This window comes from Andrographis paniculata, unplaced genomic scaffold (assembly GCF_009805555.1).
Source record: "Andrographis paniculata isolate CXL003 unplaced genomic scaffold, ASM980555v1 Contig87END, whole genome shotgun sequence".
Classification (NCBI taxonomy): domain Eukaryota; kingdom Viridiplantae; phylum Streptophyta; class Magnoliopsida; order Lamiales; family Acanthaceae; genus Andrographis; species Andrographis paniculata.
In genome coordinates this window covers 2,610,278-2,739,723 of record NW_026137625.1, presented here as the reverse complement: position 1 = coordinate 2,739,723, position 129,446 = coordinate 2,610,278, and the positions used below count along the sequence as shown (strand labels likewise).

Sequence of the window (129,446 nt, the reverse complement as noted above, 5' to 3'; positions counted from 1 at the left end):
TAAAAATATAGAAGTTTTCAAAACTCCTATAATATAAAATATAAGAGTTTTTATAACTACTTTTCATAATAAAAGTTTTTAAAACTCTTACATTATCAATTATAGTAGTTTTGAGAACTTCTATAATTTCCCTATACTAAGGCACCGTCACAAACAGGATGAGGTAGTTGAGAGAGAAAGTAGGAGTTCTTTGAAACTACTATTATTTATGTTTTAGATGTTTTGAAAAGATATATAATTTTAGATCCAAAGAGTTTTGAAAACTACTACATTATATAAATATAGTAGTTTTCAAAACTCGTTTGAGGGCTAGAATTTTAAAAACCAGTTTGACTTAGGCTATTTTTTTAAAAAGCTCATCTGCTTTTGTGTCGATTTGTTAGTACCGTTCTGATATGAGCAGAAACAACGATTGAGCTGCAATTACAAAACAGGAAACATATCATTTGCCTAAAATGAAAAGAAGAATTTTTTATAAGAAAAGAAAGAAAGGAATCGCGTGGGACAGAAGGGAGTAAATTGCAAAATTTGTAGTAAAGATTATTTAGAGCAACAGAGAAAGGCTTGCCAACTTTCAAGAGTTTGGATAAGATGTTGATACATGTTTCAATTTTGAGTTGAAATTTGAATAGTAAAAATTTTGAATTTAAATAGTTGAATGATGTAATATAAATAAGAATTGACTTGAATGTAAAATTTATTTTTAATATAATATAAAAAATAAAAAATAAATATTTAATTTAATATTTTTGAAAGAAAAATTTGTGAAAATAGTAAAAATTTCAAAAAATCCCTCAAACAAACACACCCCAAGTAAATTCCAATTATTAACTGTAAATCTAATAATTTAAATTAAACAGGATAATTTAGTAAATTTATAGCAAATTGAATTAACTCAAACTGAATTTACTAAATCAGCGTACTGTCCAAGTGAGATTTTCAAACTTTAGTAATGCTATTTTTCACTTTTAAAAATATCATATTGAACTTTCATATTTTCATTGTTTATATTATAAAAAATCAATTATCAATTCAAAACATATCAATATTTATTTATGAGTTCAAACTAGGGGTGTCAAAAGTAAACCCGACCCGAAAAATCGAATCCGTTCGATTTGAAATTTTTCAGGTTCGGATTTGGGTATTTCGGGTTTGAAAAAAATCAGGTCGACCTGAACTCGAAACGAAAAAAAATTCGTGTCGTGTTCGAGTCATGTTTCGGATCGACCTGATAACCTGAAATATCAGAATCAGGTTAGGTTATGGGTTCCGTATTTCGAGGTGACCTGAAATTTTTATTATTATTATTTTAATTTATAATAATTATATTATTTTAAATATAAAATAATATAAAAATTAAAATAAAAATGATATCTTCTAAGTCAATTTATTTATTTTTTAAATTTTCGGATCTATTTCGTATTGGGTTCGTATCGGATTTGTTCGGATTTTGGGTGACCTGAAACTAATTCAGATCAACCTAAACCCGACCTGAAAGAATTCGTGTCGTGCTCAAGTCTAGAGTTTCACGTCAGATTTCAGGTTCGGGTTGACAATTTTTTTTGTTATCCCCATGACTCAACCCGACACGAACACGACCCAAAAAATACAAATTGACACTCCTAGTCAAACCGCGCCTTTAAATTTGACCTGCCATACAATATAACTTGCCTTATATCCAAAATACATCGGAAAAATAACTGCTAACAAATTTTTACATTATATATATATACATACATATATAAAAGTTGCTAAAAAGAGAATCGTTTGAGACTCAGATTGAAGTTGCAAATTTTCAAGACATGTTGGTTCAGCTCAAGACAATTCTTTTTAACACAAAAACATATCTGTAAAGACTTCTTAAATTAAATTAAATTGGGTTTGCAGCACGCGGAGTAAATAGATATTTAGAACATAAACAAACTAACACACAAACAAGCTCCATACTCAACTCAACTTAACTCGAAAAGCCGAGTTCGCCTGCCCGAACAAACGAAAGAAAGATTCAAATGTCACAAAGTTTGCTTCTTTTCATTGTTGTTTCTGCTCAGAAACAACAGTCGGGGCGCAGATACACAACACCGGGCACATACCTTGTGTTTCACAAAGCTTTCTTACTCTTCAGCCGCGCTGGCAGCACTCAAGTCGACATTAAGATCAAGAACCTAAAAAGAAACAATAGTAGTTAAAGTGAGAGAAATAGACACTTTTGGAAGTTTTGATAATAACAGTAATATATAGATACATTTCTTTAAATATCATATCAAAATATCTATTCTCAAAGTCAAATGTTAATTTTTTATTATTCTCAAGGTTTTCAAAACTCCAAAAGTCTCGGTGTAAACATTGCCATATTTTATGAAAAGTGATGAATTCGGAAAGCTAATAGGGAAAAAGTAAATAAATAAAAATGAACAAGTGAGTTTTAATCCTCTCACCTTTCCAGTGATTTGTGTGTACATATTCAGCACATCCACAACAGTGGACTCGAAATGGGTTGTGGCGTCGTAGCTCTGTTGATAGAGAGTCAAATAAGTATATAGACAAGTAAAATTTATGATGATTTGAGTACTAGTGTCGAATAAATATTGATTTTTCTACAGCTTACTGTTGATATAAAGCAGTTGTCCAGAGAAGGCTCGTTGACCGGTTCGTATCTGTCATAAGTCTCGAAGAAAATCTCATCCACAGGTCCAAGTAGATCGATACCTGGTTTCAGTTCTGTCTCAGGGTTATCAGTTTCTGCGTCAGTTGAGACGAATGCAATATATTTCCCTTTCGGAGCAACATTGTGGGAATATGAGCAACAAAATAAATACCTGAAAGAACAATAAACGAAATCAGATATATAAGATAAATTGTAGCTTGCTTCCACTCTAGTCTGTCTACATCTAAGTTTCTGTGTTTCTCTCGTCAAAATAATAATCGTGAGCTCAAGAAGTGTTCAATTGATAAGCTCAAAGTTTCAAATGATGTGTGAGGCTATGTTTCAAGGAAGCCTATCTAGAATTCTCAGAGATAAATATTAAGCGAATTCGCACACAATTATTACAACCTTCCGAATCGGATATAGTATATAGACTTTTCTGAACACACTTTCCAAATTTTCCTGACTTCCTAGGAACCCTCTTAGGGTGTGTTCGTTTGGGAGAAATCTCCAAAATTTTACTATTCATCAATTTTTTGTTTTCAAAAAGTATCAAATCATGCACCTATTTTTTATTTTTCATATTATACTAAAAATTAATTTTACATTCAAAACACCACATCAACACCTATTTATATCACATCATACAACTATTACAATTGAAAATCCAAACTCCCAAATAAACACACCCTTAGCAGATCCTCTCAAGGCACCAACGCAAGACAAAGCTACGTATACTAATTATCCAAACTCCCAAATAAACACACCCTTAGCAGATCATCTCAAGGCACCAACGCAAGACAAAGCTACGTATACTAATTATCAACAGCAATAATAACAGAAACCTAAATTTCTAACAAAATACACAAAACCTTTAATTGGCAATACGGTGCATAATCTAATGTGAAACTTTTCAATTTTGACCAAATTTTTATTTTCGTTACAAGAAATATAAGATACTAACATGTCTGACTTGCGGCCCAACTGCTTCTGAGGCAGAATAACTTGTGCTGAATGAGAATCATTGGTATTAGGAATCGGGTGGCTCATAATTGCAATAGCACGAGCGACTTTACCAACCTTCCGAACCTGTAGCATATATTGTGTTTATTGGTCATCAGAATATAGAAAATGGGCATTTCCATAGAGGCATCCTATGATTGAAATTACATCCCTGATTTGCTTTTAAATGTCGAGGGTATGAGAATCACAGAATCTAATAGGAAGCCATAACATTCTAAAGAGAACATAATCAGGCAGAAAGATTACCTTATTGGGAAGGTAGGAAGGATCGCAAACAACTTTTTTGCACTTAGCTGTTTCCCCTTCTGATGTGACACCACACACCTTGCCTTCCTCATTAAACTCTACCTGACATTTGATTCATTCGTGTCAGGTATATTTTTCACATTTGCTTCAACTACCAATCACTATAATAAAGAAGGGGAAAAGATGACGCTAAGGAAGAAAATACACAAGTGAAATGGAAATATGAAGGAACAGATAACAATTAATGATTGGAGCCACGTTGCCAAGAGTGGTCACTTAGGGAAAATAAAATTAAATAATCATAGAAGGAACTTTCAATAGAGGAAAAGGTGAAAGTGTTGATTACCTTGCACTCAGGCTTATTCAACATGTAAGTTCCCCCGTAAACAGCACTTAGACGAGCAAACGCCTGGTGAGACCGGTAAAGTACAGCTTTAATAAGAGATTGAATCCGAAAACTTAGAGCATACCAGATGTATGACAGACTAACATAAATCGAAAATCGAGCATTGGAAGGTAAACAATCGAAGAAACAATTATTAAGCTGGATGCTAGACACTGAAGAAAGTGCCAGACCTGGGGAAGCTCTCCGAGGCCATACAAAGGATAAATGTATGGTGATCCTCCAGCAAAGCGTAACAAAGACTCTGCATAAAGCTACCATCGAGAAAGAACAGAAAGGAACATAAAAATAATCAAACATAGTTATTTCTTCAGATATTCACAAGAAGCGCTTGAGGAGCAAAAACAAATTACCTTCATCCTTTTCACAGTATCCAATGCTGGCTCATCTAGGTAACGATCATCACTGTGGAGAGCCAACGCATGACCGATAAAATCCACAGTATTTTCATCAAGTCCATACTTCCTGCCAGAATCCCAAGATAATGAAATCAGAACACGGTAATTGGTTACTAGAAACTAAGACCAATTGCAAATTTAATTTTTATTTTTCTAAAGGTAAGGTATGCATTCTACTTAGAAAGATTGTATATTTTTAAAAAGTAAATTTCAAATTAAAAAAAATGATGTGGTAATGCACTAGGATATGACAACCATTCAAATGCAAACACAAAAGTTTGATCGAAGAGCCAAATAACATTGTTCTAATACAATGTTCTCATAACGAAAGTAGCCTCTAGCAATCACATTTAATTATCATGTGGCAATTGGCATTCCTCTTAATTCCACATAATACAAGCTTCATTGATACTAAAATTGTACATTTGAAATATATGTCTTGCGAAACAAGTCAAACTGCTTGACAGCTAGAATACAGCCTTCCAAATGTATACATGTGTTAGAAAAACAGATAAAGCATCTGAAATATATTAAGCAAGAAAACAGAATTTCACAAGAATATTTACAGTGTGAAGGAAAAATGAAGTGAGAAGTAAAGAGTGCGTACGCAATGAGTTCCCTTGTAGTAACTCTAGTCAAATCCATTCCTTCGTGTGTTTTAGGTTCATTTTCATTGTAGTCTTGGACATAAATGAAAAATTTGCGGGCACGTCTCTTTTCAAAGATTCCCATGAGAGGTGATTTTAGAGCCTCCATGTCAGTTGCAGGTACTTTGTGAATCTATATGATTGAGTTTACCATCAAAAGTAGACCAAATCAATGATTCGTGTGAACAAAATCATCAACAGCCATATAAAAAAATGGCACAAAGAACTAGGCCAAATGCCAAAAACAATGAAATACCTTCCCTTTGTTGAAGACAAAGCTTCCATCAACAGCTTTAAAATATAAGTATTTGGTAACATCTGTATGAATGAGGACTCGAACAAGGGTGCCATTTGCCATAATAAACTGAAATCGATAAACGATGCATTTTGAATGCATATAGTTACAAGAAAATATATCATTTAAAGGGTAAACATGAGAACACGTATAATACACACCTTAGGGATCATGTCGACATTGTAATCTCTACTGGAACCCAAATGTGCCGGAGGTTTATCACTCCCTCTGAATCTCTTCCACAGCTGAGGGTATAACAGATATCCATAAAAAAGAATAAATGAGATGCGGAAGACTGCAGTCATAAGTTCTTTAACAGCAATATTTTCGGGCGTTCAAGAGCCAAAGGCTATTTCAATCTAATTCAACCAAACACGTACCTGAATAAGATTGAGTGAAGTCGATTCACCACCATAATAGTCATTGCGATCCATGTGCAGAACCTATTTTCAAAGACAGGACAACAGGAAGCCCAGTTAAGAATTAATAAAGCTCATAAATGTATAAACGAAAAATCAACAAAACTCAACATGTAAATATATATGAGGCAACAAATATTCGTAGAGGGTGCGTTTGTTTGTGTTTCAATCTTGCTTTAACATTAAGCAATATTCATCACATCCAACAACCATTTTCCTTTCAAAACATCACAATCAACAAATTTTCCACTAAAGTATTCGAAAACATATTTCCATCCAAAAAATTCTAATTCAAATCAAAACCACAAACACACCCACTTTAAGCAGACAGCTGAGACCTACAGATACAACAGACAAAGTACAGCATAAAATGGCAACAAACACAGCAACAAAATTCATCATTCAGATTCCTCAGAAAATCCAAATCTAACCACTAAACAAGCTAAGATTTAAATATTCTACTAAATACAGAAACAATTCACTACTTATCAACTACAGCTGAAATGAAGCAGCGTCTTCATCTAGAATCACACGCAAATGTTTCAAAAAATCGGTCTCTGTTTCAATATGTTCAATCCAGAAAACAGTTGCCACCGAAAACTTCTTCAAAAAAACAACTAATCACTGCAGTTACCAACACCATACGCGATCTCAGAAAAACATGACTTATCACTTCAACTTCAAATAACTCAGATCATTCCAAAACAATAAGAACAGAGCCTGCAAGAAATCCCAACTAATCCACCATCTCCTAGATCAAGCGATCCCAACAATTGTTAACACTAATTTAATCCAAACAACGGAGCACGATCCATTCATCTCACCAGTAACCATATTCATATTCCAACCCAAAGCAACTAAACAAAAAGCAACATAACACTGTTAATCATCAACCGAAATTTTTCAAAAGCGTGGAAAACCTTGAGGCCGTCGACAGATAGAACACCGCTAAGAATGCACTCCTTGAGGCCTGTCCCCAGCACAATCACATCGTACTCTTCATCCATCTTAATCGACCGGAATTCAAGAATCTAAACAAAAACCAAATCCAGAGGAGCAACTCAAATTGCGGAGACAATGAAAACGACTAGGGTTTTCAGCAAATGAAGCTCAACAGTACCCACCGAAGTAAGGAAATGGAAGGATCGGATTTGGGGGAAAAGATATCCGCCGTTACGACGTTTGTAAAAGTAGTAGTAGAAATTTACTGTACTGTAATTTTTAAATAGGAGTGAAATTCGGGTATAATTTGTAAATGTTTAGTTTGTTTATTTACCACAAGAAATTTCAGCACATTTCTAAAAAAACATAAAATAAATATATTCGCTAGCTTTTTCCACAACATTTAACATATATTTCTTCCTTTTGCTAAAATTGTATCAATATTATTTTTATTCATTTATAAATTGATTACTCTTATTTTAATAAATAATTTATCTCATTACTATTATTTTTTCGGTTCATTCATAAATTATTATTCTTATTTTAAAAAATAATTTAGTACTATTTTTTATTTACTTATTTCATTAATTTCTTAATAAATTTTCACTTTTATTTTTCATTTATTTCACTTTAATATTAAAATATTATATAAATAAATTTTTTGAACCGAAAAAATAATATGTTTTACCCATAAAAATAATTCAACTGAATAAAAAAAACAAAATTATATTTTGATTTATGATTTATTTTCAAAATAATTATTGAATGATAATAGTGTAAAAACGTTAAATTGTAAGAATAATACTGATACAAATGGATAAAACAATATGAATATATTCATAACCGGCGACAAATAAGATAAAACAGTACTCTCTTCGTTCCAAAAGATTTGTCTTTGTTTTTCCATTTTCGTCCGTCCCAAAACAATTGTTTTGTTTCATTATTTAGTAGTCGTGGTCCCCACTTTATATCAAAATTATTTATACTTTTCCATACTACCCTTAATTATTACTCTAACGTACTCTTTAAAATCCTTTAAAAAGTAAGGGCATTTTAGTCATTTGCATTCTACTTTATATCCACTTTCAATTAAATACTATTATTCCTTAATTCCCGTAAACACTTTTTTTGGGACGGAGGAGTAATATTTTTCTCTTGTTGAGAGAATAGTGAATTTACTAGTAGACAAACAATAGTAAGAAAAATAGAATTTAGTAAAAATGAAAATTATTAGTATTATTTATTTGATAAAACATAAAATTCAACTGATAAATATAATATAGTTTGTATAAATCGATCTATTGAGATGATATATTGGAAAGTGAAACTAGAGAATGCGACTACATAACGAATTAATTAAGAATAAAAAATTTTAATTGAGTAGAAATTTTGGAGAAATATTCATAAAATAATATCCTTTAGATATTTTTTAAAGTTTTACATCAACAAATCTCCGTATGTTTAGAGATAAAAAAATAAAAATTAATTTACCAATGATCAAACATGTCACGTATGAATGTGTCTAAAAACGAGAATTACCGAAATCAAGTAAATCTCAGCTAAACTTTTTACTTGTGCTAACCGAGCATCATTCATACTATCTTTTGGTTGAATTTCAACTTCACTTACACCACTACCCAGAGCCATAATGTTACAAATTGAAAATTACAATTTTGATTTTGGTTTTATTATTTCAAAATTACAATTTCTCCAAAAATATCAAATTAAAATTTTATTTTTTATTTATTAGATTATATTAAAATTTAATTTTACATTCAACACGTAATATCAATACAAATTTATATCATATCAAATAATTATTTCAATTCAAAATTTTACTATTTAAAACTAAAATTCAAAGTCAAAACTCCACGATCAAGGGTGGATGTATTGAGGGGCAATGGTAGGCTTGTCCCACCCCACCCCCCTTTAATTTATTTACTTATTTTTATATATTTTAATATATATAAGCATAGAAAAAATTGATTGGAATAAATAATAATACTAATAATAATTTTAATTATAGATTTTTTAATAAAAATGTATTACTATTTTTTATTTCATAAAAATCTAAAAATGAATTTTTACAGTATATAGTAAATAATACTATTGTAATTGTTATTTTATAATATTTTTAAAATATAACCATTAGAAAGATGAAATTAGTTGGACAATGAATAGACATATAAAATATATTTTTTTCATCTTAAAATAATACTCCCGTCGTCCCATTGGAAGGATGATATTTTATTTTTGCACGTAGATTTTTTTACATTAGTATTATATTGGATTGTAGTAAAAAGACAAAAATACTCATATTAGTATGATGTAATATAAAAGTAATGATATTTGTGTAATATAATTTAAGTTGAAAGGGTATTTATTATATTAGGTAGGTAGTACAATTACTAAATTAGGAAATAGTAACCTTGTTTTGGGACAGACGAAAATAGAAAATGGTAATATTTCAATTGGACAGAAGGAGTAATTTATTTTTTTTATTTTTTTGTCTCAAAATAATAATTTTATTTTTATAAATAACCATGTCATCGTAAAATTATTTATATTATTTTATTATTTTTATATAAATGTCATTACTTATACACAAATACACTGTTAATGATATTTTAGTTTTTTTACTATCTATTTTATATTCATTTTAAACATAATATTATTAATGTCCTTATTGTTTCGAAACAGATGAAGTATTTTGTTAGTTTAACAAAATAGTTCATTCCCTCTAACTTGATCCTAGTTCCGCCACTGCCCACGAGTAAACACGATCAATTACCACATGTCAGCACCACCATTCCTGCAATACGATAAATATTTCACCGGCATTTCTCAACCAAGCCACCAACTCCGGATACCCCATTATCCCTCTTTTTGCCGAACCATCAACCAATTCGTATCTTTCCTTAAAAATCAGGGACGGAACTAGCTTTCGAAGTTAGGAGGGCAGAGTTATCTAGTAGGTTTTGAGTTTTTATAGTTTGATTTTAATTTTAACATATTTTAAATCGTGAATCGTCGTTTTTTTTTTTGTTCAAATAGACGGTTCAATTTTTTAATAAAAGTTTTAAAAATTTATAAAAATATGTCGATAAGGTTTTCTTATATACACCACTTCAACCTTTTTTTTATTTTATTTTATTTTTTTATTTTTGTTGATGCCATGAGATGATGAAAATAACCAAATTAGAAGATAATGCAATGAGACACTTGTAATTTGTATTTATCATAAAAAATTATATTTTTATATAAATAAAATTAGTAGGCACCGAAAAACCTTGATGAATTGGAGGCCATGCTTTCTAACTCAATGCATATTTTTTATAATTTTCGTCCGCCTCATTAAAAAATATTAATTTTCAATTATAGTAAAAATAATTATATTTAAATATCAAAATATACCAAAATTTTAAAACTACTTATTTTTTTTTTTGTAATTTCAAGAGCAAATATGTCAAAATAATTTTGTATATTTTTACTAATAAATAAAATATTATTATTTTTAAAGTTATTATAAAAAATAATAAAATGATACATTAAATTGAAACGGATAAAATATATATATTCATAAACATCACATCTAATATTTTTTTAACGTCTTAAAAATTAAAAATAACAAGATCATATGCATCTCCTTGCTATCACAATTGTCAATTGAATTAAATAATCTCCGAATTCCTAAGTAGTTGTAATTATTTTATTCAACATAGTAAGAAATGGGAATAAGTCAATTCCTCATGTTTCCATTAACGTGGCGTCTCGTACAGATAATAGAATTGCAGTAAAATGAGAGTAGAGAATGGAATTGGAGAGAAATAGAATTGAATGGAGAATGAGAATTAATTTTCTTTGTTTAGTAAAATAGAAAATTAAATTGAGAAATATATAAAAAATACAGTTATATGAATGGATCAAACAAGAATAAATAATTAATTGGATAAAAAAAAGACTTTTAAAGAATGAAAATTCATGAAAAATATTTTTGGTGACTTTTTTTTTTTAAAAAAATTATAAATTATATACGATGTTTTATATTTCAGTATAATTTCTTAAAAAATCGTAAAATTTAAATACTTTAACAATAAATTAAATTTGATTTTTGTAAAATTAAAATAATATATTAAATATATATATATATATATTAGATAGTACAAAAAAGATTTAAAAAAATATATATCCATATATCATTTCTTTCCGTTTCTCTCCATTTCTCTGCATATAAGAGAGAAATCTAAATAGAAAAATAGAAAAAATTTATTTCTCAAGCTCATTTTTTAAATCAGACAAACAAAAGAAATGAGACTATTTTCATTTATCTGGCTGTACCAAACATCGTACAGGTTAGGGAAATGAGATAAGAAAATGAAAATATATCTTCAAGATAGAAAAATAAATTGTTTTTTTATTTTATTTGTTGGAGAAATATATATTTTTTGAATTTATGGGAGTTAAGAATTTTTTATTTTTATTTTTATTTTTTCTTTCCACAAATTTTTATTTTGCACCTAAAATCCAATTCGATTGTTTATTTTTCAATTTTTATTTTTTTTTTCTCCACCATTACACCTTTATTTCATTTGGAGTTTTAAAGACAAAAATATCAAAATAATTTTATACACTCTCATTAATCAATAAAATATTATTATATTTTAATCTATTAAAAAAATACAAATGAGTATATTGGATCAAGATATGATGGCGTTGAATTTAAAATTTGGCATTGGTGCTGAATAGCACCCGATGTAATAATAAACAACACACCGTATTACTTTTGACAGCACATTCTTTAAATTAATAATACAAATACAACACAAATAACAATTAATTTTATCACATGATTTACTTTTATACAACATGTATATTAATAATTGATTAAGAAGAATTAATACTCATTCACTTGATTAATTTTCTCTCACTATAATTTTAGTTTTTTTTCTATAATTTATTTTAGTGTATTTTTTTAATATATATTTATTATTTTTATATTAATAATACTCCCTCCGTCCCGCTGCAAGGTTGCCATTGGCTTTTTGCATGTTGATCTTTGATATTAATTATTATATCAAAACGTAGTTCAAATAAAAAAAAAAAGACAAAATATGTTTATTAGTCCTTTATAATACAAGTACAATGATATTTGTAGAGTAAATTATTCAAATATAAAGATATTTTTAATATCAAGTACAATGGCGCAAAAATCAAATGACAACCTTGCAGCGGGACAGAGAGAGTATAATTTCCTAACTCAAAAGTATCTTTTTAAACTATTTCACAGAATAAACACACTTAAGGATGTGTTAGTTTGGGAGTTTGGATTTTGAGTTGGGATTTGAATAGTAAAAATTTAGAATTTGAATAGTTGTATGATGTGATATAAATAGGTGTTGATATGATATTTTGAATCTAAAATTGATTTTTAGTATAATATAAAAAATAAAAAATAAGTGTTTAATTTGATATTTTTAGGAAAAAAAATAGAATAAATAATGTATTTGGAGAAAAATTCCCCAAACAAACACACCGTAATTTCATTTTTGGGTACCAAAAATCCCCTAACAACTTGTACACAAACTACGATTTATTTCTCTAGTCAACGTTGACTTAAATACTCAGTCATTGATTAATGAGGAAGAAAACAAATAACTAATAATTCGAGGCACGTCTGCTGCAGTTCTTTTCTTCCAACATTTTTTAATAATTAGATAATAAATATATATGTATAGTGATGGAAAATATATTGCTACTTGTGTATGTTCATACCTAATTTTTTATTAATCACAATATTGCCAAGTGCAGTGTCCATACTCATGATTTATCTCTTAAATATTGTTTAAAATGAGTTCACTTAGGGAGTGTTTGTCAGGGCTTTCAATTTTGAGTTGAGATTTGAATAGTAAAAATTTTGAATTTGAATAGTTGTATGATGTAATATAAATAGGTGTTGATGTGATCTTTTGAATGTAAAATTGATTTTTAGTATAATATAAAAAAATAAAAAATAGGTGTTTGATTTGATGTTTTTGGGGGAAAAAAATTGGAATGAATAGTGGAAATCTAATCCAATCCCTGATGTGTTTGTTTGGAAGTCTTTCCCAAACTTCCACTATTCATCAAAATTTTCTCTCCAAAAAATATCAAATTAAACACCTATTTTTTATTTTTTTTATATTATATTAAAAAATCAATTTTACGTTCAAAACATCACATAAATACCTATTTATATCACATCATACAACTATTTAAATTCAAATACTCCATCCATCCACTGCTAATCTATCCATTTTGCTATTTTAGTCTGTCTATCGCAAATGTATCTATTTCTTTTTTTTTAGTAAATGTACATTCCACTAAAATATAAAATTACCCCACTATTTATATAATATTACACAAATGCCACTAAATAATACCATTTAATACCATAAATGTTAAGGGGTATAATAGTCTTTATGTATATCAATTGTACCACGGTGGTGGACGGAGGGAGTATTTCACTGTTCAAATCCCAACTCAAAATCCAAACCCCCAAACAACACATCCTAAGGATTTTTCGTATTCAAATTATAATTAAACATGGTTCAAATTTAAATTCCGTAGTCAAAGTAATATTAAATTAAGATTGTTTGATTAAGGAATAATTTAATTAACAATATATACTTTTAGGTGTGAAAAAAATCAATCTTAAAACTCTTTTTAAGTTTAATATGATTGAAGATTATTTCTTGTTAGGTTTTACTTTTTTAAAAACATTAAGAATTTATTGATTATTTAAAATATCTCCTAAAAGTAACTAATCAGCATTCACATAACATATAGTGGCTTGAAAATTTCGGTGTAATACTTATATCACACTAAAATTATTAGTGAATTCAACATTTTTTTATGATGTGAAAATTCGCAGCCGCTGCACGAAAGTGCGCACTGGATAAATCTCCGGTCGAATAAATTCAGCATATTTAACATTATAAATGGGTACATTAGTATTATTTATTAAATTTTAATGTCAAAATCCATGTAAACCCTAAACCCTAAACTCCGTCACATTTTTATTATCCCATTTTATTATTTTTGTTACCATAAATGGTAAATGTCTTCCCAAGCCGCTATAAAACTATTTCATTTCTCCCTTATTATTATACAAATATTTTTAATTTATACACATAAATTAAAACAAAATTTCATTAAAAAAGCAAGTGCAAAAAGAATATTTACATATTTTTACTTTTATTATCAATAAAAATATCAATATTTTTTAAATATTTCGCCGAAAATATATATTTTCAATAAATTTAAAAGAGAATAGTAAGATAGCATATAATATGAATTTAAGATATTTTTCGATATTTTTAGTATACCGTGTCGTCCTAGGGAAGTATGTACACGGTGAAAAACTAGAAGTAGTCTTCCTTCCAACTTGTACCTAATTCCTCACCTTCTCCATAACCATAACCACATTTCTTACTTATTTCTTCAGTGCTATTTAGCCAATGCTTTTCTTCAATCTCTAACTATATATATATATACCTACATACATATATATCTATCTCTATACATACTAAAGCACAATATAATTAAATTGATTCCGATGGCCGGCGGCGGAGAAGGAGTTTCTCTCGAATACACCCCTACTTGGGTCGTCGCCGTCGTTTGCACCGTCATCGTCGCCATCTCCTTCATCGCCGAAAGAATCCTCCATCTCTCCGGCAAGGTCGGATCTCCTCCGATTAATATAATAATTTTATATTTTAAAGAGAAAATTGCAAAAAAAAATATCCCACATATATTTATCATCTATTTATCTCGCTGATAAAATATATCATTTGCAAAAAGTCGTTATTTGTGTCATTTAGCCACCCTTGATGAGATATTTTTTGCAATTTTCCAAACGCCGAAATAATTTGCAGTATCTGCTGAAGAAGAACCAGGGTTCACTCTTCCAAGCCCTCCAGAAGATCAAAGAAGGTCCGCGTTCCGTACGCATATACATACATGCATCTGTATCTATAATCTGTATCTAGGATTCATCCTGGCCGTTGATTTGCTACACAGAGCTGATGCTTCTCGGATTCATATCACTTCTGCTCACTGTGCTCCAAAACGCCATTGCCAAAATCTGCATTCCCAAACATTTTTACGACCATTGGCTCCCCTGTAATAAACACACCGCTAAGACCGCCGTTTCCCACTTCTCTTTTCCGGTCGGCCGCCGCCTCCTCGCCGCCGCGTCCGACTCCGCCGGCTATTGCGACGCCAAGGTAGGTAGTTCTTTTAATTAGAAGGGTCGATTTCAAACTGGCATGATTTTTTGGGTCGGGCTGCCCGGCCCGGCCGATTTAATTATGTCAGATAGTCCCAACTGACTTCAAATTGGGTAAATTTCTATTATTTGGATTATTCCCCCTAAAAATATTTTTTTTTACGAAATATAATTATACATTATTTTAATATAAATTTAATTAAATTTTTTCAAACCTTATCAAAATAAATTATATATTAACTAAATAGATGCAATTATGATAAGATACTCAGTTTTTCCGTTCAAGTGAATTAATTTTTGGTGAGTGGTACAAGAAAATACATAAAAAATATTACTTTTTTGTTGATGCAAAATATGATTATTATTGTTTTGCATCGCACAATTAAGAAAAAAACCAGAACTATTTATCTCGTCCATTGAAAATCAATAAATTACGGTTTATTTGAAAAAAAAATTATTATATATTGAATAATTATCAATATAGTTTAAAAAATTTACATTTGGGATATTTTTAGAACTTAATAATTCGGGCTGGGCCTATAGATGGTTCGAATTTGACTAGCACAGCCCGGATTTAAAAAATTTTGGGACTTACTTTTTAAGTCTAAATGCAATATTTATTTTTTTCTTGATCAACTTTTCTGACTGTGTCTATTTTTTTCTGTTCTATTTTTAGTATTATAGTTTCGAATTTTTTGTCGTAAAACTTGCCGGCTATCTATAATAAGTATTGTTTTTCTGACGGTGTCTATTTTTTATGTTTTATTTTTAGTATTATAGTTTTGATTTTTTGTCGTAAATCTTACAGTCTACTTATAATAAGTATCGTTTTTCTGACGGTGTCTTATTTTTTTTTCTGTTTTAGTTTTAGTATTATAGTTTCAATTTTTTATCGTAAACTTTACAGCCTACTTATAATAAGTATCGTTTTTCTGACGGTGTCTATTTTTTTTTTTTTCTGTTTTATTTTTAGTATTATAGTTTTGATTTTTTGTCGTAAACCTTACGGTCTACTTATAATAAGTATCGTGCATGTTCGTGCGTCCGGTTTTGTTAGGGGAAAGCGCCGTTACTGTCTCTCAAAGCATTGCATGATCTCCACATCTTCATCTTCGTGCTCGCCGTCTCACATGTCGTCTTCTCCGCCTTAACGATCCTTTTCGGGGGACTTAAGGTACATAGACAATTCTTTTGTTTCGAGGCTTATCCATTGCACGAGCTGAATGTTTCAATCGTGGTTGTTGGTTGACTATGTAATAATTAATGATATTTATCCATTTAAACTTAATATTGATAATTTAATATAGTATCAGAGCTGGAAGATGCTGTGTAGTTATTCGACTGTTTAAAATGGCGATGTTTTTTCTTGTGCCGTAGATTCAACAATGGAAGAAATGGGAAGACTCGATCGAAAAGAAACCATTGGAGGATCGCAACGAAGGTACTTAAGCTTCTTATGTTAGTACAACCTCGGATTCTTTCCAAGAACATATGTAGATTATATTCGAGCTGACGGATCTTGATTTCGTCGAAATCTTTAAAGCCCTGCAGCATAACATTACTCATGTCCAAGACCACGCCTTTGTTAGGTCCCGATTTTCGGGCATCCGGAGATTCACTCTGTTTAGTTGGCTGGTAAGTCGTGTCGAAAACTTAATTTTGTCCAAAAACTTATACCCGTGCTTACAACCTTAGCTCCATCTTTCGGACAGAGATCGTTCTTCAAGCAGTTCTACGGATCGGTGAACAAATCGGACTACAAAACCCTTAGACTCGGATTCATCATGGTAAAGTATCATTTCGATCAATCAATCGATTGCTCTATTTGTTCGTCGTTTTTGACAATAATCGCGAAACGTATTTTGTAGAAACACTGCAGAGGCAATCCTAACTTTAACTTCTACAAATACATGATCCGAGCCTTCGAGAAGGACTTCAAGAAAGTCGTCGGGATAAGGTGAGCTCCCGAAAGAGATATTTTGTTCGTTGTTTATCAAAAAATCTATAGTATCCAATCTTTAATTGTATTCGCGACGAATGCAGTTGGTATCTTTGGATATTCGTCGTGATCTTCTTGTTGCTCAACGTCTACGGTAAGATACGCACATACATACATAGCATTTGTTAAGACAAAATTTCTTATAACTCGCATGTAGTTTAAAAATTTAGTGCTCCATTCGTCATATAAAATTTTGCCCATTTGATCGGCCACAGTTTTAAGAAAAATAGGTAAAAATAATTTTTTTTCCCCTTTTTTGGTATAGAAAAAGTAAAATAATAACATTTTTTTACTAAAAAAAAAAATGATAAAAAAAGTGGAAATAAATTTGAATGACAGAGATAGTATAATTTAACCTATAATTTTCCCCCATAATTTAGAAATTGTATAAAGCTCCATCGTAAAGCAATATAATACAGATTTAAAAAAATCGCATATGAGTTATAAGTAATTTTGCCTATATCATTGTTTTGATTCTTTCCGATCGCCGTCTTGTCTCAGGCTGGCATGCGTACTTCTGGATATCGTTTGTGCCGCTAACCGTAAGTGCATAACACCGATCGTTCCCTTACATGTTCGATAAAATTTAGTTACTACAATGAATATTCGTAAAATTTAGTTACTACAATGAATATTCGTCGTCTAATCGAGTCGAATGGTGTCGATGTAGCTTTTGCTGGCTGTGGGGACGAAGCTCGAGCACGTGATAACGCAGCTGGCGCGGGAAGTCGCCGAGAAGCACACGGTGGTGCCCGGTGAATTGGTGGTTAGGCCGTCCGACAATCACTTTTGGTTTAATAGCCCTCGTCTCGTCCTCGTCCTCATCCACATTATTTTGTTCCAAAACGCCTTCGAGATTGCCGTCTTCTTCTGGATGCTGGTATGGATTGCCGCCGCCGCTCATCCGTTAATTGTACCCGAGTATCGTCGTCGTACATCTCTTTTTTCCATTGTCTTTACATTAATTGTGCTCGATTTTCGCAGGTCATGTTTGGATTTGACTCTTGCATCATGGGCGAAGTTGGGTTCATCATTCCGAGACTCGTCATAGGGTGAGACCGAAGTCTTCGAACTAGAGATATTAAACAAGTCGAGCTGCTTGAAACCTCAACTTGTTATAAATCTTCTATATAAATTGAATAAAATAATAATTTTTATATTTTTAAAAAAATAAAAAGCTTTTTTACAAGTCGATCTCGAGTTTGAACTTGATTAAAAGAAATAATAAAAAATCAAATGTGAATCGAATAATAGTTAATCGATTTTGTTTTTTTTTTTGTGTAGAGTGTTCGTCCAGATCCTCTGTAGCTATAGTACACTACCGTTGTACGCCATTGTCGCACAGGTACGTAACTTCTTGTCCGTAGTTTCAATTCGAGTTTATCATTAATCGATGGGTCGAGATTTATGATCGGGTCGGTCGGGTCAGATGGGAAGTATGTTTAGCAGAGAGATATTTGATGATCATATACAATCCGGATTGGTGGGGTGGGCGGAGAAAGCAAGGAATAAGGGGCTAAAGAAGAAGGCCGCCACGGCAGCGGTGGCATCGAGCGGCGGCAGCAATTCCAGTCATCAGGGCAGCCCTGCTCCGGCGGCGGCGACCACGGTGGAGATGATGGAGATGGAACAAGGCAAAATCCATCCTTATGCATGAAAAATACAAACTTGAAAGATAAAGTTTGTTTGTTTAGTGTTTTTTGGTCAGATGTATATTTATTTTTTTTAATGTGAAGTATATGAAATTGTGTAAATAATATAAAAAATAATATTTTATGTTAGAACGTTAATTTTTTGTGAGATAAAATATAATATATTATATATATTGAAAACATGTTGAAAAAAAAAAATGGTGGAACAGCGCACCCATAAATTGTTAGGTTATGTGGAATTTGAAGGGATAGTTTATTTTTATTTATTTATTTATTGATCGGAAGGGATAGTTTATTTTTTATTTTTTGATCGAAACTGTTGAGTAAACTCTGACCGAATCTAATACTTTGAAAATTAAGTTATATTAAGCGAACTATGTGTGGTAGGTGATCTTGAGGTAGGGATGACAAACGAATCAGGTCAGGTTCGGGTCAGCTATAAACGGATTAGAAAACCTTTAACCTGAACTTGACCCATTTAATTAAACAGGTTGATATTTGCAACATTGACCTGACATTTTATTAATAGATCAACCATAATTTGATATATATAACTTGTTTAAGTTTTAAAATTTTTAATTTGATATATAATCCTAAGGGTGTGTTTGTTTGGAGGTTTGAATTTTGAATTGAGAGTTTGAATAGTAAAATTTTTTGAATTTGAATAATTGTATGATGTGATATAAATAGGTGTTGATGCGATGTTTTGAATATAAAATTAATTTTTTAGTATAATTTTTAAAATGAAAAATAGGTGTTTGATTTGATGTTTTGGGAGAAAAAAATGAGATGAATAATGTATTTAAAATCCAATTCCGCGAACAAACAATAATCACACAACATATAATTTTTTCTTATAGAAAACATTGATGCGTAATTTCTCTTACTGCCATGTACTACCGCTGTCCGCTCTAAAGTCCCATTTACTTTTTGCGTGTTGATATTAATTACTGTATCAAATCGTAGTACAAACTAAGAAAAAATTGCAAAAATACTTTGAATTAGTATCTTATAATACTAATTTATACAAATATAAATAAATAAATAAATAAATTTATATAAATATAAAAATATTTTTAATATTAAATATAATGACGCAAAAGGTAAATGAAACTTTAAGGCGGCCCGAGGGAATATAATATAGAAGAATGAACACAGACAATGCATTACCTTGGCATCTTTTATCATACATGAAAACTCAGATCCCATATTTCTTTTGACCGACTATTCATTATGTGGATTTCCAGCGTCCAGACGAGGCTGCAACGAGTAAAGCCGTATGTAAGAATAAAGCATCCCAATTTATAAAATAAAACATCGATGCTGTGTAAAAGAACATCCAAAGGATAACGAAAGCAAATCTAACCTCGCTATCAGCATTTAGGCATCGCCTATAAGCACACTTTTATAGTTTCTATATTGAGCGACCGTCGAGCAGCATTGTTGTTAATTGTACCTTGTAAAGACGAGCATTTCGGTCCTAAAAAGATTATCCAACTATGCTACTAATCCCGGCTCTCTTCCATATCCCTTTCTTCTCCATTAATCTCCTCGCCCTTTGGGAATCCGACCACCGATCCATAGAAGCAAGAATGTTCGATAAAAGGACATGAACTCCCGATTCATCCGGATTCAACTCGTCAGCCATTTGTAAAACCCCTTCTGCCAATTTAATATCACCCCTTTCGTTGTACCCGGCGAGCAGAGCTGCCCATACTGCAGTATCTGGTTCGTCATGCATCTCCTTAATCAGCATTTCGGCTTCTTCCAAACGATCATTTCTGCAGAGTAGGTCGATCATAGAGCAAAAGTGCTCGAGCTTTGGCCTCGTCGACGTATCCATTTTCATAGCTTCAAATATTTCTTGCCCTTCCTTCACTAAACCTCCATGACTGCAAGAGAAGAGCGCAGCCAAATAAGTGTGTTCATTTGGAGTCAAATCACTTCTTTTCTGCATCAGCCGGAACATCTTGATCGCTTCCACTGCCCTTCCGTGAAGGCCTAAACATTTGATCATTACATTGTACGAGAAAACATCTTTGTTTCCGATCTTGATAAATATGGTAAAACTTGTGTCGATATCTCCACAGCTTGCGTACATTTCTACCAAAGCCGTGCCCATAATTACACCCATCTTAGCCCAATCTTCGATAAGGCTATGCACCCATTTCCCCGATCGGAGATTGTTCAAGCTTGAACACGCCGTCAGTGCTGCAACAAATGTGAAAGAATCCGGCTGCACGCCCCCTTTCTGCATCTCGACAAAAAGATCCATCGTTTCCCAAAACTTCCCTATCCGATTATAACTCTGACATCATGCAATTCCAAGAAACCACATTTTTATCATGCATTTTGTCAAACACTTTCCTCGCTGTTACAATGTCTCCTGTACCGGCATACGCCTGGATCATTGTAGTCCAAGAAACCACGTTCTTCTCCGACATACACCCAAACATATACCGAGCATTTTCTGTATCCCCGGCTTTAGCATAGCCGGAGATCATAGTATTCCAAGATACCGTATCTGTTTGAGGCATTTCATCGAACACCTTCCTCCCATTCCTCAAATCCCCTATACTCATGTATTTCCAAACCATTTTATTCCACAGTTCAACTGTTCTATCTTCAATGGCATCAAAAATCCTTCTCAAATCATCCAAGCTTTTATGTTTCCCCAATCCAAACACCAAAGACTCAGCCATTTTCTCATACAAATCGAACAGAGCGTTTCCGACAGAAAATACATTCTCAAAACCTGAGGTTATAACGCGGCAATGCACTTTCTCTCCAGCTCTAAAATCTCCTAATTTCGTGCAGGAGTTCAACACATAAGGGTATGTGAAGTTGTTTGGTGTTAAACCTTTCATGGTCATTTCATCGAACATAAATAAAACTGAGGGTGTGTTTGTTTGGGGCGTGTATTTTGAGTTGGAATTTGAATAGTAAAAATTTTGAATTTGAATAGTTGTATGATGTGATATAAATAGGCGTTGATGTGATGTTTTGAATGTAAAATTGATTTTCAGTATAATATATAAAATGAAAAATAGGTGTTTGATTTGATGTTTTTGGGAGAAAAAAATGGGATGAATAATAGAAATCTAATCCAATCCAATCCCCAAACAAACACACCCTTACATAAGTTAATAAAATATAGTTAAGTTTTTTTTAAAAAAAATTTGAAGTATTAGTTATTAGCTATTACTGTAATATAGGAGTGTCAATTCGTGTTTTTGGGTCGTGTTCGTGTCGGGTTGAGCCATGAGGATAACAAAAAAACTGTCAACCTGACCCCGAACCGAACCCGAAATCTGACCTGAAATCCTAGACCCGAACACGACACGAATTCTTTCAGGTCGGGTTCAGGTTGACCTGAATTAGTTTCAGGTCACCCGAAATCCGAACAAACCCAATACGAACCCGACACAAAACAGACCTGAAAATTTAAAAAAATTAAATTGACCTAAAAAATATCATTTTTATTTTAATTTTTATATTATTTTATATTTAAAATAATATAAATATTATAAATTAAAATAATAATAATAAAAATTTCAGGTCAACCCGAAACACAAAACCCAAAACCTAATCTGATTTTGATTTTTCAGGTTATCAGGTCAACCCGAAACACGACCCGAACACGACACTAATTTTTTTCGTTTCAGGTTCTGGTTAACCTGATTTTTTTCAAACCCGAAATACCAAAACCTGAACCTGAAAAATTTCAGGTCGAACGAGTTCGATTTTTCGGGTCGGGTTTACTTTTGACACCCCTACTATAATAGGAAAGTTGACTAATTTCGTGGAACTACTAAAAAATGAAAAGTGGATTAATTTGGTGAGACGGGAGAATATTTTTTAAAATTGATAAAGAATACTGTCCTTTAAGGGATGATCCCGTGGTGTGGAAATTAGACTTATCAAGTCACCTGCTATACATGATTAGTTTATGATTAGTTTGCTAGTAGCCGCTGTAACGACTGCGAGATCCCATGTTATAAAAAATGATAAATAATACTCATTTCATTTGCCTACCAAAATTATGTTATTATATTTTTTATTAGCTAAACTAAATCGTATTTTTATTTATAGTAAAATATTTTATTCAATTTTATTACTTCTATAACAAAAGTGAATTTTATTCTCTGTTTGCCTCACTAAAAATCTATTTATTTTATATTATAATAAAAGTTATAAGACGTTAATGTTAAAATACTATTAATATTTATTTAAATTATAAAAATATTTTTATATATATAATTAATTTATACATATAATATAAATAATAAAATATTAATATTATTTTATATATTTTTATTCGTCAATAAAATATTTTTATTTTTTAATTTATTATAAAAATAAAAAATAATTCATTAAAATGGATAAAATGGATAGAGGAAGTAACAATTTTATTATTAATTTTTCTACTTACCAATAATTTTTCTACCAATTCATTAATAAATTTTCTATCAATTCATTAATAAATTTTCTATTATAGTCTTAGTTATTATATAATTTTGTTACCTATTCTATTTTTAACATTATAATATTATTATGTACTACCTAAATAAAATTTCTTGATTTTTCAATATCAAATTATGAATATATATAAATATAGCAAAATAATATATAAAATATTTTCTTTTGTTCATATTATTATAGATACATACCTTTAGATAAAATATAATTAATAAATAATAAAAAAATATATTAATAAAAATAATTATTACTCTCTTCGTCCTTCTTGAAAATGATTACTTAAAGTTTTATAGTAAACTAAAAAATAATATTCTTTATTGGTGGGTGAAAATTTAGTGTGTTTACTCGTGAAATTTTAGTTTTGGGTTTTGATTTTGAATAGTAAAATTTTGAATTGAAATAGTTATTTGATGTGATATAAATATGTATTGATGTGATGTTTTGAATGTAAAATTAAATTTTAGTGTGATAAAATAAATAAAAATTGGGTATTTGATTTGATGGTTTTGAAGAAAAAAAAAATTAGAATAATAAAATCAGGCTTAACATCTGACAAGTAAACAAGAAAATTTGATATTTTTGTCCTTTGACTCTTTGTATAAACTAACTCTAATATTATATTTTTAATTTAAATAAAAATTAAATATATTTTAATATTAATGTAGAAATACTTCCTCTAAAATAAAAAATGATATTTACAAATAGGATAGACGAAAATGATACTTTTGAATTGAGATAATAAAATAATTTAATTAAAATTATAAAAATTATAAATTATAAATTAAAAATATAATAAAAATTGTATAATTATATTAACAATATTATATAAATTAGATGAAAATTAAAAAAGATAGATATTTTATATAGGAGAAGAATAAAATAAAATAAAGGAATAATATGGGGGAAAGAAATGAGAAAGTTGCGAAGGCAAAAATGGCAAATTTTGATGGACAGAAAACAGAAGAAAACAAAAGAGCTGAGGAGTGAGAGAGAGGAAAGAAGAAAGAAAAGAAACAATAAAGAAAGAAGAGAGAGAACTTCTGGCACACTCACATTCACATTCACATTCACTCTGCAACGAAGACACCCAACCCAACAACCAACATGGCTTCCCTCTCTCCACTCATCAACACTTCATTAGGTAATATCATATTCATATTCATATGCCCTCTCTCTCTTTCTCTTATTATTGTTGTTTTTGTTTCTGGGTTTCTCTGATTTTACTTTTATTTATTCATTTTTTTCGATACAATATATGTGTGTGTATATTTATTCTTGTTTCTGCAATACTTTTTTTGATTCTGCGGCTGTTTCGTTCTCCAACGATTCCGCTTTGATTCTCGGTAATTATTGATTTCATTTTTCTCGCATCACTATTGTATTATTGCCGATTTGTTCTCCCCCTTTTTCGATTTTAATTTTGGATATGAATATGATGTAATGTTTTTAGGGATTTGAGCGGTGGATCGATTTCTTCTGCGATATTCCGAAGTTTGGAAGCGAGGGTTTTCGAGTTTTCTGGACGACGGAGATTCCGATCGATTAACGCCTGCTAGGGTGAAGTTTTTGGATATTTTCCGATTGGATTTTCCATTTATCGGTAGAATCTGCGCTTTCCTGCGTTTCGATTGTCTGGAATTTGGTCGTTCTTCAAGTAATTGATCTCCGAATCGATAATCTAGTTCTGATTTTTATCCTCCTACTTTGCGATTTCGATTTCGATTTTTTGGTTCGTCACGAGGCCTGTATTTTAGGGTTTTTCGGCAATATCTCCTTCAGCAAAAATAATTCATAGTTTTGGAGACTGTTGCTGTGCTGAGGTTTTGTTCGATTCGAAACTTTGAGCTAAATTTTGAGATAGTTCGATTTCTCTGGCTTGTTTGTATAGCTGCGTAAGCTGTTTTTGGTGCCATGGAAGCTAAAAAGGTTTCGAAATTAGGTAGAAATAGTGAGCCTGGTAATGAAACCGGAAACCGGATTCTTTCAGAAGGGTCTCGATGTTCTGAAGTTGAAATGGTTGAAAGTACGGCGTCAAATGAACCATCACAAGCAAATGATGGGGATAAACATGGCGCCGAGATAGTTGTTTTCAGCTCGGAGAAAGATGAGGGTGGAGGAAGCCATGGCAATGTAGTTTTATCGAGAGAATCGGCGCCGATTGTTGGAAAGGATGATTTGAGTGTGAGTGCTTGTGTCTGTGGTGTCGAGAAGCTGAAATCGCGATTGGCAGCTTCGGTTTCTGAGTCCGGGAAGAATGGGAGGAAGCTGAGTCGACAGGATCGGATTGAGTTGGGTAGGTTGTTTCAGGGCGCCGTGAGTTCCCACGATTGGGAGCTTGCCGAGAGCTTGATCTTGTTGGCTGATCCTCAGACACTAAACGACGCCCTCTGCATTTCGCTGGATTCGATTTGGTTCTTGAGCTCGCAACCTGAGTTGTATGGGATTACAGGGTTGATCAAGAAGATCATCGCCAATGGGGCGTACGATTTCACTAGAGCTGCGCTTAGGACATCATTTCTTGCGTCGTGTGTATCAGCCTGTCAGAGCCGGACAATGAGCCTCGCCGACACTGTCAGTGTGATGGCGCAAAGGTATCATCATAAATGATCGATGACGAATTAACTAAAATTCCTTTCATTTTCGTTACATATATGTTAATTCAGACATACTGATTGTGACAGGTTAAACGAAAGGCTTCAGGAATGCAATGGCGACGAAGTCTTGAAGGCAGAAGCCGGCGCTAAGGTTCAAAAGTTCACCGAGTGGGCTCTTAAATGCATTAGTTTCCATTCGCGTTGTCAAGGGAATAAAGACAGAGTGGGCCACAATTCGCCTGTAGAGATTCAACTACAATTGAACGCATTTAAGACATTCCTCGATCTCGCGGGCAACCACCTCACCGGGAAGGATTTTACCGAGGCGTTTGATGCGGCTTGCTTCCCGCTTACACTTTTCTCCAGTTCATTCGATCCCGGTTGGGCTTTGGGCATGTCGGCTACTGCCATCCATGGATTGTTGAGCATGCTCGTCGAGGGCGGCGCTGACAATGTTAACCAATGTTTCTTGGAGGCGTCGCGATTCGGGAGCACCGAACTTGTGCGCATTTTGTTACAGGTAATTCAATCTGTTGTGATCTCGTTTCTGATTAACCGTATTTTCAACTATATGATTCTTTCTTTCTTTCAATTGTTGAACATTTTTGCAAAATTATATTGCTTTTCAATTGTTTATTATATCGTTTGTTATAGTCAATTCTTGCATTGAAACACTGAAAGATATTGCAATCGATGAGTTGGTTTTTAGCTTATTTTATTGAATTGTTTCCGGTCTTTCGGCTCGTAGATTGCACAGAGGAACAGTTTGGACGTCGACGTCGACCTGGCATTGGGATTTGCGTCGCACTATGGTAAAATTGGGACGATGGAGTGTCTGGTGGAAGAGGGCAATGCCGTAGCTTTCTTGGGTCCTTTAATGAGAGCTTCCGAGCGGGGTTGCATGCCGGTAGTCGAGTGGTTCGTCCAAAGAGGTTGCCGGGACATGGAACTCTGCCTCGCCCTCACCGCCGCAACGTCGAGCAGCCAAGTCGAAATCGCGGCGTATCTCCTCCCACACGTCCCGCACCACGTCCTCGCCGCCCTCAGCGTCGAAATTCTCAAGGCTGCCGGGGAACGCAGTGGCGGGTCCCTAAACGGGGTCGCATTCCTCCTCCGTTCCAACTTTTTAGCAGACCCTGCAGCGACTTACGCCGTCGCCGACAGCATTGCAAGATCCGATGATGACGCAGTTGCTCCCGAGCTCCGGGTGTTTCTCCGGGAGCATTGGTCTGAGGAAGCTTACCTCGCCGGACTGCGACAGGGCGAAGTGCATTTCTCCAACATGGTCGAAATTATCAGTCGGGGAAACTCCCCGATTTGTCTCTGGGACCTTCCGGCCCCTCTGAGGGTCGCCATTGCTTATCTGCCTCTGTATCGGGAGTGCGTCGACGCGGGAGGCAGTTTGCTGTCGCAGAGGCACCGGGGACAGCTCGTCGACGCCGGGAGAAGGCTCGGGGGAGTGGTGCTCGACGGGCCTGAACAGAAGCCGGAGCTTTTGGCCATCTTGGAACAGCATCTTCCTTTGTTTCTCCACAGCGACGCCGGTGTGGTTTAGTACCTGTGGAATATTTTTTATATGCGGATTGGATTGGATTGGATCGGATTGGCTGGTTCGCGCTACATTTCCGTGCGTCGTTTTGGTCTGATGTCTGAGAAAATAACGGAAGGTAAAGATCATGTTGTTGAGGATGCTATAGCTTGTTTTCTCTCAAGTTGCTTTGTTGCCGATGCGAACACAAAGTTTTATCGCTCAATGAGACCGGGATGTTGGTGCGAAGTGTTGTATAAGTGTTGAATGAATGATAATGCGATGGACGAATGTGTTTATTTGATGATCGAATAATTATTTTATCTAATTTAATCAGACGGCGGACAACACATAGATCACACATTCATACGGGTGTGTTTGCTTGGAAAATTGGATTTTGGATTGAGATTTAAATAGTAAAAATTTTGAATTTGAATAAGTGTATGATTTGATATAAATAGACGTTAAATTTGATTTTTTTTTAATGGAGAAAAAATTGGTAAATCGTAAATTTTTTCTAAAATTTTGTAAAAATCGGGTGCTTAATTTTAAAATTTAGCACACCCATGCCATTCCGCACATGTGCTGAAATTATGATTTCAGCGTGTGATCTATACTATTTATCTGTTTTATATGTGCCGAATTGCAACGTCCGCACTATATTGATTTTTTTTTTTCGTTGGCACGGGTACCCAGCATATGTTGTTAAATAAAAATATCTATTGTTCATCTAGTCTGGCTAGTGACTTGTTTTGTTGGAAACAATTTGTAGGGTATTAGGTTTGGCCAGAGGTTTATTTAGTGCGTATTTTCTGCGGATTTCCGTATTATATATAAAAAAATATACCTATTGTTTGTCTATTTTATATGTATTATATCTATTATATGTAGTGATTTTCACACCATAATTATCCTCGTGAGTTTCTATATAAATTTGTGTTATATGTGCTAACCGGAGCAAATCAACATCATATTAAAACCATGTTCTGCTTACCTGTTTTATATGTGACGACAAAAACAAATTAATACTACATTAACTTTCTGTTAGCACCATGTTTCTATATAAAATTTTGAAAATTGATAGCTTAGGTTATGCTTCATTTCTTTTTTATTTTTGCTTTTATAAACATTTCACTTTTATCTAATAAAAATATATCTAGCAAAATCACAATCCAATAAATACTATTCCTAAAAGAGAACAATAAAAATCACACATCCAAAACATAACAAAAACATTGCATAACAAAGTTAGGTGAATTTTATTGCAATAAGAAATAAAAGAAATGTGTTAAGGCTCTTCATAAGAATTCTCCCATTGCAGGGAGACATACAAAACTTGTCACCATTGATACTTATATATATATATATATATATTTCTCTATAATCTTGTCCACACCATTCTACACATAGGCGGCGGCAGTGGCGGCGGCGGCGATGCCGCCGCCATCGGAAGGCATGAAAGCGAGGACCATGAGAAGCGCGAGAATTGCAATGGGCAGCAACAGAAGGAGGAAAGGTGGCGGCGGCAGGGGAGGCAAAACGAGAGGCAATATAAGCAACGACGCCGTGAGGCAGACAAGAAGACACATCGCCTCCAACGTGAAGTACCTCGACATTCCTTTCACTTTTCCTTTTCCGGCGTGATGCCCTTGCGACAACGACCGGTATATTTTCCCTTTTCCGACTTCCACGCCGCCGGCTCCCTTCCCCTGAACTCCGGCGACGTTCTTGCCGCCTCTTTGGACCTCCATTATGGTGAATCCTCTCGATATCGCCATGTTGGACCGAGCCTCGTCGCCGCTCATTGACTTTGATTTTGATTTTTATATTGTTGGTTTTTGGTTGCCAAGTAATTAAGAGTTTTAAGAGATTTATAAAATGCTAAAATAAGGCATGGGATCGTCTTCTTTGGATATCAAACTGCCATTCAAACAAAAATAAAAATATAAATGTTGGAATCAATTAGTAAGAAGATCTCACAATAGAGGCAAAATTGCAATTTTTTACCAAAAAATTACACTAATAATAATGGAATAAGTAACAAATGAATGACTTTTATTTTTTTAGAAACTTTTTGAAAAATAAGAGGAATAAACATATCTGATGTATAAATTCATCAACATAATGACAAAAAGAATTACACATTGAACAAATAAACATATCCCATGTACAAATTCTTGATTAAAGAACCAAATAATCAAGAAAAGCCCAGATGAAAAAATCAAATTCTAACCAAAACCCATTGAACAAAAAGCTGAATTAAATGTAAGAATTGTATAAAAGCACACAAACCTGTAATGCTTGTGAAGATTCAGCAGATTTTGGATGCCAAGAAACTGATGATGAGTGCACCAAAAGACACAGAGATACTCACTAATATTTCTTGCCTCAAACACCCTTAGCATCTCATCCAAAAATCAAACCTCTAATCACCTTTTCCCTAACCAAGATTGGATCTTTTCAATTTAAATTTCAATAATTACTTCCAATGCCCTTTTCTTGAAATCAAATCAAAGTTAAGACAAGATGATAATCATCAAAGTGGAAATAGTGGAGAACTACCCAATGCAACAAAGGCCACAGATTGTGGGGTTTCTTCAATAGGGCTTTTAATTTGATAGGAAACAAACCAAAACCTAATTTAAATGTTTGGCTGTACAAAAAAGATAAGAAAAACAAAATGTTTTTTAAAAAATTGATAAAAGATGGATGGAATGGGCAATGGAATGAAAGCTCAAGCAAAGCTATTCTTCTGCAGCTGTTTGGACACTTTTCTATTCTTTGGATTAATGACACAAACCCTCCAATGAATTCACAAATAAAATATATCCAAGAAAAGCAACAAACTTGTATCTATATATATATATATGTATGTATATATGTATATAAAAACTGCTGTTGGTGTTGCCCATAGATTTCAAGAACCAGCACTGAAGGGATGGGGGTGGGGGTGGGGGTGGGGTGGGGTGGGGTGGGGAAGATGGGGGTTAGATTCAGTGAATGAATGGAGGACAAGTGGGGGCTGCTGAGAAAGAGGAAAAAAATAAATTTGAGGATGGGTGTTTTTATATTTATTTTTATTTTTTATATATATATTTGAAAATTGAGGGGGGGTTCTTCACCCCTGGACCAAAAGGTGGGGCGGGGGTGGGGTAGGGTAGGGTGGATTTGGCATGAATTTTCATGGATGGAAAGCTTGAAAACATCTGATTTCATTCTCATTATTGTGCCTTTATTAGGGAAAAAGATAAAAATTCAATCTTGGCTATTAATTGTATGTATCAAATATTTTTGGGGCTGTGGTTTTATTTATTTTGCTTTTGTTTACCTAATTTACTCTGACTCCCTATTCACCATTTTTGTTACACTTACACAATTAGGGTTTTGTGTTATATATATATATTTTCTCCGTCCTCAAGTAAATTATTCATTTATCATTTTAATATGTTCAAATTAAATTTTTTATTTTTTATTTTAAAAAATAATTTGCAATTAAATACCAAAAGATTAATACTTTTATTTTCCACATTACTTTTTAAGAGTCAAGTGCATATTATATTATTTTATTACACTATATATATAAATACTAATTTACTATACAGCAAATAGAAAATTTAGTAGTGGATGGAGAAAATATAAAAAAAGAAATATATTTTTTGGAAGTTTGAATTGAGAAGATTTAATTTGTGTTTTTCATTTAAATAATTTTCAATGTAATATTTTATAAAAATTATTTATATTTTTTAAATATAAAATTTAAATAGTAAAAATTTATAAGGAAAAATAATGAAAATATGTAGTCACATGCAACATTATACTCCCTCCGTCCGAGATACCATGTCCATGTTGTTGTTTCTGTCCGTCCCATATACCATGTCACTTTTCTTTTTGGGAAAATGATTACACACTTTAATCTCATTTTAAATTTTTAAATTTTATTTTTTTAATTTTAATTAAACTAATTAGTTATCCCAATCTTAATTTATAATTATTTATATTATAGGATAATTATTTTCACTGATACATTCTTAATTATCTACTAATTACACCCTTACTAAAATACCGTGTCTACAGTGTAGTGTAGCAGACACGGTATCTGAGACGGAGGGAGTAGTATTTTATATCTCTCTCTTTTTTTTTTTTTCCACATCAATTCAGAATCAAATTGTAGTCTTCAGATACGGATGTCTCACCATTTGATTTACAAGAATTTGATAATCAAGTATCAGTGTTACTAATTGATGGGTGAGATTATTTCAATAAATTGTCGCATCAAATATGATAAATTAATTTGAGTTAATTAAAAAATTTAGCATTTTTATAACTGTTAACAACAAGTTTATTTCAAATTCAACTTATAAGTATAAAAATCGGATTAATATTAAAATTCTTCAATGTTATGTTGGTATGAAACTAAAATCTTTGAAATAAAATATAGCTGATAAATTAAATAACCATCATATAACTTTCACAAAGGGATATTTTTTTTTTTTTTTTTTTTTTTTTTTTTTTTTTTTTATGACGTGGAACCAGCAGTCACTGCTGAAGTGTACACAGGATAAAATCTAATACCCTGCAAACTGAGTTTGACAAGACAAGTCATACTAGGCGAACTATATACGTCAGGGTCATAAGTTCACTCTTCACACCACCAGGTCATCCCTTACGAGACTCCCAAAGGGATATTTTGTATTTATGAAACATGTGATAATAAAACTTGCAAAATATATATATATATATTTTTAAAAAAATAAAGGTAAAGTTACAAAGTAAAAACATTACATAAGATGAAATATATACTTACACACACAAAAATAAATTATTTTTGAGTATGAAATACTGTTTAGATGTAATATTTTTGTTAAGTTTTTTCCGAGAATACAATGTCTACATGATAAAAAATGATTAAAAATAAATGATATATATACACACATTTATAGTAAAATGAAATCACATTTATCATGACTAAATATTACTGTTGGGAATTACAATTACTTCATCCGTTTCAGAAAGTGTTCGGACTACCGTAGACATAAAATTTTAGGTAAAATATAATTAGTAAATAATTAAAAAATGTATTAATAAAAATAATTATAGATTAAAATTAAGATAATTAAATAGTTTAATTAAAATTAAAAAAGATAAATTGTAAAATTTAAAATGTGATTAAAGTGTATAATTATTATTATTTTTTTAAAAAATGACAAATTATGTAGGATGAATGAAAATATAAAAAATGAACATTTTATGTGGGATGAAAAAATTATTTATCTGAAAACTAAATTATCATTCAATAGTGAAATAAAAATAATTTTCAATAAATTAAATCAAATCAAACCAAACCTTAATTAAGTGGTAATTATCATATATCATCATAATGCTGGGTCATTTTATGGCAAAAAATAAAAAATAAAAAATTGCTTGAATCAATTGCTCTATATTGTGTTATGTTTAGGAGGTTTGGTTTGTTTTTTTTATGTCGATTTGTTTTTAAAATTTTTATTTATTTATTTATTTGAATATTAGTTTGGATGTGATACATTGTAAGAAGAAATAATAGTATATTTTTAAAGAAAATTACAATAATTAAATAATAAAAAATTGAAATCAAACTTTTAAAAGAAAAGAATCCTTATTTTGATTAGGGAAATAATTCATTAATATTTTATTGATGCATATTTTCAATGTGATTATCCTTACAAAAAAGTGGTTGTTTAGTTCCATTAGAATTTCTCAAACTACCAAATTGGAATCTCAAATCTTATATGGGCAACTTTTGTTTGGATAAATTTTCCACACATACACTCATATGCTTATCTTTTTAGTTTGAATTTCTTAAAAAAATACCTTCTCCGTTCCGGAACTATAGTCTTGGTTGTGCTGAATACGGAATTTAAGAAATCTTAATATTATATTGATAGTGAGTAAAAAGTATATATAAAAAGACATTTTTGCCCTTATAAGTGTATTAGTGTAAAAAATAGTGACAATTATGTAATAATAATGAAAGAATAAAGACAGTTATACAGTGATATTGTTATTTATGGAAATAAGACTATTGTTTTGAGACGGACGAAAATAGTAAATAAGACAATTGTATTGAGACGGATGAAGTATACATTAATTATTATTTTTTGAAAATTAATACTAGTATTACAATTAATCTACCTATCATTTTTTTAAAAAAAGAAAAATATCGGTTTGTTTCGTTTGTGTTTGAGTTTGAGGTTCTTTTTTTTTTAATTTGATTTTAATAGTATATTGATATGATATTTTGTGAGAGAAAATTTTATACTCTCCCTTCTTCCAAATTCAGATAGGCCATTTGAAATTTGGTAGTATATTGAAAAATAATACTAATATTTTATTAGTTAGTGAAAGTGTATAAATAGTTTTGACATTTTTATCTTTTGTAATTTATGTATAAATTAGTTATATATGTAGTGATATATTTGTAATTTATGTAAAAATTAAATAAAATTTTGGTATTAGTGTATGTTTATTTTTACTATGATTGAAAATAGATACTTTTGAACGAGACAGACGAAAATAATAAAAATAATATTTTTAGTCGATACAAAAGAAAATATTTTTATTGATAATAGTACCGATTGGATAGTAAAGAGATTTGGTTTGAAAATTAATATTTCAATTAAATCTAACTATGATCAACTTATATACAAGAGCGTATTTATTATTATTTTATAATATTAAATATACAATTAAATATAATTTTAAGTATTTTTGTTATGAGATACGAAGAATTATGAAAGAAATATTTGCATATTTTTGTTGAATTTAATTATTATATGTATATATTCATTATATTTTTTTAATACTATTTTTTAATTGCAATTCTTCAAATTCAAATAACCATTACAAAAAGTCAAAAAGTAAAATTCAACTTAAAATAATATATGTATTTTTAACACAATTTTTCATATCATAAATAAAAAGCTAGTTCAGCTAAAAACATTGGATGGACGGAACCATTTTCTATTATATATGGTATTTCTTTAATAATAATTTTGAAGAATCGTATAAAAATAAAATATTAAGCAAACATACGGGAAAATTGCAAAAAAATCCCACACGCATACCTCATTATCACTTTTGTCCTGTATTTATCTCTCTGGCAAAATATATCCCACATGTTTTCAAAAGTCGCTATTTCTATCATTTGACCGTGCATGATTGCGCGTAAGGGCGCGTGGTGTGAATTTCACGCGCGAGAAAATGACATAAATAACGACTTTTGTAAACATGTGGGATATATTTTGCTAGGAAGATAAATACAAAACAAAAATGATAATAGGGTATAACTGTGAGATATTTTTTGCAATCTACTCGCCAATATACTCAGCTTTTGGTTCTATTATTTATTTATTTATTTATTTCATTTTCCTAGAAAAATATGGGATTTATATAATAAACAAAGTATTTTACATATTTATTTTAAATAAAAGTTGATACGTGTAATTTACTTTTAAATTTTAGTTGTGTGGGCCCTTTTGGGGCCATATTGTTCAAACAATTCCATGCAAGTACATGCATTAAGTGTATTCAATTTAAAATATTACATATTTTAATATTACGTTTCACATTCAATGTATAATTGTAATTTTTTATTTTTTATTTGTTAAATATCGATTGAAGTCTACCTTAAAATAAATATAGATAATAGTAACCTTGGAAAATTAATTAATTGACAGATAAATATTGTAAGGGAAGAAATCAAAAGTATAAACAAATGCTATATTTTGGTAGGGGTGAACATTCGGATTTTCGGTTCGCATTTTGCTAAATTCGAACCGATTCGAAAATCCAAAATTTTTGAAAAAACCAATCCGAACCGAATCGAAATAATCAAAATCCAAAATTCGAAAATCCGTAATCCGAACTAAAAAATCGGAACCAAACCGAAAAAATCTGAAATTCTAAATATTTTTATTATTTTTTTTCAAAATTTTAAATTATTTTATATTTTATTATTATTTTATAATATTAAATATATAATATATAAAAATTAAATATATTAAAATATAATATTTTATAATAAAATATTAAATATATATAATAAAAAAATATATTAAAATATTATATTTTGAATTTCGGCTTGGTTCGGATTTTAAGTATACGGATCCGATCCGATCCGAAAATTCGAAATTTGTTAAAAATTCAATCCGAAAATCCGAACCAAATTTTAAATTTTGATTTGGTTCAAATTGGATTTTCGAATTTCGGATATTTTGCTCACCCCTATATTTTGGTAGTGTTTGATTTTTAACTTTTTTACTATGCAAGTGTTGAAATATTCTATAAATATACAATATTTAGTCTTACAAAATATTACATCCGATCCAAACCATTATTTGAAAAAAAAACAAGAAAGAAAACTAAATTCCAAAATAAAAAATCCAAGATTTTAAATTTTTTGCCATTGTTGATTTTTGATATAGAATGGTTTTCGTTTTTAATGAAATATAAAATTGTAATGCTATATTCTCTAAATAAAAAACGACTTTATATTTCTAATATTTATTTCTTTTATTATTCAATTTCTCAATGCTCTAAAAAATACTCCCTCCGTCCCAATACAATAGTCTTGTTTATTATTTTTGTTCATCCTAAAACAATAGTCTTATTTCCATAAATAATTATATCACTATAAAACTACCCTTATTTTTTTATTATTATTACACAATTGTCACTACTTTTTATACTAATACACTCACAAGGGTAAAAAAGTCTTTTACCTGTACTCTTTATCTATTACCAATATAATATCAATATTCCTTAAATTTCGTGTCAAATGCAACCCAGATTATAGTTCTGGACGGAGGGAGTATTAAACATTTATTTTTCATTCGAAACAGTCGGACACAATTATGATTTCAACTAAAAAACATAAGAAAACCCAAAAATACAAAATAAATAAATAAAGATAAGTACACTAACCTTGTTTTTTAGGAGAAAAAAAGTATATATTGTAAATTTTATTGTGCTAAAAGAATTGTTGAATGTTACGTATTGTATATAAAATATGTATATTTCATTTTTATTAGATCATCTTTAATCTATTACTTTATTTTTGCAGTAGTTAAAGTGAAAATGCAACCATAAACTTCAATTTTTTACTTTAAAAAGTATATTCTCTATATATTCCTCTTTTATATTATTTTATATAATTTTTTATATTTATAAATTACACCCCAAATTTAATTTATTTTTACAATATAACCCAAATATATATAATTACACATTATTTTTAAAAAACTATATAATTATATATTACTTTTCGAAAGGTAAAATTATATATCACTTTTAAAAAATAAAACTATATCACTTTCCAAAAAATAAAATTATACGTAATTTTTCAAAAAAATAAAATTACATATAATTTTCTAAAAAATAAAATTACACAATATATCCCAAAACAATAACAAAAATATACAAACACCACTCTAAATATAGAGTGGAGTGTACAGTGTTACTCCATTAGCGGGCTGCAAAAATGGGGGGAATTTGAGGGTGTGTTGGAGCCTCTCCCCCATAATTTTTGCACAACCCACTGCATTTATATGGCAAATTTTGAAAATTGATAAACAAATAAAAAATTTAAGGTATGCATAACTTGTGTTGTACTTTAGCTTTATAATTCACTTTTGTGTTCTACTTTAGCTTTATATATTGTATAGAATCCCTATGTTAATTTAAATACCCAAGAAGAGTTTTATGCCTATTTTTAATTAACAAGAATGTGTATTATGCAATAAAATACACAAAATATTTTATGAATTTCAACGCTAAACTACAAATAATATATCTATATACACTTTACCCAATATAGAATCTAAATACACAATTTACAAAACCCTAAAAATTGCAATATTTCTAATTACAAAACCTTACAAAGATATAAAGAAATTATACTTTCTCGACCCACTTCAATATATATATATATATATATATATTTTGTCATTTTTTATTTTTTCATACACCAAAATATACATCCCTTGTATTTCCAAGACTATATTCTTCAATATGCATATATTTTAATTTTTTTATGCCACACACAAATCTTACACGTGGACAATTTTTATGAACCATTAAATTATCATCTCACTTAAGATTTTAAGCTTATGAGAATATATATATATATATATATTAGTCTACCAAAGCAAATGATAACTTTGGTAAAACTTTTCTATATGCTTCTATTCATTAATAAAACTCTCCATGATTTCGAAAGTTATTATTAGATTTTTTTTATACTTAAAAAAATTGCATGGGGTTTCTTTATACTTTAAAAAATATTGCATGAAATTTTTTTTTATATTTTTTTGTATGATGAGAAGATGATTTCATATCTATATTTTTTTGCATGGTTAAAGGTTCATGTAACTTTTTTTTTTAAAATATAAAATGACACTATATAATTTTTAAAAAAATTTATGCTGAATTTTAAAATTATGAAGGTGTTAGAAACAATTTTGTCTATTTTTAATATAGTATATATATATATATATATTAAATTGAGATGGATTGAGTATAAAATTAACTAAAAGTTATTGTGCATTTGGGAATTGTGATTAGAGTTTTGAAGTGCTAAAAGAAGACAAGTGTAATGCAAATTGGCCATATGCAACAAAATTGCATTTTACTAAACAAATTAATTAATACATACCCATAATATATATTTTATATATGGGGTAAATTATATGATACCCTTCCGTATTTTACTGAAAATGCGCAAAACACCCTATATTTTATTTATTGCGTAAAATTCCTTTGTGTTAATATAAAATTTGCATGAAACACCCTCATTGTCCAAAACTGATATTTGATTTCAAATAAAGATTTAAATTACGCAAATTTAATACAAAATAAAAAATAAAAAATATCTTAAATAATTTTTTTGAATTAAATAAATAAATAATTAATATTTCATTTTATAGTTTTTAAAACAAATTGTTATATAATTTTTATGAAAACTATAAAAATAAATGATTGGTCAATTATTTATTTATTTATTTATTCAAAAAAAATTATTTAAAATATTTTATATTTTATATTTATATAAAACTTGCGTAATTTAAGTCTTTCATTATAACCAAATATTAGTTTTGGACAAGAGGGTGCTTCGTGCAAACTTTATATTAACACAAAGAAATTTTACGCAATAAATAAAACATACGGTTTTTTGTGCATTTTTACTAAAAATACGTGGGGGTATTATATAATTTACCCTTGTATATACTTATTTTTTTTTTTTAATTTACCCTTATATATACTTATTTTTTTTGCAGTAATTTGATTACATGAGGTTTCAATATTAAAAGGTTTGATCTTAATTATTCATGTTCTTTCATGTATTATGGATCTGATATTAATTTACACAAATATTTATATAATTAAAACATATAATAAGATTGATCAAATTATACAAAATATAACGAATGTTTGAGCATACATATAAGTGACAAAATTAAATTTATTTATGACGTTATATTGATGGGATGTTAAGAAAATAAATGAAATTGAATAAAAAATTTTTTTAAAATAAACATGCATCATGTATTTTAATATTAGTGCATTATTATGTGTGGATTTGTGGATCAAACAGTAAAGTCAAAATATTATTTAATTTGATTAATTGTACAATATAATTATCATGTCCTATCATGTGCCTTTCATCAATTTCAACACAAATTGATTGTTTAATAATAATAATCATAATAATAATAATAATAATAATAATAATAATAACATTGATTTGTTATTTTATTTTTAATTTTTTTTAATTTTTTAATTTTTAATTTTTATTATGACGTGAGAATCCGCAGCTGCTATATGAAAGTGCTCACTCCGTAAATTTCCAGCTAAATCTAATACCTTGCAAATCAGACCCGATGAAAAAGTGACACTAGGCGAACCATGTGTGGCAGGTGAACTTGAGGCGTCGGGGTTTGAATTTGTTTACGTAGGTTTCGTTTAGACATAAATTTTGAAGTTTTTTATTTTTTGTTTTTTTTGAGATAATTAAAAAAATAGGTATTAACATAATATATTATGAGAAAAAACACATTTAGTGTGATCTATATATATTTTTAAAAACTTACAATAGATGAATAATAAAAAAAGTTTCATATATATATATATATATATCTAAACAAAGACATTTTTTTACTCATTTTTTTAATATAAATATTTAATTTAATTATATAAAAATATCATATTAACCTATATTTTAATTCAAAATACATTAAAATATTATTTTATTTAAAAAAAAAGAAAAAAAAACTCTTAATTAAATCAAACATGAGCTAAATTTAATAATTATTTTTTGAAATCTGATAAGAAAACATGGAGTTTGTTTGATTTTTGATTTGAATTTACGATTTGGTTTAAATAGTATTTTAATATATTTTTTATAAATAGATAATATATTTTTATTAAAATCGCATAAGTTGAATATTAGAGTTTTTTATATTTAAAATTAAAGAAACTCTGAATAATACCTTCTCCGTTCGATAAAACTAGTCCATTTTGGCTGGGCATAAAAATTAAAAATATATATATTTTATTAATAAAGTAAAAAAGTAAGAAAGTAGCTTGAACTATTTTGATAATTTAATTAGTAATCATAAAGAAAAGCACAATAAAATTAGTGACAATTGTAGTAAATAAATATTGAAGAAACAATAATAGTTAAATGTTAAAAATTTAATTTTATTAAAATTAATAATAAATTAAATTTAACGAACAGAAAAAATATCAATTAACTGTACTTACTAACATAGGTTGCACTGTGTTTGTTTTAACTATTTAATATTTCTAATAGTTACTTCTTTTGCGCATTTTAATGAAAATAGATCTTACAAAATACTATACTCCCTCCGATCAAATATAATAGTCTTGTTTACTATTTTTGTTCGTCTCAAAATAATAATCTCATTTTTATAATAACCATATCACTATAAAACTACATTTACTTTTTCATTATTATTATACAATTGTCACTACTTTTTACACTAATACACTTATAAGAGCAAAAAAGTTTTTTATTCATATTTTTTACCCACCAGCAATATAATATTAATATTCCTTAATACAATTCATAATATAGTTTTGAGACGGAGGGAGTATAAAACAGTTATTATACAAATTCAAATTGTTTCTACAAATTCAAACCAAACAAACGCATAATATAAAATCCTACAAATTATAACAATTAACTATTTCAAATTCAGTATTTCTGCGTAAAAGATAATCAATTTTTCTTGATTACAAACATTAAATTAAAATAAAATAAAATAAAATAAAATATTTAGGTTACGTGTATCATATATTTGCTGCTATTGCATGCACTCGAATTAATGCATTCATGCATCAGTCAATCTGAATAATAATAATAATAATACTCCCATCGACTAAATATCCATTTGCTTTTTTATGTAATTTTAAAAATATTAGTATTATATTGAAATATAGTAAGAATAAAGTAAAAATGATTAAAATAACTTTATTAGTATGTATGATATAAAATTAATGATATTTGTGTATTATATTGTAAGTTGTAAGGATATTTGTAATGTTAAGTAGATAGTACAGTTACTAACAAAAGAAATAGATACTTTGTTACCGGACAGACTAAAATAAAAAAATGGATACTTTATTATGGAACGAAAGGAGTAATATTCTTTTTGTTTCGAAACAATTAGCATGTTTGATTAGTATTCCAATATTTAAAATAATAAAGTTAGTAAGTTAATAATAATAGATTATGATTATTATTTATTATTATTTTTTTTACGTGAATGATTGTGTTGATATTTTTAAAACAAGAAATATATAATGATAAAAAAAAAATTAGAATATGTTTAATTTAAAATATTTTAAACACTTATGCTAAATATATCTGTAATATAAGGTGTCGAGGGTTTGAACTCATAATTTTAAAGTTACATGTCTAACTCCTCACCGGCCATATCTTATGGGACAATAGTACTATATAAAAATAAATTATACTCTCTCCGTCCCATGTAATATGAGTGTAATACTGTAGACACGAGAATTTAGGTAAAGTATAATTAGTAAGTAATTAAGAAATATATTAGTAAAAATAATAATTATTTAGTAAAAATAATTATAGATTAAGATTAAGATAACTAAATAGTTTAATTAAAATTAAAAACATTATAAAATTTAAAATTTTAAATGCGATTAAAGTGCATAATTATATTTCCAAAAATAAAAAGGACAAATTATGTGGGACGGACAAAAATAAAAAATAGTAACAAATTATGTGGAACAGAGGAATTATATTTTTATAAAATTACGACTATATAATAAAAATAAAATAAAATAAAATAAAACGGCAAACTAATACAGCACATGTTATTAAAGTGCAATATGAAGTGATGATAGTAGACACGTAATTGACCACTTTTTACATGCAGTAATTATATACAACAAACCGCGTCGGCTGCTCGTTGCGGACTACGGCGAAAAGTCTGTAAGGCGTTTCTTTGTCGCTTTGAGACTCAGGTTTAAAGTTTTGAATATTAAATTTTAAATTAAAATAATTATTTATATATTTGATTTAATATTTTAATTTTATTTTTTATTTTTATTTATTTTTTATATCTTGAAATATTCAAACAAACACATCTTTTTAAGGTTTGTTGTCTTTCCGTTTTTAAAAATGTTTTTTCATATTCAAATTTTCTTTATATATTTTTAATATTTTTTTTTTCCAAAAAAATATTATACTATCTCCGTCCTGCGAAAGATGAAACCTTTTGTTAGAGATACGGAATTTTATTTTAGCTAGTGTAGGTTATTATGTTATTAATAATAATAAACTAAGATAATATTTTATTATTTTTTATATGTGTAGTCATGTTTTTGCTATTTTAAATATTTTTAGAATTATATTTCAATAAAATATATGCAAAGAGGTAAGTATGTTTAAGTATATTAGAAATTTGATTAAATTGATTTATATTTGTTAAGTATGTTTAAAATTAATAAATTTTTAAAAAAAAAAGACCTATCTTTTGTGGGATGTACAAAAAAAAATGAGATCATCTGTGGTGGACGGAGAAAGTATTTAATTTTCTCACCATCCCAGATAAAGTGTTCAGTATTTTTATTTGGCCCGTTCCATACAGTTTCTCTTTCTATATTTGTAGAATAATTATACATTTTAATTATATTTTAAATTTTATAATTTATATATTTTTAATATTAATTAAATTATTTAATTATTTTAATTTTAATATATAATTATTTGTATTATATTATAATTATTTTTACAAATATACTTATTAATTACTTATTAATTATAATCTTTCTAAATTTCTTAGTATCTATAATAATCTGAAAACTTTATGGGAGACGGAAGAAGTAGTCATTTTATCTAAATATTATTAAAACCTAAAATAAATAAGCAAAAGGCACAAAGGGTCTATTTTCTGTAAAAAAAAAAAAAATCTCCAAATTTTTATTATTTGATCTTTGCATTCTGAAACTTTCACAATATATATTTTTTACAAAATATCTCATCATACATTATTTTAATATCAAACGTACGCATCAAAATTTTCCCAAACCCATCAAATGTCACTAAAAAAGAGTATAACTATTTTTATATAAAATGTCATTGTTGTTGCTTAATTTTTTTTTTTTTCAACACCTTAGTGAGTCGAGTGGTCGAAAATCAAGTGATTCTTCGACTTCTTTAAAAAAGGATCCAGAACCATGCATGAGCATATAGTTATAGTTGAACTTCCGAAATAGAGATTGAACTGGTCAATATTAAACTGAAATCGATGCAAAAATGAAGCAGTGCAAGAATATAAGAAAAATTCAGCACAAAAAGTTACAAAAATTTATTACATTTTGCTACGAAATTTTTTTATAATTAATTTTCATTTTTTTTAATAATAAAAATATGATTGGAACGATTAAAAGTTCTAAACATTGCAAGAAATAAAAATAAAATAACAAAAGAGGCCATCACTGTATTGGGAACAATCTCATTTGAATTCCTCTTGCTGCCAACCAATTGCTCGTGTCTTTGTTTTGCGAGAATGTTGAAAAAATTATTTTTTTATGTGAGGTATAAAAGATCGTTTAGGGAATATAAAAATAGTGAATGTGTGTAGTGTATTAATATTTGTGCAAAAACAACACTTCTTCATAATCAAACCTTCTATACAATTTTGATTAATTTCCAGGATAGGCAACATGGGCTTGCATATCATTTAGATCAAACTTGATCTTGTGCCAATTGCTTCCTCTAGCTTGGACTTGGGTGTTCAACTTTTTGGGCTAACCCCTCGCCCCAAATAGGAAAATTCATGGCTTGGGTCGAGTCGAGTGAGCTGCCATTCTCAAAATTATGGGCTGCTGGGCTCGCTCGATGCTACCAGACCTAGCTCGATGCTGCTATGCTTTGCTCGGCACTAGCTTGATATTGCTGAGTCTCATTCAATGTTGTCGACCTTTCAATCGACACGCTAAACTTTTGCTCTTAGATTGATCATTGAGCATGAGACTTTACTATCGAGTAGAGCCTCGATCTTTATTTTATTTTATTTTATTAATTGGGACTTTGTCATGTCAATCTTATGGATCAGAGACGAGTGTAATAATCTTCAATAATCAATTAATATAGAAAAAAAATATAAATCAAGACAAAAAAAAAAAAAAAAAACATTTATTTGGGTTTGGTATAAGATTGTAATTTTGATTTGGATTTGAGTTTAAATAGTATGTTAATACGATATTTATAGAAAAAAATAATATATTTTTATTAAAAATCATGTAAACTTATTAATAATATTAATTTATTTGAAATTCAAACTTAAGCACATCCTTAAATTGCTGTATAAATCTAGTAAATTTTTAGGATAAATTATTTAACATTCTTGTGTTTTTAGTAAAAATGTACGAAACACCGTGTGTTTTATTTATTGCGTGAAATTTTCATGTGTTAATGTAAAATTTGGCATGAAATACCATTCTTGTCCAAATTGATATTTGGTTCTAAATTATGTAAATTTTATACAAATAAAAAACACATAAAAATATGTTAAATAATTTTTTAAAATAAAATAAATAAATAATTGACCAGTCATTTAATTATAATATATGTAAAAATTAGATAAAATTTGTCTCCAAAAAATTTATTTGATCAAGTATAAATTTTAATAAAAATGAATAATAATTATTATATTCGATCAAGTATATATTTTCTTAAAATACAAAATTAAAAAAAGAAAAAAAAGGAACTATTTATCCCTTAAATTTAAAATGAAAATAATAAAGAAAAGTAAACATGTGGATTTATGAAATAGGTGGTAGCTAATACAATGGTCCACTCTAAAAGAAAGCCTACAGTGGACGTTGAAGCTCTCAAGTGTTCAAGTTTTTTTGCATATCGATTTGAAACAAAAAATCAATCATAATAGCTTATTTCGAATGTGATAGAGAGAGGGGAGAGAATGGAGAGATTCTTCCTAATTTTTCTGAAACAAAAAATCAATCATAATAGCTTTTGCCGGCCTCTGTTAAATGAATTAAAGGACCGATTCACCTAAAAGTTTAAATCGTTAGTAGGGGTGGGTAAAAAAATCGAACCGTTGAACTGAATTGAATCGAACTGAATTTTCGGTTAACCGAGCGAATTTGATTCGAATACAAATACCGCATATTTGATATTTGCTTGGTTCGGTTCGATTTCGATTCTTTATATTTTTTTCGGTTCGGTTAATATATTTATATATTTATGTTATTATGTTTTAAAAATTATATTAATAATTATATTCAATTTGGTTTCGATTCAGTTACGGTTCAAATATTTGAAATATTTGTAAATATTTTGATTTAATTAGGATTTTAATTATTTTTTAATATATTATTTTTTAATTTCGATTCGGTTCAAATTATTTGCAAATATTGAAAATATTTTCGGTTAACCAGAAATTCGGTTAATCGAAATTTTTGGTTCGAATACAGTTCGCGGTTTCGGATATTTGTTCGGTTCGGATATCAAATACCTGCATATTTACAAATATCCGAACCGTGTCCACCCCTAATTGTTAGGATACAACATTATTTAATTATTTATCTACAAACCAAAGTCAACCAACATATCTCCTCACGGGCGAAGAGATAAACCCAACTCACCTAAAAACTTAAATTGTTATGAATCGATATTATTTAATTATTTATCTACAAAAGAGAGTCGACTAACTACCTCCATTAAAAAATTACTGCGCAATAAATCATGTTTAGAAGCGGTTGAGCAGTAAAGCCTGGGAGAGGCTTGGTGAAACAGAAGCCAGAGCGAAGTTAAAGCAAGTCATTTTCTTTGTTGCAATGGATGTTTCAATAATAAAAAATGTCTTCATTGTTGTGTCGTACATAAAATAAAAAGCCTTTCTGCAAATAACTTGAACATCTCTGCGATACCTCATGTACGAGGCTTTTTTAACAAATGCCCATTGCATATGCTCAATGGAAACCGAACTTTTGAAATGGACGACGGTGAGCTTCGCTGATGAAGACCCAATGCAGATGAAGAAGATTAGAAATGTTGTCTTTATTTTTTTATTTTTATGACGTGAGAATCCGCAGTCGCTATCCGAAAGTGCACACTCGGTAAACTCTCGGTCGAATCTGATACATTGCAAATTAGTTCTGACAGACAAGTCATACTAAGCGAACCACGTGTGACAGATGATCTAAAGAAGATTAAAAATGTTGTCATTGACGAGGAGAGAGAAAATGTGAGGAAAGAAAAAGGGATGAAGAAAATTACTTGGGAGGTGCCTCGACTACACGGGGCCTTCTCCAAGCCACGTCGAAAAATCGGCCTCAATGTGATTCTCACTGAACAATTATATCTATTAGGCTGTTTGTACATAAGCCATTGCTTTTGCTCTGAGTTCGCACGCAGAATACCTAGGCCGATTTATGTACATACTATAGCGGGGTTACATATACTCTTTTTATTCTACAACATTTAGAATATATATATATATTTTTATTTTAATCTATTTAAATGATTTTATTTTTAATAAATTTATTAATATTTAATATAAATCAACTAATTAAAATTATAATATTTTTTATGTAGGATTTATTTAAAAAATTCATGTATTTTATATTTCTTCTTAATAAATAAATATTATCTATATTTCAAAATTTTTATTTATATTTTTATAAAATAAGTTTATGTCAATCTTAACAAAATTAAGTTATTTTGTATTTAATTATATTATACAAAATTTTATTTTATAAAAAATAATATTTATATTGTATACATTCTATTGAGATAATAGTATTTAAAATATTTAAATTTTTTAAAATTATACATATTAATTTTTATTTTAAAAATATCAAACACCACTACTTATATGAAAATAATGTCATAAACTATTATAAGTAATTTACTAAACTATATTTCTTTAAATACTTGTTACTAGTGAAATGCATAAACGGTTATGGGACGAAAATATTTATATTATTTAAAAGGATTTTTTGTTTTTTACAAATTATTTTAAATTAATTAAATTTCAAATTTTATTATTTTATATAATTTTTAATAAAAATATATTTCCTCTATCCCAATTTAAAGACCCGTTGTACCTTTTTCGTTTGTTTTACTTCAAAGTATTCATATCTTATTTTAGGAAAAATAATCATACACTAATATCAGTTAACTTTTACTTAAATTACAAATATATAATCACACACGTATAATTACTTTATACATAAAGTCAAATGTAAAAAATGTCAAAAACTCTTACACACTTCCACTAACTAATAAAATACTACTATTTTTAATATACTACAAAACTTCAAAAGATCAAATGACAAAAATTTCAAAAACTCCTGCATACTTACACTAATCAATAAAATACTAATATTTTTTAATTTATTACAAAACTCTAAAAATTCAATTAAATTGAGATGGAAGGATTATTATTTTATTCAATAAACCTCACATAATAAATGCACTTTAAATCAAAATTAAACTAAAAAAATGTAAATTCGAACCACAACATAAACTAAACAAACCATTACAATTTTAGTGATGTAATTTAAATAATATTCTCAACTATTTTATCCTTAATATTTTATAACATTGTGTTAAAAAAAATGTTAGAATAAAGATATTATTTAATACTTATTTATTATTTTATTTAAAATGTCTTGTATAAAAAATATCAAAATAAATTAAAAGGTCATCTAATATGGGATGGAGAGAGTATTATTCTCAAAGTGTGTTTGTCTGGGGGATTGGATTCGATTTACACTATTCATCCAATTTTTTCTCCCCAAAAACATTAAATTAAACATCTATTTTTCATTTTTTATATTATACTAAAAATCAATTTTACATTCAAAACATCACATCATACAACTATTCATATTCAAAATTTTTACTATTCAAATCCCAACTCAAAATCAAAATCTCCAAACAAACACACCCTCAAGTGGACCATTTGGGCGAGGGTGCGATTCAAACAGTTGAGTTCATTTATGACACGCATGAGGTTGGGAGTTTGATCCCTTTAAGGTGCCAAAATATATGTTTGTCGGTTATTATTATTATTTTTTAAATTAACACAAGATTAAAAAGTTTTGTTATATAATGTATACAATTTTTTCTTTTTTTTAGGAAAAAAATCTACAACTTGCTCACTTATAGGGGAAAGGATTTAGTTCAATCAATTATATAGACGAATTTATGTTTGTCGGTTTTTTTTTTTTTTATTAAAAAATAGTTTTATGTAAATTGTTCTTAATAGTAAAAAATTACTTAAATGTAATATATAATGTTTTAAGAATATAAATTACATGTAATATATATATATATATTATGAAAATTCGTTATAAAATTAGTTAATACATGCATGGTGGGAAATTAGGCCTAAGTTAAATGAATATATTTTTAATAAATAAATCAAGTCAAAAGAGAGTTTGTTCAACAGTAATAATTCCACCAATTTACCCAATTATAACAATAACTTTTATCTAGTGGTAATTACTATTGTCTTAAATTAAATTTATGCATGTTTTACTTTCGTATATTGCATAAATAAACTTATCATGTTGTTTCTCATCCATCCATCCATCCATCCATTTCCTAAAATCATTATTATTATTATTATTATTATTATTATTATTATTATTATTATTATTTTATCTTAATATATAAATTTTTAATATCAAATTGTCAATTTTTGATAGTATGTATTGAATATCCGTCAACCTCTAAAATGTTATAGCAGAATAATAGGTAGCGGATGACCGCTATTTAATTTAAAAGAATTTAAGAATATAAAAAATATTAGATATAAAAATTTATAATAAAGATAAATACAAAAATTTATAGAAAAATTTCCTAATTATTATTCAAATCAATAAAGTTACAAAAATAAAATCATAAATCATACTCAATTTCATTCAAAAGTAAACTTTTCATTTTACCATGTTAAGTCAAAATATCTCATTTATTTCGGTTGAAATTGGGTCAACTCAATACTAGTATGATATTGTTCGCTTTGGGCTAAGCCTGCACGGATTTATTTTTTGATATCCTCCAAAAGACCTTATACTAGTTTACTTGGGACTTATAAGGTGCGTTGGGTTTGCACCCCAACAATCCTCCCCTCAAACCAAGGACTAACCAATGGACCTTCCCTTCCCACCTTGTACCGCCTATCACAAAGGGACCGGCTGCCTGACCACCTCAATCGGGACCAACCCGACACCGCTAGGAGACTTTCAACACAAGGCTCATCCGCCGGTCACGAGGGCGAGCCCACCACCACAACCAAGGGCCAATGCCACCCAGTCCACTTCACCATCTAACCGGGCTCTGATACCACTGTTGGGATTGGGTCAACTCAACAATAGTATAATATTGTCCACTTTGGGCTGAGCCCGCACGGATTTGTTTTTGGATATTCTCCAAAAGGCCTCATACTAGTGGAGTTCACTTGGGGCTTATAAGGTGTGAAATTTTTCTTCACAGCTTCCGATGTGGGACTTGGGTTTGCATCCCAACAATCCTCCCCACAAACCAAGGATCAACCAATAGACCTTCCCTGCCCACCTTGTGCCGCCTATTAAAAAGGGACCCATTGTCTGACCACCTAAATCGGGACCGACCAACCACCGCCAGGAGACTTTCGACACAAGGCTCATCCGCAGGTCACGAGGGCGAGCCCACCACCAAAACCAATGCCACCCAGTACACTTCACCATCTAACCGGGCTCTGATACCACAGTTGGGACTGGGTCAATTCAACACTAGTATAATATTGTCCGCTTTGGGCTGAACCCGCACGGATTTGTTTTTGGATATTCTCCAAAAGGCCTCATACTAGTGGAGTTCACTTGGGACTTATAAGGTGTGAAATTTTTCTTCACAGCTTCCGATGTGGGACTTGGGTTTGCATCCCAACAATCCTCCCCACAAACCAAGGATCAACCAATAGACCTTCCCTGCCCACCTTGTGCCGCCTATTAATAAGGGACCCACTGTCTGACCACCTCAATCGGGACCGACCAACCACCGCCAGGAGACTTTCGACACAAGGCTCATCCGCAGGTCACGAGGGCGAGTCCACCACCAAAACCAATGCCACCCAGTACACTTCACCATCTAACCGGGCTCTGATACCATTGTTGGGACTGGGTCAATTCAACACTAGTATGATATTGTCCGCTTTGGGCTGAGCCCATACGGATTTGTTTTTGGATATTCTTCAAAAGGCCTCATACTAGTGGAGTTCACTTGGGACTTATAAGGTGTGAAATTTTTCTTCACAGCTTCTGATGTGGGACTTGGGTTTGCACACCAACAATCCTCCCCTCAAACCAAAGATCAACCAATGGACCTTCCCTGTCCACTTTGTGCCGCCTATGATGACCCCAAATTTGAGCATATTCTTAGGTTGACAAAAATGTGTATTACTTGAATTTCTGCATAAGAACCATCAAAATAATTCATAATCGGCATACAATATTGATTTATATCACTAGGCATGATCCAGAATTCGTTGTTGAAATTATTAACAATTTTTTGCCCTCTTAAGCGGTAATCTTGGAACCAGAAAAGCTAAGGCAGACGCCGCAAGCGACAGCCGCCTTCGCTCGCAAGCGCCCAAGACACACGTTGAAAACACTAAGGCATGAGAGGCAAGCGGCCACCTTCATAGCCGCAAGCGATAGCCTCTCCCGCTTACAAGCGACAGTCCAGATACCCACCACTGCAGACTCTCACCAGATTTCAACAAAGTACTTCAACTGCAGCGGTACAGTCATTCCAATTCCAGCTAGCACAAGCGAGCCGAGCTACGCTGATGCCCTCCTGCTCTCCAGCAAGCGAGGAAGATCTGTGCCCTTAACCTTCAACGCAAGCGAAGCGGGCACCCTGGGAGTCATGGCAGGCAACTGCTTCAACAGAATAACCACCAGCAACCGCTTAACTGCCCAGTGGTTGGAACTGCCTAACTACTACTTGCAACCGCCTTTTCACACCTGATATAAAATAGGGCCAGATATCCTTATGTAAAAGGGATCGAATTCTTTTGGCGATTTTTCAGCATACATACATTATTCGTCGTCTTCCTGTTTCCGAGAGCTCCAACCCTGTAAGGGAGTTCTCCACAGGAAAGGCCAAGGGAGTGGGGGTTTTCCCTCTCCCTTGGCCACGTCTTTAATGCCTTCTTAGATTAGATTACTGCTTTCATTTACAGCTTTGTAGTCTAATTCTTTTTGCGCTTCCGTAGTATATAAAGAACTATCATTCATTTCTTCAAATTAAATTCTTTCACAATTTTCCATACTTATATAAATCAATTTTAGAGAATTTCATATCACTGGTATAGAGCAAGAGAAGAATTGATTAATTAAGCCTTGTTATGCGCCAAAAGCGGTTTCAAGGTAGTTCAATGTAGTTAAGTACGCGGGAGCCTTGTCGACCTACTTAATTACTGTGCTAAATTTGATTCTGATAAAATAGTAGCAACATCAGGGGGTAAAGCCACTAATGAGGCAGAAATTGGGGAAATTAACGGGACATAGACGGGGGTCTATTAGGTCGCAGAAATTCCTAGTGACAGTAGGGTTTCTTTCTTATAATGTCTTAATTCTGGGTGTCATTGAAGTCTTGTTGTAACTCCCCCCTAGGCCAAAAATACCAGTGTGATGAGTTCTTTATTATCCAGTTTATATAATTACAACATCTTTCTATCATCATTTTCATAATATACATATATGCTTCCGATAACACACTTACGTCATTCGCTCGCTGCATCCAGAGAAATCTACCAATTTAGTAACGCACAGTTCAAACACAGCACCTCTCATTCACTCTAACTCGCTCATATACATATACATATAATATACCGCTCACTCACGCCCCAATCCTCTGGTAACCGCGCTTCATCCTTGCCCCGATCATCTGTTTACCACTGGAACTCTACCTCTCGCTTTCGCTTCGCTCATCTCCGTTCACTTCATCCTTACTGCTTTATTTACCGCTTTCAGTAGTAAAAGATTCAAGCCCGCTCCAAGCCCACCACCACAACCAAGGCCCAATGCCACCCAGTCCACTTCACCATTTAACCGGGCTCTGATACCACTATTGGGACTGGGTCAACTCAACAATAGTATGATATTGTCCGCTTTGGGCTGAGCCCGCACGGATTTGTTTGTGGATATTCTCCAAAAGGCCTCATACTAGTGGAGTTCACTTGGGGCTTATAAGGTGTGAAATTTTTCTTCACAGCTTCCGATGTGGGACTTGGGTTTGCATCCCAACAATCCTCCCCACAAACCAAGGATCAACCAATAGACCTTCCCTGCCCACCTTGTGCCGCCTATTAAAAAGGGACCCACTGTCTGACCACCTCAATCGGGACCGACCAACCACCGCCAGGAGACTTTCGACACAAGGCTCATCCGCAGGTCACGAGGGCGAGCCCACCACCAAAACCAATGCCACCCAGTACACTTCACCATCTAACCGGGCTCTGATACCACTGTTGGGACTGGGTCAATTCAACACTAGTATGATATTGTCCGCTTTAGGCTGAGCCCGTACGGATTTATTTTTGGATATTCTTCAAAAGGCCTCATACTAGTGGAGTTCTCTTGGAACTTATAAGGTGTGAAATTTTTCTTCACAACTTTCGATGTGGGACTTGGGTTTGCACTCCAACAATCCTCCCCTCAAACCAAGGATCAACCAATGGATCTTCCCTGTCCACCTTGTGCCGCCTATTACAAAGGGACCCGCAGTCTGCCCACTTCAATCGGGACCGACCACCCACCGCCAGGAGACTTTCGACACAAGGCACATCCACAGGTCACGAGGGCAAGCCCACCACCACAACCAAGGCCCAATGCCACCCAGTCCACTTCACCATTTAACCGGGCTCTGATACCACTGTTCGGACTGGGTCAACTCAACAATAGTATAATATTGTCCGCTTTGGGCTGATCCCGCACGGATTTGTTTGTGGATATTCTCCAAAAGGCCTCGTACTAGTAGAGTTTACTTGGGACTTATAAGGTGTGAAATTTTTCTTCATAGCTTCCGATGTGGGACTTGGGTTTACACCCCAACAATCCTCCCCTCAAACCAAGGATCAACCAATGGACCTTTCTTGTCCACCTTGTGCCGCCTATTACAAAGGGACGTGCTGTCTGACCACCTCAATCGGGACCGACCAACCACCGCCAGGAGACTTTCGACACAAGGCTCATCCGCAGGTCACGAGGGCGAGCCCACAACCAAAACCAATTCCACCCAGTACACTTCACCATCTAACCGGGCTCTGATACCACAGTTGGGACTGGGTCAATTCAACACTAGTATAATATTGGCCGCTTCGGGCTGAGCCCGCACGGATTTGTTTTTGGATATTCTCCAAAAGGCCTCATACTAGTGGAGTTCACTTGGGACTTATAAGGTGTGAAATTTTTCTTCACAGCTTCCGATGTGGGACTTGGGTTTGCATCCCAACAATCCTCCCCTCAAACCAATGATCAACCAATAGACCTTCCCTGCCCACCTTGTGCCGCCGATTACAAAGGGACCCACTGTCTGACCACCTCAATCGGGACCGACCAACCACCGCCAGGAGACTTTCGACACAAGGCTCATCCGCAGGTCACGAGGGCGAGCCCACCACCAAAACCAATGCCACCCAGTACACTTCACCATCTAACCGGGCTCTGATACCACAGTTGGGACTGGGTCAATTCAACACTAGTATAATATTGTCCGCTTTGGGCTGAGCCCGCACGGATTTGTTTTTGGATATTCTCCAAAAGGCCTCATACTAGTGGGGTTCACTTGGGACTTATAAGGTGTGAAATTTTTCTTCACAGCTTCCGATGTGGGACTTGGGTTTGCACCCCAACAATCCTCCCCTCAAACCAAGGATCAACCAATGGACCTTCCATGTCCACCTTGTAACGCCTATTACAAAGGGACCTACTGTCTGACCACCTCAATCGGGACCGACCAACCACCGCGAAGAGACTTTCGACACAATGCACATCCATAGGTCACGAGGGCGAGCCCACCACCACAACCAAAGCCCAATGCCACCCAGTCCACTTCACTATCTAACCGGGCTCTGATATCACTGTTGGGACTGGGTCAACTCAACAATAGTATGATATTGTCCGCTTTGGGTTGAGCCCGCACGGATTTGTTTTTGGATATTCTCCAAAAGGCCTCATACTAGTGGAGTTCACTTGGGACTTATAAGGTGTGAAATTTTTCTTCACAGCTTCCGATGTGGGACTTGGGTTTGCACACCAAAAATCCTCCCCTCAAACCAAGGATCAACCAATAGACCTTCCCTGTCCACCTTGTGCCGCCTATTACAAAGGGACCCGCTGTCTGACCACCTCAATCGGGACCAACCAACCACCGCCAGGAGACTTTCGACGCAAGGCACATCCACAGGTCACGAGGGCGAGCCCACCACCACAACCAATGCCCAATGCCACCCAGTCCACTTCACCATCTAACCGGGCTCTGATACCACTGTTGGGACTGGGTCAACTTAACAATAGTATGATATTGTCCGCTTTGGGCAGAGCCCGCACGGATTTGTTTTTGGATATTCTCCAAAAGGCCTTATACTAGTGGAGTTTACTTGGGACTTATAAGATGTCAAATTTTTCTTCACAGCTTCCGATGTGGGACTTAGGTTTGCACCCCAACAATCCTCCCCTCAAACCAAGGATTAACCAATGGACCTTCCCTGTCCACCTTCTGCCGCCTATTACAAAGGGACTTGCTGTCTGACCACCTCAATCAGGACCGACCAACCACCACCAGGAGACTTTCGACACGAGGCTCATCCGCAGGTCACGAGGGCGAGCTCACCACCAAAACAAATGCCACCCAGTACACTTCACCATCTAACCGGGCTCTGATACCACTGTTGGGACTGGGTCAATTCAACACTATTATGATATTGTCCGCTTTGGGCTGAGCCCGTACGGATTTGTTTTTGGATATTCTCCAAAAGGCCTCATACTAGTGGAGTTCACTTGGGACTTATAAGGTGTGAAATTTTTCTTCATAGCTTTCGATGTGGAACTTGGGTTTGCACCCCAACAATCCTCCTCTCAAACCAAGGATCAACCAATGGACCTTCCCTGTCCACCTTATGCCGCCTATTACAAAGGGATCGCCAGGAGACTTTCGACACAAGGCACATCCACAGGTCACGAAGGCGAGCCCACCACCACAACCAAGGCCCAATGCCACCCAGTCCACTTCACCATCTAACCGGGCTCTGATACCACTGTTGGGACTGGGTCAACTCAACAATAGTATAATATTGTCCGCTTTGGGCAGAGCCCGCACGGATTTGTTTTTGGATATTCTCCAAAAGGCCTTATACTAGTGGAGTTTACTTGGGACTTATAAGGTGTGAAATTTTTCTTCACAACTTCCAATGTGGTACTTGGGTTTTCACCCCAACAATCCTCCCCTCAAACCAAGAATCAACCAATGGACCTTCCCTGCCCATCTTGTACCGCCTATCACAAAGGGACCCGTATGGACCTTCCCTGCCCACCTTGTACCGCTTATCACAAAGGGACCCTCTGCCTGACAACCTCAATCGGGACCAACCCGACACCGCCAGGAAACTTTCGACACAAGGCTCATCCGAAGGTCACGAAGGCGAGCCCACCACCACAACCAATGCCCAATGCCACCCAGTCCACTTCACCATCTAACCGGGCTCTGATACCACTGTTGGGACTGGGTCAACTCAACACTAGTATAATATTGTTCGCTTTGGGCTGAGCCCGCACGGATTTGTTTTTGTATATTCTCCAAAAGGCCTTATACTAGTGGAGTTTACTTGAGACTTATAAGGTGTGAAATTTTTCTTAACAACTTCCAATGTGGGAATTGGGTTTTCGGTCACGAGGGCGAGCCCACCACCACAACCAACGCCCAATACCATCTAGTCCACTTCACCATCTAACCGGGCTCTGATACCACTGTTGGGACTGGGTCAACTCAACACTAGTATGATATTGTTCGCTTTGGGCTGAGCCCGCACAGATTTGTTTTTGGATATTTTCCAAAAGGCCTCATACTAGTAGAGTTCACTTGGGATTTATAAGGTGTGAAAATTTTCTTCACAGCTTTCGATGTGAGACTTGGGTTTGCACCCCAACAATCCTCCCCTCAAACCAAGGACCACCAATGGACCTTCCCTGTCCACCTTGTGCCGCCTATTATAAAGGGATTTGCTTCCTGACCACCTCAATCGGGACCGACCCTACACCGCCAGGAGACTTTCGACACAAGGCACATCCACAGGTCACGAGGGCGAGCCCATCACCACAACCAATGCCCAATGCCACCCAGTCCACTTCACCATCTAACCGGGCTCTGATACCACTGTTGGGACTGGGTCAACTCAACACTAGTATGATATTGTCCGCTCTGGGCTAAGCCCGCACGGATTTGTTTTTGGATATCCTCCAAAAGACCTCATACTAGTGGAGTTTACTTTGGACTTATAAAGTGCGTAATTTTTTTTCACAACTTTCAATGTGGGACTTGGGTTTGCACCCCAACAATTTTATTTTATTTTAAAATAATTTTTAATTAAATATCAAAATACTAACACATTTTACTTTTTCACATTACTTTTACTTTAATCCGAAGGGGAAAAATAGATATTGCAGTGTTTTATTATACTATATATATATGTATAAAATACTAATTTATTTAACTGTGTGCAAAAGCTAAAAAAAAAGTTAAATTTATTCCTAGGAGAGAGAGTAAATAGTTATAAGTAAAAATAATTAGACCATAATTATTTTGATAGATAGATAATCAGTATTAATCAAATTTAAAAATCCGACAAATATATATATATATATATATATTTCATTTTCACCCTTACGCACTCTTGTATAAATATTTTTTGTATTCTTTCTATTCTTTGTCAATTTCATTTATTTTTTCCATGGTATGTTAATGTTATTTTTTATTTTATTATTATTTTTTTTATTCTAATGACGTGGGAACTTCTTAGGCTATTTTTAGTGTCTTATAGATAAATTTTTGGTCAAACTTAATAACTTATAAATTAAGTTCGACAAAGTAAGTCACAACGTTTTTTTTTCTTTCTAGAGCCAGAAGTATCTATAATATACTCTTCACTTACCAAATAACAAATATAATACTCCCTTGGTCTCTTGAATAAGTATTCGGTTGCTTTTCGCACATAAATTTTTGAATATTAGTATATTATTACTATATAGTATAAATTAAGAAAAAATAATAAAAATAATCTTATGAGTATGTATTATATAACTATAGTAGTATTTGTGTAATATATTATAAATTTTAAGATATTTTAATGTAGGAGATAGTACAATTTAAAAAAAAAATACTTTATTATTAAATAAAAAAATATATAAAAAATAGATACTTTATTAAATGAACAAAAAAAATTATTATATTACGAAAATCTAATTATCAAAACCTACTTATAATAAAAATAATAATATATTATTCAATTTAAAAAACGTTCCACCGCTGTTACAAAATGCTATGCCGCTATTGTGTAAACGTAGTGCCGGAGCCACATAGGGACTCGGGGCCGCCAGCCCCCCGTTATTATTTTTGCCGTTACTTTTATTTTATTGCCGTTACTTTTATTATATTGTTGATTACATAGATGTTTGTCCGTAAATTTAGATCAATTTTTACTAAGTTTATATTTTATATTGATTGAATAATATTTCTTTTATCATCAATTGCTCAAAATGATATATATATATATATATGGAAAATTGCAAAAAATATTCCACACATATACCTCATTATCACTTTTGTTCTGTATTTATCTCTCTGGCAAAATATATCCCACATGTTTTCAAAAGTCGCTATTTCTATCATTTGACCGCGCGTGGCCGCGCCTGATTGCGCGTAAGGGCACGTGGTGTGAATTTCACGCGCGAAAATAAGACATAAATAACGACTTTTGTAAACATGTGAAATATATTTTGCCAAAGAGATAAATACAGGACAAAAGTGATAATAGGGTATAAGTGTGAGATATTTTTTACAATTTACTCTATATATATATATTAGTTCAACAAAACTTTCAACCCCTCGTAGGAATAATTCTAACTCTGCCACTGTGTAAAAGCACAATTGGAGCTTCCTGACTCTGGTACACTACTATTGAAAACTATGATTTCACAAAGTATTTACTAATATAATATAAATGCATGATATAAACACGATGATACAAACTAATAATCCACATAATACAGACTATGATTAATTTTAATAAATATACATATTCTTAATATAACATAACTATATAATAATAATAATAATAATAATAATAATAATAATAATAATAATAATAATCAACAAGACATATATATATACTAATTTAATTCCAACCATGCATTGAAAAATAGTTGTTCATGTGCTGATTAGCCTTATCAATATGGTGGTTGATTAATTTTAATCAACATCCTATCTGATATATATGTTTAATATTACGTTCAATCTTTCAATTTTTTTTCAAAAAAAAAAAAAAAAAATAAATAAAAAAAAAATTATACCCCCTCGTACACAAAATTATACTTGTTTGGTTGGACATGGAATAATATTTGAATATAAAGTGGAGTAGTTAAAAATTAAAATTACTCAAACTTTTTTTTTTTTTTTTTATTTTTATTTTTATTTCAAATCCAAATCAATGATATTTATTTTTATTACCATTTTCAATAAAAATATATTATTTTCTCTCACAATTAAACATCATATCAAACTACTATTTAAATATAAAATCAAATCAACACCCTATTACAAATCAATTTCAAACTAATAACCATATAAATAAAAATTTATTAAAAAATTGATAAAAATATAATGTGATAAATAGAAAAAATACTAATAAATCGATTATTATTCGTTAAAATATAAATAATAAAATTAATAGTAGATATATTTACTATAAATAAAATAAACATAAATTTTAATAGATTTAATAGACAATAGAAAAAGAATAGTAATATAAATTTTATGGACATATAAAAAGTATTTAACAACTATATATATATATATATATTTTAAAGTAAACAAACACAAACTTTAAATAAAAGCAAATAATATATCATATATTACTTTATGAAATTATATATATATATACATATAAATTTTGCCCTAATTTAGGGATTCCTTGTTTGTAGCAGTAATTTCTTTGATTTGAATTTGCTTATGATCTATTCGACCTTTAAACACCTCAGCTGCCATTACAAGAAATATTGCTTTGTATTCATGATGAAAAAAAAATTTTATAAATAAGAATGATATTTGACTCGATAGGTTCAAATATTGACAATCTAATTTAAATTATAAATTCCTATTATTGTATATATAAAGATATTAAATTTCAAATATTAATTTTGACAAATTGGATCGGGCCAGGTATAGCTTGACATTCATAGGCCCAGATATGGCCATTTTATTGGCATGCCGGGTCAGTTCGAAAAATTTTAAATTTATTTTTAAAGGCTCAAGTATGACTTTTTTTTTTTTTTTCTTTTTTGTGTGACGGAAATCGAATTTTCAGACCGTGCCTGTTTTTATCGGCTCTAAATTAACATGTATGAATTAGAACTATTTAATATTGTAACGGCCGCCGTATTATTAATACTAATTTGAAATATTAATTATAATAATAATATATGGTAGTTGCGTAACGAATTGTTTCTTAGAAAGGAAAAAAGCTGCGCATCAAGACATGCATGCATGCTTTCGTCTCAGCTCATCTCATCATTTTCTATTAATTTAATTAAGTACAGTATATAATATCAGAAAATATATTTATATAATTCTTGTCAACCAAGCATTCATATATATATATATATATATATATACCTATTATATTCACATAGTATATTTATTCTAAACATATATAAATCATCCCATGTGCAACTGCAATCATATACTATTATTTTGGATATCCTTGGACTTCCCATCTTAAACTGTTTTGATTAACCAGATCAATATATATTAGGGTAATTTTTTTTTTTTTTTTAATTACGTAAATGGATCTACTTATGATTTTAGTTTCGTAAGTGGAGCATGTCGCAAACTAGTCCTATAAATAAAAATTTTTCGCTGTTTTAGTCCTCCGGCGCCGGAGACGCCCGTGTGGCTCGCAGGAGGCCACGAGTCCCGCCAGGTCAGCGACACCTGACGGACACATTGATTTTTTTATATATATTTTTTCATTTTTTAATTTTTAAATTTTTTTTTAAAATTTTATTTGCCTTTTTTAATTTTTTTAATTGTTCCAATTGAAAAAAATTAAAAAAATGAAAAAAAAAAGAAAAAAAAAAGCCACGTGTCCGCCAAGTGTCCCACCAGGTCAACGACACCTAGCAGACACCTAGCCTCCGGCGAGCTACGCGGGCGTCTCTGGCGCTGGAGAACTAAAACAACGAAAAATTTTCACTTATGAGACTAGTTTGCGACAGACTCCACCTACGGGACTAAAATGATAGGGGCCAGTTACGGGAATAAAAAAACAGTTTACCCTATAGGTGACTAGCATATATCGTATGGATGATTAACGCATTTTTATACATATTTCAGCATATTTTGTATTATAAAATAACATATATTAAATTATAATATAATATATGTTAATTTATAAATGTATTATAAATATGTTAAAATATTTATAAATATACGAGGCTTACCCTATAGAATGTGCTGATTCGATCAAATCAATACTATGCTGAATAAACCTACTCAGCAGCTGATCTATACCTATATATTTTAAGTAAATTTTAATAAAATATATACTATAAATTAAATGGAAAAAAAATATCTACAATATAAATGAACACGCCCTAATTAAAATTTGGGAGATTGGAATGTATATAAATAAAGAATGGATCAAATTATATCATTTCAATTGTTAACTAATTAATTTTAAATTAATAATGGTAAACTTGATGTAATATTAATATTATACAATTAAATAATATATAAAATTTGTTGAATGATATGGAAAGACAAAAAAAAAAAAAAAAAAATTATTATGCAAAAACCACAAAAAATTTCAACAGTACTGAAGCTGGTTTGTTTTCGTAAAGTATTATATATCTTGATTTTTTTAAAAAAAAAATATAAAATAACAATTTAATAACATTGTACTTAGAATAAAGTTTATTTGAAAAAAAAAAAATCATTTTAATAATAAATCCATGATTATTAATTTGGACAACAAACCGAACAGCCTCAATTCATGCCTCGTTTCCTTCACTTTTATCTGCAAATCTCTGGACGACGACATTACACTATTACATATTGTATACTATAACATACATACATATGACTGGGAAAATAAAATAGATTATCCAATTTAATTTAATATTTTTATACCCAACATATATTAATTATTTATTTAACTATCATCCAATATCTACTCCACAAAATCCGTCTTAAAACATACTTCAAAAAATGTCCATTTTATTACTCACTCTGTCGCCTTTTTTTTTTTTTTTTTTTTTTTTTTTGCTTACAATGAAAAAATTCATACATAATTTTTAATTGTATATTTATTTATATAATTATACTTCTTTTTTTAACCTCGTTAATTCATCCACATATATTCCCACATATCGTTCGCCTAGTGTGACTTGCCTTGTCGGACTTATTTTGCAAGGTATTAGATTCAGACGGGTTTCTCAGTGTGTACTTTCGGATAATGGATGCGGATTCTCACGTTATATATATATATATAAACTTATATACAATTCTTAAAACATTCTAAATTTTTTTAAAAAATTTCATTATACTCCTTTGGTGGTTCGTAACATATACATTTATTATTTTCGTTGTCCCATAACAAGGAATTTTATTTTTTTCTTTTTTTTAATAGTAAATTCAACCACAATACGTATTACTCACTCTGTCCCATAACAACGCATCTATTTACTTTTTGCATGTTGATATTTGAATATTAATTATTATATCAAATTATATTACAAATAAAGAGAAAATGACAAAATACTTCTATTGGTGTCCTATAATACTAATATAATGACATTTGTATAAAAAATTATACAAATATAAGGATATTTTCAATGTTAAGTATAATGACGCAAAAGACAAATGAATACTTTGTTATAGGACGGAAGGAGTATAAATATATGCTCCAATTTACATCAAATTAAACCATAAAGGCCAAGAACTCTTTATATATAAAAGTACCATCAACCACCTTTTAAATACTTGTTATTTCTTAATGTCTGTGCAAAATTTTTTATATATATATTGTTAATGGATCACGTATTATATTTTATCCATTTATATATAACTCTAAAAATAATTTATAAAAAATATACCCAATAGACAGTAGAAGCAAAATAAATAAATAAAATTTATATAAAATAATAATAAATAAAAAAACACTATATTCATTAGAGCTGGTACGCAATCAGTTTGTGATCCTTTGGTTGACAAAGGAAGTAAAATCTAACACAACAGAAAATATTAAAAAAAGAACAGTTAATGTTAGTTATGCCATCCAAAAACAGGACTTAAATTTTTTGTCCAAATTGGGCAGCCAAATCCTTCACAGTACTGTTGACTCTCAACTCTATAAATACCTTCGAATCCACAAAACTTTTTATCACATCCATCGATCGAACAAACTTTCTCAACAAATTTCAGTTAAAAAAAAAAATGGCTGCCATGAAAATTCCCTCTTCATTTCTGATTCTCATTCTAATAACACTCTTCCACTCTCCGGCGAGCCTCGACGCCGGTTCGACCTTCGACGTGCAGTCATTTGGGGCTAAACCCGACGGCGAATCCGACTCCACAAAGGCCTTTTTAAGCGCATGGCACGCCGCATGTGGTGCCGCCTCCCCGGCCACAATGTATGTCCCGCCGGGGAGATACTTGCTCTACAATGTCTACTTTTCGGGGGAGTCGTGCAAGAGTAATTCGGTGATGATACGTATTGATGGCACGTTGGTCGCGCCGTTGGATTACGATATTGTCGGGAAAGTTGGCAAGTGGTTGCAGTTCGAGAAGGTTTCTGGAGTTTCGATAAGTGGCGGAACCCTAGACGGCCGGGGGACGGCTTTGTGGGCTTGTAAGGAGGCCGGGAAGAGTTGCCCTAAAGGAGCCACGGTACGATTCGTTCTTCGAACCCTTTTTTTTTTTTTCCGAAATTAGGGTTTCAATAGTATTGAAAATGTTGAAATTGGTGTAACTTATTGTCTATTTGGGTAGAGTTCGCATTTAGGATTTAAAAAAAATTCACTATAGAATTAGATGATAACTTATAAAATATATTTTTACTTATTTATTTTTTCTAAGCGTGAATAATTGAAAAAGTGGAAACAAAGTTAAGTAGCATGTAAAATTATTGACTTTAGAGAGATTGACTTATGTGGAAAGGATGATTCACAATGATCGACTCGTTATATAGTTCATAATGAAATATAGTTATGCCTTTTTGTGTTGATACTATTTGCTTGTAAGGAAGTTTTGTAGCGATCGCTAAGGTTTATGAATACTTACAAAAAACACTAACGATTTTTTCTTTTCTTTTCTTAAAGTCGTTGGCTTTCTACAACTCCGACAACATAGTGATCACCGGATTGACCTCGTTGAATAGCCAAATGTTTCACATTTTGATCGATGGATGCCAAAATGTTAATCTTGTTGGCACGAGGATCTCGGCCTCGGGGAACAGCCCGAACACGGATGGCATCCATGTCGAGCATTCATCGGGTGTTACTATTATGAACTCTCGCGTTGGCACCGGGGATGATTGTGTTTCCATTGGCCCTGGAACCTCCAATTTGTGGATCGAAAATCTGGCTTGTGGCCCCGGCCACGGCGTAAGGTTAGTATATTGTTAAATGATCATCTTTCACCTAAGTATTTAAATTGTAGAAAAATACATTATTAATTACATATTATTCCGCTCCGTGCGGTGGTAAAATTTTCATTTGACTTTTACACGTAAATTAAGGTAAATTAGTATTTTTTTAGATATGTAGTATAATAAAGTAATGTAATAACCATTTTACCCTCGGAAGTAATCTGAACCGTAAAAAGTAAGAATATTTTGATATTTAGTTGAAATTTAATTTTTTAAGAAAAAGAAATGAAAAATTTTGAGACAAAAAGAAAAAAGTTTAGTAGTGGATGGAGAAAATATATAGTTTTTCAATAAATATTTTCAAGCATAAAATGTTACGCATACGATAAATTTGCGGTATCTAACATAAAATGCGCACGCAACTTTTTACAGTATCGGAAGTCTCGGTTGGGACTCGCAAGAAGCGGGAGTGCAAAACGTGACGCTCAAGACGGCGACCTTCACAGGGACTCAAAACGGCGTGAGGGTCAAGACATGGGCGAGGCCGAGCAATGGATTCGTTAGGGATGTCCTATTTCAACACCTCGTCATCGACAATGTCCAAAACCCTATCATCATCGACCAAGACTATTGTCCGAACCACGAAGAGTGCCCTCACCAAGGATCCGGCGTGAAGATAAGCGACATTACTTACCAAGACATTCACGGGACATCGGCTACCCAAGTTGCCGTCAAATTCGATTGTAGCAAGACGAAGCCGTGTAGTGGAATTACGATGGAGGGGGTCGATCTAACCTACAAAAACAAACCGGCGACGGCTTCTTGCGCCAACGCCGGAGGGAAAACGAGCGGCGCCGTCGAGCCTATGAGCTGCCTATAAGTATAGGTACATAGATGAAGATCGACTTATACTTAGTTTCTATCGATTATTCATACTCAAAAGATATATGATAAGAATACTCATGAAAATATTTACATATATATATACATATTCTTTACAAATGAAGCTTGGGAGCTTTATTTCGTATAAATTATCGTATGTAGCCATAGCCACACATATATAATACGTATGTATATGTAGAGAGAGATATATCGACCAAAAAGGAATGTTGTGTTGTTATTTGTTCATCACCACTTTTATATGTTTATTGAATATTAATGATTGTATTTTATTTTGTATGAAATATCCATTTTAGGCTTAATGCATTTTATTTTCATCCTTTTTTTTTTTTCTCTTATTTTTAGTTTGATTTCCTAAAATTGTTATTTACGTAAAGTTTTATATTTTTATTTTATTTTTATCATTTTAAAAATAATTTATAAAATATACCCGCAGATAAAAAATAAGTGCAAAAATTTGAAAAAAATATCAAAATTATACTAAAATTTATAATATTGCACCCAAAGTAAAATAATATTTTTGACGAATTTATTTGGTTTTGGTTTGAAATCAAGGTTGGATTTGAATTATAATTTAAATTGTATTTTCATTTGATATTTTTTGAAAAAAAAAATATATTTTTAATGGTAATGGTACAGATGGAGTAAATAGTGATGGGTTTTAATTCAAATAGAAAACAAACAAACCTGTAATGCATGTACATTCAAAGTGTGAGCTGGTTTTTTCTTGATATGCTTGAAGTTAGATGTTCAATTTTCGTTTAGATGCATGAGTTGTGTGTTTGTGTGAATAAAAAAAATAAATAAAATGATGTTATTTGATTGTAAGTTATATATTTGATTAAACATTAATTTAACATATATTTTGAATATTTTAAGAATTATACTTCATATTAAAATGTATATTCAATAAAGATGTCACATAAATTATTTCAAAAAAGACAAAAGCTTTAAAATGCATATAAATATATTTATTTATAAATAAGATACTTTAAGCGAATTCTTTACTTTTAAAAAATTTAAAGAACAATTGAGAAAAAAAAAAAAAAACAAACAGAAAAAACAAAAAAACCCTTCTGCATGCTCTCTACAATAAAAATAAAAAAAAAACCCCTCTTAATTGAGATTGTTGTGTTTGTAGTGTAGATTGATACTTTCGATAGAGAGTGGGTCAGGTCATGCTAGATTTGGATTAGCTATACAAAATAATTAGGGACTTTTTCAAATACAAGATAATGAATTGTAACAATTGTGGTGAAAATTTGTTGGATCGTAGTATAATTATGTTCAATTATATTTTATATTAATTCGAACATTCTTATATATTGAATGAAAAAATATAGTTGAATTATGATGTAAATACTGTGAATGAAAAAGTTTTCTAATTATTTTGTCGTATGGACAAACGGTGCTTCTATTCATTCAGCAAGTTATTTATATTTTCAGCACTTAAACATTGTAAACAGACTGCAACTGCAATCGTGCTGCAGATCTACTGTGAGTTTGTCTGTATTCATTTTGTCTATTCTACCAAGTCGTTTACAAGAGACAAAATGAATGTTTATGAAAGGTCAAAGCATGCGAGATTCATGAAAAATCATTTCATCCTATTTCTATTTCGGTGCAAAGAAAAATTAATGTGAGATTTTTCTAACCAATACTATATGTGTTGTATACTCAACCGGACATACATGCAGAATGGTTGTGAGTGAGTTTGAGATTGTTTGTTAGAGAGAGAAATATAGTTTGAAACTCTCACCCTCTGTCCATTTCGATTCTCTATAATGTGAATGAGTGTTTAGGACAAAAAAAACTATTGAGGAGTTTGTCGGAGATCGAGTTGAAAGAGTTCCAATCGAAGGAAATAATCAGGCTCTACGTAGCTTTGCTATATGATCGTTGTTAGCATACGTTTGTAACAACGGGAACCTGTGGAAGTATTTTTTAAAGTAGGTTATGATAGGAGGTTGAGTTGAAGAATTTAATTTGGAGTTATTTAGTTTTGTAATCAAGAGTGATTATAGTAGACCTTCTCCTAGATTCCGATCCCTGAATGCACGTTGATTTATAACCAAACCAGATCACCAAATATTTTGTCTCATTTATTGTTTTGATTTATGCATTTAATTCATGGGAAAAATATGTTATAACTGTGAACTAACCACGTTCCGTGAATTGACCCTGAAGTGTTTGATGTATTGCTCGAACACCATTTTCCAACAAATAAGTATAGAGGAGTATTTAATTGTTTTAGGATATGCATGCATGCAGATTACATAACGTTGGCTACTTTACGTGGATTCAACTCATCATTGAATTTCTGCAATTTGGATCCATATGGATCTTTTTCACACTAGATATATTGAATGGTATTTAATTAATTATTTTGGTGGTACATTGCATTTGCATGTAGATAAATATATAATAGTGTATGTAGGTGTATTTTGGTAAACGTTACTAATTAAAGTCGTTAATATATAGTGTGGGTACATTTATTTGAACTCTTCCCCATTTGGGTGTGCCTTAGGATAAATTTCATTGTATCTCTTGCCATTTAATAAAATATTGCTATTATCCCGTCCCGTAAGGATGACCTGATGGTGCAGGGGTTGGGCGTGTGACCATGAGGTCATGAGTTTAAACCCCCGACGTCTCAAGTCACCTGCCATAACTATTAGGTTTGACTGGGGGTTTATCCAATTTGTACTTTCGGGTGGCGACTGCGAATTTCCACGTCATAAAAGAAGAAAAAATTGCTATTATCCCATATGAAAAAGTTACTCAAGGTTTATATAATTATACAATGAATTAGGTTGAATTATTTAAAATTAAATTTAATTTAAATCAATACGTGGGCTAATTATTAAATTAGAATAATATATTTTACATATATAATAAATATATTAATACCTAATTCGATCCGTTTACTGGATTCGTGTAAACCCGTATATATATAATCAATTAAGTTGAAATCTTTGACCAAAATTCAATTATTTCGTGTCAGGTTCGTATTAAAATATCGTTTCGTATCAGTTTTTGCCCCCCTCTCTCTCTCTATATATATATATGCACATCTGTATTAGTGTGTGATTGTGGATGGCAGGGATGGAGACACTCCATATAGCAAATATTAGAAGACTGTTAAAATTGAGAAAATACATGCATGCATGCACTCAAGTACTTTCAAATCTAATTATTAAATTTACATAAATTTTGTAAGAAATCTCAGAAATACTATAAATTATATTAATTATATGTATAGTCATTTATATTACTATTGAACTAATTTGGCCAAACCTCATTCATCATATCTATACATATATATTTTTTCCATTAACTCCTAAAGTCCTTCTAATTAAATTATTTGTTACTTTATGGAGTATATTAACAGTAGATAGCTCCTGACTTATGTAACACCAAATTTATTTCCACACATGCACAATTGACTACTACTCCTAATAATAATAATAATAATAATAATAATAATAATAATAATAAGAATATGCTGCGTGAGTTAAGTTACGTAACATAAACACCAAAAAATACAGTGTGTATCATTTACACAGTAAATGTGACCAAAACAATTAGGCAAAACCTATTTTTAATTTTATATATGTTCACACTTAAACAATAATGTTAGTTATTCTCATTTCCATACCCTATAAATAAAAACGACCCCTCCTTAAGAATTCCAAAATACACAAAAAGTTATTTCATCAATTTCTATAAAATTAAGAGAGAAAAAGAAAAAAAGAAAAAAAGATCAAAAATCAAAATCAAATTCATCATGAAAACTTTTTATAAAATTTTCGCCTTCACCGTATTAGCGCTCGAATACTACTTGCCGTTGTCAGGTCTTGCTGCCAATCCGACATACAATGTGAAGTCATTCGGGGCCAAATCCGATGGGAATTCAGATTCAAGTAATTCATTTCTACAAGCATGGGATGTTGCTTGTGCTTCCACAGCCCCGGCCACCGTATATGTTCCCCGGGGAAGATATTTTTTACGTGGAATAAATTTTTCAGGAAAGTCATGCAAAAATCATGCGATAAATATTCGCATTGACGGGACTCTATTAGCTCCCGCAAACTACAATGTGGTTGGGAAACTTGGTACGTGGTTGCGATTTGATGGGGTCACCGGAGTTTCTATCTCCGGCGGAACCCTAGATGGCAAGGGAAATGCATTGTGGGCTTGCAAGAATTTGGGCCGGACTTGCCCTAATGGAGCCACGGTAAGCTTGAGTTTATGGTTGTGCTTGTTTGTGGGTTAGGATTTTTGGATTTAAATTTTTGAACAGTGAAAAATCGAATTTAAATAGTTGTTTGATGCAATATAAATATATATTGATATGATAGTTTTAAATGTAAAATAAATTTGTAGTATAATATATGATTTGAAATTTTTGAAAAGAAAAAAAGAATTTGAACAGTAAAAATATGAGTAAAATCCACAAAAGAACACGACCTAAGTTTGTCATGGTTATGCTAGTATAGTGATCGATGGATTGTTAATAATGATATATTATTGTCAAATTTGTAGTCGTTGGCGTTTTATAACTCAAAAGATATAGTGATCAACGGATTGATCTCGATGAATAGCCAAATGTTCCATATTGTCATTTACGGAAGCCAAAATGCGAAGCTTGCGAATGTGAAGATCTTAGCTCCTAGGAGTAGCCCAAACACCGACGGAATTCATGTGGAGCATTCATCGGGAGTTACAATTACCAACGCTCACATTGGCACCGGGGACGATTGCATTTCCATCGGTCCTGGTACCTCCAACTTGTGGATCGAGAAAATAGCGTGCGGCCCGGGCCACGGTGTAAGGTATAATTATATGCATACATACATCAATGCGCAAAAATTGGATGATTTTGTAATAATATAAGTTATTTATCGAATACGTATGTACTATACTCAATCAACTATTTATTATTTTCTTGTAGCATCGGAAGTTTAGGGTGGACGCAAAATGAGGCCGGAGTTAAAAATGTGACCGTTAAAGCTGTCACATTCACGGGGACTACAAACGGTTTAAGGATCAAGACATGGGCGAGGCCGAGCAATGGATTCGTCAAGGACATTGTGTACCAACATGTGACCATGGCCAATGTCGAAAACCCTATTATCATCGACCAGAATTATTGCCCAAACCACCAAAATTGTCCGAATGAGGTAAGATATATACAAACGGGAACGAAGACATACATATGCTTTGTCGTCATCCCATCCGAATTGTTCATGTCTAATTATCGATTCTGGTATTCTTACAGGCATCCGGTGTGCAAGTCCACGGGGTACATTACGAGGACATACATGGGACATCGGCGACTCAAGTCGCCGTGAAATTCGATTGCAGCAAAGCGAAGCCTTGTAGCGGGATAATGATGGAGGAAGTGAACCTTTCTTACGACAATAAGCAGCGGGCGGCGTCTACGGCTTCGGCTTCTTGCGCCAACGCCGGAGGAACGTCGGCCGGAGTTGTCAAGCCTACGAGCTGCTTCTAGAGCTGAGAGAATTATTATACAAATTAGATACTATTAATTGCATGTTTATTTATTTATTTAATTTTTATATATACATATGCTAACACATGTGTGTAGCTATAACAAATATTTCGAGGCATAATTGTATGTCTTGTATTCGTTAAATTGTATTCGTATAGTGGTGAGTATGGTTCCGTTATTTGCTAGCAGGCATTGGATATTCGAACCGAATCAAACCAAACAAATATTTGAAATCGTGAACCGTATTTCAACCGAAAATTTTGGTTAACCGAAAATATTTACAATATTTGCAAATGATTCAAACCGAATCGAAATTAATAAAAAAATATATTAAAAAATTATTAAAATTTTAATTAAATAAAAATAATTGCAAATATTTCAAATATTCGAATCGAAAACCGAACCAAAACTGAACCAAATATAATTATTAATATAAATTTTAAATATAAATATATTCAGTTCGGTTAATCGAACCGAAGAAAAAAAAAACCGAAACTGAACCGAACCGAACGAATATCAAATATGCTGTATTTGTATTCGGACCAAATTTGCTCGTTTAACCAAAAATTCGATTCGATTCAGTTTATTTAACAGTTCGACGGTTCGGTTCGTCTTTTTTGGCCACCATGCATAGTAATATTGTTGTGTCCTGCGTATGCAGCATTAATGGAATGAGCACGAAGGGAATTAGTTAGTTAGTTAGTTAGTTACTAATCCAAATTAAGGTTTATAGGGTTTTCTTATTGTTATTTTTAAAACATCATAATTCAACCATAATCTATCTAGAAACAATAACTAAGGGTTGTTAAGTTACCGTTTCAATTTCGATTCACGCTATACAAATATTTACTGAATTAGTTTTTTTAGTATCTATATATACACAGAGAATGAGAGTGCTTTTACATTTGAACGTACTTCATCATTAATACAAATTGGTGATTGTGGAATAAACGTAACCTGAATTTGTTCTTAACGAAGATTTGAAATACAAAATATGATTATGGATTACCGTATCCCTTTCCCAGTGAAAGTCCTAGTTGTAGACATGGATCCTACTGCCTTGGATGTTCTGACCAGTTATCTTCTCAAGAATAACTATTTAGGTGACAATGCATTATTCTTGATGTATTTTATTTCTTTCTCTATCATCCATTTCTATTTTCATTTCTTTGATAGATTTCATATAGAATATGGGATCTCAAAGGAAATAGAAATAGAATTGGATGGCGCAGGGAGTAATATTGTTTTGTTTATGTTTTTTGGATTTCGATTTCTGACTGTGGATATAATTGTTGGATGTGTCCAGTGTGCCCGTGTAGTTCAATGCAAGGGATGTTGCAACGGCTGAAGAATGAAAAAGATTTCGACTTGATAATATGCGACGCCGACCTTCCTGGTCTCGACGTTAGCAAATTTCTCGCCTACGTCGCAACTGTGATGAATCTTAGAGTAATAAGTAAGTATCGTCTCCTCAATTATTTATTTCAATTAATACAATCACCTCCTAATTAAATTTTGATATGTAGGACTGCATATTCAACTGATTTATGCATATATGCAGTGATGTCCGTCAATGGGTCAGAAAGCAAGGTGATCCAAATGGTGGATGGTATTTGTTCATTTTACTACCCGAAGCCAATCGAGGAGAATCAAGCGAGATACTTGTGGCAGTATGCGATCGGGAAACAAAATCAGCAGCAGCAACAGCCCAAATTGGTGACTGAAGAGCAGCATGGACATGAATTCGTCCATGCAGGTCCCTCGCCGTCGTCGTCGTCCAAGAGAAAAAGAAATGACAGAGAATTAAGTAGTAATGAAGAAATACCGTACGCAGAGTCTTCGTCCAAGAGGGAGAAACGGTTATGGAATGACGAGCTCCACAGCAAGTTCTGTGAAGCAATACAACAGCTGGGAGGAATCGACGGTACATTTACATTCATATTCATGTTCATGTTCATCTTAATTATTAAATCTCATTTAACTAACGAACTAGGTTTTCGTTTCTTCTATTTATTTTTTGCTTTCAGAAGCTACGCCAAAGTTAATAGAGAAGGCCATGAATATACCAGGGTTGACAAGGCAACATATCTCGAGCCATTTGCAGAAATACCGCCTCAAATTAAAGGCCGGAAAAGAAGCTACTAAAAAGAAGCACAATCACTTTGAGAGAGTACTGTCTTCCGAGATGATTCAGATTCAGCCTCAGCCTCAGCGTGCGTTCCAACAAGAAGAAAATAGGAATGCCTATTCAATTTCGGAGAATATTCTTTCGGTAACTAAAATCGGCTTAGATGGGCGACCTTGCAGTACTACGACTACTACGATGCCGATGCAGCAGAATTCAATGAATCAAAGGATATTGTATCCTTACAGTAGTCAGATGGCCCCTTGTAATGTTTGGTCGGATGCTTCTCCGTCCTACACCAAAGACGACTGCCCCCGACTCCAACTCCCGACCGCTGATAATGTATCATCGGATCAGCCATCCTGTCCGGTGGTGCAGTTGCCACCAGCAGCTTACGAAGCAGAAGCTGTTACTTTGGATGAAATATTTAGTGATGATTCAGCGACAGCGGGCAATAGAGTCAATGATTCTGATGTCGGAGAAATGATCAAGGAGCTATTAAATGATCCTTCGGATGATGAGAACGCTGTTGCTGCTGCTGCCAGTACCCAATTAGTCGAACAGAATACTACGATGCAGATGGAGGTGCAGCAGAATTCAATGAATCAAAGCATGTACCCTTACAGCAGTGACATTCTTTCTGATCTGCCCGACCATTTAGTCGAGGAAGAAGCTTGCCAGAAACTAATGAAGGAACTGTACAAACTATTGTAGGAGACTTTTGTCGTGACCATTATTGATTGGTCATTAAAAATTGAAAATATACACTCCCTCCAACTACTTCAAAAGCCATTTTGTGAAGAGGTTTTACTATATTAAAATTTAATATAATAATATTTTATTTATTAGTAGAATTTTTTTATTTTTTTTATTTTTATTTATTTTTATGTTTTTATCATTTATAAATGAATTTTATATTTGTAATTTATTATAAACGTTAAGAGTATTTTAGTATTAATATATAGCTTATTTTATATTAATCGAGATATAGTATATGTTTTATTATTGTATAATGCAAAATAATATTTCTTTCTTCTGAGCTAATTATGTCATTTTACTTGGACATTCCGATTAAAGAATAATGATATTATCTTTGTCCGACTCTAATATATATTTCTTTTTGGTTTGTTTGCTTTGTGTTTTATAATAGATGTTTTTTTGATGTCATGAAGAATTATATTAATAGTATAAAAAATTATATATTTATTTTGAATAATTAATTTGTTTAAGTAAATCGAATAAAATATATGTATTACATATAGCGGGTTAATGTATATATTGTAATTTTTTAAAAAAATTTATAAAAAATTAATGCCATAAAAAAATAAAGTGAACAATGTCGGACAAATTTGAGCTACACTAAATAAGTGGAGTATTATATAGCACAGTTTATTGAGAATGCTTGATAAAATTCAAATTCATAATTTTATTGTCATTTTATCACACCAATTCAATTGATATTTTTAATTCAATAATAAAGTAGTAAAATCAAATAAAATTCATTGTAAATAAACTTAATTATACATAAAAAACTACATAATTGATTGAAATAAATACATATATATATATATATAATTTCCAAAATATGATAGAAAATAAATTAAATCTAAAATTATATAATTATTAATATATTAAACATTTATTAGTTTTATATTTTATATACAATTTCTCGTAATGTTATAAAAAAAAATTTTCAAATTATTTTACAAAATAAACACACATATCTCTTTTCTTATCTTGCCGTCAGACCACCAGTCAAAACAACCGTCCTAATATTGTAGTACAATTTTAGGAGTACTTTAGTTAGGAGATGAATATTGCAAATTTATACCAGAATTTAAAATACAATTTAATTAGCTGAAATAATAGTAGAATAAAACTCAAATTAATTAATAATAAGGAATCCAAAAACATATTAACAATTAAGATATTAAGGCTAAATGCAAGTTTTGGGAATTAAAATCAATAACCAAAACAAACAGCACCTTAATTTAATTGAAACCGCTTCCCCTTCTATGAATGAAATTAAAAGGAGATTCCATTTTGAAAAATAATCCTTTCTCCATCCACAAACTAATGTCCTATTTTTTTTTATATTAGACTTCCAACGACTATTGTCATATATTTCATTTTTTAAACACAAATTTTACATTTTTACTTTCATTTTTTAAACACAAATTTTACATTTTTACCCTTCATTACTTTTAATGTTTACAATACAATTAAGGAAAAATTTGTCAAAAAAGACAATTACCTAAACAACCGTGCAAATATATTTTAGGATGAGGGAGTAGTAATGAGCTTAAAAAATACTACCGTAATTATCAAAAAATAACAATAAGATTGCGATAAGATTGCATCCTCATTAATATATATAACCATCTTCCTTGTATAACTTGAATTTGTTTTTCACCAAGACCTCAAACACAAACTTGAATTTATTTTTCACCAAGACCTCAAACACAAAATATGGGTATGGATTTCTGTATTCCCTTTCGAGTGAAAGTTCTAATTGTAGATACGGATCTGACTGCCTTGAATGCTCTGTCAAATTATCTTCTCAAATACGACTATTCAGGTGAGAATACATCATTGTTGGTGTACAACCTCCCTTCCTCGTCCAATTTTGTTTCCATTGTAAATCCTACTAAATTCCTTCTGCATCCAATTTTGTTCTCATTTCCTTTGTAAATCCCACATCTCGATGTGGGATTTACAAAGGAAATGAGAACAAAATTGGACGGTGGAGGGAGTAATATTTTTTTGTTTAAGTTTTTCGATTTCCAGTTCGACAGTGAAAATAACTGTTGAATGTGTGCAGTGAATATGTGTAGTTCAATGGAAGGGATGTTAAATTGGCTGGAGAAAGAAAAAGATTTCGACTTGATAATATGCGACGCCGACTTTCCTGGCCTCAATGTTAGCAATTTTCTCGCATACCTCGCAACTGTGATGAATATTAGAGTAATAAGTAAGTATCGTCTCCTCAATTATTTATTTCAATTAATACAATCACCTCCTAATTAAATTTTGATATGTCGGACTGCATATGCAACTGATTTATGTATATATATGCAGTGATGTCCGTCAATGGGTCAGAAAGCAAGGTGATCCAAATGGTGGATGGTATTTGTTCATTTTACTACCCGAAGCCAATCGAGGAGAATCAAGCGAGATACTTGTGGCAATATGCGATCGGGAAACAAAATCAGCAGCAGCAACAGCCCAAATTGGTGACTGAAGAGCAGCATGGACATGAATTCGTCCATGCAGGTCCCTCGCCACCGTCGTCGTCCAAGAGAAAAAGAAATGACATAGAATTAAGTAGTAATGAAGAAATACCGTACGCAGAGTCTTCGTCCAAGAGGGAGAAACGGTTATGGAATGACGAGCTCCACAGCAAGTTCTGTGAAGCAATACAACAGCTGGGAGGAATCGACGGTACATTTACATTCATATTCATGTTCATGTTCATCTTAATTATTAAATCTCATTTAACTAACGAACTAGGTTTTCATTTCTTCTATTTATTTTTTGTTTTCAGAAGCTACGCCAAAGTTAATAGAGAAGGCCATGAATATACCAGGGTTGACAAGGCAACATATCTCGAGCCATTTGCAGAAATACCGCCTCAAATTAAAGGCCGGAAAAGAAGCTATTAAAAAGAAGCACAATCACTTTGAGAGGGTACTGTCTTCGGAGATGATTCAGATTGAGCCTCAGCCTCAGCGTGCGTTCCAACAAGAAGAAAATAGGAATGCCTATTCAATTTCTTCGATTGGCGAGCAAACTCTTTCGGTAATGAAAATCGGTGTAAATGGAGGACCTTGCAGTACTATTACTAGTACGATGCCCCTGCAACAGAATTCAATGAATCAAAGCATATTGCATCCTTACAGTAGTTGTCCGATGGCACCTTGTCATGTTTGGTCGGATGCTTCTCCGTCCTACACCAAAGACGACTGCACCCAACTCCAAGTCCAACTCCCGACTGCTGATTCTTCTAATGTGCAGAAGAATATTAATTATGCATCGTTGGATCAGCCATCCTGTCCGATGCAGTTGCCGCTAGCTGCTTACCAAGGAGAGGCCGTTACTTTGGATGATTTTTTGGATGATGATTCACCGATAATTGATTCTGAAGTTTTCGAGAAGCTATTAAATGATCTTTGGGGTGATCAGAATGCTGTTGCGGCTGCTGCCAATAGCCATCAGTGCCCTCAATCAGTCCAACTACCGACGATGACGACGACAGTGGCTGATCCTAACATGCAAACTTCAAATATTGTAAATACTGACGATGATGATGAGGTGCAACCCCAGCCCTAACCCAATGCTTGGACGGACGGAGCTTCCAGAAGATGATATGTTTGCGGATTGCATGGCCGATAATTTGATATAAGTGAATGATCCTTTTTAGGACATGATGTTCACAAAATTGTAGTATTCTACTGTACAACATATATATTAAGAGACTTTGTCTTGTTTTCTTATTCCAGTTTTATTTTTGATGAGATGTAATTTGTTTTCTATTATATTTTTGGAATTGTATATATATATATATATTTTATCTATTATGGGTTTTTTTTTTTATTTTTTTTTATTTTACTATAGACATTATTCAATTGGTGTGATAAGGTGTGAATTATAAAATCATGAAATCAAATTTTATCAATGCATTCTCAGTAAAGTCTTTACAATTTCTTTGATGTAGTTTATTTGATTGTGTAGACAACAAAAATATAAATAAACATATTTTAACAACTTTGTTTTGATAAGTATTTAATTAAATCTTAAAATTTTATTTATAAAAAAAAAAAAGAAGAAAGAATTTGTTAATTTAAATAAAGTTCTTAAAAAATGAAAATAAACAATATGTTAAAATTAATTTGTATGTATTAAAAACTAAAAAATATTAAAAAGTTTTTTATTCAGGTACAAGATATTTATTTTGTTATCCCACATCGACAGAGAAACCTAACCTATATAGGAAAGCAAAGTATATAACCAAAAGAAAGTATGGAGATACGTACTTACCTGGACGGGGTCAATGGCGATCAATAAGGTCAATGGCCTAGGGTCGTAACCTCCATTGCACTCCAAAGCCGGAGGGGAACTCCCCTAAGGTCGGCCTAAAGTGGTCGAGCCTGCGTTATAATTTGTGGCAGCGGGGCCTGCGTTCGCGCGGCTCCTACCAATCATAGTGTTATAACTTGTGATTATTTTTATATTTTTTTTTGTTGTAGGACAAACATAAACTATTGGCTTAAAGGATAGATTGTGGGTACTGAGGGTTGAGGGATCGAAATGGTTGTATGAAGCTGTAAAGTAAGCACATAGTGAACTATTTTTTCGCCTTTTACTAAAGAATACCACTTGTTTGTTGCAATTAAGCGGCATTATTCTATTTTTGAAAACGATCTTTTCATTTTTTGAAAGACTTCTATAATCCGAGTTTAATCATTTTTTTTTATTTTTTATTTTATTAATCTTTCAAAAGAACGTTCTCTTGATATTGTGAAGATAATTTATAGTGTATTTGTTAAGTTCAACATTGTCATTTACGGAAGCCAAAATGCAATGCCTCCATCTTGTGGATAAAAAAAATAGTGGTATAAACACTACAAAAAATAGTATATTTGTAACGGAATTCTGTCACTAAAGATCACGTAGCTAACGTAATTCCATCATTAATTCCGTCTCTAATATCATTAGTAACGGAAAAAGTGAATTTAATAACAAAAAAATCTCATTACAAAAATAATATTTTCTTGTAGTGAAATTTTTGCACATGTACATGTACATCAATGTGCTGAATTTGCACAAGTTTATTCGTAAGTTGTTTCTAGAATGTGTACTTGCATGAGAAGCTTAGGGTTGACACAAAACAAGGCCGGAGTCAGAAATATGACTGTTAAAACAGCCACATTCAACGATATTTATAATTAGTAAGTTAGTTAATAAATCAATATTAGGGTTTAGGTTCTTCTTCTTATGGTAATTAAAAATATTTATAATTCAACGATACTCTATATATCTGAAAGCAAAAATCTAATTTAAACGAGTTGGATCCGAGTTAAATGGTTTGGATTACAAATTGGGCACGGGTCATGGCGTCGGATAGGACCAAAATATTAACAGATAATTTTAATATTTTTATCCTTATTAAAAAATAAATATTTTTAAATAAAACCAACAAAAATGATAAAAAAATAATAATTTCAATTAGAACGAAAAGTGTATTGGTAAAATATGTAATAATATTGTTGGGTTATGTATGTTTATTTATTTATTTATTTAAATAAATTTATTTATTTTCGAATAAGAAGTAATGAAAGAAGTTAGTTAGTTAGTTACTAAATTCCAATTTGGGTTTACGTTTTTTTATTTTATCCAATAGGGTTTAGATTTTCTTTTGTTATTAAATATTCATAATTCAATATATTCTATTTCAAAACAAACTTATTTTTACCGTTTTTTTTTCCAAATATTTACTATATTAAATTATTTAAGATTAAAATAATAATAATAATTAGTGTCTATATATAGGTATAGAATGACAACTCTTTTACATTTGAAGTCGCACGTTAATACAAATTGGAGAATTTGGAAAAGCCTAATCTGAAGTTGTTCTTTACAGAGACTTGAAACACAAAATATGAGTATGGATTTTTCTATTCCTTTCCCAGTGAAAGTCCTAGTTGTAGACATGGATCCTACTGCTTTGGATGTTCTGACCAGTTATCTTCTCAAGTATAACTATTTAGGTGACAATGCATTATTCTTGATGTATTTTATTTCTTTCTCTATCATCCATTTCTATTTTCATTTCTTTTATAGATTCCATATAGAATATAGGATCTCAAAGGAAATAGAAATAGAATTGGATGGCGCAGGGAGTAATATTTTTTTGTTTCTGTTTTTTGGATTTCGATTTCTGACTGTGGATATAATTGTTGGATGTCTCCAGTGTGCCCGTGTAGTTCAATGCAAGGGATGTTGCAACGGCTGAAGAATGAAAAAGATTTCGACTTGATAATATGCGATGCCGACCTTCCTGGTCTCGACGTTAGCAAATTTCTCGCCTACGTCGCAATTGTGATGAATGTTAGAGTAATAAGTAAGTATCGTCTGTCTCCTCAATTAATTAATATAATCACCTCCTAGTTAAGTTTTGATGTATGGCAACTGATTTATGTATATATATGCAGTGATGTCCGACAATGGTTCGGAAAGCAAGGTGATCCAAATGGTGGATGGTAATTCTGCATTTTACTATCCCAAGCCAATCCAGGAGAATGAAGCGAGATACTTGTGGCAATATGTGATCGGGAAACAGCAGCAGCAGCAGCAACAGCCCAAATTGGTGACTGAAGAGCAGCATGGACATGAATTCGTCCATGCAGGTCCCTCGTCGTCGTCCAAGAGAAAAAGAAGTGACAGAGAATTAAGTAGTTACGAACAAGGAGAGGCTTCCCCCAAGAAGGAGAGAGTATTATGGAATGATGAGCTCCACGACAAGTTCTGTGAAGTGATACAACAGCTCGGAGGAATCGATGGTACATTCGTATTCATATTCATATTCATCTTAATTATTGAATCTTATTTAATTGGATGGGTTTTATCAATTATTTAACTAACTAGGTTTTGGTTTGTTTTATTTATTTTTGTTATTCAGAAGCTACGCCAAAGTTAATAGAGAAGGCGATGAATACACCATGGTTGACAAGGCAACATATCTCGAGCCATTTGCAAAAATACCGCCTCAAATTGAAGGCCGGAAAAGAAGTGATGAGAAAGAAGCACAATCACTTTGAGAGGGTACAGTCTTCGGAGATCATTCAGCCTCAGCCTGCGTTCCAACAAGAAGAAAAAAGAAACGTCTATTCAATTTCGGAGAATATTCTTTCGGTAACTAAAATCGGCTTAGATGGACGACCTTGCAGTACTACGACTACTACGATACCGATGCAGCAGCATTCAATGAATCAAAGGATATTGTATCCCTACAGTAGTCAGATGGCCCCTTGTAATGTTTGGTCGGATGCTTCTCCGTCCTACACCAAAGACGACTGCCCCCGACTCCAACTCCCGACCGCTGATAATGTATCATCGGATCAGCCATCCTGTCCGGTGCAGTTGCCATCAGCCGCTTGCGAAGCAGAAGCTGTTACTTTGGATGAAATATTTAGTGATGATTCAGCGACAGCCGGCAATAGAGTCTATGATTCTGACGTCGGAGAAATGATCAAGGAGCTATTAAATGATCCTTTGGATGATGAGAACGCTGTTGCTGTTGCTGCCGCTGCCAGTACCCAATTAGTCGAACAGAATACTACCACCCAGATGGAGGTGCAGCAGAATTCAATGAATCAAAGCATGCACCCTTGCAGCAGTGAGATTTTTTCTGATCTGCCCGTGCCCGACCATTTAGTCGACGAAGAAGCTTGCCAGAAACTAATGAAGGAACTGTACAAACTATTGTAGGAGACTTTTGTCGTGACCATTATTGATTGGTCATCGAAAATTGAAAATATACACTCCCTCCAACTACTTCAAAGGCCATTTTGTGAAGAGGTTTTACAATATTAAAAAATAATAATATTTTATTTATTACTAAAATTTTTTATGTTTTTATCATTTATAAATGAATTGTATATTTGTAATTTATTATAAATGTTAAGAGTATTTTAGTATTAATATATTGTAACTCTTATTTTGTATTAATCGAGATATAGTATATGTTTTATTATTGTATAATGCAAAATAATATTTTTTTCGTCTGAACTAGTTATGTCATTTTACTTGGACATACCGATTAAAGAATAATGATATTATCTCTGTCCGATTCTAATGATTTCATTTTTGTACAAATTAAGAAAAAATTAAAAAATACTTCAATTAATGTTTTATAATGCTAATATAAGGACATCCGTGCAATAAATTATACAAATATAAGGATATTTTTAATATTAAGTATATGTATTTTAATATAAAAATTATGTAGGTAACAAATAAAAAGAAATATTATGAAAAATAGATAAAATGTGACGTGATAAGTAAAAAAAACAATAGCAAATCAGTTATTATTTTTTTTAAAAATTAAAATAGTAATGAAAATTGTGATTAATTTTAGTATTATTTATTGTTATAAATACATAATAAATTTTAATTCTAACAAAATTATTAGTATTATTATAAAGTATATACTTAATTTATTTATTTTTCCTACACATCCATTCTGCGCTCAGATTCTTCCTCTTTTTCACTTTCAATACTGTTCCGTACTACTTATAAAGCGAATTGGATTTTAATTACTTTTAAGTGAATGAGCCAACCACCCGGACTACCGATTGGAAGTGGGTTAATTCGTGTGCCAAATAAATATAATTTTAATTATGTTAGTTTTTTTAAAATTTTAAATAAATTTATCTATTTTTTTATTTTAATTTCTTCGAAATTGATTTATTTATTTTATTTTTAGTAATTGTGCATATTATAATTAAAAATTCTTACAACCTATGTATTATTACAACAAAAGTAATTATCATTATTCAAATAATACCTATCTATTGTTTAATATAAGAATAATACCTTTTTGAAAGATTTATAAAAATAATACCTATTTATTGTTTAAATATTTTCTATTAACAAATTTTTAATAAAATATCGATCTATGATATTTAAAATTTTGATTACAATTCCAAACACAAATCACTATTATTCACTTTACACGTTTCGGTAAAAATAAATTATTTTTTCATACAAAATATTATACTACCTCCGTTCCGCAACAAGAGTACCATTTGTTTTTTCTACGTAAAATTTTGAATATTAATATTATATTAACTGAAGTTAAAAAGACAAATTCTCCAGCTAGTACGGTGTAATATAAAAATAATGATATTTGTGTAATATATTGTAAGTTGTAATTATATTTATTATGTTAGATAATTAGTACAATTACTAAATTAAAAAATTGTAGTCTTGTTTTGAAACAGACCAAAATATAAAATAATATCATTCTTACGGAACGGACAAAATATTAAAATAATATTTAAATAAAAATTTAATATCAATACCTTATTTTGGTTTATGATTTCTCCATTTTATTGTTAAAGTAAAATAAAGGTTTTTATATTAAAGTAAAATAAAGGTTTTTATATTTTGGATTTGTTTATTTGTGTGCTTTTTTTTTTTTTTTTTTGTTATAGTATTCTTATAAATGTTATAAAAAATATATTTTTCTTTTTGGTTTGTTTGCTTTGTGTTTTATAATAGATGTTTTTTTTGATGTCATGAAGAATTATATTAATAGTATAAAAAATTATATATTTATTGTGAATAATTAATTTTTTTAAGTAAATCAAATACAATGTATGTATTATATATGGCGGGTTAATGTATATATATTGTAATTTTTAAATAATATTTATAAAAAAATTGATGCCATAAAAAAAAAAAAGTGAACAATGTCGGACAAATTTGAGCTACACTAAATAAGTGGAGTATTATATAGCACACTTTATTGAGAATGCTTGATAAAATTCAAATTCATAATTTTATTGTCATTTTATCACACCAATTCAATTGATATTTTTAATTCAATAATAAAGTAGTAAAATCAAATAAAATTCATTGTAAATAAAATTAATTATACATAAAAAACTACATAATTGATTGAAATAAATACATATATATATAATTTCCGAAATATGATAGAAAATAAATTAAATCTAAAAAATATATAATTATTAATATATTAAACATTTATTAGTTTTATATTTTCTACACAATTTCTCCCAATGTTATAAAAAAAAATTTCAAATTATTTTACAAAATAAACACACATGTCTCTTTTCTTATCTTGCAGTCAGACCGGCAGTCAAAGCAACCGTCCTAATATTGTACCACAAGTTTAGGAGTACTTTAGTTAGCAGTGACTATTGCAAATTTATACCAGAATTTAAAATACGATTTAATTAGCTGAAATAATAGTAGAATAAAACTCAAATTAATTAATAATAAGGAATCCAAAAACAAATTAACAATTAAGATATTAAGGCTAAATGCAAGTTTTGGGAATTAAAATCAATAACCAAAACAAACAGCACCTTAATTTAATTGAAACCGCTTCCCCGTTCTATGAATGAAATTAAACGCAGATTCCATTTTGAAAAATAATACTTTCTCCGTCCACAAATTAATGTGCTATTTTTTTTTAATTTGGGACGTCCAACCATTATTGTCATATTTCATTTTTTAAACACAAATTTTACATTTTTACCCTCCATTCATTTATTACTTTTAATGTTTACAATACAATTAAGGACAAATTTGTCAATTTATAACAAAAAGACAATCACTTAAACAATCGTGCAAATATACTTTAGGATAATAAAAATTGATCGGACGGAGTAGTAATGAGCTTAAATAATATTACCGTAATTATCCAAAAATAACAATAAGATTGCGATTAGATTGCATCCTTATTAATATATATAACCCTCTTCCTTGTATAACTTGAATTTGTTTTTCACCAAGACCTCAAACACAAACTTGAATTTGTTTTTCACCAAGACCTCAAACACAAAATATGAGTATGGATTTATGTATTCCCTTTCGAGTGAAAGTTCTAATTGTAGATACGGATCTGACTGCCTTGAATGCTCTGTCAAATTATCTTCTCAAATACGACTATTCAGGTGAGAATACATCATTGTTGGTGTACAACCTCCCTTCCTCGTCCAATTCTGATTCCATTGTAAATCCTACTAAATTCCTTCTGCATCCAATTTTGTTCTCATTTCCTTTGTAAAAATGAGAACAAAATTGGACGGTGGAGGGAGTAATATTTTTTTGTTTAAGTTTTTCGATTTCCAGTTCGATAGTGAAAATAACTGTTGAATGTGTGCAGTGAACATGTGTAGTTCAATGGAAGGGATGTTGAATTGGCTGGAGAAAGAAAAAGATTTCGACTTGATAATATGCGACGCCGACCTTCCTGGCCTCAATGTTAGCAATTTTCTCGCATACGCCGCAACTGTGATGAATCTTAGAGTAATAAGTAAGTATCGTCTCCTCAATTATTTATTTCAATTAATACAATCACCTCCTAATTAAATTTTGATATGTCGGACTGCATATTCAACTGATTTATGTATATATGCAGTGATGTCCGTCAATGGGTCAGAAAGCAAGGTGATCCAAATGGTGGATGGTATTTGTTCATTTTACTACCCGAAGCCAATCGAGGAGAATCAAGCGAGATACTTGTGGCAATATGCGATCGGGAAACAAAATCAAAATCAGCAGCAGCAACAGCCCAAATTGGTGACTGAAGAGCAGCATGGACATGAATTCGTCCATGCAGGTCCCTCGCCGCCGTCGTCGTCCAAGAGAAAAAGAAATGACATAGAATTAAGTAGTAATGAAGAAATACCGTACGCAGAGTCTTCGTCCAAGAGGGAGAAACGGTTATGGAATGACGAGCTCCACAGCAAGTTCTGTGAAGCAATACAACAGCTGGGAGGAATCGACGGTACATTTACATTCATATTCATGTTCATGTTCATCTTAATTATTAAATCTCATTTAACTAACGAACTAGGTTTTCGTTTCTTCTATTTATTTTTTGTTTTCAGAAGCTACGCCAAAGTTAATAGAGAAGGCCATGAATATACCAGGGTTGACAAGGCAACATATCTCGAGCCATTTGCAGAAATACCGCCTCAAATTAAAGGCCGGAAAAGAAGCTATTAAAAAGAAGCACAATCACTTTGAGAGGGTACTGTCTTCTGAGATGCTTCAGATTCAGCCTCAGCCTCAGCGTGCGTTCCAACAAGAAGAAAATAGGAATGCCTATTCAATTTCTTCGATTGCCGAGCAAACTCTTTCGGTAATGAAAATCGGTGTAAATGGAGGACCTTGCAGTACTATTACTAGTACGATGCCCCTGCAGCAGAATTCAATGAATCAAAGCATATTGCATCCTTACAGTAGTTGTCAGATGGCACCGTGTCATTTTTGGTCGGATGCTTCTCCCTCCTACACCAAAGACGACTGCACCCAACTCCAAGTCCAACTCCCGACTGCTGATTCTTCTAATGTGCAGAAGAATATTAATTATGCATCGTTGGATCAGCCATCCTGTCCGATGCAGTTGCCACTAGCTGCTTACCAAGGAGAGGCCGTTACTTTGGATGATTTTTTGGATGATGATTCACCGATAATTGATTCTGAAGTTTTCGAGAAGCTATTAAATGATCTTTGGGGTGATCAGAATGCTGTTGCGGCTGCTGCCAATAGCCATCAGTGCCCTCAATCAGTCCAACTACCGACGATGACGACGACAGTGGCTGATCCTAACATGCAAAATTCAAATATTGTAAATACTGATGATGATGATGATGAGGTGCAACCCCAGCCCTAACCCAATGCTTGGACGAGCTTCCAGAAGATGATATGTTTGCGGATTGCATGGCCGATAATTTGATACAAGTGAATGATCCTTTTTAGGACATGATGTTCATAAAATTGTAGTATTCTACTGTACAACATATATATATTAAGAGACTTTGTCTCTTTTTCTTATTCCAGTTTTATTTTTGATGAGATGTAATTTGTTTTCTATTATATTTTTGGAATTGTATATATATATATATATTATCTATTATGGATTTTTTTTTTTTTTTAATTTTACTATAGACATTATTCAATTGGTGTGATAAGGTGTGAATTATAAAATTATGAAATCAAATTTTATCAATGCATTCTCAGTAAAGTCTTTACAATTTCTTTGATGTAGTTTATTCGATTGTGTAGACAACAAAAATATAAATAAACATATTTTAACAACTTTGTTTTGATAAGTATTTAATTAAATCTTAAAATTTTATTTATAAAAAAAAAAGTAGAAAGAATTTGTTAATTTAAATAAAGTTCTTAAAAAATGAAATTAAACAATATGTTAAAATTATTTCGTATGTATTAAAAACTAAAAAATATTAAAAAGTTTCTTATTTAAGTACAAGGGCATGAAAAGATATTTATTTTGTTATCCCACATCGACAGAGAAACCTAACCTATATAGGAAAGCAAAGTATATAACCAAAAGAAGAGTATGGAGATACGTACTTACCTGGACGGGGTCAATGGGCGATCAATAAGTTCCATGGCCTAGGGTCGTAACCTCCATTGCACTCCAAAGCCGGAGGGGAACTCACCTAAGGTCGGCCTAAAGTGGTCGAGCCTGCGTCATAATTTGTGGCAGCGGGGGCCTGCGTTCGCGCGGCCCCTACCAATCATAGTGTTATAACTTGTGATTATTTTTATATTTTATTTGTTGTAGGACAAACAGAAACTATTGACTTAAAGGATAGATTGTGGGTACTGAGGGTTGACGGATCGAAATGGTTGTATGAATCTGTAAAGTAAGCACATGGTGAACTATTCTTTCGCCTTTTACTAAAAAATACCACTTGTTTGTTGCAATTAAGCGGCATTATTCTATTTTTGAAAACGATCTTTTCATTTTTTGAAAGACTTCTATAATCCGAGTTTAATCATTTTTTTATTTTTTATTTATTAATCTTTCAAAAGAACGTTCTCTTGATATTGTGAAGATAATTTATAGTGTATTTGTTAAGTTCAACATTGTCATTTGCGGAAGCCAAAATGCAATGCCTCCAACTTGTGATTCGAGAAAATAGTGTGACCCAAGCCATATTGTAAAGTATAAATATCTGCACACGTACATCAATGTGTGTAATTTGCACGACTTTTTTCATAAGTTATTTCTGGAATGTGTACTTGCATGAGAAGTTAGGCTAGATACAAAACAAGGCCGGAGTAAAAAATGTGACCGGTAAAACAGCCACATTCACGAGGACTACAAAAGGTTTAAGGATCAAGACATGGGTGACGCTTGGAAATGGATTCGTCCAGGACATTGTGTTTCAACATGAGACTATGGCCAATGTCAAGAACCCTATTATCATCGGCCAGAATTATTGCCCAAAACGTCGGCCAAAATTATTGCCCAAAACACCAAAACTGTCCGAATCATGTAAGATACAAATGGAAATAAAGTCACATTCATCGTCATCATCCCATCCGAACTTTGCGTCAAATTTGGCATGGTTTGGAGTTAACCCACGCCAAATTAACCAATGCGGTAAGTAGTATAAATGACACTGAATTGGAGATAGTCTAAACACACAAGATGTTTTCTTTGGATTAGAGAATAAAAAAGAGGAAATTTAAGAGATAGCAAAATTCTAAGCCAATTATGATATGCACAATTATCATAAAAATAAATTATTTTATCTCACCCGAAGTCACATTTAAATTAATATTCAAACAAAAACCAAAATCAGGATTATTAAAAAAAAAAAATTTAAGAAAATTCAAGAGATAAGCAAGAGCTTAGGCCAATTATGGTGTGCACAGTTTTTATAAAATAAATTTATTTTATCATCTCAGACAACATTCCATCTAAATTAATATCAAGCAAAAATCTAAAAAAATCTCCGCCAAAACACACCCACTCAATATTTTTGGTAACTTCGGTACTTTCAATAAAAATATTCTAACACCACAATTGTTGCCATGGTCGATTTATTACATAAAATTTTATTATCTACAGATGATATATATTGATATATTTTTTAAAAATTTTAATAATAAATATAAATAAATTTAATATAAATATAAATGTATATACTCCCTCCGTCCCGGAAAGAGGTTGCCGTTTACTTTTTGCACGTAGATTTTTTAATACTAGTATTATAATAAATTGTAGTGAAAATGACGAAAATACCCTTAGTATTGTGTAATATAAAAGTAATGGCATTTGTGTAATATAGTATAAGTTGGAAGGGTATTTATTATATCAGGTAGGTAGTACAATTACTAAATTATAAAATAATAACTTTGTTTTGGGACGGACGAAAATGGAAAATGACAATCTTTCAATGGGACGGAAGGAGCATATAATTTTTTATTCAGGTGAAAAAAAATAAGATGATATATGTGGAAGAAAGAAAATGTAAATTAAAGGAATGTAGATACTTTTATGAGCATCTTGATTGCAGGTGGTCCTAAGTAAATAGAAATGGAAAAAAAAAAAAAGAATTCACATATATATTTGGATATATATTTATAAAACAATTTTTTTTAAAAAAAATAGATGTAATAAGGTTAAGAATGTTTTTAAGCTGTTAAAATTATTAAAAAGACATATTATTAAAGTAATTGTTTTGTCTATTAAAATTATATAATTCATTTTTAAATTCTTTTAATTATATTTAAAGATTTTAAATTCTAGTATTAGGAATACATTTTTAAAATTTGATTATTTATATTTTAAAATTTTAATGTAAGGATGATATATAGATTAAAATAAAATTAAAACCCAATATTAAATTATTTGTATCTTATAATTTATTTTAAAAAAATTATAAATTATGTTTAATAATTTTAGCTTAAGTAAAAAATATATTTAGTATAATTTAAATTTTTTCTTAATATAACATAGAAATGAATTATTTTTATATTATATTATAGTATAATATTTATTATTATTATTATTATTTTATTATCATTATTAAGGATAAAATATTAGTTTTAACTGAAAAATATATATATTTTTTCATTTTAAAAGTTAATATTTTTAAAGCTATATTTTCTTTTTGATATAGATGAATAAGAAAAAAAAAATAGATTTGCCAAAAACCAATTGAAACGGGACCAGAGTCTGCATATATATATATATGTTTATATACAAAATTTAATTTTTTAATTTTAGTTTCAGTGATAAAAATTATACAGTAAAATAAGTATATGCTTTAATTATAAAATTGACTTACCAAACTATTAATACATATCTATAAATTATTTACTAATCATTATGATATTTTAGAAATTATTATCATTTTCCATTTCAAATATAATAAGCATGTTTGATTAACCAATACCATATTAGCCCACACATTCAAAGAAAGTAATGAATAAAAATTAGAAATTAGATTAATATTAAAAAAATCTAAATTGAAAAAAAGTCACAAAAGACAAAAATATAAAGGAAGAAACGTAACAGTGGGCTTCGGCTGTCTTCCTTACCATTTTGAATCTAACGGTCATTTCTGTACAATAATTATTTATTCAGTCTTTGAATTCGCGTCGCCGGAAAATCCTTCCGACGCCGTTAATAGGATCGGGGATGATGGAGAAAGGGGGGAGGAGAAGGGGGAAGCGGAAGGAGGATGAGGTGGTCGTTGAAGATAAAGGCGATTTGAAGAAGACGAAGAGAAGTCCGTTGCAGGATCTAAACGGAAAATCGATAAGTAAAATCCACCGGAAAAATAGCTCGAATCCATCTTCTTCCACTTCGATTTCTTCGGTCGGAGCTTCCAGAGGTAGTTCGAGGCTTTTCCCCTCTTCAATTTCGTGTTCTTCTTCTTCCTCTGCGAGAACCCTAATCGATAAGAAGCCTAGGGATTCTTCAAAATTGGGGAGGAATTCGTCCAAAATTTCAACCAGATCTGAGGAAAACGAACAGTTGTTGCAGAAATCAAAGGCACAATGTTGGAGAAATCCTACGAAATCAATAGGTAACAATAGATCGAAGCCTCCGTCGAGAGTCATAAATCCCTGGCACAATTTGAAGAAAGCGCCTCGAGAGCTTCAGGTGAATACGAGCAATTCCACCGCGGCAACGGCGGAGGATTCTACTCCGGCGGGTAAAGTGAATTCCGATGGTCACAATCATGTCAGAGAAACTGTAAATCCTGAAAAGGCTGCTTCTATTGGTACCAACAGTGGCAGTGATGCGAAGACACCTCCAGTCGAGGCTTCTGTGTCGCCGGAGATCCAGCGCCACACTAATTCAAAGATGTTGATCATGAATTCTGCCATGGCGGCGACGCCCACCCCTGTTTGCTACGGTGCAGGTCATCTTATTTCAGGAGTTACCGACAACAGAAAGTGCAGGCGGAGAGGGAGCCTAAGGGGAGGTTCTGAAAGAGCCAATCTCTTCGCTGCCGAAACTGATCCTTCTTTGGATTCTGCGATTCTCTTGCCCGCCGAGGCTTCGGTTCGGTGGCTGTTGTCACCCTGCCACGAGGGGCGTGAGGATCATACAAACGAAAGGTTAGGACAATGTAAGACGATTAATAATGATGATGATCTGAACACACCTGATTTATTGTCTTCGCCATCGTTGTTATGTGGAAATATATCTGATTTGTTGTCCGGCGATAGTTGTTGTATCGATGAAAAAATTAGGGATAAGTACATTGTAGACTCTGTTAAGGAGGAGACGATTGAGTTGAAGGGATTGTCTGGGGACGATTCTTTGTTAGCTTCGACTCCTGGTGATCTTATCGGGGGTATTTCGGTTGATTTATTGGGCAGTGGTAATATGATTCAGACACCGACGTCAGAATCAAGTTTGGATAGTTGCTTAGAGAGGTCGAGGTTTAAGCCACACTGCAGCAAAAATACTATTAGTCCCGAGCTCGATTCAATAGCCGAAGCTCTAAGAAGGGTTGATCTGTCATGTGGAGTTCCTGATTGGGAATCCGATCCTGCATTTGATGCTACTGGACTGTCTCAGATGAAGATATCTTGGAGAGATGGATTAGTTATCCGGGACGAAGAAAATGATGAATTTGACTGCTGCTGCCTATCAGATGAAGAAATCGATACTGATAATAAATCTCCCAAGGAAGCAAAATTACTAGGAAATGACTCGGGAAAATCCATTGATACATTTCCCATCATTAGCGAGTATGAACCGTGCATATCTGCACGAGACAGGGGAAAGTTCCCGGCCTCTGCACCGGACACTTGCGCTGAGTCCATATGCACAAATGGCGGCAGCCTTGTCGCTTCAGGCGACTCGGACTGGACGTGCTCCCTTGATCACAACTTTTTTCGGGTGAAATAATTGCCGTTGCAAGGTAGGAAGCTTCTTCAATTGTTTCGAAAGCATTTTACATATTTATCGCTACCTTGTTGGCTGTTGCAGGACAGGACATAAGTAACTTAGGCGATCCATGGCAGATTCAACGGCGCGCTTGTTAGTTTATTCTACATCTTGCAGGTATGCGCTAGATCGATGAGCCATGATGTAATGAAATTTACAGCGAAAGAGGTCTTAGCAAGGATAGAAACACACACACACACACATACTTATTATAGAAACAGAGTGTGGTTTCAAGATTCATCTACTTTGTTGGCATTACAGAACACCATTTGTTCGATTCAGAATCTGCTATGCAGAATAACAACAACACTTTATTAATTGTGTACTTCAATTGCATACCATAATTGGCCAATGATCTTGCTATCTCTTAAATTTCCTGTTTGGGATTGTCTCTAAACCCAAGAAAACATAGGGTGGGTATGTTTAATCGGTGATTTTTTTAGATTTTGTTTGATATTAATTTAGATGTGATGATGTGTTTTTATAAAAAATGTGCAAAACATAATTGGTCTTAGCTCTTGCTATCTCTTAAATTCCCCGTTTTGGATTGTCTCTAATCCGATGAGTTTAGATAATGATTTGTATTTTTTTAGATTGTCATTTTGATTTTCTTGATGACGTGGAAACTCGCTGCCACAATTCGAAAGTGCGCACTGGGTAAACCCCCGGCCCCGTAAACTAGACTCAACAGGCAGGCCACACTAGGCGAACTATGTGTGGCAGGTGACCTGAGGCGTCGGGGGTTTGAACCCATAACTTCACGGTTACATGTCATTTTGGTTTTTGTTTAGATAGTAACTTAAACGTGACATCGTGTGAGAACAATTTATTTTTATAAAAATTGTGCATATCATAATTGACCCAATTTATGGCATGGTATTGGTTAATTTGGCGTGGGTAGACTCCAACCCATGCCAAATTTGACGTCAAGTTCGGATGGGATGTTCCCATTTGTATCTTATGTTCTTGGACATTTCTGGCGATTCGGGCAATAATTGTTGTATAATACATTTAAAATTCTCAATATATTTAATTTCAATTTCTTGTTATTTGGGCAATAAATTTGGTTGATGATAATAGGGTTCTCGACATCGGCTATGGTCACGTGTTGAAACACAATGTCCTGGACGAATCCATTTCCTAGCGTCACCCATGTCTTGATCCTTAAAACTGTTTGTAGTCCCCGTGAATGTGGCTGTTTTAACGGTCATATTTCTGACTCCGGCCTTGTTTTGTGTCAACCCTAAGCTTCTCATGCAAGTACACATTCTAGAAACAACTTACGAATAAACTTGTGCAAATTCAGCACATTGATGTACATGTACATGTGCAAAAATTTCACTACAAGAAAATATTATTTTTGTAATGAGATTTTTTCGTCATTAAATTCACTTTTTCTGTTACTAATGATATTAGAGACGGAATTAACGATGGAATTACGTTAGCTACGTAATCTTTAGTGACGGAATTTCATTACAAATATACTATTTTTTTTAGTGTTTATACCACTATTTTTTTTATCCACAAGTTGGAGGCATTGCATTTTGGCTTCCGTAAATGACAATGTTGAACTTAACAAATACACTATAAATTATCTTCACAATATCAAGAGAACGTTCTTTTGAAAGGTTAATAAAAATAAAATAAAAAAATGATTAAACTCGGATTATAGAAGTCTTTCAAAAAATGAAAAGATCGTTTTCAAAAATAGGATAATGCCGCTTAATTGCAACAAACAAGTGGTATTCTTTAGTAAAAGGCGAAAGAATAGTTCGCTATGTGCTTACTGTACAGCTTCATACAACCATTTCGATCCCTCAACCCTCAGTACCCACAATCTATCCTTTAAACCAATAGTTTCTGTTTGTCCTACAACAAAAAAATATAAAAAGAATCACAAGTTATAACATTATCATTGGTTTGTCCTACAACAAAAAAATATAAAAATAATCACAAGTTATAACATTATCATTGGTAGGGGCCGCGCGAACGCAGGCCTCCGCTGCCACAAATTATGACGCAGGCTCAACCACTTTAGGCCAACCTTAGGTGAGTTTCCCTCCGGCTTTGGAGTGCAATGGAGGTTACGACCCTAGGCCATGGACCTTATTGATCGCCCATTGACCCCGTCCAGGTAAGTACGTATCTCCATACTCTTCTTTTGGTTATATACTTTGCTTTCCTATATAGGTTAGATTTCTCTGTCGATGTGGGATAACAAAATAAATATCTTTTCACGGCCTTGTACTTAAATAAAAAACTTTTTAATATTTTTTAGTTTTTAATACATACAAAATAATTTTAACATATTGTTTAATTTCATTTTTTAAGAACTTTATTTAAATTAACAAATTCTTTCTTCTTCTTTTTTTATAAATAAAATTTTAAGATTTAATTAAATACTTATCAAAACAAAGTTGTCAAAATATGTTTATTTATATTTTTGTTGTCTACACAATCAAATAAACTACATCAAAGAAATTGTAAAGACATAATTGAGAATGCATTGATAAAATTTGATTTCATGATTTTATAATTCACACCTTATCACACCAATTGAATAATGTCTATAGTAAAAAAAAAAAAAAAAAAAAAAAAAAAAAAAAACCATAATAGATAAAATATATATATATATATATACACAATTCCAAAAATATAATAGAAAACAAATTACATCTCATCAAAAATAAAACTGGAATAAGAAAACAAGACAAAGTCTCTTAATATATATATATATATATTGTATACAATTTTATGAACATCATGTCCTAAAAAGGATCATTCACTTATATCAAATTATCGGCCATGCAATCCGCAAACATATCATCTTCTGGAAGCTCCGTCCGTCCAAGCATTGGGTTAGGGCTGGGGTTGCACCTCATCATCATCGTCAGTATTTACAATATTTGAAGTTTGCATGTTAGGATCAGCCACTGTCGTCGTCATCGTCGGTAGTTGGACTGATTGAGGGCACTGATGGCTATTGGCAGCAGCCGCAACAGCATTCTGATCACCCCAAAGATCATTTAATAGCTTCTCGAAAACTTCAGAATCAATTATCGGTGAATCATCATCCAAAAAATCATCCAAAGTAACGGCCTCTCCTTGGTAAGCAGCTAGCGGCAACTGCATCGGACAGGATGGCTGATCCAACGATGCATAATTAATATTCTTCTGCACATTAGAAGAATCAGCAGTCGGGAGTTGGACTTGGAGTTGGGTGCAGTCGTCTTTGGTGTAGGACGGAGAAGCATCCCACCAAACATGACACGGTGCCATCTGAGAACTACTGTAAGGATGCAATATGCTTTGATACGTTGAATTCTGCTGCAGGGGTATCGTACTAGTAATAGTACTGCAAGGTCCTCCATTTACACCGATTTTCATTACCGAAAGAGTTTGCTCGGCAATCGAAGAAATTGAATAGGCATTCCTATTTTCTTCTTGTTGGAACGCACGCTGAGGCTGAGGCTCAATCTGAATCATCTCCGAAGACAGTACCCTCTCAAAGTGATTGTGCTTCTTTTTAATAGCTTCTTTTCCGGCCTTTAATTTGAGGCGGTATTTCTGCAAATGGCTCGAGATATGTTGCCTTGTCAACCCTGGTATATTCATGGCCTTCTCTATTAACTTTGGCGTAGCTTCTGAAAACAAAAAATAAATAGAAGAAACGAAAACCTAGTTCGTTAGTTAAATGAGATTTAATAATTAAGATGAACATGAACATGAATATGAATGTAAATGTACCGTCGATTCCTCCCAGCTGTTGTATTGCTTCACAGAACTTGCTGTGGAGCTCGTCATTCCATAACCGTTTCTCCCTCTTGGACGAAGACTCTGCGTACGGTATTTCTTCATTACTACTTAATTCTATGTCATTTCTTTTTCTCTTGGACGACGACGGCGGCGAGGGACCTGCATGGACGAATTCATGTCCATGCTGCTCTTCAGTCACCAATTTGGGCTGTTGCTGCTGCTGATTTTGATTTTGTTTCCCGATCGCATATTGCCACAAGTATCTCGCTTGATTCTCCTCGATTGGCTTCGGGTAGTAAAATGAACAAATACCATCCACCATTTGGATCACCTTGCTTTCTGACCCATTGACGGACATCACTGCATATATACATAAATCAGTTGAATATGCAGTCCGACATATCAAAATTTAATTAGGAGGTGATTGTATTAATTGAAATAAATAATTGAGGAGACGATACTTACTTATTACTCTAAGATTCATCACAGTTGCGGCGTATGCGAGAAAATTGCTAACATTGAGGCCAGGAAGGTCGGCGTCGCATATTATCAAGTCGAAATCTTTTTCTTTCTCCAGCCAATTCAACATCCCTTCCATTGAACTACACATGTTCACTGCACACATTCAACAGTTATTTTCACGGTCGAATTGAAAATCGAAAAACTTAAACAAAAAAATATTACTCCCTCCACCGTCCAATTATGTTCTCATTTCTTTTGTAAATCTCACATAGAATGTGGGACTTACAAAGAAAATGACAACAAAATTGGATGCAGAAGGAATTTAGTAGGATTTACAATGGAAACGGAATTGGACGAGGAAGGGAGGTTGTACACCAACAATGATGTATTCTCACCTGAATAGTCGTATTTGAGAAGATAATTTGACAGAGCATTCAAGGCAGTCAGATCCATATCTACAATTAGAACTTTCACTCGAAAGGGAATACAGAAATTCATACTCATATTTTGTGTTTGAGGTTTTGGTGAAAAACAAATTCAAGTTATACAAGGAAGAGGGTTATATATATTAATGAGGATGCAATCTTATCGCAATCTTATTGTTATTTTTGGATAATTACGGTAGTATTTTTTAAGCTCATTACTACTCCCTCGTCCTAAAATATATTTGCACGGTTGTGTAGGTAATTGTCTTTTTTGACAAATTTTTCCTTAATTGTATTGTAAACATTAAAAGTAATGAAGGGTAAAAATGTAAAATTTGTGTTTAAAAAATAAAATATGACAATAGTCGTTGGAAGTCCCATATAAAAAAAAATAGGACATTAGTTTGTGGATGGAGAAAGTATTATTTTTCAAAATGGAATCTGCGTTTAATTTCATTCATAGAACGGGGAAGCGGTTTCAATTAAATTAAGGTACTGTTTGTTTTGGTTATTTATTTTAATTCCCAAAACTTGCATTTAGCCTTAATATCTTAATTGTTAATTTGTTTTTGGATTCCTTATTATTAATTAATTTGAGTTTTATTCTACTATTATTTCACCTAATTAAATTCTATTTTAAATTCTGGTATAAATTTGCAATAGTCATCTCCTAACTAAAGTACTCTTAAAATTGTAGTACAATATTACGACGGTTGTTTTGACTGCCGGTCTGACGGCAAGATAAGAAAAGAGACATGTGTGATTATTTTGTAAAATAATTTGAAATTTTTTTTATAACATTACGAGAAATTGTGTAGAAAAATATAAAACTAATAAATGTTTAATATATTAATAATTATATATTTTTTAGATTTAATTTATTTTCTATCATATTTTGGAAATTATATATATATGTATTTATTTCAATCAATTATATAGTTTTTTTATGTATAATTAATTTTATTTACAATGAATTTTATTTGATTTTACTACTTTATTATTGAATTAAAAATATCAATTGAATTGGTGTGATAAAATGACAATAAAATTATGAATTTGAATTTTATCAAGCATTCTCAATAAAGTGTGCTATATAATACTCCACTTATTTAGTGTAGCTCAAATTTGTCCGACATTGTTCACTTTATTTTTTTTATTGCATTAATTTTTTTATAAATATTATTTAAAAATTACAATATATATACATTAACCCGCCATATATAATACATACATTTTATTTGATTTACTTAAAAAAATTAATTATTCACAATAAATATATAATTTTTTATACTATTAATATAATTCTTCGTGACATCAAAAAAACATCTATTATAAAACACAAAGCAAACAAACCAAAAAGAAATATATATTAGAGTCCGACAAAGATAATATCATTATTCTTTAATAGGAATGTCCAAGTAAAATGACATAATTAGCTCAGAAGAAAGAAATATTATTTTGCATTATACAATAATAAAACATATACTATATCTCGATTAATATAAAATAAGCGATATATTAATACTAAAATACTCTTAACATTTGTAATAAATTACAAATATAAAATTCATTTATAAATGATAAAAACATAAAAAATAAAAATAATAAAAAAATTCTACTAATAAATAAAATATTATTATTTTTTAATATAGTAAAACCTCTTCACAAAATGGCTTTTGAAGTAGTTGGAGGGAGTGTATATTTTCAATTTTTAATGACCAATCAATAATGGTCACCACAAAAGTCTCCTACAATAGTTTGTACAGTTCCTTCATTAGTTTCTGGCAAGCTTCTTCGTCGACTAAATGGTCGGGCACGGGCAGATCAGAAAAAATCTCACTGCTGCAAGGGTGCATGCTTTGATTCATTGAATTCTGCTGCACCTCCATCTGGGTCGTAGTATTCTGTTCGACTAATTGGGTACTGGCAGCAGCAGCAACAGCAACAGCGTTCTCATCATCCAAAGGATCATTTAATAGCTCCTTGATCATTTCTCCGACGTCAGAATCATAGACTCTATTGCCGGCTGTCGCTGAATCATCACTAAATATTTCATCCAAAGTAACAGCTTCTGCTTCGCAAGCGGCTGATGGCAACTGCACCGGACAGGATGGCTGATCCGATGATACATTATCAGCGGTCGGGAGTTGGAGTCGGGGGCAGTCGTCTTTGGTGTAGGACGGAGAAGCATCCGACCAAACATTACAAGGGGCCATCTGACTACTGTAGGGATACAATATCCTTTGATTCATTGAATTCTGCTGCATCGGTATCGTAGTAGTCGTAGTACTGCAAGGTCGTCCATCTAAGCCGATTTTAGTTACCGAAAGAATATTCTCCGAAATTGAATAGACATTTCTTTTTTCTTCTGGTCGGAACGCAGGCCGAGGCTGAGGCTGAATCATCTCCAAAGACAGTACCCTCTCAAAGTGATTGTGCTTGTTTCTTATCACTTCTTTTCCGGCCTTCAATTTGAGGCGGTATTTTTGCAAATGGCTCGAGATATGTTGCCTTGTCAACCATGGTGTATTCATCGCCTTCTCTATTAACTTTGGCGTAGCTTCTGAATAACAAAAATAAATAAAACAAACCAAAACCTAGTTAGTTAAATAATTGATAAAACCCATCCAATTAAATAAGATTCAATAATTAAGATGAATATGAATATGAATACGAATGTACCATCGATTCCTCCGAGCTGTTGTATCACTTCACAGAACTTGTCGTGGAGCTCATCATTCCATAATACTCTCTCCTTCTTGGGGGAAGCCTCTCCTTGTTCGTAACTACTTAATTCTCTGTCACTTCTTTTTCTCTTGGACGACGACGAGGGACCTGCATGGACGAATTCATGTCCATGCTGCTCTTCAGTCACCAATTTGGGCTGTTGCTGCTGCTGCTGCTGTTTCCCGATCACATATTGCCACAAGTATCTCGCTTCATTCTCCTGGATTGGCTTGGGATAGTAAAATGCAGAATTACCATCCACCATTTGGATCACCTTGCTTTCCGAACCATTGTCGGACATCACTGCATATATATACATAAATCAGTTGCCATACATCAAAACTTAACTAGGAGGTGATTATATTAATTAATTGAGGAGACAGACGATACTTACTTATTACTCTAACATTCATCACAATTGCGACGTAGGCGAGAAATTTGCTAACGTCGAGACCAGGAAGGTCGGCATCGCATATTATCAAGTCGAAATCTTTTTCATTCTTCAGCCGTTGCAACATCCCTTGCATTGAACTACACGGGCACACTGGAGACATCCAACAATTATATCCACAGTCAGAAATCGAAATCCAAAAAACAGAAACAAAAAAATATTACTCCCTGCGCCATCCAATTCTATTTCTATTTCCTTTGAGATCCTATATTCTATATGGAATCTATAAAAGAAATGAAAATAGAAATGGATGATAGAGAAAGAAATAAAATACATCAAGAATAATGCATTGTCACCTAAATAGTTATACTTGAGAAGATAACTGGTCAGAACATCCAAAGCAGTAGGATCCATGTCTACAACTAGGACTTTCACTGGGAAAGGAATAGAAAAATCCATACTCATATTTTGTGTTTCAAGTCTCTGTAAAGAACAACTTCAGATTAGGCTTTTCCAAATTCTCCAATTTGTATTAACGTGCGACTTCAAATGTAAAAGAGTTGTCATTCTATACCTATATATAGACACTAATTATTATTATTATTTTAATCTTAAATAATTTAATATAGTAAATATTTGGAAAAAAAAACGGTAAAAATAAGTTTGTTTTGAAATAGAATATATTGAATTATGAATATTTAATAACAAAAGAAAATCTAAACCCTATTGGATAAAATAAAAAAACGTAAACCCAAATTGGAATTTAGTAACTAACTAACTAACTTCTTTCATTACTTCTTATTCGAAAATAAATAAATTTATTTAAATAAATAAATAAATAAACATACATAACCCAACAATATTATTACATATTTTACCAATACACTTTTCGTTCTAATTGAAATTATTATTTTTTTATCATTTTTGTTGGTTTTATTTAAAAATATTTATTTTTTAATAAGGATAAAAATATTAAAATTATCTGTTAATATTTTGGTCCTATCCGACGCCATGACCCGTGCCCAATTTGTAATCCAAACCATTTAACTCGGATCCAACTCGTTTAAATTAGATTTTTGCTTTCAGATATATAGAGTATCGTTGAATTATAAATATTTTTAATTACCATAAGAAGAAGAACCTAAACCCTAATATTGATTTATTAACTAACTTACTAATTCCGCTGCTGCTCATCCTATTGCTGCTCGCCTTGTCCCTTCCATTTCACTTTAAGGAGTCGTCAAACTCTTATTTACTACGTTTGTATTTTCCATCAACACATATGAAAATTTATATTGGTGAGCTCGGCGGAACCGGCCTCCAAATTTTTGGAAATTGACCGTCGATATACTTTTACTGATTTAACAGTGTTTTTTTTCAATTAATTTTAATATTTTAAAAAATAAATTAGCATAATTATATTATAAAGATATATGTCTACACTAGAAAAAATTTAGTAAAACGGCTGGGCTGGTGCCCCCTCGAGCCTCTCTTTAGATGCGCTACTATCGGTGAAATTAAATGATAAAGTAGGCAAAGATTCATTCAAACAGCTACGTAGACGTAAATTAAACTTGCAAACATCCAAGTCCGGAAGGTCGCCGTCAAAATAAAAAGATTATTTACATGTAATAATATGTTTATCGATGCTCAAATGTTGATAAAATGCAAACGTAGTACACATCAATATCACTACCAAATGTTTACTAATACAATTTAAAGAATACAAGAGAGACACAATCCTGTCCGAAATAATTTGTTATAGATATATATATATATATTTTAAAAATAAATAAACACGCAATTAAAAGTATTTGCAAAATAATTCTCTCTGAAAGCAACTTCTAGGCTTGACATCTCTGGCCACATTCTCTCTGAAGAACTGAAAATGTGAAAATTTTCTATTTACGGGACTAATTTTTTACGGACTCCAGTTTTGGAACTACGATAATAAATGAGTTAGTTACATAACCGAAAAATCAATTTATCCTTATTTTCATTATAAATTTGTATTTGTAATATTTTTTATATATATTCTAAAATTCTTTAAAATTAAATAGCAATCATCCCGCTATCTATTATTCTACTATAGTATTTTAGAGGTTGACTGATAATACCATAGACAATTAACAACTATGGTTGAAATTATATATATATATATATATAAGATTTAAAGAAAAAAAAATGATTTAGGAAATGGATGGATGAGAGACAATATGATGAGTTTATTTATGAAATATTAGAAAATAAAACATGTCTAAATATAATTTAAGACAATAGTAATTACCACTAGATAAAGGTTATAAGGTTATTAATATAATTGGGTAAATTGATGAATTATTACTGTTGAATTAACTCTCTTTTTAACTTGATATATTTATTAACTATATATTCATTTAACTTAGGCCTAATTTCCCACCATGCATGTATTAGCTAATTTTATAACAATTTTCATATAAAAATATATACTACATGTAATTTATATTCTTAAAACAAAACATTTAAGTTATTTTCTAATATTAAGAACAATTTCATACAACTATTTTTAATTCCAAAAAAAAATTAATACAAGAATATGTAAAAAAAAAAAATTGAATATGGTAGAGAAAAAAAAAAGTACAAAAAGATGAATTTTCTAGAGATATAAAAAATGTTTAATAATCTAAAATATTCTTTTTGATATTATAAATATGTTTCAGTTCTAATAAAGAAAATTTTAGAATATGGTAGAGAAAAAAAAAAACAAAAAGATAAATATTCTAGAGATATGAAAAATGTTTAATAATCTAAAATATTCTTTTTGATATTATAAATATGTTTCACTTATAATCAAATTTAACAAGTAAGAGTTTGATTTGAGATAGTGTGTGACATGTGAACTATTGCGTTTTAGCTGTTCACCTTCAATAATTTATTTTTATTATTATTATTATTATTATTATTATTATTATTATTATTATTATTATTGTCATAAACTCATGAGTTCCAAAAACCAGATAACTGGTGTTAGAGTTTCATTCGATCAGACACTTTTCTGAACTTCCTTCCCAAAGGAACAAATAGAAATATTATTTCGGTAACGAAAATCGGCTTAAATGGACAACCTTGCAGTACTACTACGATGCCGATGCAGCAGAATTCAATGAATAAAACGATATTGTATCGTCACTGTAGTCAGATGGCGCCTTGTAATGTTTGGTCGGATGCTTCCCCGTCCTACACCAAAGACGACCGCCCCCAAGTCCAAATCCCGAACGATATTATTTTTTTAATCTTAAAAAAAATTAATCTAGTAAATATTTGTAAAGCACAAAAGCGGGAAAATTAGGTTACCGATAGAATAAATCCTAATCTGAATTTAGTTAGTAAATAACTAACTAACTAACTAAAAATAAATAGTAATAAATAAATAAATAAAATTAGGGGGAAATTAGTTATTGTTTTAAAATAAATTATAGTTGAGTTATGATGATTTAATAATTATTAAATAATAATATGGCAGTGATGTTTCTTTTGAGTCGACCACTCTCCATATGCCTTGGAGCCCTAATTCGAATTAATTAACCACCAAATGCTTTACATAGCCGATCGAATTAATTAAGTCTGCCTTCGTCTTCAAGAATGACGTCTCTCTGCACATTGGCTGATTGAAGTGATCTTCTTTGTCTTCAAGAATAATATTTCCGGCATCGACCAACTTTTTCTAATTTCTGTGCCTACGATATATTGGATTGTTTCCGCTGCAGCTGCAATTTCCTGTTGCCGACATCGATGCGACTTCCTTGGCTACTCTGTCGACGATCCTATTGGAAAATATGGGGCTACGAGGAAGCAGCAAAGAAGCCCAGTCGAAGAAGACGTCTTTTTGCTGAGCAAAATAAGATCGGTAGTGCTCCGGTGCATCCATATCGCTCCCAAACATAAAATTACTTATACTCTCTGGAAGCCGCACCATTTTCACCCAACAAACTTTTGAGGATTTTTTTTCCTCAAAAGGAGCAGCTCATCATTTAACACTCAATATTAAATTACTCTGTGTGCAGAAGGCGGCCTTCTTTATATATAGGCTCCGTTGATCAGCGTTTTTGGATAAAATGATTTTTAGCGTAAAGTAAGTGTAAAAAATATAAAATTATATTTTTTTTTTACCATTTTCGTATGTTTACTTCAAAGTATTTATTTCTAATTTTACAAAAAGTAATTATCTACCAATATCAAAATACCCTAGTTTTTACTTAAATTGCAAGCATACCGTTACATATACAATTATTGAACAAAAATATCAAAAAATCTCACACTTTTACTAGTCAATAAAATGCTACTCCATCTATCTCATTTATCATGCCCACCTTTCCATTTCTGTATATCTCACTTATTTTGTCACTTTCATTTAAAAAAAAAAAAATTATACACTTTAATGTCATTTTAAATATTTTAATTTATAATTTTTAAAATTTTAATCAGACTAATTAGTTAGGTTAATCTTAATCTACAATTATTTTTATTATACAATAATTATTTTCATTAATATATTTTTAATTATTTATTAATTATATCATTTCTAAATTTTTGTGTCTACAGGAAATGACGACGAATGAAGTATTATTTCTTAATACCCTATTGAGTTGGACGGAAAGAGTATTATTTTATGTTGAAATATTTAACTATTTGACTCTTTTAATGATTTTTTTAATTTTTTATAATGAGTATTTAAAGGTTTTTTTACTTTCATATAAAATATTTTGTGTCTTTTCTTATTATTTTTTAAATCAAAATTGAAAAATAATGTTGAGAGAAGAGTGGTGGTGTCTTAATAATTTTTTTTAGTTTTAATTTTTTAATGTATTCGTTATTTTTTGTATTTTTCTGAAAAAAAAAAGAATATGGCGGAAATTAGAGCCTAATTTTTATTATTATTTATAAAAAACCAAAAAAATGGACAATCGTTTGGAACTCTAATGAATCAGATTAACTATCCCAATTGAAGTTTATTTGAGATTTGAGAATTGAAGTTTATTTGAGATTTGAGAACTTCTCGGATTAGTTGATCAATGGGGAGAAGATGACCATCATCGACCGCAACGATTGATCAATCCCACATGGCTTTTTTAAGTTTAGATAGATTTAGGGTTTATTTATCCACAATTTTTATGTTACATAATTTCTAATGAATATTAATAATAATAATAATAAAAAAAACTACATTATATACATACAAAAGTAATATATATAATATATATTTTCACACACAAAAAACAGACAATTTAACATAAAATAATATTTTTTATATTATCGACACAAATTTTCTCATCTTCCTCATCCTCCTTTATCTTCAACGACCACCTCATCCTCCTTCCGCTTCCCCCTTCTCCTCCCCCCTTTCTCCATCATCCCCGATCCTATTAACGGCGTCGGAAGGATTTTCCGGCGACGCGAATTCAAAGACTGAATAAATAATTATTGTACAGAAATGACCGTTAGATTCAAAATGGTAAGGAAGACAGCCGAAGCCCACTGTTACGTTTCTTCCTTTATATTTTTGTCTTTTGTGACTTTTTTTCAATTTAGATTTTTTTAATATTAATCTAATTTCTAATTTTTATTCATTACTTTCTTTGAATGTGTGGGCTAATATGGTATTGGTTAATCAAACATGCTTATTATATTTGAAATGGAAAATGATAATAATTTCTAAAATATCATAATGATTAGTAAATAATTTATAGATATGTATTAATAGTTTGGTAAGTCAATTGTATAATTAAAGCATATACTTATTTTACTGTATAATTTTTATCACTGAAACTAAAATTAAAAAATTAAATTTTGTATATAAACATATATATATATATATGCAGACTCTGGTCCCGTTTCAATTGGTTTTTGGCAAATCTATTTTTTTTTTTTATTCATCTATATCAAAAAGAAAATATAGCTTTAAAAATATTAACTTTTAAAATGAAAAAATATATATATTTTTCAGTTAAAACTAATATTTTATCCTTAATAATGATAATAAAATAATAATAATAATAATAAATATTATACTATAATATAATATAAAAATAATTCATTTCTATGTTATATTAAGAAAAAATTTAAATTATACTAAATATATTTTTTACTTAAGCTAAAATTATTAAACATAATTTATAATTTTTTTAAAATAAATTATAAGATACAAATAATTTAATATTGGGTTTTAATTTTATTTTAATCTATATATCATCCTTACATTAAAATTTTAAAATATAAATAATCAAATTTTAAAAATGTATTCCTAATACTAGAATTTAAAATCTTTAAATATAATTAAAAGAATTTAAAAATGAATTATATAATTTTAATAGACAATACAATTACTTTAGTAATATGTCTTTTTAATAATTTTAATAGCTTAAAAACATTCTTAACCTTATTACATCTATTTTTTTAAAAAAAAATTGTTTTATAAATATATATCCAAATATATATGTGAATTCTTTTTTTTTTTTTTTTCCATTTCTATTTACTTAGGACCACCTGCAATCAAGATGCTCATAAAAGTATCTACATTCCTTTAATTTACATTTTCTTTCTTCCATATATATCATCTTTTTTTTTTTTTCACCTGAATAAAAAATTATATGTTCCTTCCGTCCCATTGAAAGATTGTCATTTTCCATTTTCGTCCGTCCCAAAACAAAGTTATTATTTCATAATTTAGTAATTGTACTACCTACTTAACATAATAAATACCCTTCCAACTTACACTATATTACACAAATGCCATTACTTTTATATTACACAATACTAATAGGGGTATTTTCGTCATTTTCACTACAATTTATTATAATACTAATATTAAAAAATCTACGTGCAAAAAATAAACGGCAACCTCTTTCCGGGACAGAGGGAGTATATACATTTATATTTATATTAAATTTATTTATATTTATGATTAAAATATTTAAAAAATATATCAATATATATATATATCATCTGTAGATAATAAAATTTTATGTAATAAATCGACCATGGCAACAATTGTGGTGTTAGAATATTTTTATTGAAAGTACCGAAGTTACCAAAAATATTGAGTGGGTGTGTTTTGGCGGAGATTTTTTTAGATTTTTGCTTGATATTAATTTAGATGGAATGTTGTCTTGATATTAATTTAGATGGAATGTTGTCTGAGATGATAAAATAAATTTATTTTATAAAAACTGTGCACACCATAATTGGCCTAAGCTCTTGCTTATCTCTTGAATTTTCTTAATTTTTTTTTAATAATCCTGATTTTGATTTTTGTTTGAATATTAATTTAAATGTGACTTCGGGTGAGATAAATTAATTTATTTTTATGATAATTGTGCATATCATAATTGGCTTAGAATTTTGCTATCTCTTAAATTTCCTCTTTTTTATTCTCTAATCCAAAGAAAACATCTTGTCTGTTTAGACTATCTCCAATTCAGTGTCATTTATACTACTTACCGCATTGGTTAATTTGGCGTGGGTTAACTCCAAACCATGCCAAATTTGACGCAAAGTTCGGATGGGATGATGACGAAGAATATGACTTTGTTTCCATTTGTATCTTACATGATTCGGACAGTTTTTGGTGTTTTGGGCAATAATTTTGGCCGATGATAATAGGGTTCTTGACATTGGCCATAGTCGCATGTTGAAACACAATGTCCTGGACGAATCCATTTCCAAGCGTCACCCATGTCTTGATCCTTAAACCTTTTGTAGTCCTCGTGAATGTGGCTGTTTTACAGGTCACATTTTTTACTCCGGCCTTGTTTTGTGTCTACCCTAACTTCTCATGCAAGTACACATTCCAGAAATAACTTATGAAAAAAGTTGTGCAAATTACACGCATTGATGTATATGTGCAGATATTTATACTTTACAATATGGCTTGGGTCACACTATTTTCTCGATTCACAAGTTCGAGGCATTGCATTTTGGCTTCCGTAAATGACAATGTAGAACTTAACAAATACACAACGAATTATCTTCACAATATCAAGAGAACCCTTCTTTTGGAAGACTAATCTAAAAAAGAAAAAAGTGATTAAACTCGGATAATAGAGATCTTCCGATGTGGGATAGATAAAATTAGCTAAGACCTCAAACACATTTTACAAAATCACATATTTGTTTCAATTTTTCAATAATTACTTCTATATATGTTCTCAACCATCACAAAAAATCACTCTATTATAAGGATGATAAATAAATCAGCTCACAAGTTACAACACTATGATTGGTAGGGGCCGCGCAAACGCAGGTCCCGCTGCCACAAATTATGACGCAGGCTCGACCACTTTAGGCCGACCATAGGCGAGTTCCCCTCCGACTTTGGAGTGCAATGGAGGTTACCACTCTAGGCCATGGACCTTGTTGATCGCCCATCGACCCCGTCCAGGTAAGTACGTAGCTCCATGCTCTTCTTTTGACTATATACTTTGGTTTCCTATATATATTAGGTTTTTTTGTCGATGTGAGATAAGAAAATAAATATCTCTCATGGCTTAGTACTTAAATAAGAAACTCTTTTATATCTTTTATTATATTTTTTAGTTTTTAATATATACAAAATAGTTTTAAAATATTGTTTATTTTCAAAATTTAATAACTTTATTTAAATTATCAAATTCTTTCCTTTTTTTTAATAAATAAAATCTTAAGATTTAATTAAATAGCCATCAAAACAAAGTTGTTAAATTATGTTTATTTGTATTTTTGTTGTCTACACAATCAAATAAACTACATCAAAGAAATTGTAAAGACATAATTGAGAATGCATTAATAAGATTTGATCTTATGATCTTATAATCACACCTTATCACACCAACTGAATAATGTTTACAATAAAATAATAATTTAGCACTAATCAATATAAAATTTAAAATAGATAAAATTGAATTATACACAATTAAAAAAAAAAAAAAAACATAATTGATGAAAAAATAAATATACAATTCCCAAAATATAATAGGAAACAAATTACATCTTATCAAAAATAAAAATGGTATAAGAAAACAAGACAAAGTCTCTTAATATATATATATATTGTATACAATTTTATGAACATCATGTCCTAAAAAGGATCATTCACTTATATCAAATTATCGGCCATGCAATCCGCAAACATATCATCTTCTGGAAGCTCCGTCCGTCCAAGCATTGGGTTAGGGCTGGGGTTGCACCTCATCATCATCGTCAGTATTTACAATATTTGAAGTTTGCATGTTAGGATCAGCCACTGTCGTCGTCATCGTCGGTAGTTGGACTGATTGAGGGCACTGATGGCTATTGGCAGCAGCCGCAACAGCATTCTGATCACCCCAAAGATCATTTAATAGCTTCTCGAAAACTTCAGAATCAATTATCGGTGAATCATCATCCAAAAAATCATCCAAAGTAACGGCCTCTCCTTGGTAAGCAGCTAGCGGCAACTGCATCGGACAGGATGGCTGATCCAACGATGCATAATTAATATTCTTCTGCACATTAGAAGAATCAGCAGTCGGGAGTTGGACTTGGAGTTGGGTGCAGTCGTCTTTGGTGTAGGACGGAGAAGCATCCGACCAAACATGACAAGGTGCCATCGGACAACTACTGTAAGGATGCAATATGCTTTGATTCATTGAATTCTGTTGCAGGGGCATCGTACTAGTAATAGTACTGCAAGGTCCTCCATTTACACCGATTTTCATTACCGAAAGAGTTTGCTCGCCAATCGAAGAAATTGAATAGGCATTCCTATTTTCTTCTTGTTGGAACGCACGCTGAGGCTGAGGCTCAATCTGAATCATCTCCGAAGACAGTACCCTCTCAAAGTGATTGTGCTTCTTTTTAATAGCTTCTTTTCCGGCCTTTAATTTGAGGCGGTATTTCTGCAAATGGCTCGAGATATGTTGCCTTGTCAACCCTGGTATATTCATGGCCTTCTCTATTAACTTTGGCGTAGCTTCTGAAAACAAAAAATAAATAGAAGAAATGAAAACCTAGTTCGTTAGTTAAATGAGATTTAATAATTAAGATGAACATGAACATGAATATGAATGTAAATGTACCGTCGATTCCTCCCAGCTGTTGTATTGCTTCACAGAACTTGCTGTGGAGCTCGTCATTCCATAACCGTTTCTCCCTCTTGGACGAAGACTCTGCGTACGGTATTTCTTCATTACTACTTAATTCTATGTCATTTCTTTTTCTCTTGGACGACGACGGTGGCGAGGGACCTGCATGGACGAATTCATGTCCATGCTGCTCTTCAGTCACCAATTTGGGCTGTTGCTGCTGCTGATTTTGTTTCCCGATCGCATATTGCCACAAGTATCTCGCTTGATTCTCCTCGATTGGCTTCGGGTAGTAAAATGAACAAATACCATCCACCATTTGGATCACCTTGCTTTCTGACCCATTGACGGACATCACTGCATATATACATAAATCAGTTGAATATGCAGTCCGACATATCAAAATTTAATTAGGAGGTAATTGTATTAATTGAAATAAATAATTGAGGAGACGATACTTACTTATTACTCTAAGATTCATCACAGTTGCGACGTATGCGAGAAAATTGCTAACATTGAGACCAGGAAGGTCGGCGTCGCATATTATCAAGTCGAAATCTTTTTCTTTCTCCAGCCAATTCAACATCCCTTCCATTGAACTACACATGTTCACTGCACACATTCAACAGTTATTTTCACGGTCGAATTGGAAATCGAAAAACTTAAACAAAAAAATATTACTTCCTCCACCGTCCAATTATGTTCTCATTTCTTTTGTAAATCTCACATAGAATGTGGGACTTACAAAGGAAATGACAACAAAATTGGATGCAGAAGGAATTTAGTAGGATTTATAATGGAAACGGAATTGGACGTGGAAGGGAGGTTGTACATCAACAATGATGTATTCTCACCTGAATAGTCGTATTTGAGAAGATAATTTGACAGAGCATTCAAGGCAGTCAGATTCGTATCTACAATTAGAACTTTCACTCGAAAGGGAATACAGAAATCCATACTCATATTTTGTGTTTGAGGTCTTGGTGAAAAACAAATTCAAATTTGTGTTTGAGGTCTTGGTGAAAAACAAATTCAAGTTATACAAGGAAGAGGGTTATATATATTAATAAGGATGCAATCTTATCGCAATCTTATTGTTATTTTTGGATAATTACGGTAATATTATTTAAGCTCATTACTACTCCCTCCGATCAATTTTTATTATCCTAAAGTATATTTGCACGATTGTTTAGGTGATTGTCTTTTGTTATGAATTGACAAATTTGTCCTTAATTGTATTGTAAACATTAAAAGTAATAAATGAATGGAGGGTAAAAATGTAAAATTTGTGTTTAAAAAATGAAATATGACAATAGTGGTTGGACGTCCCAAATTAAAAAAAAAAAAATAGCACATTAATTTGTGGACAGAGGAAGTATTATTTTTCAAAATGGAATCTGCGTTTAATTTCATTCATAGAACGGGGAAGCGGTTTCAATTAAATTAAGGTGCTGTTTGTTTTGGTTATTGATTTTAATTCCCAAAACTTGCATTTAGCCTTAATATCTTAATTGTTAATTTGTTTTTGGATTCCTTATTATTAATTAATTTGAGTTTTATTCTACTATTATTTCACCTAATTAAATTGTATTTTAAATTCTGGTACAAATTTGCAATAGTCATCTGCTAACTAAAGTACTCCTAAACTTGTGGTACAATATTAGGACGGTTGCTTTGACTGCCGGTCTGACTGCAAGATAAGAAAAGAGACATGTGTGTTTATTTTGTAAAATAATTTGAAAATTTTTTTTATAACATTAGGAGAAATTGTGTAGAAAATATAAAACTAATAAATGTTTAATATATTAATAATTATATATTTTTTAGATTTAATTTATTTTCTATCATATTTTGGAAATTATATATATGTATTTATTTCAATCAATTATGTAGTTTTTTATGTATAATTAATTTTATTTACAATGAATTTTATTTGATTTTACTACTTTATTATTGAATTAAAAATATCAATTGAATTGGTGTGATAAAATGAAAATAAAATTATGAATTTGAATTTTATCAAGCATTCTCAATAAAGTGTGCTATATAATACTCCACTTATTTAGTGTAGCTCAAATTTGTCCGACATTGTTCACTTTATTTTTTTTATGGCATCAATTTTTTTATAAATATTATTTAAAAATTACAATATATATACATTAACCCGCCATATATAATACATACATTGTATTTGATTTACTTAAAAAAATTAATTATTCACAATAAATATATAATTTTTTATACTATTAATATAATTCTTTCGTGACATCAAAAAAACATCTATTATAAAACACAAAGCAAAAAAACCAAAAAGAAAAATATATTTTTTATAACATTTATAAGAATACTATAACAAGAAAAAAAAAAGCACACAAATAAACAAATCCAAAATATGAAAACCTTATTTTACTTTAATATAAAAACCTTTATTTTACTTTAACAATAAAATGGAGAAATCATAAACCAAAATAAGGTATTGATTTAAATTTTTATTTAAATATTATTTTAATATTTTGTCCGTTCCGTAAGAATGATATTATTTTATATTTTGGTCTGTTTCAAAACAAGACTACAATTTTTTAATTTAATAATTGTACTAATTATCTAACATAATAAATATAATTACAACTTACGATATATTACACAAATATCATTATTTTTATATTACACCGTACTAGCCGGAGAATTTGTCTTTTCAACTTCAGTCAATATAATATTAATATTCAAAATTTTACGTAGAAAAAACAAATGGTACTCTTGTTGCGGAACGGAGGTAGTATAATATTTTGTATGAAAAAATAATTTATTTTTACCGAAACGTGTAAAGTGAATAATAGTGATTTGTGTTTGGAATTGTAATCAAAATTTTAAATATCATAGATCGATATTTTATTAAAAATTTGTTAATAGAAAATATTTAAACAATAAATAGGTATTATTTTTATAAATCTTTCAAAAAGGTATTATTCTTATATTAAACAATAGATAGGTATTATTTGAATAATGATAATTACTTTTGTTGTAATAATACATAGGTTGTAAGAATTTTTAATTATAATAAGCACAATTACTAAAAATAAAATAAATAAATCAATTTCAAAGAAATTAAAATAAAAAAATAGATAAATTTATTTAAAATTTAAAAAAAACTAACATAATTAAAATTATATTTATTTGGCATACGAATTAACCCACTTCCAATACGGTAGTCCGCGTGGTTGGCTCATTCACTTAAAAATAATTAAAATCCAATTCGCTTTATAAGTAGGACGGAACAGTACTGAAAGTGAGAAAGAGGAAGAATCTGAGCGCGGAATGGATGTGTAGGAAAAATAAATAAATTAAGTATATACTTTATAATAATACTAATAATTTTGTTAGAATTAAAATTTATTATGTATTTATAACAATAAATAATACTAAAATTAATCACAATTTTCATTACTATTTTAATTTTTTAAAAAAATAATAACTGATTTGCTATTGTTTTTTTTACTTATCACGTCACATTTTATCTATTTTTCATAATATTTCTTTTTATTTGTTACCTACATGTACTTGCGCTAACACCGGAGGAATGTGGCCAGAGATGTCAAGCCTAGGAGTTGCTTTCAGAGAGAATTATTTTGCAAATACTTTTAATTGCGTGTTTATTTATTTTTAAAATATATATATATATATCTATAACAAATTATTTCGGACAGGATTGTGTCTCTCTTGTATTCTTTAAATTGTATTAGTAAACATTTGGTAGTGATATTGATGTGTACTACGTTTGCATTTTATCAACATTTGAGCATCGATAAACATATTATTACATGTAAATAATCTTTTTATTTTGACGGCGACCTTCCGGACTTGGATGTTTGCAAGTTTAATTTACGTCTACGTAGCTGTTTGAATGAATCTTTGCCTACTTTATCATTTAATTTCACCGATAGTAGCGCATCTAAAGAGAGGCTCGAGGGGGCACCAGCCCAGCCGTTTTACTAAATTTTTTCTAGTGTAGACATATATCTTTATAATATAATTATGCTAATTTATTTTTTAAAATATTAAAATTAATTGAAAAAAAACACTGTTAAATCAGTAAAAGTATATCGACGGTCAATTTCCAAAAATTTGGAGGCCGGTTCCGCCGAGCTCACCAATATAAATTTTCATATGTGTTGATGGAAAATACAAACGTAGTAAATAAGAGTTTGACGACTCCTTAAAGTGAAATGGAAGGGACAAGGCGAGCAGCAATAGGATGAGCAGCAGCGGAATTAGTAAGTTAGTTAATAAATCAATATTAGGGTTTAGGTTCTTCTTCTTATGGTAATTAAAAATATTTATAATTCAACGATACTCTATATATCTGAAAGCAAAAATCTAATTTAAACGAGTTGGATCCGAGTTAAATGGTTTGGATTACAAATTGGGCACGGGTCATGGCGTCGGATAGGACCAAAATATTAACAGATAATTTTAATATTTTTATCCTTATTAAAAAATAAATATTTTTAAATAAAACCAACAAAAATGATAAAAAAATAATAATTTCAATTAGAACGAAAAGTGTATTGGTAAAATATGTAATAATATTGTTGGGTTATGTATGTTTATTTATTTATTTATTTAAATAAATTTATTTATTTTCGAATAAGAAGTAATGAAAGAAGTTAGTTAGTTAGTTACTAAATTCCAATTTGGGTTTACGTTTTTTTATTTTATCCAATAGGGTTTAGATTTTCTTTTGTTATTAAATATTCATAATTCAATATATTCTATTTCAAAACAAACTTATTTTTACCGTTTTTTTTTCCAAATATTTACTATATTAAATTATTTAAGATTAAAATAATAATAATAATTAGTGTCTATATATAGGTATAGAATGACAACTCTTTTACATTTGAAGTCGCACGTTAATACAAATTGGAGAATTTGGAAAAGCCTAATCTGAAGTTGTTCTTTACAGAGACTTGAAACACAAAATATGAGTATGGATTTTTCTATTCCTTTCCCAGTGAAAGTCCTAGTTGTAGACATGGATCCTACTGCTTTGGATGTTCTGACCAGTTATCTTCTCAAGTATAACTATTTAGGTGACAATGCATTATTCTTGATGTATTTTATTTCTTTCTCTATCATCCATTTCTATTTTCATTTCTTTTATAGATTCCATATAGAATATAGGATCTCAAAGGAAATAGAAATAGAATTGGATGGCGCAGGGAGTAATATTTTTTTGTTTCTGTTTTTTGGATTTCGATTTCTGACTGTGGATATAATTGTTGGATGTCTCCAGTGTGCCCGTGTAGTTCAATGCAAGGGATGTTGCAACGGCTGAAGAATGAAAAAGATTTCGACTTGATAATATGCGATGCCGACCTTCCTGGTCTCGACGTTAGCAAATTTCTCGCCTACGTCGCAATTGTGATGAATGTTAGAGTAATAAGTAAGTATCGTCTGTCTCCTCAATTAATTAATATAATCACCTCCTAGTTAAGTTTTGATGTATGGCAACTGATTTATGTATATATATGCAGTGATGTCCGACAATGGTTCGGAAAGCAAGGTGATCCAAATGGTGGATGGTAATTCTGCATTTTACTATCCCAAGCCAATCCAGGAGAATGAAGCGAGATACTTGTGGCAATATGTGATCGGGAAACAGCAGCAGCAGCAGCAACAGCCCAAATTGGTGACTGAAGAGCAGCATGGACATGAATTCGTCCATGCAGGTCCCTCGTCGTCGTCCAAGAGAAAAAGAAGTGACAGAGAATTAAGTAGTTACGAACAAGGAGAGGCTTCCCCCAAGAAGGAGAGAGTATTATGGAATGATGAGCTCCACGACAAGTTCTGTGAAGTGATACAACAGCTCGGAGGAATCGATGGTACATTCGTATTCATATTCATATTCATCTTAATTATTGAATCTTATTTAATTGGATGGGTTTTATCAATTATTTAACTAACTAGGTTTTGGTTTGTTTTATTTATTTTTGTTATTCAGAAGCTACGCCAAAGTTAATAGAGAAGGCGATGAATACACCATGGTTGACAAGGCAACATATCTCGAGCCATTTGCAAAAATACCGCCTCAAATTGAAGGCCGGAAAAGAAGTGATAAGAAACAAGCACAATCACTTTGAGAGGGTACTGTCTTTGGAGATGATTCAGCCTCAGCCTCGGCCTGCGTTCCGACCAGAAGAAAAAAGAAATGTCTATTCAATTTCGGAGAATATTCTTTCGGTAACTAAAATCGGCTTAGATGGACGACCTTGCAGTACTACGACTACTACGATACCGATGCAGCAGAATTCAATGAATCAAAGGATATTGTATCCCTACAGTAGTCAGATGGCCCCTTGTAATGTTTGGTCGGATGCTTCTCCGTCCTACACCAAACACGACTGCCCCCGACTCCAACTCCCGAGCGATTCTCCTTCTAATGTGCAGAGGAATAATTTGACAGAGAATAATGCAAATACTAACTATAATGTATGGGATCAGCAGCCGACTGCAGAGCCATCGTGTCCTCGGCTGCAAGTGCAACCTGCAGTTGCAAAGACCCTTGAGTTGGATGAAAATTTTCTTGGTCTGCCGGACCATTTCTTCGAGGAAGAATCTTGTCAGAGACTAATGAATGACCTAGACCAACCCTCACGGTCAGATGCCGACGACTGATGATCCTAACATGCAAAATCAAAATAATAATATTTGATGGAGACTATTGTAAATACTCATGATCAAGATCAGGATCAGCCTTTGGACAGCTCAGTCGTAGTTAATAGTGATGAGGTGCAATCCCAACTCCAACCCGAATGGTTCGGCAATGAATCTTTTACGGTAGATGTATTATGGAAATAGGAATCTTGATATTAAATTGATATTGATATTACCACTGTTGCTTTCACGGCCGGTCTGCCGGCAAGCTTACCTGAAGAAAACTTTGTCTTTGTATTCTTATACTATTTTTCCGATATAATTTGTTTTCCATTATATTTTTTGAATTGTATTATGTATTTTCATCGATTATGGCTTTCTTATTCCTGTATTATTTATTTTTATTTTGAATAAATTTTATATTGATTATTATTCTTAAAATTATGTCTATTCTATTTTTTACACCAATAACCTAGGCTCTGATACATATTGGATGTTAATGATCATCTCACTTAAAAGTTTGAATTGTTAGGAAAATTAAGCTATTATTTATATATCCGCAAACGGAAGTCCCAACAGTAACTTAAAGTTTACAAAAAAATTTAAAAAAAAAATTGTATTTTTTTTAAAATAAGAAAAATTCAAAATTATCTTATATATTTTTACTAATCAATAAAATATTATATTATTATTTCTTTTAAAAAAATTAAATGTATATTTTTCACTAGAATGAACTGCCTAATAATTTACCACTATATTTTTTAATTACTTAGCCGTCAACTTTTAATGACCAATTCATTTAAAAAAAATTCTCATAATACCTAGGGTATGTTTGTTTATTAAACTTTCACAAATTTATATTTATTTATTAAAGAATTTTTAAAAAAAATACCAAATCAAATATTTTTTTTACTATTTGTATTATACTAAAAAATTAATTTTATATTAAAATACCACATCAATATCTATTTATATTACATAATACAACTATTCAAATTCAAAATTTGTAATATTCAAATCTCAAGTCAAAATTCAATCTCCCAAACAAACACTGATGAGAAATTACCACTGTTGCTTTGACGGCCGGTCTGCCGGCAAGTTTACCTAATCAAAAAAAACTGTCTTGTATTCTTATCGCTGATTCATATTTCATTCTATCAATTACCAACTGTCTTTTGGCCGAAAAAAATCACATTAATTAAAATACACATAAACACTTATGTTATCAAGTAAATATTTCATATAAGAGAAGCTATTTTGGCAACATCAAATATTTGATCTTCACCGTCAAAACGCAGCAAACATTATTAATGAATTTATATTTTCTCAAACCAAATCAAAATCAGAGTTACGTTCAATGATTACGAGTTTGATTCCATAAAAAATAAAGAATACGTATAAGCAACTAAATGTCTATAAAAAATTGAATGTTCCGTATGTTAATTTATAAAATAAACTAGCAATCTTATCACAATTTATCGAACAATATCAGAAATTGTCTTTGGATAAATTACTAACTCACCAGTGATAGACTTGTTTTCACAATCGAATGTTGACAATAACGTAGTCTGCCAAACAATACTCAGTATTTACACAGATCTATTATTCACACACAAATAACCAAATTATATCACCACGATCAATGTCACTAAAGATGCATATAACTACTTAATCGTTGACTTGCCTTTAGGTCAATCAACGTCCTTATAATATATGAAACAAACTGATATACTTTTTCGCAACATAATTGTTTCAAACAAACAATTTATAAAATATATTATATTATTTATTCCTAATTCAAAAATAACATTTGTCTATTTATTTAATTCAAAAATAGAGACATCCATATAGATAAATTGAATGGATTGAAATTTAACCACCTTATGCGTTTAAAAATTAATGATTCATTTAGGTGGAAAAGTTGATACATATTTGCACAAAAGGAAATCACACGTGATTGATTAACATACATGTGAATATATAGGCACGAATGTCAAGACAGGAAGGTGTTGTTTTATAATCAATCCCCAGTAACAAATTTGTGGCGAGCAACGCGGTGCCACGTAGCCATCTCCAGCGCTGAAGGACTGAAAGTGTGAAAATTTTTTATTTATGAGACTAATTTTCGACAGACTCCAGTTTTGAGACTACGATTATAAATGAGTTTAGTTACGTGACCGAAAAATCAATTTATCCTTATTTTCATTATAAATTTGTATTTGTAATATTTTTATATATATATTCTAAAATTCTTTAAAATTAAATAGCAATCATCCCGCTATCTATTATTTTACTATAGTATTTTAGAGGTTGGCTGATAATACCATAGACAATTAACAACTATGGTTGAAATTATATATATATATATATAAGATTTAAAGAAAAAAAAAATGATTTAGGAAATGGATGGATGAGAGACAATATGATGAGTTTATTTATGAAATATTAGAAAATAAAATATGTCTAAATATAATTTAAGACAATAATAATTACCACTAGATAAGGTTATAAGGTTATTAATATAATTGGGTAAATTGATGAATTATTACTGTTGAATTAACTCTCTTTTTAACTTGTGTTTGTTTGGAGGTTTGGATTTTGAGTTGGGATTTGAATAGTAAAAATTTTGAATTTGAATAGTTTTATGATGTGATATAAATAGGGTTTGATGTGATGTTTTGAATGTAAAATTGATTTTTAGTATAATATAAAAAATGAAAAATAGGTATTTGATTTGATGTTTTTGGGGAGAAAAAATTGGATGAATAGTGGAAATCTGCCAAAATCCTTCAAACAAACACACCCCAATATATTCATTAGGGTGTGTTTGTTTGGGAGTTTGGATTTTGAGTTGGGATTTGAATAGTAAAAATTTTGAATTTGAATAGTTGTATGATGTGATATAAATAGGTATTGATGTGATGTTTTGAATGTAAAATTAATTTTTAGTATAATATAAAAAATGAAAAATAGGTGTTTGATTTGATGTTTTTGGGGGAAAAAAATTGGATGAACAGTATAATTTTGTTAAAATTCTACAAACTATATATTCATTTAACTTAGGCCTAATTTCCCACCATGCATGTATTAGCTAATTTTATAACAATTTTCATATAAAAATATATATTACATGTAATTTATATTCTTAAAACAAAACATTTAAGTTATTTTTTAATATTAAGAACAATTTCATACAACTATATTTAATTCCAAAAAAATTTTAATACAAGAATATGTAAAATAAAAAAAAATTAGAATATGGTAGAGAAAAAAAAAAGTACAAAAAGATGAATTTTCTAGAGATATAAAAAATGTTTAATAATCTAAAATATTCTTTTTGATATTATAAATATCTTTCACTTCTAATAAAGAAAATTTTAGAATATGGTAGAGAAAAAAAAAACAAAAAGATAAATATTCTAGAGATATGAAAAATGTTTAATAATCTAAAATATTCTTTTTGATATTATAAATATGTTTCACTTATAATCAAATTTAACAAGAGTGAGTTTGATTTGAGATAGTGTGTGACGTGAACTATTGCGTTTTAGCTGTTCACCTTCAATAATTTATTTTATTATTATTATTATTATTATTATTATTATTATTATTGTCATAAACTCATGAGTTCCAAAAACCAGATAACTGTTGTTAGAGTTTCATTCGATCAGACACTTTTCTGAACTCCCTTCCCAAAGGAACAAATAGAAATATTATTTCGGTAACGAAAATCGGCTTAAATGGACAACATTGCAGTACTACTACGATGCCGATGCAGCAGAATTCAATGAATAAAACGATATTGTATCGTCACTGTAGTCAGATGGCGCCTTGTAATGTTTGGTCGGATGCTTCCCCGTCCTACACCAAAGACGACCGCCCCCAAGTCCAAATCCCGAGCGATTCTCCTTCTAATGTGCCGAGGAATAATTCGACAGAGAATAACGCAAATACTAATTATAATGTATGGGATCAGCAGCCGATTGCAGAGCCATCGTGTCCTCGGCTGCAAGTGCAACCTGCAGCTGCGAAGACCCTTGATTTGGATGAAAATTTTCTTGATCTGCCCCACCATTTCTTTAGGAAGAATCTTGGGAGAGACTAATGAATGACCTAGACCAACCATGGTATCCTCACGGTCAGATGCCGACGATGGATGATCCTAACATGCAAAATCGAAATAATAATACTGTGATGGAGACTATTGTAAATACTCATGATCAGGAGTCTTTGGACAGCTCAGTCGTTGTTAATACTGATGAGGTGCAATCCCAACTCCAACCCCAATGTTCGGAATCTCTTACAGTAGCTGAATATTCTGGCGATAAATTATGGAAAGAGGAATCTTGATATTAACATTGATATTGATATTACCACTGTTGCTTTGACGCCGGTTTGCCGGCAAGCTTACTGAATCCGAAACTTTGTCTTGTATTCTTTTATCATTTTTGAGATGTAATTTGTTTTCCATTATATTTTTGGAATTGTATATGTATTTTCGAATTATGGTTTTTTTTTCATTCATGTACAATTTATTTTTATTTATAATCAATGTTATATTCATTATAGAGTGTGTTAATGGGATAGAGGATAAGGTCAGATTCTATTTATAATAAAGAACTTTCTATTATCTCTAATTTAACAAATATTTTCTTCATTCCAATTTAATGTAACTTAACTTTTACAAAAATAAAAATATAAAAAATTGAACTTTCAAAAGCAAAAATTGGCAAAAGTCACTTGTACATTCATTTGTCCAATATTTTTATTGTCGTAAGTCTCACGTAATTTGTCATTTCTTCTTTAAAATATAATTATACACTTTAATTATATTTTAAAATTCATAATTTATATATTTTTTAATTAAACTATGAAGTCATCTTAATCTTCATCTATAATTATTTTTTTCAAATCATAATTATTTTCATTAATACACTTATTAATTACACGATACCTAAAACTCCGTACATAAGCTAAATAGGACAATTTAACTGGGACGGAGGTAGCATTTCTTAATCCACTTTAAAAGAACAAAATGTATATTTTCTATTAGAATGAACAGAGTAATAATTTACCATTACATTTTTTAATTACTTCCCCCATCAACTTTTAATTACCAATTTGTAACTAAAAAAAAAAAAAATTCTCAGAATACTCCTAGGGTGTGTTGTTTATTAAACTTCCACAACTTTCAACTATTTATTAAAAACAATTTCTACAAAAATATCAAATCAAATACCTTTTTTTCACTATATATATTATACTAAAAATTAATTTTACATTTAAAATATTATATCAATACATATATTTATATTATATTATATTATATAACTATTCAAATTTAAAAATTTTAATATTCAAATTTCAAAATCTATCTCTCAAACATACAGACACTTAATTCATTTTTTACATACTATATTTTAATATTAAAATACTGTTAATTCATAATTTGTGTGTTGTTGCAAACTTTCATAAATTTGTTAACGAAGGAAATATTAATTTACTATTTTGTTAAAAGTATGATCGAATTAATGTGATAAAGTAGCTATAAAACTCTTGATCCAGCTCTTCTTACGTGTGTCACATTTGGGGGACTATCCTTATCGACAAGATGGAACAAAAATAGACAGATATTGAAAATTCCATTCAAATTTAACATAAAAAAATTGGTATTTGGGCGGAAAAATGGGCCCAAAAAATTTTGGGCCAAAGATAGGGCCATGTCTGGCCGGACCCAATTTATTAAAATTAGATAGTCATGTACAAATAATATAACAAATTTAAAACTTAAGATTTTGATATCATTATAAATTATGTAAATAACTGTATCACCTAAAAAATTTACGACATCTTTTATTTATTTATCTAATAATATAGTCAACCAACCCTATTTTAAAAGACTGGTAGAGGGAATAATGGATCTACTTATTTAGTATTTTAGTTTCAAATGTTTTTTTTTTTTTTTTTTTTTTTTTTTTACGAGGTATCAGAGTTCCGTAATATAAAATATACTTCTTTCGTCTCTGCTAATTTGTTCCATTTGGATTAGGTACGGAGTTTTAGATATTGTGTAATTAAGAAGTGTATTAGTAAAATTAATTATTATTAAATAAAAATAATTTTAAATTAAGATTAAGATTAAGATGACTAAATAGTTTAATTAAAATAAAAATATACATAAATTATGAATTTAAAAATGTAAATAAAATGTATAATTGTATTTAAAAAAAATTGACAAATTATATGAGATGGACAAAAATAGAATAGTGGACAAATTAAACTAAAGAGAGTAATATTTTATGAATATATATATATATTATACTCCTTCTATTTTATTTTAAAATACCATTTTTATTTATCCAAACTAAAAGTATACGTTTCTTTTTAATACTGTAATAAAAGTATTTTATAAATAAATATCAAACTACTCATATTTTAATGCTAATTAAAAAATATATCATTATTTTATTTGCAATTTCTAAAAGTAAAAATATCAAATTATCTTACATACTTTTCTATTATAAAAATTACTCTCTCAATCTCCCTAATTTATTGATTTTAGTAAGTAATCAAGTGAACCAGCAGAAATAAGTACGATATAATAAAAATGATTATAGATTAAATTAAAATAATTAAATAATTTAATTAAAATAATAAAATATTGATTATTAATTTTAAAATATAATTAAATTATATAATTTTATTTTAAAAAATAAAAGAATAAATTATATATTATGGTCCATGACAATATATTTTTAATTAAAATATTAGGTAAAAATAATTCAATACAAATGAAATGAAAGTACACATCTTTTAGTAACTGGAAATCCCTGATTGCTCGTTGGCATATCATTTGGATCCCTCTAGAGTAACGATTCAGATTGATTCCCCGTTGAATTTCGATTGAGGGTTCCACAACTTAATTCTCGGGTTGATAATTGATCAATGACGGAACGCAAGAAGATCATCATCGACACCGATCCTGGCGTTGGTAATTTTAGATTATGCGATTGGATTAGTTCATTTGCGATGAAGAAGAACTGCTGATTCGATTTTGTAATTTGGTTGATCAGATGATGCCATGGCGATATTCGTGGCTCTGAAATCGCCGGAAGTTGAAGTGATTGGACTCACCACCATTTACGGCAATGTCTACACTACCCTCGCCACCAGAAACGCTTTGCATTTGGTAACTAACTAGCTAAATCTGCTGTTGTTGTTGATTCCATTGCTCTGTTCTCTTTAATTTGGATTAAATTTAATTTAATTGAGGGAATTTCTCAGCTGCTTGGAAGCACAGCACTGCACAGCAATGGTGATATGTGTGATTAATCCTACTCGTGGTTTTTTAAATTGTTTCATTGAATTTAATTATTCTTATAGATACTACGGACCTTGTGCATCATCTGCCACTGGAGATTTGGGCGATTAATTCAGAAGCAAACATTAGATAACACAGATATCAATCTGCTTCACGCAATTTTATTTATATATTTTAAAATTCAATTAAAATTACAACTCTGAGAAACTTTTTTACTATTGCTATTCTTATGGATTTATCCTTCATGGTTTTAGGAATAATAAAGTGGACGAAGGAAATTGTGGGTGTCTTTAGTTGTGTCTTGGTTTTGTTCTGGAAATTTGGATGCTGAAATTTTTTAAATGAAAATGATTATTGGATATAATGGGTGCATTCTTTTGTGTTTTTGTTTTTATTTTGTGCTTAGTATTATTTTATATCTTTAGATGAAAATAGTTGTTTGATGTGATGTTTTGTATGAAAATTTGGTGTTGAATGTGAGGGTTACGGAGGGAAAATAAAAGATTGAATAGTAAAAGATGAAGTTGAAAACACAAAATAACAAACCATATGTTTATGATGAAAATTAGGCTGTAGATGTTATGGTTTTTGGAACAAAAATAGAAATGCTGTTGAATAATGCAAAAATGGTGTTTTCGAGCAAGAAACTAATATGGTCTTTTGAGGTATCAATATATGATAGAAAAGGGTGTGAGATAGTAATACTTTATATAGGAATGAATCCATAACTATTGCTAGGTCTCTGTTAATTGCATTATTAACTATTAATTGAGGAGTTTATCCTCTTGGCAATGAACAACTCTTTGTGGTATGTTTATACAGCTGGAGATCGCTGGTAGGACAGATATTCCTGTGGCTGAAGGATCTCATGTGACGATCACTGTATGTATCCTGATGGAGATTAGATAAATCCATATGTATTCTTTTAATATTGACCATTATCTTTTGATACGGGCTTATGGTGCTTATGTTGCATAGTTAATTTAATTCAAAAATAATTCATCTGTTCTGTGGAGACAAGACTCAGTGTAGAACTTCCTTCTATTATGGAGAAAAAATTGCTTCCTGTTGTTTCCTTGAAAGTGGAGTATGTGGACAGGATGGGCAATGTAGATAGTGTTAGTGGAATAACTCGATTTTTTTAATCAATGAAAATATTGAAGAAAATTCTGGTGGATAGGGGCTGCTAGGGTATAAAGCTTTCTTTGATGTTTTGAAATCTCCTGCTGTCAAGTTTGAGTTCATAGGTCTCAAACAATGGTAAGGTTTGCTCTTAAACATTGGTTAATAGGTCCTACTCCGTGAAATCTAATAAACCCGTCGGGCCAATTCCTCGCCAGAAAATTGGATCTTAAAGACAGCTGGATTCATTACACTTCCTTCAGTAAGAAGCATCAAATGCCAATCTATGTAGATTAGTCGAGGACCGGCATGATACTTTATGTTCTCTATTGTCATCTTAGTACTTTGTTAGATATTGCTTTTTTATCTTCACAATACTATGAAACTTTAAAAATTAAGCAAATAATTTTTTTGCTTAAAGAAAGGTACAAAGCTTCGAATTGCTGATTTTGTCCATGGTACGGATGGATTGGGAAATCAAAACTTTCCTCCACCAGAAGGAAAACCGATCGAGCAATCTGCTGTAGAGTTTCTCATTGAACAAGTGGGTCTTCACCCAGGAGAGGTCACTGTGGTAGCCTTAGGCCCCCTAACAAATATTGCTCTGGTTAGTTCACTAAAATCTATTAATCAGTTTCTCATTTGCCTCTGCTGTGGTGTTGTTTTTCTTAGACTTGGATTTGTGCAGGCTATACAGGCAGATCCTCGGTTTGCCAAAAATGTAGGGCAAATTGTTGTTCTTGGTGGTGCCTTTTCTGTAAATGGAAATGTGAATCCTGCAGCTGAGGCAAATGTAAGTTGTCAGTCGATTTTCATTTTTGTTTCCGTTTTAGTGAGTCCCTTGCTTTTCTTGATTTTTTTTTTTTTTAATTATTTTGTGTCATCATTTGTTCTGATTGGTTAACAAGATCTTTGGAGATCCTGAAGCGGCAGATATTGTATTCACTAGTGGAGCTGATGTTCTGGCTATTGGAATAAATGTCACACATCAAGTTGTTTTAACAGGTATCCCTACTTTGAATCATTTGATGGCTTAGAAACACAAATGTACAATGATCTTATTTCTTTTACCACTTTAATGGCTGTTGGAAAGTAAACCTAGTCTAGGTGATGCTTGACGCCTAAGTATCATAGAGTCTATTAATAATGGGCATTGCTATTTATTGATTGGATACCGCAACAATAGTTAATAGTTTTGAAATCTATTTCTCTGTATTTCTTCATGACAAATTACTATCTTGTTAATAATCATGGTGCATTAATAGATGCCGTTTAGTTTATCCATTCTTTTCCACAAACAAAATAAACTGCAGCCTTTCATTCATCATCATTTGATGCAACAACATAAATTGGGATTATTGTTTGGAAACGACTAATTTGGCTTTATCTTTTCTTTTTTATATTTCTTTTCAATAGCCAAAGTGAAATTGATTTGATTGCCTTGTTGGTTATTAATGACTAGCTTTTATTCTTAACAATTTGTCTTGAAGACTTCGAAGATAAAATACTGATGCATAACCTTCATTTGATGAAATGCAACTCATTTTCAGGGACAGGCTCCTTAAATCTGTAGAGAAAGATCCTACCACTGTTGAAACACAGATTTGAATATTCAAGAGTTTCGAACATAATTCTTTCTCCTTTTCTTGTGGATAGGCAGTAGAAGAATTTTTTACTTTGCAAATCTTGCTATGTGTTGCTTGCATTTATGACTCTTTGATCAGTAAAATTCATTTTGTTCATTGGCTTTTCAGATGCAGACAAAGATAAGCTAGAAGCATCAAATGGAACATTTGCTCGGTATATGTGCAAAATTTTTGATGTATACTTCTCATACCATCGCGAGTCCTATGGCACAAAAGGTTTGAGTGAAGTGATAATTAGATGGATATGAAATTTTTATTTTTATTTATTTACTTTTTTTAAAACAATGTGTCAATCTAAATGCAGGTGTCTATCTTCATGATCCAACAACCATTCTTGCTGCCGTCAATCCATCACTGATCACCTATGTAGAAGGTGTTGTTCGTGTTCAGACAGTTGGCATCACTAGGGGTCTAACATTATTCTATAACAAGCAGAAAAGGTACAATTTTGTACCCTCAAAACTTAATTTTCTTAATGTATTGGTTTTGATGATGAAATCATTGATCAGTAACTATGCATTCGACACACAGTATGAGAACTATGATACAAGTATACAGTGATGTCTAGCTCCAAATTGCATAATGCTGTCTGTGAGTAAAACAAGCGTCCAATTGTTTAAAGAACTATATCAGAGTGGAAGAAACTCTAAATATTGATGGCTGTAGCTAACAATTATGTCATTAATTTACTAATTTTTACCGATGGCTGCTAATTTACTAAATCCCCCAATTTGTTGAACCTATTCCATTTTCTGTATTTTTCTAAATAGTATCATTTATTATTTTTCTTATACTAAATATTACAGAATTTTATTTTATTTTTTTCTGCTGTGAATATATGGGCATGTTTTCATAGCATCGTTTGCACTGCCAGCATATGATTTAATCATAAATATCGAAATATATTATTGCCTAATAATCATGCAGTCGGATAAAGCCTACTATTTTCACTAATGATATTAGCTCCTCTAATTTCTTCTCACAATTTGCACCTTGAATGCATTTCTTTTATTTTTCAAAAACGATTTAGTTTTCAGTAATCTCATTTCAGTTATAAAAGATAGAATAGTCTGTAATGTATCATAATCAGCGAAGTTAGATACTCAGCACATTAGTTTGCACTTATGCACTTGCTATTGTGAAAATTCAAGATAACTGGAGGGGGAGTATAAATGTATAATAACTGGTCAGGACACTAAAAAGAGGTTGAACAACTATCTAAGAAGTGTCAAAATTACTAATTCTAACCTTTTCTTTTGGAAGCACACACTATTATTCTTCTCTAAGTCGGAGGCGTGGCTACTATGCAAGAATTGGCAAGTTTTGAGATCTTATTGTGAAATTTTAGTTCTCACCCGAAAGACTAATCACAGGTAACCATAGATGAGCTATACCTTTCTAGCCTGAATTAGAGTTTTTATCTAGTGAAGATGTCGAAGAAACATATACCTACGTGGGTGACAAAACATTGCGACTTCTGTACAATGGAACATAGAGTACAGAATAAGGTCGGTTCGTCATGTTTAAATATATACTTAGGTAAATTCTAAATTTGATCTTTTTCTCTTTCTTTTTAAGTTTTGAATATAGTAGTGATTGGATGTAACTTTTAAAGGCGGACAAATATTTTACTATTGATTGTATTGTGCGAAAATAGGTACGAAAGCATAAACAAATGCACCTAGAAGAATGAATCCCATTTACAAATTCCATTCTCATGATCTCCATATTCACCGTACCAATAATGTGCACATTTGCGCAAACTTTTGATTCGACTTTTATGTGTTTGTTTAAGGTTCGCGGAAGTTAATGAATGGTCGGATAAACCTACAGTGAAGATTGCAGTAACTGTTGATGCTCCGGGCGTGCACAAATTGCTGATGGACAGGCTCATGAATTCGTAGCCGATGGAACTTTTCGATGCCTTGCCTGTGATTTTATTCATATTCCTATTTGGAGAACAGAGTTGAGCTGAGTTGAGGTCAGGTAATTTCATATGTTTTAGCCCGTCCAAAACTTTCTACCGAACATTGGAGTTTACTGTGGGTATAAATGTGTTTATCAGTTTAAGTCATCATGTTCGGAATTTATTTCAAAGTTGTATGCCTTAAAAAAATAAAAATAAAAATTCAGAATATTTACTTATAATTTCTTATAAAATACATTGTTTTTTGTTATATCAAAAATTAAAATCAAACTAATAATAATACGGGAACATATTTGAAAAGAATCTTTGAATAACTAGAGAGTGTTTGGTTACTGTCTAGATTTATTGATATTATATTTTTAATTTTTTTTTCCAAATATTATTACTTAAAATATTTTATTTGTATTTTTTCAATAAATAAATATATTAATATATATTTAAAAAATATTTTTTCTTTAAAATAAATTTATACTAATCATAAATAAATATTAATAATTTTATTTACATTTATATTCTATAAAATAATATTAGTATTATACTATATTTTATTAAAATATAATTGTTTAAATATCTAAATATGGAGTATTTTATATCTCATCAAATATATTATATTATAAATTTAATAGTAATCATTTAATAGTAATTATATTAATATAATTTATAAATTATAAATCATTTTCAATCAACTTCTAATTTAAAATGCAAATGCAACACGTAAACACTCTATTGAATTGTATTGTAAAATGATAGCCTTATTATAAACACATCCTAATCGTTATTGAACATGATAAGAGTAGTATATTGTAGTTTGAAATTGATAAAATAACATATTAATTTTTATTTTTATTTAAATATTCTCTCCGTCCCAAAAGTATAATAATATTGTGTTGGACACGAAATTTAAGAAATATTATATTATATTAATAGTTGGTAAAAAGTAAGAATTTTGCCGTTGTATAATATAAAAAGTAATGGCAATTATATAATAATAATGAAAAAATAAAAATAATTTTACGATGATATAGTTATTTATGAAAATGAAACTATTGTTTTGAAACGAAAAAAAATTATATAATATTTTGACATAATCATATAAGATAAAATAATACTCCCTTTGTCCTCGTACTAAGACTTAAATTTACTTTTTATTGTATTGATATTATTATATCAAAAAATATAGTACAAATTAAAAATAAAAATAAAAACAAACAAACAAACAAAAAAAAAAAAAAAAAAACTTCTATGTAATACAAAAATCTTTGTTTGGCCTTGGTTTGAAAGCAAATCTATTCGTTTGTAAGATCATCATAAGAATATATTATTATGGGTGTGTTTGTTCGGGAGATTGGATTTAATTTTCACTATTCATTCCATTGTTTTTTTTCAAAAAAATCAAATCAAAATATTTA

General features: G+C 31.0%; 12 protein-coding genes, 7 non-coding genes and 1 pseudogene across 20 annotated transcripts; 13 read left to right on the top strand and 7 right to left on the bottom strand.

Annotated features, from left to right (window-relative positions):
* Positions 1–1,809: 1,809 nt before the first annotated feature.
* LOC127242709 (guanosine nucleotide diphosphate dissociation inhibitor 2) lies at positions 1,810–7,241 on the bottom strand. Its single transcript, XM_051262372.1, has 13 exons — positions 6,999–7,241; positions 6,040–6,102; positions 5,821–5,904; positions 5,621–5,728; positions 5,325–5,497; positions 4,673–4,784; positions 4,493–4,573; positions 4,263–4,325; positions 3,917–4,018; positions 3,612–3,736; positions 2,609–2,819; positions 2,439–2,513; positions 1,810–2,165 (listed from the first exon to the last, which is right to left on the bottom strand). Exons 1-13 carry the CDS (start codon positions 7,083–7,085, stop codon positions 2,115–2,117), a joined length of 1,335 nt encoding a protein of 444 aa, XP_051118329.1. The 5' UTR covers positions 7,086–7,241; the 3' UTR covers positions 1,810–2,114.
* A 7,236-nt stretch (positions 7,242–14,477) lies between these two features.
* LOC127242661 (MLO-like protein 1) lies at positions 14,478–19,080 on the top strand. Its single transcript, XM_051262296.1, has 14 exons — positions 14,478–14,737; positions 14,934–14,991; positions 15,079–15,284; positions 16,344–16,460; positions 16,664–16,727; positions 16,830–16,921; positions 16,999–17,073; positions 17,155–17,243; positions 17,330–17,379; positions 17,787–17,827; positions 17,956–18,165; positions 18,270–18,337; positions 18,570–18,630; positions 18,715–19,080. The coding sequence occupies exons 1-14, from the start codon at positions 14,615–14,617 to the stop codon at positions 18,940–18,942; spliced, it is 1,482 nt and encodes a 493-aa protein (XP_051118253.1). The 5' UTR covers positions 14,478–14,614; the 3' UTR covers positions 18,943–19,080.
* Positions 19,081–20,039: 959 nt separating this feature from the next.
* On the bottom strand, positions 20,040–21,822 carry LOC127242696 (pentatricopeptide repeat-containing protein At3g29230-like; annotated as a pseudogene).
* Positions 21,823–24,404: 2,582 nt separating this feature from the next.
* On the top strand, positions 24,405–27,837 carry LOC127242668 (ankyrin repeat protein SKIP35-like). 2 transcript variants are annotated; one of them, XM_051262304.1, is made up of 4 exons: positions 24,405–24,557; positions 24,867–26,007; positions 26,098–26,530; positions 26,759–27,837. In XM_051262304.1, the coding sequence occupies exons 2-4, from the start codon at positions 25,328–25,330 to the stop codon at positions 27,563–27,565; spliced, it is 1,920 nt and encodes a 639-aa protein (XP_051118261.1). In that variant the 5' UTR covers positions 24,405–24,557; positions 24,867–25,327; the 3' UTR covers positions 27,566–27,837. The 2 variants fall into 2 exon arrangements, with proteins under 2 accessions (XP_051118261.1, XP_051118262.1); XM_051262305.1 differs by lacking the exon at positions 24,405–24,557 and adding an exon at positions 24,586–24,759.
* A 925-nt stretch (positions 27,838–28,762) lies between these two features.
* LOC127242757 (ARGOS-like protein) lies at positions 28,763–30,386 on the bottom strand. The gene is made up of 2 exons (XM_051262443.1): positions 29,831–30,386; positions 28,763–29,458 (listed from the first exon to the last, which is right to left on the bottom strand). Exon 2 carries the CDS (start codon positions 29,341–29,343, stop codon positions 28,939–28,941), a length of 405 nt encoding a protein of 134 aa, XP_051118400.1. The 5' UTR covers positions 29,344–29,458; positions 29,831–30,386; the 3' UTR covers positions 28,763–28,938.
* Positions 30,387–62,821: 32,435 nt separating this feature from the next.
* LOC127242670 (polygalacturonase-like) lies at positions 62,822–65,131 on the top strand. The gene is made up of 3 exons (XM_051262308.1): positions 62,822–63,302; positions 63,734–64,023; positions 64,435–65,131. Exons 1-3 carry the CDS (start codon positions 62,850–62,852, stop codon positions 64,880–64,882), a joined length of 1,191 nt encoding a protein of 396 aa, XP_051118265.1. The 5' UTR covers positions 62,822–62,849; the 3' UTR covers positions 64,883–65,131.
* Positions 65,132–68,689: 3,558 nt separating this feature from the next.
* Positions 68,690–70,417, top strand: LOC127242589 (polygalacturonase-like). Its single transcript, XM_051262170.1, has 4 exons — positions 68,690–69,139; positions 69,448–69,737; positions 69,857–70,085; positions 70,184–70,417. Exons 1-4 carry the CDS (start codon positions 68,690–68,692, stop codon positions 70,415–70,417), a joined length of 1,203 nt encoding a protein of 400 aa, XP_051118127.1.
* A 1,000-nt stretch (positions 70,418–71,417) lies between these two features.
* Positions 71,418–73,256, top strand: LOC127242588 (two-component response regulator ARR14-like). Its single transcript, XM_051262169.1, has 4 exons — positions 71,418–71,520; positions 71,724–71,873; positions 71,979–72,341; positions 72,445–73,256. The coding sequence occupies exons 1-4, from the start codon at positions 71,418–71,420 to the stop codon at positions 73,254–73,256; spliced, it is 1,428 nt and encodes a 475-aa protein (XP_051118126.1).
* Positions 73,257–77,571: 4,315 nt separating this feature from the next.
* On the top strand, positions 77,572–77,737 carry LOC127242786 (U1 spliceosomal RNA). The gene has a single exon (XR_007836889.1). It is a non-coding gene; the product is annotated as a U1 spliceosomal RNA (small nuclear RNA).
* A 123-nt stretch (positions 77,738–77,860) lies between these two features.
* Positions 77,861–77,975, top strand: LOC127242780 (U5 spliceosomal RNA). The gene has a single exon (XR_007836883.1). It is a non-coding gene; the product is annotated as a U5 spliceosomal RNA (small nuclear RNA).
* Positions 77,976–84,144: 6,169 nt separating this feature from the next.
* LOC127242587 (two-component response regulator ARR14-like) lies at positions 84,145–85,974 on the top strand. The gene is made up of 4 exons (XM_051262168.1): positions 84,145–84,247; positions 84,460–84,609; positions 84,715–85,083; positions 85,187–85,974. Exons 1-4 carry the CDS (start codon positions 84,145–84,147, stop codon positions 85,972–85,974), a joined length of 1,410 nt encoding a protein of 469 aa, XP_051118125.1.
* A 700-nt stretch (positions 85,975–86,674) lies between these two features.
* Positions 86,675–86,842, top strand: LOC127242778 (U1 spliceosomal RNA). Its single transcript, XR_007836881.1, has one exon. It is a non-coding gene; the product is annotated as a U1 spliceosomal RNA (small nuclear RNA).
* Positions 86,843–86,965: 123 nt separating this feature from the next.
* LOC127242781 (U5 spliceosomal RNA) lies at positions 86,966–87,079 on the top strand. The gene has a single exon (XR_007836884.1). It is a non-coding gene; the product is annotated as a U5 spliceosomal RNA (small nuclear RNA).
* A 2,593-nt stretch (positions 87,080–89,672) lies between these two features.
* LOC127242662 (uncharacterized) lies at positions 89,673–91,874 on the top strand. Its single transcript, XM_051262297.1, has 2 exons — positions 89,673–91,504; positions 91,573–91,874. The coding sequence occupies exon 1, from the start codon at positions 89,764–89,766 to the stop codon at positions 91,489–91,491; it is 1,728 nt and encodes a 575-aa protein (XP_051118254.1). The 5' UTR covers positions 89,673–89,763; the 3' UTR covers positions 91,492–91,504; positions 91,573–91,874.
* A 1,338-nt stretch (positions 91,875–93,212) lies between these two features.
* LOC127242779 (U5 spliceosomal RNA) lies at positions 93,213–93,327 on the bottom strand. Its single transcript, XR_007836882.1, has one exon. It is a non-coding gene; the product is annotated as a U5 spliceosomal RNA (small nuclear RNA).
* Positions 93,328–93,504: 177 nt separating this feature from the next.
* LOC127242784 (U1 spliceosomal RNA) lies at positions 93,505–93,672 on the bottom strand. The gene has a single exon (XR_007836887.1). It is a non-coding gene; the product is annotated as a U1 spliceosomal RNA (small nuclear RNA).
* A 717-nt stretch (positions 93,673–94,389) lies between these two features.
* LOC127242586 (two-component response regulator ARR14-like) lies at positions 94,390–96,201 on the bottom strand. Its single transcript, XM_051262167.1, has 4 exons — positions 96,144–96,201; positions 95,752–95,901; positions 95,278–95,646; positions 94,390–95,174 (listed from the first exon to the last, which is right to left on the bottom strand). The coding sequence occupies exons 1-4, from the start codon at positions 96,199–96,201 to the stop codon at positions 94,390–94,392; spliced, it is 1,362 nt and encodes a 453-aa protein (XP_051118124.1).
* An 11,347-nt stretch (positions 96,202–107,548) lies between these two features.
* On the bottom strand, positions 107,549–107,715 carry LOC127242785 (U1 spliceosomal RNA). The gene has a single exon (XR_007836888.1). It is a non-coding gene; the product is annotated as a U1 spliceosomal RNA (small nuclear RNA).
* Positions 107,716–114,399: 6,684 nt separating this feature from the next.
* Positions 114,400–116,042, top strand: LOC127242585 (two-component response regulator ARR11-like). The gene is made up of 4 exons (XM_051262165.1): positions 114,400–114,457; positions 114,661–114,810; positions 114,902–115,249; positions 115,369–116,042. The coding sequence occupies exons 1-4, from the start codon at positions 114,400–114,402 to the stop codon at positions 116,040–116,042; spliced, it is 1,230 nt and encodes a 409-aa protein (XP_051118122.1).
* A 6,791-nt stretch (positions 116,043–122,833) lies between these two features.
* On the top strand, positions 122,834–128,184 carry LOC127242729 (probable uridine nucleosidase 2). Its single transcript, XM_051262401.1, has 9 exons — positions 122,834–123,012; positions 123,095–123,210; positions 124,165–124,224; positions 124,886–125,071; positions 125,153–125,257; positions 125,373–125,469; positions 126,219–126,326; positions 126,415–126,550; positions 127,906–128,184. The coding sequence occupies exons 1-9, from the start codon at positions 122,967–122,969 to the stop codon at positions 128,012–128,014; spliced, it is 963 nt and encodes a 320-aa protein (XP_051118358.1). The 5' UTR covers positions 122,834–122,966; the 3' UTR covers positions 128,015–128,184.
* Positions 128,185–129,446: the final 1,262 nt, after the last annotated feature.

Excerpts from the sequence above, each read along its gene's own strand:
- LOC127242729 (XM_051262401.1), top strand. The coding sequence starts at position 122,967 with ATGACGGAACGCAAGAAGATCATCATCGACACCGATCCTGGCGTTG. Across the intron at positions 123,211-124,164 it reads CCAGAAACGCTTTGCATTTG|CTGGAGATCGCTGGTAGGAC; the intron begins GTAACTAACTAG and ends ATGTTTATACAG. Across the intron at positions 125,258-125,372 it reads ATCCTGCAGCTGAGGCAAAT|ATCTTTGGAGATCCTGAAGC; the intron begins GTAAGTTGTCAG and ends TTGGTTAACAAG.
- LOC127242661 (XM_051262296.1), top strand. The coding sequence starts at position 14,615 with ATGGCCGGCGGCGGAGAAGGAGTTTCTCTCGAATACACCCCTACTTGG. Across the intron at positions 16,728-16,829 it reads ATTGGAGGATCGCAACGAAG|CCCTGCAGCATAACATTACT; the intron begins GTACTTAAGCTT and ends AAATCTTTAAAG. Across the intron at positions 18,338-18,569 it reads ATTCCGAGACTCGTCATAGG|AGTGTTCGTCCAGATCCTCT; the intron begins GTGAGACCGAAG and ends TTTTTTGTGTAG.
- LOC127242668 (XM_051262304.1), top strand. The coding sequence starts at position 25,328 with ATGGAAGCTAAAAAGGTTTCGAAATTAGGTAGAAATAGTGAGCCTGGT. Across the intron at positions 26,008-26,097 it reads GTCAGTGTGATGGCGCAAAG|GTTAAACGAAAGGCTTCAGG; the intron begins GTATCATCATAA and ends TGATTGTGACAG. Across the intron at positions 26,531-26,758 it reads TTGTGCGCATTTTGTTACAG|ATTGCACAGAGGAACAGTTT; the intron begins GTAATTCAATCT and ends TTCGGCTCGTAG.
- LOC127242670 (XM_051262308.1), top strand. The coding sequence starts at position 62,850 with ATGGCTGCCATGAAAATTCCCTCTTCATTTCTGATTCTCATTCTAATA. Across the intron at positions 63,303-63,733 it reads GTTGCCCTAAAGGAGCCACG|TCGTTGGCTTTCTACAACTC; the intron begins GTACGATTCGTT and ends CTTTTCTTAAAG. Across the intron at positions 64,024-64,434 it reads GGCCCCGGCCACGGCGTAAG|TATCGGAAGTCTCGGTTGGG; the intron begins GTTAGTATATTG and ends AACTTTTTACAG.
- LOC127242662 (XM_051262297.1), top strand. The coding sequence starts at position 89,764 with ATGATGGAGAAAGGGGGGAGGAGAAGGGGGAAGCGGAAGGAGGATGAG.
- LOC127242709 (XM_051262372.1), bottom strand. The coding sequence starts at position 7,085 with ATGGATGAAGAGTACGATGTGATTGTGCTGGGGACAGGCCTCAAGGAG. Across the intron at positions 5,905-6,039 it reads CTTCACTCAATCTTATTCAG|CTGTGGAAGAGATTCAGAGG; the intron begins GTACGTGTTTGG and ends TTATACCCTCAG. Across the intron at positions 5,498-5,620 it reads TTGTCTTCAACAAAGGGAAG|ATTCACAAAGTACCTGCAAC; the intron begins GTATTTCATTGT and ends TCAATCATATAG.
- LOC127242586 (XM_051262167.1), bottom strand. The coding sequence starts at position 96,201 with ATGGATCTGACTGCCTTGAATGCTCTGTCAAATTATCTTCTCAAATAC. Across the intron at positions 95,902-96,143 it reads TCTCAAATACGACTATTCAG|TGAACATGTGTAGTTCAATG; the intron begins GTGAGAATACAT and ends GAATGTGTGCAG. Across the intron at positions 95,647-95,751 it reads GATGAATCTTAGAGTAATAA|TGATGTCCGTCAATGGGTCA; the intron begins GTAAGTATCGTC and ends GTATATATGCAG.
- LOC127242585 (XM_051262165.1), top strand. The coding sequence starts at position 114,400 with ATGGATCCTACTGCTTTGGATGTTCTGACCAGTTATCTTCTCAAGTAT. Across the intron at positions 114,811-114,901 it reads GATGAATGTTAGAGTAATAA|TGATGTCCGACAATGGTTCG; the intron begins GTAAGTATCGTC and ends ATATATATGCAG. Across the intron at positions 115,250-115,368 it reads ACAGCTCGGAGGAATCGATG|AAGCTACGCCAAAGTTAATA; the intron begins GTACATTCGTAT and ends TTTGTTATTCAG.
- LOC127242588 (XM_051262169.1), top strand. The coding sequence starts at position 71,418 with ATGGATTACCGTATCCCTTTCCCAGTGAAAGTCCTAGTTGTAGACATG. Across the intron at positions 71,521-71,723 it reads TCTCAAGAATAACTATTTAG|TGTGCCCGTGTAGTTCAATG; the intron begins GTGACAATGCAT and ends GGATGTGTCCAG. Across the intron at positions 72,342-72,444 it reads ACAGCTGGGAGGAATCGACG|AAGCTACGCCAAAGTTAATA; the intron begins GTACATTTACAT and ends TTTTGCTTTCAG.
- LOC127242757 (XM_051262443.1), bottom strand. The coding sequence starts at position 29,343 with ATGAGCGGCGACGAGGCTCGGTCCAACATGGCGATATCGAGAGGATTC.
- LOC127242587 (XM_051262168.1), top strand. The coding sequence starts at position 84,145 with ATGGATTTATGTATTCCCTTTCGAGTGAAAGTTCTAATTGTAGATACG. Across the intron at positions 84,248-84,459 it reads TCTCAAATACGACTATTCAG|TGAACATGTGTAGTTCAATG; the intron begins GTGAGAATACAT and ends GAATGTGTGCAG. Across the intron at positions 85,084-85,186 it reads ACAGCTGGGAGGAATCGACG|AAGCTACGCCAAAGTTAATA; the intron begins GTACATTTACAT and ends TTTTGTTTTCAG.
- LOC127242589 (XM_051262170.1), top strand. The coding sequence starts at position 68,690 with ATGAAAACTTTTTATAAAATTTTCGCCTTCACCGTATTAGCGCTCGAA. Across the intron at positions 69,738-69,856 it reads GGCCCGGGCCACGGTGTAAG|CATCGGAAGTTTAGGGTGGA; the intron begins GTATAATTATAT and ends ATTTTCTTGTAG. Across the intron at positions 70,086-70,183 it reads ACCAAAATTGTCCGAATGAG|GCATCCGGTGTGCAAGTCCA; the intron begins GTAAGATATATA and ends GTATTCTTACAG.